Below are 122,735 nucleotides of genomic sequence, written 5' to 3'. Positions count from 1 at the left end.
ACTGACAACTTAAAGAAAGTTTTGCTAGCTGCAAATGGCATACAATGCCTATTTCTGTCTGGTCATAGTCTGCAGTGCTTAAGACAAAGGAAAACCAAAGCTGTTTATAGGAGAAGAAAGAATTACAAAACAAATGGGCACCCCAAAGGCTAAGTCATATACATATAAATTTAAAACAAATAATTCAAAGTAATTTTTATAATTTTTCTCCTCCTTAGTTAAAAGGTTTACATTTCCGAGAGACTTGTTCCTTGACCTGGAATCAAACATGAGCTGCAGAGATAAAAGTATGAAATCATATCCCCTAGGCTACAAGGTGGAGTGTCTTTTTTGGGAAAATCTCTCAGGGAAGTCAAAGCAGGCAGTTTGAATATATGAAGAATTTCAATGTTTAAATCTGATTTCTGCTTTCTTAATCTTGCCAAGGGAATTTTCTAAGGTTATGTTTCTTTTGCATCTTTTATAGATACCAATAATAAAGCAGTTTAAGACAAAGAGCTCTCTAAGAAGTTTTTTTTTAAATGTAGCCAATTTATGTTTTTCAAATGTGATTCAAATCCCCTTTTCCCCTTGCTAGTTCAAATTCAGAATGAGAAAGGACAGAGACTCTTACCACTCTCATTTGACTAGGCACTATAGGCAGGGACCTGGAAAATCCGGCTTTGCAAAAAAAAAAAAAAAAAAAAAATTACCTTTCTTGGCTGGCTTTTTGTCAGTTGCCCCAGGATCCCATTCATTGTCTCCAAAGCGGTGATGTTATCCTGCACACAACACCAAAACTATGGAGAAGTTAAAATTTTTCCACTGAGATTATCATAACTTGAATCTATAAAACAAACTGATAATAGATTAACGGGAAAAGAAGGCATACAAATGTATTAATGTGAATATGTGTGCAAGAGAGTCATACAAAATATCAGAACTGAAAGAAAGGGCAGGGGGTTGATGCTTTATGCCATCTTGAAGTTACAGAAAGCATAAGGTCTTGGAGCATGGCAAAATAGTTTGTGTGAGGGAGAGAAGAGAAAAGGCATGGCTCGCAAAGGCCCTCTTGTTATTGAGATAAAACATCGCAGACAGCAGCTCTCAGAAAGAATAGATAGTAGCCTGTGACAACAGTTTGTCAGATCTTCAAAGTTGTCAGACTCAATCTATCTCTCCTGTGAGTTAATCTGTCCCAAATCTGGGCAAGAAAGGCCTCAGAGAAAGCCTATCTGCTCATTTTGCTAATGTAAATTTTTCTCTACCAATGAAAATGTCCTTCATAAAAAAATCTTTGCAGGGATATTCTAGTCTGCATGCCCTCTGAGTAGCCATCTCAAAATATTTCAGTCAAAGTATATTTTGGAGTGAAATATCTTTGTTTTCCTTTAGTATCAAACATCTGTTTTCTTTACATGCATGCATATTTGAGCTCACCATTTACTTTATGATAAAGATGAGATGCAGGACATTGTACCTCCAAACATGGCACCTTGGAAATTGAGAAAGCAGCAGTAGCAGTGTTGTAGAAAAAAGAAAAACAAAAACAGGTTTTTGTTACATGACCAGGAAAATTTAGGCACAGGGACACATTTGTGAGTAGGGCAGGGTTTACTGGGTGAAAAGAACAAAAAAAGAGGAGCTCTCAGCAAAGTGACAAAGAGTTCTGCTATCAGGTCTCCCACCTCACAGATTGAATCCCACGCCACCACACAGTAACTGAAGAGACCAGGCTCCTCCTTGTTGCAAATGGTGCAAACTTCCCCTGGGTCCACCCTCTTCCCCCAGTGCACAGGTGGGCATTATTCAGAGAGAATCAGTTGGGAAAGGGCAGGCTTCATCCAGGACCAGCAGTCCGTTTTTTCAGCCTTCATGCTGTTTTAGGCTTGAAGTTGTGGTTTCGCTAGAGACCCTTGGCTGTCTCCTGTCTCTATCATTTCCCGCTGTAAAGAAGTATACTTAACTGCCATTAGGATAAGGATAAGGATGAAGACTGATCTTAGCTGCATCCTGGTGACAGGGGGTGCTGTTTTAGGAAAAAGGCAGTCAGAGCTCCCTCAGAGGCCTGTGTAAGGATTGCCAGCAAAAGGGGCCATCATCTGAGCTCCTGTTGCATGACCACTGGAAGTTTGATGGCCTGAAGAGACAAATCGGATTATTAGAAAACATATATTAAAATAAAACAAGGGATGGGTAAGGACAGCTCAAAAATCTCAAGGCCTTTTACCAGTTTTAACAGAGAGAGGGAGGCCAAAAGCCCAGCCGGCAAAAAACACTTTTACCCTATGGCCAGCATGTCAGGCTTCTGAGCTTCCTTGCTTTGAGTTCAATCCTAAACCAACTAATTTAAGGCTTAGGAAGTTAACTTTTCCCATTTTGGAGGATGCGTCTGAGGGAAGTGACCCATAGTACGAAGATGCAATTGCCTATCAGTGAAGAGAGGACACAGGAAGAGAAAGGAAAAATGAAGGCTTTTTTTTTTCAAAGGCATTCCAGGGATTCAGGATGCTTTTGAAAGGGGTACAGACTGAAGATGAATGACTACTCATCTAGAAAGAGTGGGGAAGACATCCCTGGGTCCTTTCTCTTCCTAGCAAATACCCAAGGTATATCAGGGAAGGAAAGTGAGGCATTCCTCTTTTTTTCCTCCGTCCTTGTATCCCTGATTACAGGTGACTGCAACAGGGTACTGCCCATGAGTGTCAAAGTGGCTTTCACCCATGTTAACAGGGGGGCCTCTGGGGTGGGAGTATCTGCTCTTACCCACGTATGCCGTATCTCCCTGCTGTTAGTAGCCTTTGAGTTCCCTAGACCTCATTTATGCCATGGATACTAGCATGAAATTTGTCCATGAAATGGGAAACTTGGCTTAATCAGCAAGAATCAGTCATGCTAACCTGCACTGTGCCTTTTAACCTCCGTTATTTTCTGTCTCTGGATCCCTCAGATCCAATTTTCTTGCCTAGGGCTTTTACCTGAAGCTTGGAATTGAGTTTGGGACAAAAATATGTCTTGTGTGGGCATTGCATGGACTTTTTATCATAGGCTGAATGCTAAGGTGAAGCTGTGGAATTGAGTCCCCCTCCAACAAGGGAAAGAAAAGAATGTCTTGTGACATGCCCAGATAACTGGTAGCTACAGTTATGCTTGCTAAGATTTGGGTGCATGGAGCTTGGCTTTGGGTAACTTCCTTGGTCTTACTTTTGCAAAAAGGAAACCTCTGGGTGATGGGCACCCTATTTATTCCCATCACCTGGCAGGATTTGCAGGATAAATTCTCAAAACTAGAATATTAATCCAGATTTTTACATCACCTGTCCTTTTTGTTCTTTCTGAGCTGCAGGTGGAGACTGTTGGTTGGTTCACAGGAATAAGTAGGGTTAGTCTAAAATGTAGGCAAAAACTTGGAAACAACTAATGAGTCTAGAATTAAATGAAAATGTATGATAAGTTTTGAAACATAATTTTTGTCTCTCTAGTCCTCATTTTTGTTAAAAACCAAATCATGATAAGACTGAGTTGTTTGCAAAGTAGACTTTAGTCTTATACTTGGCCTGATTATTTGCATAAAGTGCAGCCAGAATAATTATTTCTACATAGGCCTGTTAGATTAGCTTTGTTGGAACTCTGTTCCACAAGGAATCTCAGATAAGACCTTTTAAAGCCAAACCTGGCCATGGGTTTGTATCCTCAAATATCTGTGAGTTGGGTAATCCTTTCCTCTTAAAGTCCCAAGATAAACTTGGAGCTCCTGGGCCTGTCAGAAAGTGACATACTTTACTTACCATAGATCAGGAACTCTGTACACATACTGCATAGACAAGGGTGTGAGGCCAGTTTCCCCAGGGGTTTTTTAAAACAGCTCTGCAAGTCAAGCTTGACTACTTAAAGGGAATCATAGCCTTCTAGTCAAAGCCTTGGTAAAACAACCAATTTATCCAGTTGCATCCTGTTGCAAAAGAAAATGGATTCTTATTGCACTGATGCAAACAGCTATATTGCCATAAGTTAAGAACATTCACAACTAGTTTCCAAATTCAGGAGAAGCCAGGCAGAGAGAGAAAAACAAATTTGCTCCAAATTTTGTTCACAGGAGTATAACTTACTCAATTATTAGAGGCCATAAGTAGTTCAAAATAAGTTTCCTTGATTCTGAAAAGCGAAACAAGGATCAGCAATATTCCAAGCAATAGTCAAAAAGATTGCTTCAGTTTTCTATGAGTTCAGTCCGTTTAGTTAGTTGTTTCGCTTGATATTTGTGAACCTTTCAACTCTTCATGAGTTCTGTACCTTTTTTCCTTTATTCCAATATCACAATCTCCATAGTTATCAGAAACCTGTGTTTGAGAGCACCTGTCAGAGTTCTATAGCTGAGTATAAGCCATCTTTTGAAAATGTCGAAACAAGATAATAATTGTCTGTGAATAACAAAATGTCCAGGGTAGTTAGAGTTAGGAATGCAATTGACAAAGAAGTTTGGTTATCTCTGTGGTTTACAATAACTTAACAATCTTAATTATGATTCATAGCATATACTTTAGACATTAGAATTTTTTGAAGTATCTTACAATTTTGGAACATATACTAATATCATTCACCAGAATGTAACCTAAAGAAGATTGAACACCATTTTGGCAATCCCACATACCTAAACATGTCAAATAATCTTGTTTACCTCTCTTTTGGGTACTCCAGGAGCCTCTGTAGCACCCAAAAGCCAGGCATCAGGAAAGACAATTTTGAAACTGAAGTTTGATTTTGGAAAGCATGTCAAATGTTAGAGGTTTAAAACACTTGATGTTATGAAATAGAATTCCAGAGTACCATAAATTATTTATTTTGCCAAAACAATGACTCAGAAATTTTAAAAAACAAAACCATTTTATAACCCTTTACAAATTTTTCTAAAAAGAAGATTAGTGCCTTAAGAGTACCTTGTTGTGCTTTTATTTCAATGCTCAATTTACACAAAATACATATAATATCCTTTTGAATTTAGATAACGTGAACACACATGGAATTTTTGCAAGATTAATTAGTATAAACATTCCACTGTTTATTTAAACCTTCAGCTTTATCTTATCTAATTCAAAACAATTCTTTAATCCTGGGCAAAAATTTAGATTTCAATGACACCTGCATTCTACCAATAATCTTTAAGTCTGCTTTTATGTCTCAAAGATTAAAGTCCAATGAACTGAATGGTACCACAGCTTTTATCTTCCCTTTAAAACTATCTGATCCAAGTGCTTATTTTCCTTTAGGCCAATTAATTAGAGCCCTTTTTAATAGACATTACACACAACACATATAAACTACACAGACAAGCAGACAAAAACTCAGCAGTCATAAGATTTTTCATTTGTCAATCCCTAATTAGATTATTGGCCTCTCATGCATGTATTAAGAGTTGCAAAACAAGAAAGCTACTCAGAGAAAGGAAGATTTAAAACAAAGGCTAGAATTTGTTCATGGAGGGGAAGAGAATCAGCAAATGGCAAAAGTACTCATTCCCTAAGCCAGGGTTGAACCTGGGCACCATTGTAAAATGGTGGTGCTAGAACCAAACATTGCCACATGGTTACAGGTCATGCTCACAAGGTTGTAAAACAAGATGGAGGCCTCTAGCAAAATTTGCTACTGACCATACAGAAAATCATGCAAAGTACACCTGACTGGCTACAGCTTAAGACCAGCCTCACAAATGCTTTTTCATAATTAAAAGTTTACAGAGAATATAAACAGTGATCCTGGCCTAGTCAAATGTCTTCTGAAAGGAAAAAGGGTAAAGAAAAGGAAAAAAAAAGTTAAAAAGCAGGATTGGAAAGATGTTTTGTGGAAGAAACTCTTATTCGTATGCAAATGGATTCCTTTCCCCTGTCTCAGACTGAGCAGGAGCCTGGACAGCTAGCTGCACAGGGCCCGGGCCTCAGAGGCCATCTTGGGGCCTAGGCAGTGGCATTGGCTCATTCCCATCCTGTGCAGCTGTTGGACACAGCACACACATGCAGCAGACACTGCACCCCCACCAGGATGGAAAGGGAGTAGGGAGTCACCACTTGCACAACAGTCCTGTGAGCTTGCCTTCAGCAGTTGGTTGGGGTGGGTGTGGACCACCTTCTATATTGTAAAATAAAAAAAGATGGATGCTATTACTGTCCAAAGGAAAGAATAAAAATGCCAGAGGACCAAAAAGCCCAGAAACGAAAGTGAGAGGTTTGGGGTCCACATTTTGCTTACCCTTTCTCAGGTCTCATGTTCTGGGCGCCAAAAATGTTATAGAAAAGAAACGGGTTTTTGTCACATGACCAGGAAAATTTAGACACAGGGACATATTGTAGGGTGAGTAGGGAAGGTTTATTGGGTAAAAAGAAAAGAGGAAATCTCAGAAAAGCGCAAGAAAGTCCTACTAGCAGATTTCCCATCTCACAGATTGAATCCCAGGCCACCACACAGGAACTGAAGAGGCCCGGCTCCTCCCCACTGCAAATGGGGCAAACTTCCCCTGGCTCGACCCACTTCCCCCAGTGCACAGATGGGCATTATTCAGAGAGAATCAGTTGGGAAAGGGTGGGTTTCATCTGGAACTAGCAGTCTGGTTTTTCAGCCTTCGGGCTGTTTTAGGCTGAAGGCAGGGTTTCATCGGGGACCCTTGGCTGTCTCCTGTCTCTATCAGCAAAAATGTCAATCTGATCTTTTTCTGCGTTCTATGTGAGAGCTGGCTAGGAAAAAATTCTCCCATCAATTTCCCCTGAAAGTACATCATAAAACCTAGTTGCTTTTCCCTATAACTGGAGGAAAAGAATGAAGAAGACACAGAGATGCCAAGAAAAATCTCAGCAAACTTGCCCTCCTAAATTTTCCCCAGATTATTAACATTATATCATACCCAATTTTGTCTGATAATATGTCTACGTGACTGTCCTCTCTTTTTCCAAACCTAAGCTTTGGATCTTCATTTCTGAAGGCTCCCAAGTCATGTAAAACTTTTATTAAATAAATTTATTTTTTTATCTTGCTAATATATCTTTTGTTATGGGGATGTCAGCCATGAACCTTGCAATGAGTGAGAAAAACATATTACTTTTTCTCCGCTACACTATTTTTGATTTTCTTTATCCCTTATACTTTATGTGAACTTCGACAAGTCATTTACACTTTCAGGACCTTAGGGTTATGTATAAATTGAAGTGGTGGGAGCATACTTCCATTTAGGAGATGTTTTAGCTGTGTCCTTAGTTTCCTGAGTTAGTGTTCGAAAGACATTTGTACTGTGGACAGCATGCACTATTAATACTACATGAGTGACATTGTAAGTTAGGGGGACTTTGTTAGCCTGAGAATTTGCACACTGCTTCCTTGGAAAATTGCTTAAAATTCCAAATGAAATTCTGGAACCTTGCCTTCCCACCTCAACCACATGGATTATATGATCCTGAAAGTCGTCATGGCAAGATAATTTGTAGCTAAAATGCATAAACCAATTATTAGAAAAATGGGTTTTAACAGACCTTTATAAGTACAATTTTCTTTACACAAAAATTAAATAAGCAATAAAACAATGAAAATAAACTGTCATTGGCATTTCAAGTCCTAAAATAACAATAATTGGTGTTGCACCAGTAGTTCCAATTTACCATCTCTTGCTGACTGGAAATGATCCACAATCAGAGCTTTGTATATGGCTGAGCAGGTTGTATATCACACAATACCAGTGGATGCCATTCACAACATAATCCATGAGGCACAAGATTAATGGTCTACAAGGCAGCTTTGTTCAAAATATTTCTTCCTCATCTTTTAATAAAAATAATTGGTCTTCAATTTGTGGTAGGTAACATGCATAAAGTTTTATCTGGAATTTGCTCTAAATATTCAATGCCTTTGAATTTTATGACTCCCAAGGCTGTCCCAGGAGTAAAGTAATTTGAATGCTTAAAATTAAAAAATAGAAGTTTTGTTCTTCTTAAACACTGTTTTATTGAAATATAATTGATACACCCAAACTGTACATATTTAATGTATACATTTTGATGAGTTATGCATACACCTGTATAACCATCACCACTATCAAGGTAATAAACACATTTATCTTCTCCAAAAGATCCTTGTGCCACTTTATTTGTTTGTGGTAACAAACTTAACATGATTTCTACTCTTTTAAAATTTAAGTGCAAAATACCCTATTGTTTACTGTAAGCACTATGTTGTACAACAGGTCTCTAGAATTTATTCATCTTGCAGAACCAAAACTTAATACCTATTGATCAATGACTCCTCATTTTCCCCTCTAAGCACGTGGCAACTACCATTCTACTCTCTGCTTCTGTAAGTTTGACTATTTCAGATTCCTCATGTGAGTGGAATCATGCAGTATTTATTCTTCTGTGAAGGGCTTATTTCACTTAGCACAATATCCTCCAGATTCATTCATTTAGTCATATATGGCAGGAGTGCCTTATTTTTTAAGGTGAAATAATATTCCATTGTATTTATATTTGTCATTCTGTAGGTACTAAGTCTTTATGCATGTATTTCCTCAAGCCACTTTAATTCTTCCATGAGAGCTTTATGCCAAAGCACATGGTTAAGCTGACTTAAGTGTCTTGATTCTGCTTACACAAGTCTTAGCTCATTTTTTCCCTCACAGACAGGCCCAGTAAACAGAGCCCAAGTTTCCAACTTACTTTGCTTCAGATTACTTTCTCTCTCCAAAGCTGCTGAATTGGAAAAAAGCAAACATAATCTGACATCTGTTTCACCTCTCTGTTTTTAACTCCAGATAGGTTGTCAAATTATTCATCATAGAAATGATGTAGAGTTAGCAACTATTTGATTTTCTCTCTTTAATCACAGTGTTAGAAATACTATGCATTATGTAGGAAACAGTTAACTGTACCATAATCGTGAGGCTGACTTGCAGAATGTTAAAGCTGTACTTTGAGGACAGATAGACTTGAAACCTAAGTTTAAATCCCACATATACTGTTCTACTTGCCAGCTATGTATCCTTGACAGCTATGTATTCTTAACTTGTGAAGGACTCAACAATCTGACCTGTAAAATGGGGATGATTATAATAGTTTTCACTGTAGTTAATCATTTTGAGAATTAAATTTAAAAATGCATGAAAAAACCTTAGTACTATATTTTGTTCACATTAAAATTAAAATATTACTTATTATAAATTTGAGATCCTTATAAAACCTAAGATTCTTGCTGAAGCATCCATCATTCTCCCTCATGATCTTTTTAAAACTTAGCTTTTTAATCTTATCTATAAAGGTTTTCCACTATCAATCAATCAACCGGATTGATTTACTAATCAACCTGGGCTTCTTTTTGTTTCCCAGGTACACATTATACTTAAATCTTTGTTTTTGCCCTTCACCTAACTCCATTGCTTAAAACAACTTTAAATATTTTACAAATATAGACTTAATAGGTTATTTTATTGTTTGAAAGAAATTATCTACACTTTTTAAATAAAACTTTTCTGAAATTGACTGAGGTATTAGAGTCTACATACCCAAACATCCAACCCTTCTAAATGTATTAGGTAATTTTTAATAAATTTATACAATTGCATCCTAGCACCTCAACTCAGTCTTAGAACTACCTTCACCCCCTAAAATTCCCTTTGTCTATTTGCAGTTAATCCCTGCTCCCACTCTCAGCTCCATGCAAATACAATTTGGTGCATTATATTTGCTTATTCACATTTACATGCAGCTTGTTTACACTTACTATATCTTCCTGTGGCATTGAGCCTTTTATCATTACGAAATGTTCCTAGTAATATTTCTTGTCTAATCTGTGTTGACTGATTTTAATATAGCCACTGCAGCTTTCTTATGGCTATTGGCTGTGTGGGATAGCTTTTCTCTATTTTTTAGCTTTGTTTATTTTGTCTCTAAGTATGTTTCTTATAGACAACAAACAGCTGCATGTTGTTTTTTATTTTTATTTTTTAACTTTTATTTTAGCTTTAGGGGTACATGTGCAGGTTTGTTACATAGGCAAATTGCATGTTGCAGGGTTTGGTGCATAGATTACTTTGTCACACAGGTACAAATTATTACCTTTGTCACACAGGTAATAAGCATGGTACCTGATAAGTAGTTTTTTGATCCCAACCTTCACCCTCAAGTAGTCCCTGATGTCTATTCTTCCCTTCTTTGTGTCCATGTGTATTCAATGTTTAGTACCTACTTGTAAGAGAATATGGAGTATTTGGTTTTTTATTCCTTCATTAGTTTGCTTAGGATAGTGTCCTCCAGCTCCATCCATGTTGCTGTAAAGGACATGATGCAATTCTATTTTATGGCTGCCTAGCGTTCTGTGGTGTATATGTACCACATTTTCTTTATCCAGTCTTACTGTTGCTGAGTATTTAGGTTGATTTTATGTCTTTGCTATGGTGAGTAGTGCTGCAATGAACATATGCATGCATGTGTCTTTTTGATAGAACGATTTATTTTTCTCTGGGTATATACCCAGGGATGGGATTACCGGGTCAAATGGTAGTTCTGTTTTAAATTATTTGAGAAATCTCCAAACTGCTTTCCACAGTGGCAGAACTAATGTACATCCCCATGAACAATTTATAAGTGTTCTCTTTTCTCCACAGCCTCATCAGCATCTGTTGCTTTTTTTTCTTTTTAATAATAGCCATTCTGACTGGTGTGAGATAGATGGTATCTCATTGTGTTTTCCATTTGCATTTCTCTGGTTATTAGTGATATTGAGCATTTTTTCATATGTTTGTTGGCTGCTTGTACATCTTCTTTTGAGAAGTGTCTGTTCGTATTCTTTGCCTATTTTTAAATGGGGTTGTTTTTTGCTTGTAGAATTGTTTAAATTCCTTATAGATTCTGGATAATAGATCTTTGTTAAATGCATAGTTTGTGACTATTTTCTCCTATTATGTAGTTTGTCTGTTTACTTTGTTGATAGTTTCTATTGCTGTGCAGAAGCTCTTTAGTTTAATTAGGCCCAATTTGTCAATTTTTGTATTTGTTGAAATTGCTTTTGGAGTCTTTGTCATAAAATCTTTGCCAAGGCCTATGTCCAGAATGCTATCTCCTAGGAGAAATAAGGAGTCTCTTCCTCATTGCTTGTTTTGTCTAAGATCAGATGGTTATAGGTGTGCATCTTTATCTCTGGGATCTATAACCTGTTTAATTGTTCTATGTGTCTGTTTTTGTACCAATACCATGCTGTTTTGGTTACTGTGGCTTTTTAGTATAGTTTGAAGTCCAGTAACATGATGCCTCCAGCATTCCTTTTGCTTGGGATTCATTTGGCTATTTGGGCAATTTTTTTGGTTCTATATAAATTTTAAAATAGTTTTTTTCTAATTTTGTGATAAATGTCATGGGTAGTTTGACAGGAATAGCATTGAATTTATAAATTGCTTTGAGTAGTATGGTCATTGTAACAACATTGATGCTTTCTATCCATGAGCATGGAATGTCTTTCCATTTATTTCTGTCATTTTATTTCTTTCAGCAGTGTTTTATAATTTTCATTGTAGAGAAATTTCACCTCCTTGATTAGCTCAATACCCAAAATTTTATTTTATTTTTCTGGCTATTGTGAATGGGTTTGTATTCCTGAGTTCGCACTCAGCCTGAATATGTTGTTGGTGAATAGAAACATTATTTATTTTTGTGTATTGATTTTGTATCCTGAAACTTTGCTGAAGTTGTATATTAGATCTAGGAGTTTTGGGGAAGACACTATGGGGTTTTCTAAGTATAAAATTATATTGTCGGCTGGGCGTGGGAGTCACGCCTGTAATCCCAGCACTTTGGGAGGCCAAGGCAGGTGAATCACCTGTGGCCAGGAGTTTGAGAGCAGCCTGGCCAACATGGTGAAACCCTGTCTCTACTAAAAATATACAAAATTAGCCAGGTGGGGTGGCAGATGCCTGTAATTCCAGCTACTTGGGAGGCTGAGGCAGGAGAATCACTTGAACCCAGGAGGCAGAGGTCGAGCGAGCTGAGATTGTGCTACTGCACTCCAGTCTGGGCAACAGAGTAAGACTCCATCTTAAAAATAAATAAATAAATAAATAAATAAAATCATAATGTCTGCAAACAGAGATAGTTTGACTTCCTTTCTTTTTATCTGGATACCTTTTATTTCCTTCTCTTACCTGATTGCTCAGGCTGGGACTTTCAGTACTATGTTTAATAGAGTGGTGACAGTGAGTATCCTTGTTTTGTTCTGGTTCTCAAGGTGAATGACTTCATCCTTTGCCCATTCATTACGTTGTTGAGTGTATGTTAGTCACAAATGGCTCTTATTATTTTGAGGTATGTTCCTTCAATGCATACTTTGTTGAGGAATTTTACCATGAAGGGATGTTGAAATTTAGCAGAAGACTTTTCTATATCTATTGAGATGATCATGTGGCTTTTGTTTTTAGTTCTGTTTATGTGATGAATCACATTAACTGATTTGCATATGTTGAACCAACCTTGCATCACAGGGATAAAGCCTACTTGATCATGGTGGATTAGGTTTCTGATGTGCTGCTGGATGTGGTTTGCTAGTATTATGTTGAGAATATTTGCATCTACATTCATCAAGGATACTAGCCAGTAGTTTTCTTTTTGTTGTTGTATCTATGCCAGGTTTTGGTATCATAATGATGCGAGCCTCATAGAATGAGTTAGGAAAGTATCTTGCCTATTCATTTTTGGGAAATGGTTTCAGTAGGAATGGTACCAGCTCTTAATTATACATGTGATAAAACTTGGCTTTGAGTCTGTCTAATCTAGGGCTTTTTCTGATTGGTAGGCTTTTTGTTACTGAATCAATTTTGGAACTTGTTATTGATCTGTTCAGGGTTTCAATTTATTCCTGGTTAAATCATAGGAGGTGGTATATTTCCAGAGATTTATCCATTTTTTGTAGGTTTTTTAGTTTGTGTACATAGAGGTGTTCCTAGCAGTCTGTGAGAATCATTTTTATTTCTGTGAGGTCAGTGGTAATGCCCCCTTTGTCAATTCTGATTGTATTTATTTGGATCTTCTCTCTTTTTTTATTAGTCTAGGTAGTAGTCTATCAATCTTACTTATTCTTTCAAAGAATAAACCTCTGTTTTCATTTATCTTTTGTATGGTTTTTCACCTCTCAATTTCATTCAGTTCAGCTCTGATTTGGGTTATATCTTGTCTTCTGCTAGCTTTGTGGTTGATTTGCATTTGTTTTTCTAGTTCTGCGTGATATCAGGTTGTTAACTGAAGATTTTTCTATTTGATGTGGTTGTTTAGTGTTTTAAACATGCCTTTTAACATTGTTTTATCTGTACCCCATAGATTTCAATATATTGTGTCTTTGTACTCATTAGTTTAAAAAAATTTATTAATTTCTGTCTTAATTTTATTGTTTACCCCAAAGTCATTCAGAAGCAGATTGTTTAAGTTTTATGTAATTATATGGTTTTGGGCAATCTACTTAGTATTGATTTCTATTTTTACTGCCCTGTGGTCCAAGAGTGTGGTTGGTATGATTTAAGTTTTTTTTGCCAAAATTGTTTTATGGCCAATTGTGTGGTTGATTTTAGAGTATGTGCCATGTGCAGATGACAAGAATTTATATTCTGTTGGTTTTGGGTGCAGCATTCTATAAATGTCTGTTAGGTCCATTTGATCAAGTCTCCAGTTCAGGTCTCAAATATCTTTGTTAGTTATCCACCTTGAGGATCTAATACTGTCAGTGAAGTAGTGAATTATCCCACTATTATTGTGTGGTTATCTAAGTCTCTTTGTAGGTCTCTAAGAACTTGTTTTATGAATATGGATGCTCCTGTGTTGTGTGCATATTGAGGATAGTTAAGTCTTCATGTGGAATGAATTGAACCCTTTGCCATAATGTAATGCCCTTCTTCTTTTTTTTTTTTTAAATTGTTGGTTTAAAGTCTGTTTTATCTGAAATTAGGATCATAACCCAGCTTTTTTTCTGTTTTCTGTTGGCTTGGGAGATTTTTTCCATTCCTTTACTTTGAGCCTGTGGGTGTCATTGGATGTGAGATGGGTTTCTTGAAGACAGCACATAGTTGGGTCGTGCTTCTTTATCCCACTTGCCACTCTGTGCCTTTAAATTGAGGGATTTAGACTGTTTACATTCAAGGTTAGTATTGACATGGGAAGATTTGATCCTGTCATCATGCTGTTAGCTGGATATTATGCAGACTTGATTGTGTAGTAACTTTATAGTGTCAATGATTTACATACTCAAGTGTGTTTTTATGGTGATCAGTGACAATCTTTGGTCTCCATATTTAGCACTCCCTTAAGGACCTCTGGTAACGCAGGTATGGTGTTAACAAATTCCCTTGATACTTGCTTATCTTAGGATAATCTCATTTCTCCTTCACTTATAAAGCTTACTTTGGGTAGATATAGAATTCTTGGTTGGAATTTATTTTAAGAATACTGCATATAGGCACCCAATCTCTTCTGGCTTGCAGAGTTTCTGCAAGAAACGTCTGCTGTTAGCCTGATGGGGTCCCATTTGTAGATAACCTGCCCCTACTCTTTAGTTGCCTTTCATATTTTTTCTTTCATGTTGACTTTGCAGAATCTGATGACTATGTATCTTGGGGATGGTCGTCTTATACAATATCTCACAAGGGTTCACTGCATTTCCTGAATTTCAATGTTGGCCTCTCTAGTGAGGTTGGGGAAATTTTCATGGATAGTGTCCTGAAATATGTTTTCCAAGTTGCTTGTTTTCTCTCCCTCTCTTTCAGGGATGTTAATGAGTTATAGATTTGGTGTCCTTGCATAATCTGACATTTCCCAGAGGTTTCATTCATTCTTTTTTGTTCTTTTCTCTTCATTTTTATTTGACTAAGTTAATTAAGAAAAACAGTCTTCAAGCTCAGAGATTTATTTCTCAGCTTGGTCTATTCTGCTGTTAAAACTTGCAAATGGGCTGGGCGAGGTGGCTCATGTCTGTAATCCCAGCACTTTGGGAGGCTGAGGTGGGCGGGTCACCTGAGATCGGGAGTTTGAGACCAGCCTGACCAACGTGGAGAAACCCCATCTCTACTAAAAATAAAAAATTAGCTGGGCATGGTGGCACATGCCTGTAATCCCAGCTAGTCGGGAGGCTGAGGCAGGAGACTCACTTGAACTCAGGAGAATCGCTTGAACCCAGGAGGTGGAGGTTGCGGTGAGCTGAGATCATGCCATTGCACTCCAGCCTGGGAAACAAGAGCAAAACTCCATCTCCAAAAAAACAAAACAAAACTTGGAAACGTATCGTGAAATTCTTGTAGTGAGTTTTTCAGCTCTATTAGATCAGTTTGATTCTTTCTTTAAATAGCTGTTTCATCTTTCAGCTGTCCTTTGGATGGGATTTTTTGCTTTGATTTTCTTTTATGCCCTGATGGTTTTACTGTGGTATAGTTGAGTTCACTTAACTGGATTCACTTATGAAAATTTTTAAGGAGCCAAGAGTCAGCTCCAAAATCCTGGGCTGTGTGCTCTAACCCTGAGGGCTGGTACCAGGCCTCCATCTTTCTTCTCTGGCCTCTCAAGGTTAGGAACCTGCTGCATTGGAGGGGCTGAGATGTTCTCAGTCTGCTTGCAATAACACTCCTATGGGGAGTGCAGGCCAAAGTGCTTTCTCGCCTCAGTAGCAAAAGGATCCATACTCACTCACATATGCCAGCAGCAGCAGCAGCAGCAGCAGCATCACAGCAGAGTGCATACACATCAGCTGGGAAGGGGTGTTGACTGGGCTGGGGCAGCAGTATCTATGTGTGTGCTTGTGCTGGTGGCAGTGCCAAAATGGAGTGCCCACACGTTGGTGGGGGCAGGGTACTGATGGGGGCAGGGTGACAGAGTCCATGCACACATTTGTAACAGCAGTGGCAGTGTGGAGGGGTGAACACATGCCCTCATACATGGTACAGAATGGTCTGTGTCTTCATGTATGCTCACACTAGTGGCAGTTTCACAGCTAGCTGCATGGGAGAGGAGGCAGGTCCACCCCCAGGTGCATGTCAGAGCAGTTGGGGTAAGTCATGGGCAAGCTTGCACTGGCAAAGTGGTGGGGGAACTGTCCTGGGGGAGGCTGTGGGTGGGTCGGTGCACATCAGCTGAGGCCATCTGCTAGAATTGTCAGATGGCTAGGCACAGTCTGCCAGTAAAGAATCCATGATGATGGCCCCAAGAGGCACCTTGTTGGGCATCTGAGGATGTGCTGCAAGTGGACACAGCCACCTGGGCCCCCAGGAGAGGCTGTCAAACAAGGGAGTGCTCAGACCAAACTGGGCCAGCCCAATACTGCCCTAATCTGTCCAGGTCTAACAGTCAATGAAGATGAAAGTCACCTAGAGGAGCACAGTGAGCCTTGGGTATGAGTGTCTTTTGCCATGCTCCACTGCAGCCATTCCCACACCAAATCCCCTGGACTACACACAGGTTGGAGTTCCTGCCCCTGCCACCTCTCCATGCAGCTCTCCCTGCCAGCTCAGATATTTGTGGGGGGTGAAGGGGTTTTCCTGCATCTAGGACTCCAGCAGTCTCTTGCACGAGCAGGCCACTCCTCACCTGTTCAACTCATCCCTTCCAAAGGAGCTACTGGGAGCAAGGTATGAGTCCTGGTGCTTGGCAGCCTTGTGCAGGGTCTCCAGATTCCTCTTCCTTCAGCCCGGGGTCTGCATCTTCCTTCTGTTTACTCTTAATGCTTACCCTCCAAAGATCTGCTTGGAGTATGCCAGTCTTCCCAATGTCCTAATCTGTTTGTGGGAGACTTTCTTAATGGCTGTGTATAGGCAGCTATCTTGGCTCCTTAATTCCTGCATCTTGCTTTTTATTTAGTACAGCAATACCTGCCTTTTTGTTGACTAGTATAACATATGACATGGTTAGTGTTACATCTATTTTGCTACTTGGTTTCTGTATGTTTCATTCATATCTTGGCTCCTTAATTCCTGCATCGTGCTTTTTATTTAGTATAGAAATACCTGCCTTTTTGTTGTCTAGTGTAACATATTACATGATTAGTGTTACATCAGTTTTGCTACTTGGTTTCTGTATGTTTCATTTGTGTTAATTATTCAGTTTTTCTCTTACTGCCTTTTTTGTGTTAAACAAGTATTTTTTAGTATATTGCTTTAATTTTTTGATTTTCGTCTATATTTTAAAATTATTTTATCATTGGCTGTTCTAGGTGTTTCAATATATATTTTAACTTATCAGAATTAACTTCTTAGTAATGTCAATTTAATTTGTTAAACTATAGTAACTGTGCTTCAATGTAGCTTCATTTACTCCTCCTTATTTGTGCTATTATTATCAATATATTACATATATTGTTGTTTAAAACTCAGCAATGTAGTGCTATAACTATTACATTAAATAAAATAATCTTGTTTTTAAAAGAAAATAAGTGTGTGTGGCACATTCCTTTATATTTACAAACATATTTATAATTTCCAGGGCTATTTATCCTTCCCTCTGCATTTGAGTGTTGCTGTCTGTACTATCTTTCAGAATTTCATTAATTTGCATTTATTTTTGAAAACAGCTTTTTACTGGATATATAATTTTTGGTTTCCAGTTCTCTTCTACCAATTCCTTTCAATATTTCATTCCACTATCCCTTACATGTATTGTTTTTGATGTAAAATCAGCTATTAATTGTGCTATTGATAACTTCTACTTTATGAGCTCTTTCTCCTCTTTCCATTTTCAGTATTTCATCTTCCTGTTTGGCTTTTAAGTATTTGATTATGTATCTAGGTGTATATCTTTGTGTTAATTCTAACTGATGCTACTTGAACTTCTTAAATATGTAGGTTAATATTTTTCAATGAATTTGGAAAGATTTTGTCTTCCATTTGTAGCTTCTTTTTCTCCTCCTTGATATATAAGACTCACATTAAACATATGTTGGTACATTTGGTAATACTTTGCAGTTTCTGAGGCTCTGTTTATTTTTCTTCAGTTATTTTTGTTCTCTCTAGTCTATAGATTGGATAATTCCGGTGATCTATTTTAAGGTTCATTTATCCTTTCTTCCACTATCTCAAACATGTTCTTGATCCCATATAGTGAATTATTTTTATTATTATATCTTTCACTTCTAGAAATTTCATATTTATAACTTCTTTTTTTGTACTTAGATACCATATCTGTTGAATCATTGTCATCACATTTTTCTTAAATTCTTCAAATATAGTTTTTAAAATTATTTAAATGTTTTTATAATAAATGTATTGAATTTTTTGCCTGCTAAATTCAGTATCTGGGCCCACTAAGAGTTAATGTCTATTGACTGTTTTATTTCTATAATTCATGCTTTTCTGCTCCTGTACATGGTTTTTAATATTTTGGTTGAATACTGGACATTTTAGACAATGTTTTATAGTAATTATGACTTCTGATTTTGTTTCTGAGTACTTTTGGTTTCATGAACTTTTCTGGATTTTTTAAAGTGCGGCATCTGTTTGCCCTGTAGTGTGTGGTTGTGAATGTGTCTTCTCAGTTTTTATTATTATTATTATTATTATTATTATTATTATTTGAGATGGAGTCTCCCTCTGTCGCCCAGGCTGGAGTGCAGTGGCACAATCTTGGCTCACTGCAAGCTCCACCTCCCAGGTTCATGCCATTCTCCTGCCTCAGCCTCCCAAGTAGCTGAGACTACAGGCACCCACCACCACGCCCGGCTAATTTTTTGTATTTTTAGTAGAGATGGCGTTTCACTGTGTTAGCCAGGATGGTTTCGATCTCCTGACCTCGTGATCTGCCTGCCTCGGCCTCCCAAGATGCAGGGATTACAGGCTTGAGCCACCGCGCTTGGCCTTTATTATTATTTTTAACTTACCTTCCAAGGGGTCTCCCTTGGGTCTGCAAAATCCAATGTTTTTGTTCAAGACTCTGCTCAAACACCCCAACTCCATAAGACTTCTATCCCCTGCTGATAGATCAGTGAGTTTGAAGAGCACATTTAATGTTCAGCAAATTCTGAAGTTTGATTTGTCTTTTACTTCTGCAAGACTACTGTGAATCTTCCTACATATGTGTACACCTTTCTGCTCAGCCAAGGCTTACTTCGTCTTTCTATGGCTTTCTCATTTACATGATCACTTGTTACATTTCTGGCTTGTACGCTACTGACCACTAACTAGACTGCAACTTCTGGCTAGCAAAGCATTGGACTTCCTCTTTTGTTATATGAAGCTTACCCAATCACCCTGTCATCCTAAAAGGAAGAAATTGAGGCAAAATTAATATAAGTGGAGATTTTAGGAGCTAAGCTTGAGGACTGCTACCCAGGAGCATAGATTCAAATTACTCTTAATATACATTCTTATTAAAAGCAGTTACAAGTGAATTTCCAAAGAGAAAGAAGAGGCAGTTCCTGAGGTCTTTACCAAGAATTTACATTACATTTATATAAGCTATTCATTGGCTATACATTGTTAAGTTATAAGGTGTAGGTTGTAGTATCAGGTGTGGCATTATTGGTTAATTTATAGCTACTTCTGGCAACTGCAAGCAGTTTGCAAGAGATGAATACATGGCTCAAAGAGGGGAAACCAGGACAGAATTGTTCTCTCATTTTAACATCTCTCTGAACCTGGTAATTTAGAAGGACTCGCATTACTTAGATAAAAGTTCTTTTCTCATTTCCCCCCTTTGGATCAAAAATCTTTCTTCTTGAAAGCATTGATGAACAAAATCTGAGTGTCAAGGTATCCCTCATCACTGGGAAGGCTCGATCCTCGATCGTCCTGTCAAAGTGGTTGATCTATAGCTGCTGTCATCTCTACATGTTGTAGTAGCATGAATTTACTTTTCTCAGAAGTAAAACAGATGCATAGTAGAAGTATTCTATACATAAGAATTTTGGTAAAAAGCAAATTTGTATTTCAGAAGTAAAAAAAAAATTCCCTTGGGGCAGTCAACTAAAAACATCATGAATAAAATTAAAAAGCTGGTCCTTTTTTAGAGATTTGTTGTAGCCAGGATACAATTCAGGTTTTAACCCAAATTGCTGAAAAATAATAAAAACTAAAAAACAATGTACAATGCTAGAATCCAATAATTGATCTACTATAGCTTTCTTCTGAAAAATAATTTTTTCTCTCTCCAGCCCCCATTTTTACCAAAGATTAATTTCAGTAGGATCAATTTACTTGCATAATACATCTTATTATTATATTTAGCCTGATTATTTACATAATTAAGTGGAGCAAGATAGTGATTGATCATATCAGCTGTTTTTATTTGGCTTTGCTGTAACTCTTATAAGAAATTGCATATTTGACTTTTAAAAGTCTCAAGGATAGAAATCCAAACTGAAGATTCACCGTTAGATTGTACCTGTAATACCTGGATAAATTGGGTGAATTCCTTTCTTCTCAAGGTCCCTGTATTAGTCTGTTTTCACACTACTAATAAAGACATATCTTAGACTGGGTAATTTATAAAGAAAAGAAGTTTGATTGAGTCACAGTTCCACATGGCTGGGGAGGCCTCAGGAAACTTAAATCATGGCAGAAGGCACCTCTTCACAGGGCATCAGGAGAGAGAATGAGTGCCCAGCGAAGGGGGAAGTCCCTTATAAAACCATCAGGTAAAATGAGAACTAACCCACTATCATGAGAACAGGATGAGGGAAACTGCCCCCATGATTCAATTATCTCCACCTGATCCTTCCTGCAACATGTGGGGATTATGGCAACCACAATTCAAGATGAGATTTGGGTGGGGACCCAGCCAAACCGTATCAGTTCCTCAAATATTCTGGGGCTCCCACACCTGTTGGAAAGTGATATTTTTTTATTTTCTGCATGGGCTGAACCTTTGAAAGGCAATTATGTAGACAACGTACAAAGCCATTCTCTCCAATATGCTTTTTATCAGCTCCATGAAGTCAACCACAATTCCTCAAAACTATCTGGTCATATCTGAAAATACGCCATTCCAGTAATGCCTTGGTAAAATAGGCAAAGTCTTTAATTGTGTCTTGTTACAGAAAGTAGCTTCTTTTTGAACTTATGCAAATAACTTCAAGACTGTGATAACATAAGAATACTTGAGAATAGTTTGCACATTTTGGAGAGATCAGGTAGAAAGAATGATAGATGTTTCTCGACTCTGGAAAACAAAATATAAAAATAATCAGCAATGTTGCAAATAAAAAGTCATGAAAATCAATTTAGTACTCTATCAGTTCTGTCCCATATAATTAACTCTTGTTCTGCTTGATGGTGGGATCATCCTCATTATGAAAAAATGTATTTATTAGATCTCTGAAGGTTTTTACTGAGTCTGATAATATAATCTCCAAAGTTATCTGAAACCTGTGTTTAAGAGTATTTGTCAGGATTCTTTTCCTTACATTTCCTTGAAGAAAAGGCCAATTTTGGACTGTAGCTGATTGTAAACTGATTTTGAGAAGAATCCAAAGTAAAACAATTATTTTTTGCGGATGAAAAAATACTTGGAATAGCCATGTTTAAAGATGGAATTGACAAGAAAAATTTGATTATTCCTGTCACATACATCAGTTTCATTATAACTAAGAAAATAAACAAAAACATATCAGAATTTTAGGAATCTCATATAATTTTGGAACACATATTAATAAAATATCCATACAAGTATAAATCAAATATAGTTAAACACCATTTCTTATTTAACAATGCTTTCCATATGATTTTAACATCCCGAATAAGCCAAAACAGCCATCTTGGACTTGCAGGGTTTTTTGGTTTGTTTTTGAAAAGAAAATTTTAGAATTAGAATTTGATTTTGGGAAATGTGTTAAATATTAAAGGTTTAAAACAGTTGATCAAAATAGGATCACAGGCCACTGTAAAAACAAAAACAAAAAAAAAGTCATTTATTTATCCAAAGTGATAATTCAAAGATTTCAAAAAGCAAAAAATGTTTACTTTTTGACAGAGAACATACTGTTTTCCAAAGTCAGAAGACCTAATAAAGATAGCATGAGACCAACAGAATCTTTTCTTCTTTGTTTTTACTCAAAAGGTGAATAATTTTTTACTATCCCTATTAATACTTCAAAAAGTTTTGTTCTAAAGAGAAAACAAAATTTTACATTTTCATCCATATATTATTAATGCTAAAGCTAATTTTAATAAAACTTTGTAAACATATATGTCCAATCTCAGTTTTGAGTGCACAAAATAATACTTTTATAAACCTTTTATAACCTTTGACAATTTTCTATTAAAGAGCAAATCAAGAAAACCCTGTTATTTTGACATAGGAGCACTGACTGTGGCCCTGCCTCAGTGTAATTTTGATATTAATGTTCAACTTTTAAAAAAACTAAATAATCTCCTTCTAATTTTAGCCAAGTTGATCACTCACAAAATTTTTAGTAGATTAATTTCTCACAATTTTTATACAAGTTGCTTAATACTTGAGTTTTGTCCTGTACTTTCTTTTTCATATTGGCATTCTACTTAAGACAAAATTTATGTTTCTTCTTCCTTATCATTTTGACCACCACACAACATTCTCTTTCATTTAAAAAGAAAAAAAAAATTCCTCTCTCAACTTTCACATTTTCTTTTTTCTTTCTTTCCTTTATTTATTTATTTTTTTTCAGAGGTAAAGTCTGGAGTGCAATAGTGTTATAACTCACCGTGACCTTGAACTCCTGGGTTCAAGTGATCCTCCTGCCTCAGTCTACCAAGTATTCAGGATTGTTGATATGCACTGTCATGTCCAACTCATTTTTACAATTTTTCTGAAGATGTGGTCTCACTATATTGCCCAGGCTTGTCTCAAGTTCCTTGACTCAAGCGATCCTCCTGCCTTGGCCTTCCAAAGCATAGGGATTATAAGCATGAACCACCATGCCTAGCTCTCCATCTTACTTTCTCTATATATCCTTTATATAAAATTGTATCTCATATCTAGTAGTTTTAATCATATATATATATATATTAATTACGATGTTAACTCTTAGTTATCCTAATTTCCAGTGGAAACCCTAGAAAGTTAGAAATTTTAATTATGCATGAGATGCAGAGCCTAGGACAAAGGACAAAGCTTTGGAGACAATGCATGGAGCATCTGACCCATCCCAGCATGCCCAAGTGGCAAAGTTTGTCCAGGGAGAATGGAGCTCAGGCACTGCCCGAGGCCTCACCATGGCCACTTGTCTAGGCCTCAGAATTTAACGGCTCAAATAAAAAGACATAAACTCACAGACAAATTAAGCAAGTATCTACAAATGTCAAAAAAGCAACAGCTTTACAACCTTAAAACTTTTAGCAGAGACTGTATAAACTTTTCAAACCAATAGACCCAGGCAAAAATGTCTAAATGAAATTCTGAAGCCATTTCTATTTCACTTTACCAACAATTTTAAAACTTTATTTACCAAAAGTTGTTAAAGTCATAAATTTGACTTAAAAGTTTTGAAAAGCATTTGAGGTGGTTTTTAAATTTATGAGTGCTTATGTATTATAAATCAATGGTGCAGTATAGCAATATATAAACAGATATTTACACATGCACTCATAATACAAAAACACATGAAGACTTTATAGCTTTGATTTTAAAATTTTAGCCATGAGACCAGCAACTCACTAATTTAAAAGGATAGTTGTATTCACACTGTGCCTTTCTAAGTAGAAATGTTTAAAGTTTACCTGTCACACATGGGCAAAGTTCTTACAGATGTTTAGAGAAAATAGGGTAGCAAATTTACACCTCAAAGCACTGACAGAATTTAAGCTTTTTCAAGAAGGAGTTTATATGTGATAGATAGAAGAAGATTAAAAATGAATACCAGGCCGGGTGCAGTGGCTCATGTCTGTAATCCCAGCACTTTAGGAGGCCAATACAGGAAGATCAGCTGAGGTCAGGAGTTCGAGACCAGCCTGTCCAACATGGTGAAACCCCATCTCTACGAAAAATACAAAAAATTAGCCTAACATGGTGGCACACACCTGTAATCCCAGCTGCACAGGAGGCTGAGGCAAGAGGATTGCTTGAATCCAGGAGGTGGAGGTTTCAATGAGCTGAGATTGCACCATTGGACTCTAGCCTGGGTGACAGGAGCAAAACCATCTCAGAAAAAAAAAAAAAATAGAACACCAAGGTAGTACAAAATCATAGGAATTTACAAAAAGATTTCATAAGAAGACCAATTTTATTGAGGTTAGTAGCTTTTAATTTAGTCTGTTTTGCAACTGGACCACTGAGCTCAGGGTGGAGCCCATTAGGGAAGAAGGCCAGCAAAGCATTTGCACTTTTTAGAGCCTGATAATTTATATATGTGCAGTCTTTACGGCCTAGTAATATAAATATGTGAAAAGCAGCCACCATTAGAAGGCAAAGCATCTAGATCTTTAAAAATCAAGGATTCCACTTTTACATTGAAAAGAGAATCCCCACAAAGAGTGAAATGCAATGGGACTGGGCCATGCAATGCTGTCACAGTATGCTTCACTACAAAGACATTTATCTAAGTGTTTAAACTATGCCTTTATCTAAACATGCGGAAAAAAAAAAACCCACAGAGTAACCCCCTGCAGTAATAATCATTTATAATAAACAACTACCATTAGCCATCTCCAAGACTGCAACTCTCACCTATAACTCACCAGCCATCACATACACAAAGGTCAAGTATTCTCTCACAGTACAACGTAAACTCTGCTACCTCAAAAGCCAAAGAGATCAGGCAATGCAATACAAAAAGCAGCAGGATTTTAGAGCTGAAAGGAACCTGTCCATGATTCTTCAGACTCCAAGGAGGAAAAAAGACCTTAAAAAAGTGGTGGGTAGTTCCTTTTTCTGTGTCCTGCAAGGAGTCTGAGTCATTAGAATTCTCACGTAGCTCTTTTCATGTGGTACCAAAGATAGCAAAGACAAAAGAAGAGCTTGAATATCAGCTTTTAATTAAGGTGACTTTTGACCACAGCACTCTTTAAACAAAAAAAAGTTTTTGTTTCAAAACTCTTATCAGATTTTAGCCAGGACAAACAGCTGATATTCCTGGCTTTTGAACATTCTTTTTTTTAATCAATGATCCCCTTTCGAGCAACTCATCAAAACCAATACGACTTAACCAAAGTTATAACTTAACCCAGGATGCATGAGGCATCTTCAAAGAAGTGAAAAGCCGTTCTCACAACATCCAAAACCACTCCCAAAACAGCTCAAGGAAAGGTAGCTTCACTAGCTGCAAAATGGAATCCAACCCACATTAATGTCCAGCCATGTTTTCTATAATCTCAGCTTCTCATCTGAGCACCTATGCATGAAGGCTCAAAAGCCCCATATGCCTCATAAATGGAAAAAAGACAGGCAGTCAAACGTTCATGGAAGGGAAGAGGATCCATAACAAATAGGTACTTCTAAAAGTGAATAATTATACAAACAATTTCAAACAAATGGGATTTATTCCCTTACCAGTAATTGAACCCAGGCTGCAGTAGTAAAAGTGCTGAATCCCAGCCACTAGATCACAGCGGGAAGTGTTGTTGCTGTTGTCGTTTTATTTTGTTTTTTAAAAATAAGTTCTATAGGGGATCCAAAGTAGGCAGTTTCAGCATCTTAAGGATTTTAACTTGTTTCAGACCTGATCTCAGTTGGAATGCTGCTTAGCTAATTTCCTGGACATTAGCATTTCAATGACATTATATGATTTAAATAGTATTGTCTGATATTGGGTCAATAAATTAGTGTCATTCATTTGTTCTGGTTTAGAAAAAAAGTTATTGAATTGGCATTTATATAATCACAGTGTGAAAGGAAAATAAAACTTGGGTCCCCCAAATCACTAAGCTAAAGAGAAAAGTCAAGCTGGGAACTGCTTAGGGCAAACCTGCCTCCCATTCTATTCAAAGTCACCCCTCTGCTAACTGAAATAAATGCATATCTGATTGCTTCCTTTGGAGAGGCTAATCAGAAACTCCAAATAATGCAACCATTTGCCTCTTTTCTACCTATTACCTGGAAGCCCCCTCCCCACTTCAAGTTGTCTTGGCCTTTGCTTTGAGTTGTCCCACCTTTCCAGACCAAACCAATGTTCATGTTATGTATGTTGTTTGATGTCTCTTGTCCCCCTAAAATGTATAAAACCAAACTGTGCTCTGACCACCTTGGTCACATGTCACCAGGACCTCCTGAGGCTGTGTCATGGGCATGCGTCCTCAATCTTCGCAAAATAAACTTCGTAAATTAACTGAGACATTTCTCAGATATTTGGTGCTCACAACAGGAATATTATTCCTATTCTGACATTGTTCCACTTTTCTTCTATTCTAGATTTAAATTTATTTCCCTTTTCTGAAAAGAAGAAACATGTGCATTGTGAATTTCCTAAAACCTCTCTGCCTAAGAGATGCATGGGAGCCAAGGGAACAAGTAGAGAGGGATGAGTTGAGCTCACACGGGTAGAAGGAGAAGGAGCAGTTGAAGGAGTAAGGGAGAAAGCCTCTGAAGTCTTTTTTAATATTTCAAATATCCTTTTGTTTACCTCTTGAATGGAGGCAATTTTTTTCATGATTTCTTTCAGAAGTTTTTAAAGCCAAGTGCTGGTCAGTGCTTCTGCTTCCCAATAAATAAAAAAAAAGTTATTTCTTTAAAAAGACATTTTTAGGTGCCATTGGAAGTCTCCAATTTGTCTGGTTCTAAAACCAGCTATTTACAATGGTGTACACAAACAAATTATTTTAGGTATTTTAAAAATCCCCATTTTTCATCATTGTTGCCTATGACTATCCTGGGTTAGGTAGATCTAATTTCCTAGATATCTACAAGAGGGTGCTTCATATGTATTATACATAAATCCACCTGATGTTTCTAAAAAGAGTGCTCAGATTTTGAAGACTGGTTTTTTCCATAATTTGGGAACTTCTCAGAAGTGACAAAAGTTGAGGATGTGTTGCTGAGAGAGGGGAAAGGAAGAAACTGGTCAGGCAGGCAGTTAGGGTGGGTCCTCAGTTAAATTATTTCAAACAAAAGAACAGCCTGCAGACAGAGATAAGGGAAATTGCACAGGTGGGCTTAGTACCTAAGACATGCCCACAGCTGCAAAGATAAGAAAGGCTACAGAGATGACTTGCCCAGATATGCCTGCAATGGAAAACTCTGTCCCCTGACACATGTGCAGTAAAGGGAACAAAGCAATATGTAGTAAGTCAAGCTAAGGGCCCACATGTGCACTATGAGGATGGGGTGGAGCTACCAGAAATTCATGCTTTATGCAAATAAAATACCCAGCCCTCATCAGTTACTTATAAAAGCCTTTGCATTCACTGTAAAAACTGCAACCCTCTTCCAGGCCCTCTGTCTGCGGTGGAGAGATTTCTTTTTCCCTTATTATACTTCCACTCCAACCTCACCCTTTGTGTCCACGCTCCTTAATTCTCTTGGTTATGAGACAAAGAACTCTGGGTGATACCTCACAATGAGAGGCTGCTACATTGTAGTACATTGGTGAGACTGTAACATTTTGAGGTTGAAGTTTAATGTATCTTGGACTATCTCTAACCACTAGGTGATAGCAGAGTGCTCAAGATATGGGGGACCCAGACTCTCATATTATACCTTTCTGAAAGAGCAAAAGGCGGTACACTTCAGTTAGAAACTAACAAAGATTGGTCACAAATAAAGTCTAAGTCTGAATTTTCAAGTCATAGAAAACAGTTGCAATCTTAAAGTATGCTGTGCAACTGCTATTGTAGTCCCTAACTGCCAATCCTTTGATACCAACTTCTACTATGAGATAGAGGTGGAAAAACCTTGATCAGACTTGACTAGAACCTCCACTGTGAGAGAAAGGTAGGAAAAAAAGGCAGTCGTCTGTAGAGCTCTTTCCCTGAATATCATATCCAGAGAAAGAAATCAAAGCCTTCACTCTTAAAGGAAAGACGGGGTTTGAAAACAGCCCAAATAAAAAGTCTAGAGTCAGAATTCCGAATTCAGGAGAACTTACCCCTAACACCCAATGGGACTTTTGAAGACAGAGTTTATGAGGTTACTGAGTAATACTTTCAGAGGCAAACACCAGGGGGCTAAAGGGAGTCACTCTGAATCCTGTCAATGTATGCCAGATGTGTTGACCTGAAAAAAAGAAGCTGAGGCAGAATCAATGTAAGTAGAGAGTTTTTGTGCCGGTCTTGAGGATTGCAACCCAGGAAAACAGATTCAAGTTTCTCTGAATGTAGACTCTGATTAGCAGCAGTTACATGTGTTTTTTTAAAGAGAAACAAGAAGTACTTCCTGAGTTGTTTATTAAGAATTTACATTAAAATTACATGAGCGATTGATTGGTTATACATTGTTAAGCCCTAGGTTGTGGGTTGTAGTATCAGGTGTGGCATTATTGGTTAATTTATAGCTACTTCTGGCAATAGTAAGCAGTTTCAAGAGATGAATACATAGCTCAAAAGACAGAAAGCAGGACATGATTGCTTTCTCATTTTAATGTCTCTCTCTGAGCCTGATAATTTAAAAGGACTTGGCATTCCTCAGATAAAACTTCTTTTCTTTTCTCAACTTCCTCCTGACCCCTGAGTCTGTCTATCTGGTAGCTTTCTATGTTCATGGTCAGACACACTATGGTAAAATTACCAGTTTTGCAGGACTGAACTGGGCTGGGAAGTGGCAGCAACAGAGGCAAGGATTCAGATTTCTGCTCTTATTAGCCAAAGCCCTTGAAGACTTTGCAGACAGAATTTGCTGATCTCTTCATGAAGGCTCTCTTAAACCTTTACAAAAGCTGGAATACTTTAATAATAACAAAGTATTAAAAATAAAAATCAGAAAGGCTGAGAAAGTCATCTATTTTTCTACACTAGAGTAGATCCTGAATCCTGCCTTATAACTAGATCCTAAACCTTAAGAGCTTTTTCTTCAAAGTTTTTCAGTATTTAAAAAAAAAAAATTGGCTGGGTGCGGTGGCTCACGCCTGTAATCCCAGCACTTTGGGAGGCCGAGGTGAGCAGATCACAAGGTCAGGAGATCGAGACCATCCTGGCCAACATGGTGAAAACCCATCTCTACTAAAATACAAAAAAATCAGCCACGTGTGGTGGCATGCACCTGTACTGTAGTCTCAGCTAACTTGGGAGGCTGAGGCAGGGGAATTGCTTGAACCCGGGAAACGGAGGTTGCATTGAGCCAAGATTGCACCACTGCACTCCAGCCTGGGGACAGAGCAAGACTCTCTAAAAATAAAAATAAATTTAAAAAAAAATTGCCAGAAATGGTGTGTTGTTTCCTGATTTGCTCTGTGACTTTGGAAAAGCCAACTATTGTTGCTGTATCTTTTTTTTTTTCTTCTACAAAGGGAAAACAATAACATCCACTCTTAGAGAACACTGTATGAGTTCATTATTTCTTGTTAGAGAGTTCTAAAGAAACAGCGTTGGGATTTAGACTTAAATAAAACATTAGCCCTAAATTATTCTTAAAAAGATGACAAAAGAGTACAACTAATCTGGGGCATTGCAGACACTTGTGAAGGAATGGAAAACATCAGAAATTGTATGTAATGGTTGTCAGAGATTCCTGAGAACCGTCAGGTTTTTTGGAGGACTTTTAAACTTGGAGATTTAAGTGACCTAAATTGAATCTTAATTGTTCTTCCTCTGGAGAAAAATAGTGACACCCAGGTGGGTGGTTGCTCTTTATGATGAGAAAATAAGGTAAGCCAGTCACTCCTTTTAGAAAAACATCCTGTTTTGGTTTTTAGTAGCCCCAGGCATTAGGCAAAGCTCAAATGGGTAAATTTGTCTCTAAAGAGCATTTAATTTGAAATTTCATTGTCTTTTGCATTTGAAAACACACACATATTTACTGGGCGTGGGGGTGTCTGTGGGAGGTGGTGGGGAGGAGGAGAGAAGAAAAAAGAAAACACATATACCCGCATTTTTTTTTACTTTCTGTAAGCACACAGTGATGAGGGAAAGGAGTGAGCTAACAGATGGTATAAATCTAGTCACTTCAGACTGATAGGTCTTATCTATTGGCAGTTTTCATCTGTGAGAAGGAGAAATCACTAGTTTTCACTCAGGCAAGGGTGAGCAGGTAGAAATATCCCAAACGTCTTTAAGTGACTTTCTGATGAAAGAGGAATGTCTGTTGGGTAGTTGCACCATTAGAAAAATTTGTTCTTCAATAAAATATTACTAACTTTAGGAAAGCAACATCTGGATTAATGAAGTCTGAGGAGTCTTCATAAAGCCCTCCAGATTTTTTTTTTTTATTTTATTTTCACGTTCACAGTGTAGGGCCTATTAGCTAACTATTACCAATCACAGATTAGACCTGCTTCAGGGAATAGATAATATTGTATATTTGCTTATAATTAGTGTGTTTATGGTTTCTAAACTAACTGATTCTTTAGAACTATTTGGGGAGTCTTTGTAATGCTGTATATGGTGTTAACTTAATTTGCATTACAAAAAATCAGAGGTCATATGTAACCTGGGTTGAATGGCTTTTCAGAATACTTTAGAGTTGCCAGGAATCTTTCAGGACATGTGACCCCATCTCCTTTCCTAAGCGATTTCTGTCACATGGTGGTCCACTTTCTGGGGATGCAGCCCAGCAAGTCCCAGCCTCATTTTTCCTAGCTCTCACTCAAGATGGAGTCACTCTGGTTCAAATGCCTCTGACACAGGCATCACATCAAGGTTCGTGTGAAGAGGAGGTTCACCACACATAGAGGCGATCAGTTCCACTCTTAACACCACTGTACAGTTGGCAGTGTGTCATTGGCATCATATAAATAATTAGGATAAAGAAATTGTGTCAAATATGGAGGAACTGCCCTGTCCTATCCCCAGTCACACCTGTCAAATAACCTATCAGGGTGGTTTGCGTGTTTTGCCTACATAAAGCTCAGGTTGATTTTGAGAGACAGGACTAGCTGGATTTCCTAGGCGACTAAGAATCCCTAAGCCTAGCTGGGAAGGTGACCGCATCCACCTTTAAACAGGGGGCTTACAACTTAGCTCACACCCAACCAATCAGGTAGTAAAGAGAGCTCATTAAAATGCTAATTAGGCAAAAAATGGGAGGTAAAGTCATAGCCAATCATCTATCGTCTGAGAGCACAGGGGGAGGAACACTGATTAAGATATAAACCCAGGCATTCCAGCTGGCAAGTGCTACACACTTTGGGTCTCCTCCCTTTGTATGGCAGTTCTGTTTTCACTCTATTAAATCTTGCAACTGCACACTCTTCTGGTCCCTGTTTGTTATGTCTGAAGCTGAGGTTTCGCTAGCCGTCCACCACTGCTATTTGCTGCCGTGGCAGACCTGCTGCTGACTTCCACCCCTCTGGATCCGGAAGGGAGTCCGCTGTACTCCTGATCCAGCAAGGTGCCCATTGCCTCTCCTGATCAGACTAAAGGCTTGCCATTGTTCCTGCACATCTAAGTGCCCGGGTTCATCCTAATTGAGCTGAACACTAGTCACTGGGTTCCACCGTTCTCTTCCATGACCCGTGGCTTCTAATAGAGCTATAACACTCACCACATGGCCCAAGATTCCATTCCTTGGAATCCATGAGGCCAAGAACCCCAGGTCAGAGAACAAGAGGCTTGCTGCCATCTTGGAAGCGGCCTGCCACCATCTTGGGAGCTCTGGGAGCAAAGACCTCCGGTAACAATTTTCCTGTTATCTCTAGTTTCAGGGAGGCTGAATTATGTAATGGTTATGAGCAAAGAATCCGGAATCACTGCTTTTGTTAGCTTTGTGACAATCTTCTGACTTTTCATCTCAAAATTTCAATTTGAGGTTAAAGATTAAATAATAATATCAACAACATTTACTGCTTATTATGTTTCAGATATTGTTTTAAGCTGTTTGTTTCAACTCTTAAACTTTAAAATATTGTAACCACTTTATTTAAACTTACAGTTTCCTTATCAGTTGGGTATTGTAATTATTCCTTTGTGGAGATAAAAACAAGTCAAATGAAGAGAAGTCCTTTCACTTGCCAAGATCATAGAGCCAGGAAAAGTCTGATTCGGGACATGGAATTAGCTCACCTAGTTGCCTACGTCTTTCCGCCAGGATTTACATTTTCAAAAGCTTCAGGAATCAGCTGCACTTTTTTAGGGGAGTGGCTTATTTTGTTCTTATGGTCATATAAAAAAATGAAATAAAATAAACCTTTTATTATTTCATGATTTTATTTTTTAATAAATGATGCTTGTTTAGATGTTCATCTAATTACAATATTGATTTATAAAATTATAAGGTCAGAAATTTTTTCTTCATAATTTTCTCCCTTCCTTTTAGCCCTACTTTTCTGCTTGCTTTCTTTCCTCCTCCTCCTGTTCACCTTCCATAATATTTTTTTCATATTCTACTTATGTGCCTTAATCTTTTTCATAAAACTATATCTCAAAATGAAATCACATTTTCATCCCTTTAGCACAATTTCCATTAATTTAAAATTTTTGGAAGTTAAGCATCTCACTAATTAGCTATTTCTTATTATTTTTAAAGTAATAAATCATTTCATATCTTAAGTATTTATGAGTAGGTAGAAATTCCTACCACTGAATAAAGTGTTATACTAGAAAACAAAAGAACAAACAAAAACATACAAAGCATAATAGCAAAATAGTTTTCCTAATGACAGTTTGTATGTAGAATGCCAAGTGTTAACAGCAGTTTTTAATATTCGTATCTAAAACTTAAAAGTTACAATAATAATTATAAATTATAATTTATATTATTTAACATGTTTATCATATTTCATTGTTCTACCTTTATTATAGAAGATTTATAGTATAATAGACTTTTGAGATAATTTTCACATTTAAGTAAGTTTTAGAGTTTTTAAATCATTTTCAAAAACATTGTTTTCAATATACTGTAATGTCTTCCTCATTAAAAAAAGAGAAAGAGATATTGCCTGAAACTGGATGTTTTTCTGATGATTCACATTTGTTATAATTAAGAATAAACATACAGTGTTGCTTTAAGGATTCAGTGGTGTTACCTAAAGGAAGCAATGTTTCTGTAGATATGTATTTATTTTCTTTATCTTTTCAGCAAATATTTGCTAACTACTTGGTATATGGCAGACACTATCCTAAACACAACAGATGCAAGGAACAACAAACTAGTAGAAAAGCTTTTGTGTGGATTTTCTTAAGTCTTTCATCAGAATATTTTAATTTTTCTGTTCTTTTCACAGTTATATGGAGTACATGAGTGAAAGAATGTGCTGCACACCTTCTGTATGGCTTTGTGAAAGTCACATAACTTCTTTGGAACTTAGCTTCTTTATCTGTAAAGGGTAGGTAGGTGTTGGACCTAATCAACATCTCCCAACGACAATCCAGACCCAGGAGGGAACAATATCCAGGGCTTTGACTTTATTTCTTCCCATTCATTAGCAAGGAGCTGGGGCTCAGCTCATTTGTTTCTATCTCTCCTTCTCTCCTATACTTCTGATGTCCGCAATAAAAATTTTAGATATCATTCAGATATTTGCTGGAAAAAATCTAGGTGGTTTCTATGGTCCCTTTCATTATGTAGTATTCCAAAATCTATGGTTTTATATATGTATTTATACATTGATACTTGTGTCATCTGGTAGATTTTATTTTATTATTAACAAAAAATAATTTGTTAAAAAATAACACATTAGGAAAAATAGAAGCAACTTCCGGTAGATAAAGTGTAAGGCTGGGTGCGGTGGCTCATGACTGTATTGCAAGGCCAAGGTAAGAGGATTGCTTGAGGTCAGGTGTTTGAGACCAGCATGGGCGACACAGTAAGACCCTGTCTCTACAAAAACGAGAGAGAGAGAGAGAGAGAGAGTAAGGGAGGTGAAATCTGTGGAGGGTAAAGAAATTTGATGTAATTAACCTAATTTTAAAAGCTCTCAAGAATAAGGCTTTATAACTTCATTTTTAAAAATGCTTTAATTTCTTATAAATACCTCTTAGGTTTTCAAAGGGTGGAGAGAATATTGAGAAATAAACTATGTTAGAAAGAATGAATAAAACCTAGTATTTGACAGCACAGCAGGGGAACTATAGTCAATAATAATTTAATTGTACATTTTAAAATAACTAAAAGTATAATTGTACTGTTTGTAACACAAACAATACATGCTTAAGGATTGGATACCCAATTTTCCATGATGTGATTATTATGCATTGCATCTCTGTACCAAAATATCTCATGTACCCCATAAATATGTATACCTACTATGTACCCACAAAAATAAAAAGTAAAATTTTAAAAAAAACTTTGTAATCATCCTACACAGTGACAAGTACATGACATAAAACTAGAAAACATTATGCCTTTATATATTTTTGAGATATGGTAATATTGGGTGAAAAAAATAACTTTTAACCTTTTTCAGCCTAAAGAACTGAAGTACACACACATACCACACACACACACAAACACACACACGGAAGTAGAATCTAAATTTAGCAGCAATATTGTTAATAGAAGCCAGTATATATGCATGAGAAAGTCTATATAAAAATCTGGCAATTTAAAAAGTTTTAATTGACAACAGAATAGAACGTATATTATTTCCTTTAGATATTTATTCAAAACATCACCATTAAATTTACCAAAGCTTTTATTGCTATTGTCATTCTGCATTTTATAATTGTCTTCATGAAAGTGCTTGTTTAAATTATTTATTAATGTTTTTAAATTTTCTTTCTGAAATGTTTATTCTTGTTTTTCTTATTAAATGCCTGGTGTATCTTTGTATTTAACATTTCCTCTAGGTGTGACTAAATTGCTTTCGAAATCTTCCTTATATCTTTACAGTATCCCCAAAGGGCATTACAATGGGGTATTCTAGTTTGGGAAAATAAACCCAATAAAATTTAAGTCATAATTATGAGTACTAGTGACACTGACTGAGAAACAAGATAATTTTTCTCTCTAGGACCCAATGCAAAATAAGGTTTTTATGAAGCACTGATTTTTTTTTAATTTAGTTACATTCCAGTCTGAAATACTTGAATTTTCTATAGGTAAAGAGCTAATACACCAAAAACAAAACTCCAGAAGATGTCCACATATTGATGATTACCAATAGATTTTTGAGATAAGCCATAAGTGAAAAATTGGTTTGTATTAATGATTTTGATATTTGTTATCTGGTTATAGTAGGAAAAAATTGTGGACTTAAAATTACAACTCTTATTTTCAGAAAAAAATTATTATTCTCTATCTTGTTTGAAATATGAGTATTAGAAAAAAATTATAATGGATCAAATAACATTTTCTTTGAGCTGTTAGAGTGCATCTAATTTTGAACGTCTAATGTTTCAGTGTATCCTTATGCCTCCATTTTTAGAGTTAAAGATGGATACCAGATGGACACCATCTGTATCTATCATTAATGGACTAATATTTCTCTACAATTAGCTTAAAAATGGGAAATTGGAAAGATAAACCAGAATTTTCAATATAATGTATAATAAATGAACTATTTCTCACTATTTGGAACCAAAATAAAATATATAGCTTGAAAGTTGAACTAGATGCTACACTGTGTACTACTATAAAAACATAACTAGCAAACATTTCAAGAAAATAAGAATTCATCAGAGAATATAATTTGATGTCATCTTTAGTTACTCAGAAGCTCAAAATCAATCATTTAAAAATATAATTGAAATGGCAAGTAAAGTAACATGATTTTATTCCAAGATGTATGAATAACATTTGTGCTAAGACTATCTCTGTAAAAGCATCCAATAATGGGAAGGGAGAGTCACAAATCTTTCTTAGATATTTTTTCCCTGTGATGATTTGTGTATGACCTCATTGCTCTAAGGAAGATAAAGATAACTGAAATGGCTTCCTCCAAACAAAAATCTACTTACATAATAGAAAACATGTGTTATATAAATACATATAAACTGTTTTCAAAAAAGTATGATTAAGGAAAAAATGTTTTCAAAACTTGTGGACACTCATCTGATGCCTACATTTCTTCCCTGATAGCCCAATCAAATAGTCATCTATGCAATATTTGAATACTTTCATTGATGTAAGTCCGGGAACTCACATTTGCATAGAAGACTTCTAACCTTTAAAGGTCTATACATAAATTATTGCTTATAGCTTTACCCATTAATTCTTGCTTGGTTTTAGTGGTTACAAGAGTAATACAACTAAGCATTTTAAAAGTACCTTTTGAAAGTTTTTCAAAATCCTTTCATCTATGTTCCTTTTATAGTATTTGATCTGAACATGAGCCTTATAGGATAATTTAGTTATTATTATATCTATTTTTAGACAAAGAAATTGAGATTCAGAGAGACAGTAGTTGGTTCAAAGTCATGTAGCTAGCAAGTAACAGATACTAATCATAAACTTAGATTTTCTGTACCAAATTATTCTACATTATTTTCTACAATACAGTATCATATGTATTATATGTAATTTGGTATTCTATACTCTTTATTCTATATTCCATAACAATTGAGTATCATAATACATGTGATACTCTATTATAGAAAAATTCTAATCTTTTTTATGAATATTAGTTTCTCAGTCAGTAACACCTGCTAATGACAATATCAGGCAGTATCATGTTTAATAACTCGAGTTCTGGAGTTATACAGACCTAGGTTTGAAGCATCAACTCATAATTTAGTGACCTTGGACAAATTACTATACAAGACAAACCTCATTTCTTCATTTACAAAATAAAAATTTTTTAAAAAGCAACCAATCACTGAGTATAGAATTATATAATTTTAACATAATGGAATGCCTGGTACATAGGTAATATTCAATTAGGGTTAATTATTTTTATTTCCTTATATTATCATTACCATTATTATTATTTTTTTAGCATCTCATCCAGTTTTCACTTCTGTAAACAACATAGCGATTCTTCCTATGATATTATTTAAGTTCTCCTCATAATCCTGATTGTACTTTTCTGGATTGACTTTATCTGTATTATTCTTTAAGTGAGGTGTACAAATACATTACTCAAGTTCTTATCATATTTTTCTTAATGTAAGCAATGAATAAATTTGATTAAGAAATTATATTAATTTTTTTCTAATTGTTTGCTTTCAAGACTAAAAGCTCCTTGAGCACTGGGTCATGTTGTATTCTACCTTTTACCTCAAAGCCTAGTAGAAATGCAGGCTGATAATTAGCTGTCAACTAAACTTTATTCACCTGTGTACTACTAGCTCTGGCACACTCTATATTTTGTACATGTTTGTTTGTGGACCTATCAGTAGTGTTTTACATTCATTACTCTTCGATAATATACACTGCTTCAAAATCCTTCAAGTTAATATTTATCTTTTAATCATCCATTATGGTCACTAAGTTTTTTCTGTTTTCCAGCATCTGCAGTTTGCAATGACATCTTTCAAGTAACTGTTTCAAATAGAAAGAGTTATCAGTGAAGTCTTGCGGCATATTACTAGAAATTTTCCTCTAGTCTGATATAGACCATTTAATTAATGATATGATTTAAGAAGATATTCACCTACTGTTCTCAAATCTATACTGTTTCACTTTGAAATATTTTCAACTGCCATTAGAAAACTTTATTGAAAAGGAAGAGGTAGAACATGAGGCTGGAACGTTAGATAGAATATATAATATCTTTTTTTTTTTGTTAACAAAGTCAAATATTTTTAACTTTATTGCATAGGTATTGGAAAGATTCTTTTAAAATTTACACCTGAAAGTGACTTGTTCATATTATTATTTTAGAAATACAACTCTGTTGGGAACATGGAACACAGAGCATTATGAGACTGCAGGCTCAAAGAATATCTGGGAGATTAAAGTAGTCATTCAGAAAAGAAGATATGAGAATTAGAACAAAGGAAGCGAGATTTCTGCATTGTTTCTAATTATTCACAAGATCTCCTATAAGATATATGTCTACAATTTAAAGATTTAATGAAGCACATAAAAAGATGAATATGCAAAATTCAGCACATTTAAAAATAAGATACTAGGTGATCTAGTGTAAATATGTTTACAATAAAAGTTTCAATGAATGAAGTTTAGAATGAAGACTATAAGTTTTTGAAAATTTATGAGATGGTGAAAGTAAATCACATAAGGCTCGTACCAAATATAAACTAAATTGTGATTACCTGCTATGTTTTTCTTAGGAAATGCACTGGTTTCTTACTTGCTTTAAGTTGCTTAATTTTTCTTAAAAATTAAGTATTTGAGTAAATTCCTTATCTGATATTTAATTGCCTTTCTTGTAATCATCAAATTGTTCATACATCAAATTGTTACTCAAATTACATACATCAAATTGTTACTCGAATTTTATAAATCTAAGATTGATTTAATTCATGTTAAAAACTATAATGAATCTCTTAGTAACATCTCACATATACATGTAGTACCCACTGATGACAGCTTGTTAGGAAAAAACATGCATGTTTAACTGAAAAAAATATATTTCATACATCAAGGCAATATTGATACTGATAATAATTATAACATGATTGTAAGCATTGCCTAATTTGTCTGGGTAATACCGATAGTACATTTTTATAATGTTAATATATCTATTAAACAAACAAAAGCAAAATCTTAATAAATTATTGGCTTGACTTAAATTATTTTAAAAGATTACAATGTTGAATCTTAAACATGAGAGAAGTGGAGAGAAATTAAAGGAGACATAAAGAGGGCTTAAAGGTTTAGAGAATGGAAACTGTCAGAAAAGGTAAATCAGTTAATGCCACATGCAAGCCACTCCAAAATTCTATGACATAAAATAGCAAGCCTTTTTTCCTCCCATATCTGTAAGTCAGCTGAGGTTAAGCTAATTAGTCTTGGTTTAGTGAGAGTTGGTCTAAAGTCACTGGGTGTGTTCAGGTTTCCTCCATGTGCTGCTCATTCTTTGCGTATTGGTGGCCTACCTTAAGTATGTTCTTGTCATGGTGACAGCAGAAGTTTAACATATATTTAAAAATGGTTATTTTCAGCCACATTCCACTGGTCAACACAAGTCATATGACTGAGCTCAAAGCCAAGCCATGCAGTATGAAAAGACAGCACTTCTAGGGGGAGGAATTGCAAAATTACATGTCAAAGTGTACAGATAAGGGAAGGAGGAAATATTGGGGTCAGTTATTCAATCTACCATAAAAAAAGTTAATTGAAAGTCTGATGATAAAATTTGGAGAAGAAAGAGTCATGGATGAATTCAAATTCAGCTGTTCCTCAATCCAAAACCAATTTCTGAAAAAAATTACTAAGAATTATGTCACATCTAAGAATTCTTTGGATACTCACCTAAGCTATGTGATCCTGTTTCATGTCTGCCCCCAGAAACCTCTTCTAAGGCCTCTGCAAGCCTCCAGTGCTGCCAACAGAGGTGCAAGGTCATTAACAAATAAATGAAAAGAGCCTTCAAACTTGAGCTAATATCCGAGTTTACTTTATTCATAGTGACTCTTCATAGTGGGAAAATAACCAAGTTATATTTGATTTTGTAGCTCTCCACCACAGACTTACATCCTCAAGCTTTCCTGCTGTTAGATGAAAGATATCTAAAATTTCCAAAATACGATCCAAGCAGGCCACTCACCTGGAAATGAGTCTATTAGCTTTCTTTTTATATCTTATCAGCAGAGGAGTAGGAAAAGGGAGAATAAGATTAGAAAGCAAGAGGAACTTTGTGAAGCTAAGTACATCAGCTTTCAAGGATCTCACTTCTAAATTTAAGTGCTTGCTCTCATGCCTGCCCTACAATGCCTAGAAAAAAGTTCTGTATTTCAAATGACTTCCTGTGATTAAGGTAAAATGTATCCTTTTTTTTTTTTTGAGATGGAATCTCGCTCTGTCGTTCAGGCTGGAGTGCAGTGGCATGATCTCAGCTCACTGCAAGCTCCACCTCCTCCTGAGTTCATGCTATTCTCCTGCCTCAGCCTCCCGAGTAGCTGGGACTACAGGCGCCTACCACCAAGCCTGGCTAATTTTTGTATTTTTAGTAGAGACAGGGTTTCACCATCTTGGCCAGGATGTTCTCAATCTCGTGACCTCGCTATCTGCCTGCCTCGGCCTCCCAAAGTGCTGGGATTACAGGCATGAGCCACCACGCCCAGCTGGTAAAATGTATTCTTATGTTGTTTATTTCCATTCAGGCGATTAAGATCATGGAATGGTAGGGTTGGGACTAGGGATTCTCATATTCTTGAATCTCTACTAGTGATATTTAATTCAATGCCTCTCCTTCCCATTCTCAGGGTCCCATGACTTGTATTGGTCACTCTCCTTTAGTCTAAATCTGGAGCCCAGAAAAAAAAATTTTTCTACAGTCTCCAAAATTTCTTATTTTGGCCACTTAAAATCATAATTAGGGGTATGTGTAATAAACCAGGACTAATATGGGTTGCAAATAAAGTGCTTTTATTAATATTATCAGATGCTTACACATCTTGAGAAATGGCCAAAGACAACCAACCACAGAAGCAAAAGAAATAAGCTAAAGTCCTGGCACTGTCCTCTGGGACAGAATATTTTCCCTTCTGTGATGCTGTGTTACTTATTTTTCACTGGGAAGTTGAAAAATGAAACTTCTTCCCCTATGTAACTTCACCAAGCTTCTTTGTAATTATCCATAATTCAGAATCTGAGTAAACTTTAAAAGGAGGAAGAGTAATAGTTGTCATAACAGGAGTGGTTCTTGTTTAAGACTATATCATGCTTGTATTACAGATTTGAGAGATATTTCATTTTGCGGACACCAAAACTTGTATCCTGGGGCAAAAAATAATGAGTGACAAATATTATTGATATCAGCTAATTATATCTTGTGCTAAACTATAATCTAAAGTTTAGAAAAAGGATTAAATAGATTGATCACATATTAAATTTGTTAATACAGATGAATATATTTGTTAATATATATGAATTAACATTGAATATATTTGCTAATATTTATATAAATATATGAATGTTGCATAGAAAAATATGTTAGAATATTGTAATTTTATCTTTGGTGACAAATATTCCATATTTATTAAATCAGTGCTATTTCCTCAGTTCCATTAGGCCAGAAACTATGTGTTTGCATATTAGTGGTGAGTGGCTAGCTTCCCAGTCATGTTTAGCTGAAGCTCTTTTAAGGCTCTCTACCTAAAGACCCAGAATCATGTAGTTCCTGAGACAAACTGATAGCAGCAGAAGACAGACAAATTCCTAGACAGACAAGGATGGGTCCCTTGTGAAACCTGGCCTTTAAGCCAAAGACAGCCCGAAGACTGAAAACCGAACTGCTGGTTCTGGATAGAGTCCAGTGTGAGAACTTCTATTCTTGTTTGCCCACTGTTTCCTGATTGGTTCTTTCTGAATAATGCTCTTTAACCAATGGAATGTTGCCTTTTCCAAAGGCTACCTATAGCCTGCACCTCCTCATTCCTGGACTCAGCTACATAGATGGCTACCTGCTTTCAGGCCCCCCTCACACAGAGGGCTACCCACTTCAGGTACCCTGTCATTGTCAGGAGCTTCTCTGTCACTCAATAAAATTCTTCCCTGCCTCGCTCACTCTCTGGTGTCCATGCAACCTCATTCTTCTTGGTCATGGGACAAGAACCCAGAACCCACCAAATGGGAGGTGCAAAAAGAGCTATAACACTGTAACCCTCCCTCTCACTCACCAAGCGACAGGGGAGAAAAAGTTGCTGGGTGCCCCATGCCCCCATTTGCTGAGCTGCAGGCAGCAGGACAGAAAGAGCTGTGACACACCCCTGTTCGCTGAAGCTGTAGGCAGTGGGAATGAACGAGAGCTGTAATATTTCCTGGGTTCTCAGATCTTGGGACTCCCCAAGCAGAAGCTGTAACACCTCTTGGGGCTCTGCGGTTGCTGGCGTCTCCAAGTTTTCAGGCGCCACCACATCCCCCTTTGTCTGAATGCCAGCACTCAGCTACAGAAGCCACTTACAGCATGCCTGGTCCCACCGTGAGCTGAGCATGGGTCCCATGGTGATTGTGGGATTTGGACTGGGGAGTGAACAGAGCTCAGCCTGCTGGGCCAAGTGGGCAGAGCAAGCCCAGCAGACAAAAGTGAAGCCGAGGCAGAGGTGCCACCAGCCACAGAGGTTTCCAACTGGTGAAATGGCATTGAAAGAATTCTGTGTCAAAACCTAACCTGAGAAGAGAGGAGCAATAATAAAATAATAACAACATATTTTTAGTGGATGTTTACAGCAATGCTGAGTGTTTTCATTTCATTCAGTCATATCCTTGTTGTCCATTTCACAAGAAACCGGGTTGCAGACAACTGATCTAACTTGTCCAATATCACATAGCTAGCAATTGGTGAGGCAGGAAGCTTGCAAAATCATACTCCTCACCATTATGCCATCTTGCTTCCTAACAGGTGAGTTGAAGAGTACTTTTGCTAAAGCCTGGTATGTTTGGGATATTATATGTCACTTGTCTTTAGACATACTGATGCCTAGTGCACATTGCTGGATTCACCCTTTTGCTTTATGAAAGGTATTGCAGTTCCATTCTAGTTCTAAACCTAACCTAATTGAAATCTTGAAAATCTTCCTATTTCTGCCAAGGTTATTTGCCTTGGGAGTCCCACTCACTAGACATTGCACACCTGGGCACTGGTTTGAAAGAAGCTCAAGTTAGCCTTTCTGTTGGCATATTTTAATTTGAGTAGCTGACTACTCCCAGAGGAGTGTGTCCCAGAGTGTGACCTGTCTTCAATGGTTTTCTCCCTTTTCTAAGATAACCACTTAAGTTTTATTACAGTAAGTCCTCACTTAATGTCATCAGTAGGTTTTTGGGGACATCAACTTTAAGCAAGTTGTTGGAAATCAAGGGTGTCCAATCTTCTGTCTTCCCTGAGTCACATTGGAAGAATAATTGTCTTGGGCCAAACATAAAAACTAACACTAATGATAGCTGATGAGCTAAAAAATAAAATCACACAAAAATTTCATAATGTTTCAAGAAAGTTAGCAAATTTGTGTTGGGCTGCATTCAAAGCAGTCCTGGGCCACATGTGACCCATGAGCTGTGGGTTGGACAAGCTTGAATGAAACCCGCTTTACCACAGGCTAATTGATACAAACAAGAGTGAAGTTCCAATGTTATATTTGTGGTCACAAAAACATATTAAACTTCTAAATAAAGACCCAAAACACTTTTAATATTAAACATTGAAATAATTGTGATACATCCATACATTTAAGAAATGTTAATGAAAACGATAAATATTTACCCAATTTTTGGTGAATCAGTGAGCAACAGTAGTTGTAGTGATGGTGTGTTAAATCAAGGAAGAAATGTTAGCAAAGCAAAAACTGTCAGGAGCATCTCCTTCAGAAACGACAAATACAGTGGGCTTCCTGAGCACTTTCTTACTGCATTTTTTGTCATGCATTTATAAGATTACCATAGATTTTATGAAATTTTATTTTATAATAATTTGTATTCATTCATTTTCCAGCCTGCTTATTCCAGTTTAGGGTCACCAGTGGTCAGATCCTCTCCCAGCAGCTCAGGGTGCAAGGTGGGAACTGCCCTGGACAGGAAGCTATCTCACTGCAGGGGGCACCCACACACACCCCAACACTCACTCACATTGGAACCATTTAGACACACCAGTGAACCTCATGTGAACTTCCTTGGGATGTGGAAGGAAACCAAACTACCCAGAGAAAACCCACGTACACATGCAGAGAACATGTAGACTCCACACAGACAGTGGCCATGACCAAGAATTAGTGATTTTCTTCTCATCAAAGTGATTATAAAATGACTTTGAATGAAATGGTGTTATTTGAGGACTTGCCCTATCTCACAGCTAAGTCTATTTGAATTGTGAGAGAAATAGGTCTGGTATGAGCCATCTACTCTCTTATTATTCACTTATCACCAATAAGAAGCATCTTAACTGAGATGGTTGGAATAGCTGTCCTCAGTTCCATCCAGGATTGAGCCTGTGATATCTTTGTTAGCATTATATTATATTCCAAAGTTTCTAAATTCATTACTCAAAACACTAACAAATCTCAATCAGTTGTTGGTTGCCACATTATTCAAAATACTGATAATTGTGAATGACTTACTTTTTATTCTATAAATTAGGTCATAGCCAATATTTCAGTACACAAACATTATTTTTATTCATTTGAATCCCAATATGTTTTCTTAAATTATAGGAAAAACCGGTAACATATCAGTCAGCAAACCAGAAATTATATCTTACTGCTACATCTCATAACTACATCTTACTAAAACACAAACATTCATAATATGTAGTATACTATCTCTAAAATTACATAGGTCTTGTGTACATTTCTTCTAATTGATCATGTCTGCTTATTTTCCTCTGGATTAAGGATCAAGGAGACAGTATATTAGATGATTTGATAAATTTCCAATGCTTTGCAAAGTAGTTGAACAACTTTTTCTTTGTGATGCTAGGTGGCACTACTAGTCAAGACTTGGTATTTCATAGCTGGCTTTCTTATTCTGAAGGTTGTAAAAAGACATATGAAGTAATATTTAACATTGAAAACATGATAATCAATTTGATTATCTATGAATTGTCCTAAACGTTCAGAGTAAAGTTTCCTTTAAAGTTAAAATCTTTCAAGTGAAGGAAATTATAAAGTCACATGTAAACACCAAAATAAGAGGAATAGAGCAATAGGATATTTTTGGCTTTATAATTCAATTTAAAAATTAAGGTGCATTTATTTTTTTGGCAGCTGGCCATAAAGCTTCAATGTCCAGTAAGCAGTTGCTCTGAAAAAGAAAACAAAAAGGAAATATCAATCTGTAGATTTCAATGCTCCCAGATACAAGTGTTTTTACAACACCTAAAATACTTCTTCAGAGTATTGTCACATACCCTTTCTCTTAAATCCTATAATCATTATTAAAAAAAAAGCTGTAACTTTCTCTTATTTTATCAAGATTTCACTGCATGAAAGCATTATCCCATTTTCAGGCAATTTATATTGTTACATGTCTATGGAAATGAGTATTTTTTTTTGGTAAATGGCAATAGGTAATAGTTTACACTCAAGGAGAATTAAAAATCTGTGATACAGAAATGTAGGATCCTGAAATTCTTTCAATGCCACATAAAGATTTGCATCTTGAATATATTCGTCCAGTGTTATTGTCTGTTCCTTCTCCATGTTTGGTTAGTATCAAATATGTCTTTTGTTTATTGTATAGTAAGCTTACAAAGAAAAAGCAAATTATTAGCCATTTATGCAGACATCGAAGTCCCATGTTTTAACGTTTGGATCATCCAAACAGAACCTACAGCATTCTGACCATTAGCTGGGTCACTAGCTAGGCACTGAGGGCCTCACCTGGGTAACTCGAGAATCTCCTCAATCTGGCTCTTTGATTTGGCTTTCACAGGCCAGTACTTTTTATTTCTTCTCATCTGTCTGCTATCATGTTAACAAGCTAAGTCATCTCTCAGCAGCTCATTGACTACATATAAAACGAGATTAGAATTTCACCAGCTAAAGAATGGCTTACTTTCGGGGCTTTAGGCTTGAGATGAATATTTGTGTGTGCCTTGGTGATCAAATAAGGAAAAAAGAAGACCCAAATACAAATCAAACACACAAGTAAAACCCATAATTGTTGCCCACAAGAACTACTTGCTCAAGTTGGCTAAGCCTAATTGAAAATCCAGATAAATTCCAAACCAAAAAACCTAGCATTTTTCATGTTACTGACATATTATGGCTAGACTCATCTAAGTGTTGTTGCAGCACTAATAACCGTTATCTAATTTATATTTTGTTAATATGAACCTTGGTTCAAGAAAAGTCAATTAATGATGTTTGTAGCTGCTGGAAGACTGCCTTTTAAAAAATTAAAAAGAGAATTTAGAACAAATAGGTGAAATACGTGATCACTGAGTTACTGAGGTGGATATTGTATTAAATATGGCATGGTTCCTGGAGATTTGGGGAAGTTCTGGAGGCTTTTTTTTCCAATATAAATAAAACTTTCAAAAAAACTGAAAGACAATGTTGTTTATTGTGCAAGAACAGTCAAGACTACTTAAATGGGATATTGTGACAAAGTGCTGCCAATTAATGCTGTATCTAATCTCAAATACATGCAAGACTTTTATCCTTCTTAGTAGGCTGACCAAAAAGACTAAAAGAAGTTGTCTTAATTATGTTTATATTTTCAAGCCACATTTTCCATATACAATTAAGCTATTTAAAATTCTGCAATTGAAGTACTTGTCTTTAATGATAAGGTCTGGGTTTATTTGATTAAAATGTGATTTGGCATAGTTGCATGACTGACATTTTAATTAAGAAAATTACATTTGTTTTTTTGATATTTGTCTGTATTCTAACTAGTTGTTTTATCAGTTACGCATGACACATAAACACATTCTGAAAATTAGTTCACTGGATATTTCTTATCCTGCAAAATTTAAATAGCAGAAAGACATCGACTATGTGTAAATAATATATGTGTGTATTGGCTTGCATGTGATAGGAAGTTAGATAAATAAAGTGACTTTAATGTACTCTATTTATTATTAATTAGTGCAACACAAGAACTTAAATAGCCCAGGCCATTTTAGGAGGAATAAAGATGTTTTTAAAAGACTAGCAGACCTGTAACAAATCCTATTTCTCCGTTATACTAACTGCTTTTATTGCATTTAAATCCTTGCTAGTGCTGAAAGGTAAAAGCAAGCTAGGAAGCTGCATGACTGAGAAAGCCAAACAACTCTTAATTTTTTTTTTTCATTTTCCAGTCCTATGCCTTGAGAATTTGCCATCTGGATTGCATACTCTAGTCAGTGTTTTAGTTCTTGATGTTTTAAAACAATAGCACTGTAGCATTTTAACATGTAGTTTCATGATAAAATAAATGTGTCATGCATTAAATTATGCAGGCATATATTTACAACTCCTCATGTGCCCAAAGAACATAGTGAGGACAGGAGGACAGTCACTTGCTGGTTTGGTATGATACACCACAGTGTAGGGTTGATAATGTATAATGCATATATTATCAACCCAGCATATATTAGTATTTAGGGGAAAATATTTCAGAAAAGATACACCATATTTTGCTTTGATTTGGGCTTTCTCAAGGTTAATTATCATCCAGGTGACTAAGATGCTTTATTTCTCTTCAATACGTTAATCTCAGGGGTAGTTGCCTGAGGTTGAACTGTTTTTGATTAACTCTATGTGATAATGAGAACCATGAAAATAGCCTTGTATAGGGAGTTCCCTCTTTCTGATGTTACATATAAAACTGTGGAAGTCTTACAATATTTAACACTGAACTTTTTACTTTTTTCCCTTTCTGCACCCAGACCTCAAACTAATCATGAAAGTGTGAGGAATGATTTTATCTAAAATCATTGCTCTTTTGTAAGGTGTGCCTAATTGAAGAGTTCAACTAGTTTTACTGGGATTAAAAAAAAAAAAAACACATTCTAATGAGAGTTCAAGGAGATTTTTTTGTGCTCTCCAAGGACAGACATGGAGTCAGGTCAGCAATTGTGGACCTACACTTCCTTTCTTATCATAATCTGCATGTTTTTAGCTAATCACTAATGACTACTGGTGTTTCCTCCAAGTTCTGTATTTATAATAGAGAGACAACTGACTGGATAAAATTGTCAAAGTTGTTTGAGGATGGCTCTAAAAATATACATTTTTTCCTTCACAAACTACATAATAAGATTGTAGATAAAGGGAATTCTTGTCTTCTATTTGATTTTACTTCTGTTTTGATGAGCTCATCTTGATGCCGACTTTTATCAAATGAAGTGGTTAATGAGCTCATTGTCCACATTAATCTGTGAACATAATCACAAAGAGGCCTGAACATATCTAGAGCCGCCTACAACCTTTCCACCTCTTAATTTATTCTTTGCAAAGTTATATCTGAATCCAAATGGGAAAGATAATTTATAAACAAATTTGTAAGATTATTGCACTTTCAAGAAGCTAGCACTTTATATTACATATTCTCTTCAATTCAGTTTTCTTCACCATTGATTGGAGCAATTTTATTAATAAAAAATGTTTATATCCAATGGACTTGGACATAATAACCTATGTGTTGTTTGATGTTTTTCAGGTTGTAAGAATAAATTCACTTTCCACAAATGGTTTGTTGGAAAGGTAGCAAGAGAGGACAAGGAAAATATCTCAAATGTCTTAATGAGGCATCACAGATACCTGTAACATCTTTCATTGCCATTTAGTTAAAAAAATTAGGATTTATAGTTCAAGAGCACGTCTGTTGACTCAACAGCAATTCTATTAGCTATTGCAAAAGCATTGAGCCACTTCTCTACCTTTATTCAACCAGTTTACTCAATTGCCAGCTAACTCTATCTTTTTTTCTCTTTCTCTCTCTTAAGTGGGGAAAAAGAGATTCTAACTGGTTTGGCTGGTCACCAGAGTAGACAGACACATTGGTCCGAGTCTCCCTCATACTCTCCCTGCCATATGGTTGCTTTGACTTATTTCCCATGTCTATTCCAATTAGCTGTAGTCTGGGCAGACCACACATGGTAAATTTAAGAAAAAAAAAAAGCAATTCAGGCATAACAAACACATCAGACAGGCTATGAGCATGCAAAAATGCCCATGAGTCTGAGATTTCTCACAAGACTGCTGTATAACTGGCAGATGATTTGTGTGGCCTTACCATGCATTTGGATCCAGAGAAATAAATGTTTGTTTCATGTTATTATAAATTTTACCATTTTTGTTGCCCAAAGTATAAGAAATAACTATTTGAAAAAATACTATTCAGTTAATGTGAATACATATTATAACAAATGCAAAACTCATTTCAGATTTAAAGGTACTTGAAATGCATAATCACTTCCCCTCATCAGTTGAGTGCCATAAAGTACTAGTATTCATAAAATTCAATTGCTGAGACCTTCTAATGAAAATTGACAGAAGCCTGCATAATTGGATCCTTTAATTTCCTTGAAGAAATACATTTAAAAGAAATTGAATCATAATTGAATAAGCTAATTCTAGCAATTAAGAGGTTATTTAATGGACTATTTCCTATATAACACAACAAATGAAACATTTTTCAAAAGGAAGAAAAGTCATGAAAATGCTTGCAGACACAAAAGAATAATAAAGTTTTTAACTACAAAGCTAATAAGCTAGATAAACTGATGTCATGCTAAGGAAACCCATCCTAGTTCACTAAAGTCTAACATCTGAAACCATTAAGTGATCCATCCCTTTCCACTACCACGGTACAAAAGTGCTAAGTTATAGGCATCAGATTAACTCCTCACACATTTAGGCTAAACTTTGCTTGAAACGTCACCATACATGTCTAAAGACAGAATATTTTCTTTCAAGAGTGTTTGTGAAAACTCTGATTATATTTATATGCACATACCATACATGTATACATAATTTTATTTACTTTTTTAAATAAGTGAGTATCTTAAAAGGAAAATCAGATCCAATAGCTTTTTGACAAATAAAAGTTGTACTTACATCTATCATTCATGAGATCATGGGGTTCCAACACCACTGCTGATATTACTGTCAGTAATATTAAAACCGCTTAACTCTTGGAGATCAAATTAACTAGTTTATATTTTGCTTCTGTGTAAAAAAAATTGTAAGAATTAATATTTTGAAATATTTAATACCAATTTAGCACTGATTTCTTTTTTAAAAAACCATTGAAATACACAAACCGATGATTTAGTGAATATTTAATGTTTCCATAATATCAATCCTGGACTAATAAACAGCTGCTTCTATTTTTATGTACACGGCATATTTAGGTCTAGTCTCTGATTATTGTGAAAACATTGTGATTTAGAATAACCTGGCTACAAAGTCTTAATTTTTGTTGCATCTTTGAAATTAAATGTTATTTTAAAGCTTTATTGGATTTGTTATTTTAATGAATTAATTACTTTAAATTTTACTTTTTGGGCAATAAGCACATAAAATGGAGAAGCTGCAGAGATAAGACATGGTATACAATTTTAGTACAGAAAATATACTCTTTTAGAAATATTTACCATTTAGAAAAATTTTTGAAAATAATGACAAGAACAAGAAATGTGTTTTTGTAGTTATTGAAATTGTATCATTTCTACAAATATAATCGTCTGAACAGTTTTGACTTACTATACAGCACTGTCCTATATAACTTTTTGCAATGATAAAAATGCTGTATGTCTGCATGTCCCAAAACACTAGCCACTAGTCAAATTTGACTTAAAATATGGCTAGTTCAACTGAGGAACTGAGATTTTAATTTTATTTTAAAAATTAACTTAAATTTGAATAGCATATGGCTAGTGACTACTCTATTGGACAACATAATATAGAATATTGGCTCAATAAAACTGATATTTCCTTAGCATTGACCTTGATTATTACTAGGAAGAGTGAGATGCTACTGTATTTTCTAAATATATTTTTGGAAAGCAAAAAATTAAATATGAGGAAACACTTGTGCTTAGGTAATGTAAGAGACACTTCAACCACACTATTGTGGACATTTTTTGTCAGTAGACAAAATTTGTAACTACTGATGTACAAAACGATGTCTGTAATTCTTGTGGAGTTTCCTCTAAGGCTATTACCAGGTGCACTCTAATTTGCTCTTTAAACGCCCAGTCAAGCCTTTAGAAACAGTAAATATGCAAAATATGTTACTGTGAACTGACTATGCAACATGAAATCCAATACCCTGAAAAGATTTTTCAGTAACTCATGCAGTTCTAAACAACAAACTACATTTTAAAGCAAAACCCAGAAATCAACCTGTATCTGTATACAGTCCTGCAAAATTAACGTAGGCAAGTGTTTCTAAATACCACAGTTCTTTATTCCAGTGTGTTAATTCATTAACTTCAGAATAATAATTCAGTGTCAATACTTCACAGCCAAATTCAAATTGCTGTATTAATTCTAACTCCTTCTATACCTGATTACCTCCCTTTTTCCTCTCTTTTCTTTCCAGAACGCTGATTTTCTGTGCAGGCCCCATTAGCCTTTCTCTTTGAATACATTATTGCTCCCTGGTTTCCAGTAAAGGCTCCTGGTTTCTGTGTTTCTAATCAAGGTCTCCATTAAACAGTCACAGAGGTTATTGTTTGGTTATGTTTGTAGTTAGTAGCTCTTAGCTTTATCTACTTAGTGGTGGTTTACAAATTCCTGCTAATGCTAAATTAGAACAGTAATTTCTGGTGGATTCTACTCTTATTTTCCCTTTCCCCTTCCCCTATTGCAGATCAGAGATAGGGGCGGAGGGAAGGAAAGCCACTGAGAGGAGATGAAAACCTTTAACAAACTCATCCTGTGGGACAGTGGATAAGGAAGATCACAGTTGTTTGGCCTGGGGATCTGGATCTTATTAATGTCACCAGTCTTCCCCGATTCTCAGTGGCAGAAATCTGAATTCTTTCTGCTGTCAATAGGCCTTAACATTAACTGAAGTTCACTAAACTTTCTGTAACTAAATGAATTGAAGGTTGCTGAAATTGTCCTCTTTCTTTTAAAAGTACAGTGAATGGAGTAGTGTTAGTATCACCACCATGTTGCTGTTGATGTCCAAAAACTGACAGATGCCAAAGCATGTCATTTGGGTACCCCTTCTATCAGTCATAACCTGCTTTTCTAAATTTGAGGTTTAAACATGTAGTTTTGTAAAGCAATAGAAGAGATGTGCTATAATGTATTTTCTGCATTGTTGTTTGCTCTTGCAGTCTGACTTAGAGCAAACTTCTGCTTTTGCGATTTAGTTGATTCCACAGATATTTCAAAAATAAATAATGAATCAGAGTGAAAGGTAAAGGGTGTTAAATATTATATATGAGGAATGAGCTTTTAATTATTCTCTCATAAAACATTTAGTGTATTAATAAAAATAAATTTTCTTTTTTTCCTTTTTTTCTGGGATATTTTCCTTTTTCAAAAATTATAGCAATGGACAGAGAATAATATATGAATACAAATGAAATAATTCAATTTAATTATTTTCATGTATAAAGGTGAACCTCAAACTTAGTCAAATGCAACTGGTTAATGGGGTATCAATATAGCAGCTAATACTTACAAAGTACTGACTTCATGCCCCCACTTTACATATATTAGCTTATTTAATACTCTTTCCAACTTCATGAGGTAGGTACTAGTATTAGTTCCATTTTTTAAATAAATAAATCAAAATGTCAAGATGCTAAGTGATTTGTTCATGATCACACAGCTGGTAAAATCTGCAAGCTGATTTAACCCAGGCAATCTAGCTCCAGTATCTGTTGTAGTATTTTTAATTATGACACAACATTCTGTCTCTTTCAATTAAAAAAAGATTTATCTCTTGTTACTTTCAACTCTGCTCTATTACATCCCAATCCCCTTTACTATATATTGATATGTTGAATAATTTTATAACTCTCTGGTGACTTTTGATTGTTAAAATTAGACTACACCTTCCCAAGTACGACAGAGGTTATGACTAAGAGGGCTCAGAAGAGAGGAGCTATGGCCTGGCTCAGAGATATTTTTTCTCTTTCTTTTTTTTTAAGGCTTGTATTCTCTATTGAGGGAGGTGAAGATGAGGAAGAGGGAGATAGAAATCTCTACTTTAATTTGGTATGCACTTGTGGTGTCCCTATAGGTGGTGTTGATATGGACAGGAGACAGGGAAATACTGGGTAGAAGAGGGCTGATCTCCTACAAAGGCCTCACCCTCAAGCCTGGAAACCTGCCACCTTAAGTAAGAACAGGCATTCCTGTTTTCATGACCAAAAGTTGTCTTTTGGCCTGCCACGCCCCTCTATCCTGTACCCATAAAAACCCCAAACCCCTGGCTCCATGAGGAGATGAACAGAAGAACAGAAAAATGGCAGAATGGCACAGCCTAGAGGAGTTCAGCTGGGGAGGTTGGAGAGGAGATTGGCCTCTGGATGGCCAAACTCCAGGAAAAGATTATCTTCTCACTCCCATCCCCCTTCCAGCTCCCCAACCATCCCACTGAGAGCCACTTCCACCACTCAATAAAACACTTGCAGTTATCCTTCAAGTCCGTGTGTGACCTGATTCTTCCAGGACACCAGAAAAGGACCTGGGTACCAAGAGGTCACTGAGCTAGTTAACGCTTAAGCCGTCTGCAGATGGCAAGGCTAAAACAGCGCACTGTAACACATGCCCACTTGGGCTTCAGGAGTCGCAGGCTCCCACCCCTGGATGCTGCTGTGTGGCCAAAGCCCAGGGGTACTCACCCCAGTTCCTGCACCTTCTGTCTGCATACTCCTTGTCTCATAAGGGGGGTTTGAGTATGCACTCTAGCCGAACAGATGAGCCACACCCCTGTCACATATCCTGCAAGGGGGTCAAGGAACTCTCCCATTTCAGCATGTGTGATTTTCCAATGGTGGTGTTCAGAAGTGTGTCTCCCAATGGCCTATAATAGTAAAATGTGAAAAGGGAGAAATAAATTAAAGATGGAATTTATAACCAAAAGAGAACCAGAACTTAAAGAGTTGGAAAATTATCAGCCTGGTCATGTAAGGAATGAAAAGGCAAAGCACGTTGGAGAGAAAAAATCCAGGATGTGGCCAAGCAACCACTTAAGCAGATTGGTATGGATTAAAAATAAAAAAAGGAAGCCAGATGCTATTCATGAAAACAATGGAAGCATGACCCCAAAGATACTTCAGAGATGTTCAGGGCTGACACTCCCATCAAAGGCCCAAAGTGCCAGGGCTTTGAGGGCAGAATGGATTTTGAGTGTGGGGCGGGGGCATCCCAGGGCACCTATAGGACCTCAGGGCTTATTACCCAGGGCTGTCTAAAGTCCCTATTCCCCAAATTCTGGTGCAGCTCTCCTCAGCTGCCCCAGCTGTGGTTCAAGCAGGTGCATGTGTGGCTTAGGCTGCTGCTCCAGAAGGCACAAGTCATAAACCTTGGCAGTGTCCTGTTGGTGCTAATTCTGCAGGTTCGCAGAGTGCAAGAACTGTGGGGGCATCTTTACTTCCACCTAGATTTCACAGGATATTTCAGATAGCCTCGGGGGCTTGGCAGAGACTTGCTGCAGGGGTGGGGCTGCCACAGAGTGTCTCCACTAGGGCAATGCCCAGAAGAACTGAGGGGTGAAGGCCACCAAAGATAGTTCCCACTAGGGCAATATTTACTAGAGTCATGAGGCAGGGCTGCTCCTGAGATTTCAGATCTGTAGAGCCATTTACATGCAATGCTAGTCTGAAAGAGCCACAGACACCTGACTCTAACCCATGAGAACAGCAGCAAGGGCTATGCCCAGCAAAGCCATGGGGGTGGGGTCCCTCAGATCCTTGGAGACTCAATCTCCTCCCAGTATGCCTGGAAGTTGGGACATGGAGTCAAAGAAGATTATTCTCAACCCGTGATATTTAATGATTTTTGCCCTGTTGCGGTTTAGACTTACTTGTAACCTGTTACCTTTTTTTCATCTTGCTTATTTTTTTTTCCTTTTTGTAATGAGAATGCCTATCCAATGCCCATTCCACCATTGTATTTTGAAAGTACATAACTTGTTTGATTTCACAGGTTCATAGCTGGAAAGCAGTTTGCCTCAGGATGATATCTAGGTGAGACTCTGGACTTTAGACTTTAAATTTCATGCTGGAATGGGTTAAGATCTTTGAGGCTTTGGGATATAATGAATATATTTTTTACATGAGAAGGACACGAATTTTGAAGGGCCAGAAATGGATTAATATAGTTTCAATATGTACCCTCCAAAATTCAGGTGTTGCTTACATGATAGCATTAACAGCTGTTCAGAAATGCAGATGATTTTGTATGTTAATTTTATATTCTGCAACTTTGCTGAATTCATTAGTTCTAACCTTTTTTTGTATGTGTAGCATCTTTAGGATTTTCTACATATAAAATTACATCACCCCTTGATAGAGATAAATTTACCTCTTCCTTTTCAACTTGGATGCCTTTTATTTATTTTTCTTGCCTAATATCTCAAGTTAGAACTTCCAGTACCGTGTTAAATAGAAGTGTTGAAAGCAGGAATTCTTGCCTTGTTCCTGATATTAGAGGAAAAGTTTTCAGTCTTTTATCATTACATGATGTTAGTTGTGGATTCTAGCTATTTTTAAGTATGATTACACCATGTCTCAATCTCCTTCTAGTTTGAAATCATGGTACAGTAAGTCTATTTCACTTAAGACATTTTTCTATTGAAAAAGCAATTTACTGGAATGCATCCTCTCCCTTTTTGCAGACGTTTAACTAGTATGGGACTAGAAAAGCATTAGAGTGTGTTTGCTTCAATTATACCCCTGTCTTATTGTTGATGTTCCACACCTCACCTTCCCAAGGCTAATTAACTACTAGATGCCCTTTGTTCACCACCACTTCCTTCCTTTGGGTCCAAATGGGAGTATCATTTTCCTCCTTTGGATTATTTTATGTTTTATTTGGCCATACTTCAGACACACATACTTGGCTTACGTGGCATTAATTTGTCCCCACTGATATACAGTAAAATAAGTTAGCACCTACATTTTGCATCCTTAGTTAATTAAGTTTTGTGAGTGTGGGGAATTCAGTACTTTGCAAACAGTAGGCTTCAGTAAATGTTGACTGAAGACTGGCTGAAGCCTGTGAAGTAATTTTATTATCACAGCAATTACATCTCAACAGTCATCAACAAATGCTGCTACTTAGGACAGTAGCATTTCACAGCTGCTAATAAGATCTGTGAGACAGCACAGCTGTTGACTATCACTGGGGATAACAAAAACATTCCAGTAAGAGCAGGAGGCAGGAAAGAGAGCAAGTGCAGTGAAAAGAAAATATAGATCTGCTTCTAATTTTAGAAGTATTTTAAAGAAGATATAATAGGAGAGCACTCAACGTTTTTAAAAGCAGCAACTACAACAAAATTAAGCTAAAAATAAAAATTGAATTTACTTATTTTAATGTCTGAAATGCCTTCCTTTATTTTAAAAATCTAAATTATGAAAACTTCATAAAATAATTTGTTAGAACTAAAATAAAACAAATTTAAGTAAACTAAAGTTATATATTATCTAAAGCTATAGGACCAGAATATCACAACCTCCAAATATTTTCTAAAAAAAGTCAAATTTTTTTCAAGTCACCATAGAGAAGTAACTCACAACAGTATGTAAGAACAGCAGCCTGGTTTTCCTTTTGGTAGTACAGTCACTGATATAATGAATATTTAATTTCTTAAAAAAGAAAAGAAATAGCACCAGCTTTGAGCCAAATCATTCTATTTAGAAGTCAAGGATCAGTAACTGTAAAAAATGGCGGTTACTCTCTAATCTTGTTATTAATTTCAATGAAGCCTTCAAACACATGTTTCTAAGGAAAATAAAAGAGGAATCAGTTTGAGAATAACAGGTTGGGAGTGATGCAGATGACCTGAACATTTTCATTTACATTGCATTATTCCAAAGCAATGATTTTTAAATGTATTTATGGAAATATCTGAGAATGAGTTTAATAATGTATTAAGCTATTGGACATTCTAAGAGCTTTTTATCTTGCTAAAGAGAAGAATTAGTAAGTGTAATTCATTTTTATAGTAACAGATGTCATGGATTGTAGCATTTTTAGCACTTGTTAAATGGAGCCATGTTATTACCTTTACCTAGTTTGAGAAAGGATTTGCCCCATAAGTGGCCTCTTGATAGGGGGAGAGTCTATGAAGAAGACAGAGTGCTTTCATTCAATCACATTTCACAGAAAATTCCAAAATGGCCACAATAATTTTCTCTTTTCTTTTCAGAAGGTAATTGAACAAATAAAGTTAAACTTCATGAGTTGTCACAAAGATGGAAGTTGTGCACTGATATCTCAATGACTGTGTTTCCTGGAAAGATGACTTTTGTGGAATAGGATTAAATCTTTCACAGTCTAAAATAGGTTACATGCAAGATAGTCTTCACAGCATCCTATGCATAAACAAGTAAATGATGCTTTATTAAAATTTTAGCACTTTTATCAATAAGCATTTCAGTTGTTCAGAGGCAATTCTTCTAGTTTCTGTTCACTTTCTGAGAATCAAAGTGACATATAAATGACCACATGGAGTTATATTTTTCTGTATTGGTTTCTTGGAAAGTTTTTTTTTTTTGCTGTTTACTTTATTAAAGGGAGAAAAATGAGGTAGCATAGAATTGTGTGAGGAGGCCGGGTACGGTGGCTCACGCCTGTAATCCCAACACTTTGAGAGGCCAAGGCGGGTGGATCACGAGGTCAAGAGACTGAGACCACCCTGGCCAACACGGTGAAGCCCCGTCTCTACTAAAAATACAAAAAATTAGCTGGGCATGGTGGCGTGTGCCTGTAGTCCCAGCTACTCGGGAGGCTGAGGCAGGAGAATCACTTGAACCCCAGAGGTGGAGGTTGCAGTGAGCTGAGATCGTGCCACTGCACTCCAGCCTGGCGACAGAGCAAGATTCTGTCTAAAAAAAAAAAAAAAAAAAGAATTGTGTGAGGAACCATGGGCTTTTGTATGGGCTCTACCACTCTCCTGCAGGGTTTCCTCGGACAAATTACTGTCCTATCTCAGATTTTCCATATAAAAAATGAAGATAATATTACTTACTCAGCTTTTTGAAAGCCAACAAAATTCAATTGCTATGCAACATTGAAAATTAGTATATAAATATATAATTTTTCAAGTAGAATGACATTTGAACAACACTAACTCTGAGTTAGACACTCTACTACACAGAATGTCAACAACATAGATTGGAACTGTTATCCCCATCTTACAGGGGCAAAGTTAGGACACAAAAGGATTAAGAAACTTGCTAAGTGCCTCCTATTACAACATGATGACAGTTCTTAATACGGTACCGTGGGGTCTGAGGCATTCTCTTTGGATGAGATGGCAAATATCACCCATCATAGTTGAAGACTTGGCTAAAACAGGCCATAACATTTCAAATATCTGGTTAGTGAGGGTTTTACTGTGTCACTAAAGTGGCAAAACTGATAATACAACTTCTTTTCTCCATGAAGATAAACTACAACAGGCTGTGACAACCTAATGGTCCAGCTCTACTCTTGCCTATTCACTATTTGCTGCATTTCTTTCTTTCTAGCTCCCAAGAATATGTGAACAACTGCATGGCACCTTAACAGTAGACCTGAACTTTTCATTCTGCTTCAAGTGCCTTTCTTTTTGGTTCATTGTGGTTTTCCTCTTGCTATTGGACCTTTTGCAGGACAACTCTGGACTGCTATAGCATGTTTTGAAAGGTCCATGGAAATTTCTGGTCTTTTTAGTCCTGGAAGAAGGAATTTTTTGCATTTTTTGGGGTAGGGAAGAGTTTATTTTAGATTGTCAACTCTATATTTAAGCAAATCTAGATATTTTTGGACAAAAATGTAAATATATTGACAAAGATTATCAAGGAAAATAGGGTTACCCAGCATGATTTAGGCTGTAGAATCTATACAGTGGCCCTAAGGCATGCCCTGCAGAGGCCAGGGAAATGCAACTGCTGCCTTGGTCCTTGCTTAGCAGCCTGTTAAGCCACTCATTACTCCAGTTAGATTTTAAAAGTATACCTAAGTACATTCCCACTAAATGTCCACTCTTTCTTCCTCACTAGGACTTCAGTCCTAAATTCCTAGCTGCTTTCAGTGAGCTGGACTAAATGGTCATACAAAGGTAACAGACTTTGAAGTTTCTCTGTCAAAGCATAGATTAGAACTAACTACTCTTTTTACTGGTTCACATATTTAACTCTTTAGAACATGAAGTGCTTAGAAAATCCTAAGTAGCTTCATGTATCTATTCTAAAAAGGGATTAGAATGCAGGAAAAAAAAAAGGAAAGCAAGATGCCTTTTACTATTTTTTTTTTCTGCAAAGCTTTCTCTCATTGATTACTTACTTCTCAGCCTGTTGCAGGTGTTCTCTGGATGGGTCTGCCTTCATGGTTCCTCTACTCTCCCAGGAGACTGGAGAAAATGAAGCCTTTTCCAGAGTTTTTGAGGTTGCTAATGCCAAATTCTGCAAGGTCATAGCCAATGCATGTGCTGGGTATAAGTACATCTGAAAGCACTGAGTGAGTTGATGAAGACCTTCGTGATTGAGGTCAAGTTTAAAGGAAGCAGCAGCAACTGTTCAGCTCCAGCAGATTTGTGTTAAGGAAATGCAGGCTCAGTTATAGCAAATCTTTAAGATTTTCCCAGAGAAAACCAGGATGCTAGATTTATTTTTCAAATATAAAATCTTCTACGTTTAAAAAGTTGCCCTATATGTTATGTAAAACTCTGACATGGGCAAAAGAAAACATTTGTGGCCTTGATTTGCCCAATGGGACACAAATACGTGCCGTCTGCAATAAGACATGACATTTATTATCTGTTTGATGATAGATTAGACAATGTGCTCAGTGCCTTATAGCATTTATCCCAAAAAAGTTCTTTTCAGTGTGTTTGTGTGTGTACTTGTGTGTAGGATGTAACTATGTATATCCTTAAAAACTTTTCCTTTGGCTTAAGCAATGATTCTTTCTCATTTGCATCAATTTGAGCAATTTATATTAGCTTGGCTTAATTGTGGACTGCTCCACACAGACTTCTACAACAGTGATGTCTCCTAGCTCTGAAATTAATTTCCATATATTTTCTATACCATTAATTTGCTATTTAACAAACACTATTTTATGATATCTGTTATAACTGTTACTCTTTTATTGCTCAGCTTTTCTTGAATATTATGTCTTGTTTCCCAAGGTAGATTACAAGCTTTTTTAGTGAAAGGATTACATAGACATTTTTCTTAGTCTCTTCTAGTGAAGTGTGTATGTGCAAGGTGGGTTTTTGACTATTTGGGTAAATATGTTTAAAGTCAGTAACTCTACGCCAAGAGATCAATATATACTTAATTTCTTAATTAAAATGTTATAATAATAGCTATCTATTGCATTCTTGGTAGGCACTGTGATAAAGTCTTAAAAAACCTTATTAGTTTGGTATTATTGGCTCTGTTTTATGGAGGCAAAAAAAAAAAAAAACCTGAGGCTTGAAAAGTTTTTTGGCCAAGTCACACATAAGTTGCAAAGTGAGTGTGGACTTTAACATTAAAAACACCAATAATAGGCATTAATAATTGTGTGGAAAGTATAACTGAAAAGATAAAATAATTCCTAACCAGGAGGGTAAGTCATCCAGAACACAACAAATAGTATCATGAAGAGGATTTAAATACAGGTGTTGTAAGTCTCCATCCTCAGATAAATGTGAATACTAATAGACTCATTATTCTGAGTGCCGACAACAGTGCTTTAGCTATTCTCAACTTTTTAAATATAACATTTCCTCTTCTACAATTACCTATCTTGAAAGGATTAATTAATTCTTTCAAAAACCTAGCGACCAGAGTCATAAAAAAAGAATGTTGGAATTAGAAGAGATTTAAAAAATTACTTGGCCTAACCTATGCATTATCAAATGGAGATATACACACAGAACGAGATTTGCTCAAGTACATACTACCCAAAAATATTAGAATCAGTACAAGCTTTTCCATATAATAAAATAAAATAGTAACACCATTTTATTCTTAGGAAATTACTACAGTTTATTTTAGATAGCCTGATATGGTTTAGCTCCCAAATCTCATCTGAAATTGTAATCCCCACATGCTGGGGGAAGAATCTAGTGGGAGGTGATTGGATCATTGGGGGCAGATTTCCCCCTTGCTGTTCTTGTGATAGTGAGGGTGTTCTCACAAGATATGATCGTTTAAAAATGCGTGACACTTCCCTGCCTCCTTCTGCTCTGCTACAGTAAGACGTGCTTGCTTCCCCTTCGCCTTCCACCATGACTCTAAGTTTCCTGAGGCTTCCTAGTCACGCTTCCTGTACAGCCTATGGAAATATGAGTCAATTAAACTTCTTTTCTTCATAAATTACCCAGCCTCAGGAAGTTCCTTATAGCAGTGTGAGAACAGAACGAGCTAAGCATGCTGGGACCTCATCTCTTGATTGAGAGAGAACAAATGCAAATAGTTGTCAGCAGAGAATTCTTGATCCTGATTGACAATGGTAGTTCTCTACATTGATCTGAGCTAGCTGGATGGAGGAAGATATGGTAGATGATGCTCATAATAATAAAATGATGCAGGAAATATATAGTTCCTAGATTCTAGTAAATATAACTGAACTCTTCAAGAAAAGGAATTGTATTTTGCCGGGTTTGATTTTCCAGCAAACAGCTAAATGCATGACACTTGTTGCTGAAAGGAATAGTGGAGGTTTTCCTTCTGCTTCTGATCCAATTGTCATTTGATGATTATTTTCTACCTGTCATGCCCTGTGCCTTGACTCTCATCTATATTAATCTAATTTAATTCCCACTAAAAGAGAACAAAACAAAATCACGAACACAAAATCCCCAAAAAACCTTTTGAGATAAGTATCATTCTCATTTCACAGATAAGGATGTAGATGTAGAGATGGTAATTTTCAGTACCCGCAATTAGTAAAACAGATGCTAAAATACATGATTCAAATTCCAGAACCCTTTATGTTACACTGCTTCCTCTCTCACACTGTCTGTTAAAAGTACTTGTATTTGAAGCTGTTTGAGCAAACATCATGTCATTGATCCTAATATTGTATGTTTGTTACAGTGAATACAATGTTATGACCATCTTAGCAGGAGGTAGCTATTGAAGATGATAACAATGTTAGGAGCTAATTTTTGAACAGACATACTAGACCTAAGCAAAAAAACAAATATTGCCCCTCTCTGGGAGGTGGTACTATTCAGTCATGGAAAAGCCACAGAGTCATTAAAATATCAACAAAATGAAACACTGCTTATCCCTTTACAAAACAGTCATAGACATTGATAAAGCCCAGTGCTATGCCAGGAGAACCGAGCTACATAATAAAAGATCAATGCTGAAGGAAATGTATGGTGCTGAAAGGATAAACAGTATTCCAGTATTGACTCTGACCGAGTTTCCTTTATCTCTATGAAACCAGATATATGACAGATGCTCAACATGCTGGGAGATGAAACCTGTATCTAATTATAAAAACAGCAAAAATTAATAACCAAATTTCCTATGTTCTCTTCCTGTTTCACAGGCTAGGCAGCAAGGACACCTGAAGAAGACAAGATTTTTTTTCAAACTTTTAATCTTGGACTGCAATTATCAGATTAAATGATTATTATGAATTTTCTCTATTTTAAAAAAAGACTCAAATATAGCTTTATTTAAGAGTATCAGAAATGTGTATAGAAAAAAATTCTAAGAGGTTTGTAGAAAGCAATTCAATATTCATTACCAACTAATATTCTGAAGAGTTTGTAGAAAGCCATCCAATATTCATTAAAGCCTGTGGCTGATTTCACTGTTCTTTGACATAGCCGTGTTTTCAGTGATTAACTTTAGTCTTTTCCTTAAATTAATTAGCTATCTTAGTAAATGTTAATGAAAAAATGAAAATAACTTGATTAGACAGCTATAGAGATCTATGTAACATACTATGCATCCTGACTTTTGAGAGTAGATACAAAAGCAGCACAAATTGGGTTAATTTAAACTCAAACAAAAGGTCAGTTTGCAGAAAGTAAAGACCTGTGTGACCTCTTGTTCAAATCCTGGAAGCTATAAATCCTACTAAATTACTTAGGGCTTTGTTAAGCAGGCCCAACAAAAGATAACCAACATTGTAATTATTGTTCAATGATGGACTGAATAATAAGCCTGGTTTCTATTTGTCAAAGCAACAGACCTTAAGTCATTTGTAAAGCTATTCTAATGAATAGTGGAAGGCTGTGGGTTACATAAGCAATTAAAGAAAAATCATAAAAACCAAACACCTAGAATTGCTAAAACCTTAAAAGTATCCATTAAGCGTTGTGAAAGTCAAGCTTGCAAGGGTAAATAAAATGCAAAATACAAGAACAAAATCTATTTAGGTTTCACAATCTCCAGTGTCTCATTTTTATCAAAAGTTCAGCCAAATAAAGAAGAAATTTAAAAACCTGTAGGACTCCAAACCACAAGTTAAGTGACCTTGGGTTTTTGTTGTGAAGTATCTCAAAAAAGGCAGCAGGATGTTCTGTAAACCAAAAGTTTTAAAATCTTGGTAACATTTTATGGCGTTTTAAAAGTACTTTTTTAAAAAAATAACAATTAACAAATGACTGGAAGAAAATCCTATCCTTAACTATTTTAAGACGTATTTTGTGTTTTATTTCTCATGCAACATATAATGCAAAGTGTTTTATAAATGCCCTTAAAATTGACTATTATTTTGAAGTGCTATATTTCTTGAAAGAGTGCTGATTACTTCTAATCATTAATAGAAATAATTTTGAAAATACATTTTTATTGAATTCTAACGTTTAATACTGCCCAATTATTGACAATATGTATTTCCTTTGTAAATGAAAATTAGAGAAGCCTTCAGCTAACAATTATTATTTTCTAAATCTATTTGTTATTGATTTAAAAATTACAAATGAGAAGATAAAATGACACCTTTTGAAAAGAATTGGAGTCCCTCTTGAAATGTAAACTGCTTATTTTTTGGTCTGCAGGTCTATGTTTGAATGTCAAAATTCTGTGTTTTTGGCTTTGTATGATAATTTATATGAATAGTTTTGAGTGGGCAGTCTCCAAGGTTATAGAGATCTTGTATAATTATTCTATTGGAAAAATTTTATAAACACAGAGCAAAATGTCAAACCCTCCAGTATATTCCTACAACATGAATTCAAGAGAAAAGAGTGTCATTGTGAAGTAAAAATACTGTCAGCTGACCTGTGGGGTTTGGTTTGGTTTTATGTGAATTTAAAGAAAAAAGAAGCTTTCTATCGTAAATGTGGAAGCCACTGAAACCTCCTGGTTTTGGCATTTTCACCAGGACTCAAATGTCTGGCAAACGCAACATTCTTTTTCTAAGAAAAGGGGTTTACAAAGTTCAGAAAACCTTGGACATCAAATAGCTCTTATGAAACAACATTTTGATGATTTAAGTATAAATGAATGAGAAACATATGATTAAATTTCTCTTAAAATACACATGGGTTTAAAAATTAAGAGCAAAAGTCCTTAGCAAAATGAGTTTTTAGTTTTACAGAATCTATTTGAAAAATAGTGCAAGTTGTTTGACGAATCCAAGGTACGGCTGGATTCTTCACTATTTTGTTGGTAGCACCAATCAGTTCTGACATCAGATACTGTGGGTTTCTGTCTCGTTCAAGAGGTGAGTCAGATGTATTCTTGACATTGTAGTATAATCATCAGCAATGTGGGTGCACCAATCACTAAGGTCTAATAGTTCAGATTCTATGTTAAATCATCGAATGCTCTGTTTATATCTGCATTTTACAATCGTTCATTCCAGGAAACCAGAAAGAGCTCCCAAATATTTGAAGACAGATCTAATCTCCCCCTACTTTTGCAAAATTCAGAAGTGCTAGTTAGATAAAATGCTAATGTTTTCCAAAGTGTGGAATGCAGACTATCTATGTCAACAATACTAAAAATGCAGACTCCTAGTCCTTTTCTCAGATTTGCCATACCTAAATCTCTAGAGGCAGGGCTGAGAATCTCCATATTATACAATCTCTGATTCGTATGCCCTCTACAACATTGAGAATCACATTTCTAATATATGAGGTGAGTACTATTAGATTTCACCAGGAAAGGGCCAAGATCATTTTCTGTGGATGACTTGAATGTCACTTTGGTTCAATTTCTAGATTGAAAGATCCCCATGGGCAGGAACTGTCTCCGCTCATGCTTACCAATGCATCTCCAGCCCTGGATCAGTCATACAGTAGGCTCTTGATAGTTGATCAAATTTAAAAAAAAAGAGGTACACATTTTTCTTTAAAACTTTTGCATGCAATAACATATTTTAAAATATTTCAGGTCTAAAACAGACCTGACAGATACTAAATATTCCTCTATTCAACACTTTATTTTCTATCTGATTTTACTATTGGCTCTGAACATGTAAATGAAGGAACATTTAAATAACTTTGTATACCAGAATTACAAAGAAATAACAACATATTATGGACTTTGTCTAAGTAATATCAATCCACCTAAATTGAAACCCCTTTTCTAAATCTCATGAATAATTCTGTCAGGAGAGTAAATGGTAAATCCAGGATACAGTATCTTTACACAGTTACTTGCTTAATGACTCCCTGTCTGTATCTGGTATCACAGGAACAAGCAGAAAGTTTATCCCTGGAAGGTGATACTATGAAAGAAAAATAAGTGATGAATCACAATCAGTTAAAAATTTATGCCAAAAGATACAAAGAAATGTAATGACAGGAGAAAAAAATACCTTAACATATGTAATTATTATTAAAAGTATTCTTCTAAGTATAAAAGTTGCACATGTACTCTTTTTCTGTTTATAAAAGAAACTTCATGTTTGCTTAGTTTGGTGACCATCCCCATCATAACACCTCGAGTTGTCAATTTGTTTCTATGTTTACACATAGAAACAGGTATACATACTATACAGATGTATTTTTAAATTATATTAAAACTTGAATATATAACTATAACTTTATTTTTTCAAGTTAATCCAATAGTGATATTTTCCTGTTAGCAAGTATTTCTTTTTTTAATGATTACAAAATAGCTCATCTAAATTACTTAACTGTCCCCATGTTTTTAGACATCTAGGTCACTTAGTAGTTTTACCATTATAAAAAAGGTTCTCTCTTAATTATTGGCATGTATTTTTAAGTACATCCCTAATTATTATCTTAGGAAGGACTCAGTATAGAACTGATAATGAGAGCGAATATATATTGAGCATTTTCTATTGGTCTGACCCTGAGCTAAACCCTTTGTAAGTATTAGCTCATTTATCTCTCACAAAATACCTATGAAGTAGGTATAAGTTACTAGCTTACGTTCTCAGGGTCAAAAAGCTAGTAAGGGGTAAAGTCAGAGTTTGAACCCAGGATTGTCCCTTTCCAAGGCTTGTGCTCTTCATCTCAATGAAATTAGTGTGCCAAAGAATGTTTGAACTATTTTAAGGTTTAATACTGAGTGGCTGTGCCAAAAAGTTATGCCAATTTGAACATCTTGTAAGAATCAATAGTGTTAATTGGTTTGACAGAAAAATAAAAATGTAAATGTTTATAACATACATGAAAATATTTTAACTTCTATATCTTTCTCATTAAGGCAGCTGAATATTGCTGTTTATATATTTATTTCCATTTCCATTTCTGTAAAATCTTTTTTGGCTTTTGCTTTTTAGAAAAACTCACAGTCCTTTTCTTTATTGATTTAAAAAAACTTCATTTTTTCCATTTTGGCATTTGTCTTTAATTTTGCATATATTTTTGATTTACAGAAGAATTCATTTTTATGAAAAAAAGAAATATTGATGTCCTGTGCGCTATTTGGGGGGTGGGGTTATGTTTAATAAGCAAATCCCTTTTCATGTGCACCTAAAGTTATAATTTTATTTTGTTTTCATTCTTCATATTTAACTCTCTACTTCATCTGGATTTTGTTTTGCTGTCTGAGAACCATTTGCTAAATATTAATTTATTCCTCATTATTTTGGATTAATTAATATGCATTTTATAGACTTTCTGTGTATAAAAGAGTATATAATCAGCAAACAGCATTTTATTTCTCCTTTCCAAGTTTTGTTTCAATTTTTCTTTCTTTTCTGCTTGCACTAAGACTTCAGATGCAACAGGCAACTGAAGTAACAGTAGCGAGTGTCTTCATCTTCTTCCTTAGTTTGATGCTTCTTACTGGAGAATACTTCTAACAGCAGCACGTTTCTAACATTTTTGAATTTATTTGTTTATTCTTATAATAAATATTTATTGAGCAACAATTACTTGTTCGCTCTTATTTTAAATACTTGAGATATACTTAATGAACAAAATTCCCAGCCTTGAGGAACTTATAGTATGATTATTGTAGATTATTTTTAGCATTTCCAAGGTAAACACAACTGGGTCACAACATATTTCTTATTTACACAAAATTAATTATTGATAATATTTTGATAATTATGAGTGAGACAGGTCTGTAATTTTCTTTCATATTTTAATTTCAATATCTAATTTTGTTATTATATTGGTTTTATAGAATGGAATAAGGAGGATTCCTTTTTATTTTTTCTGTAAGAAGTTATATTAGAAAAATGTGTTCCTTGAAAGTTTGGTAGAACTCACTTATAAAGCAATTTGGGCAGGATATTTTCTTTGTGGGAAGACTTAAAATTATGGATTCACTTTTATGGTTATCAGACTACTCAGCATTTCCATTTTTAAAAAATCAGTTTTATTCCCTTCATTTATTTCAAATCTATTGCTGTAGATTTACTGATAGTATTCATCTTTATTTTTGTAAAAAAGTTTAGTGTTTGTTTACTCTTTCATTCTTAACATTGATACCTCTGTTTTTTGTTTCTTTTTTTTTGATTAATCACAAAAGAGGTTTATCTACATTGCAAATTTAAAAAACAAACCATTTGATTAAATTTATTATTACAAGTACTTCTTTTCTTTTCTTTTCTTTTTTCTTTTCTCTTCTCTTTTCTTTTCTTTTGAGATGAGGTCTCACTCTGACATCCAGACTGGAGTGAAGTAATGCTATCACAGTTCACTGCGACCTCCACCTCCTGGGTTCAAGCGATCCTCCTACCTCAGCCTCCTGAGAAACTGGGACTACAAGCACATGCTACCACACCCAGCTAATTTTCTTATGTTTTGTAGAGATGGAGTTTCACCATGTTGCCCAGGCTGGTCTCAAACTTCTGCGCTCAAGTGATCCACCCACCTCGGCCTCCCAAAGTGCTGGGATTATAGATGTGAGCCACCACACCTGGCTATATTTTCTTTTATATTGATTTTACTGCTGATATCTATTTTCTCTCCCAATCTTTTGGAGTTTCATTTTCTTCTAATATTCTGAGGTTTCTTATGTTGTTCTTACTCTATTCTAGCTCCTTAGCCCATTAATTTTTGGAGTTTTAATTTATTATTTTATAATAAGTATATAAGGCCACACATTATTCTTGAAGTACTGCTTTTAGACATCCCATTATTTTGATATGCAAGTTTTCATTACTTTTTAATTCTACGTAGTATTCTAAAATTTCTATGTAATTTTTTCTTTGAACCATAGCTATTTATGTTTTTAAATATAAAATGTTTTATAGTATCAACCTTATTATGTTGCAGGTAGAAAAAATCTCTGTAGACTACCTCTTCACTGAAATTAGTTAAAATTTTTTTAGTGTCCAGGATGTGATACATTTTTATAAATACTCCATGTATGCTTGAAAATAATGTTTATTTTCTAATTGTTAGGTGTAGAATTTTCTATGTGACCAACCGATCAACCTTTTTGAGTTGTTCAAATATTCTCTATTTTTGTTGAATTATTTTTTAACATATCATTAATTTAGAAGTTTCCTAGTTCTGTAATTATTAATATGAATATCTTTTTTCTCATTATAATCTCATTAATTTTGTTTATATATTTAGCGTATATGTTATTATGCAGGTATGTATTTATAATTATTTTATCTTTCTAGTAATTCATTCTTTAATTGTTTGGAAAGATCCTCCTTAACTTGCCTTTGTAACTCTCTCAAATTCTGCCCTATATGTCTCTTCCTTGGCTGACTTTAATGTATCCTTTCCCCATAATAGCCCATGACTCTGAGTATACGTTCTCAGTGAGTTCTGAGTCCTTGGTGTATGGATGCATAACTCTAATCTCTGACTCTGTCTTCATATCCCTTTCTTCCCTGTGACTCTGTGTCTCAAATCTCCTGCTTTTTTCTTATAAGGCAAAATATTAGTGCCCACCCTAAATCCAGGATGATCTCATCTTGCGATACTTAGTTTAATTACATTTGCAAAGCAAGTAGTTGGAATTTGGATATATCTTTTGGGGGCTTGCTATTCGATCCATTACAGCATTTCAGTTTGGGACATTTCTATTGACCTATCTCTATGCACACTGATTCTTTCTTTGGATGTGTTCTCTATATAATGATCCCATTGAAGGTATTCTTCCTTTCTGTATTTTGATAAACCTCATTGTGTTTTAATTTTTTATTAGAGTTTATCTCTCTGATTATATTACTCTCTGTTCCTGCATATTGCCTTCTTTTTTCATTAAAGCCTTCAAATATTACCATATTAACTAACATATTAATCATAGTGATTTTATGTTCTTTTCTGATAATTTATAATCTGTATGATATAGGAGTTTGGTTCTAATGCTTGCCTTCTATTCTCTATTCAGAATGTGTTTTTTCTTGCCTTTTAGTATGCCTTGTAAACAGGCCCTTAATGAGGTTTTATTTTAATCTGGCTAAGAGTTAAGCTGTGTTTAATATTTGCTGTAGCTGTGGGTGCCAGATGCTCCAAATTCTTCTAGCATACTTGTTTTTGTGTCTCCTGTTGTCTTTGGACTTCCCTAAGTACTCCTCCTGATAGAGTCTGCATTTTGAAGTTCCTTCAGCTGTAACCCTCTGTTTTTACTAGAGTTCTGTTGGTTAGTGATATGGTGTGGTGAAGGAGCAGCATTTTATAATCATCTGATTAAAGCTGCGTTTTAGTGGGCCTGGTCTTTGATTTTCAATGTTTCTTAAATTTCTCCTTTCTCCTTTTTTTAGGGGAGGCAGAAAAACTAGAGAAGGCTAGAGTTGGAAAAATTTCCTCCCCATGAGTGGATAAGGCTCTGGTAAATTATTTGCCTAGCAAATGTCACTTTATTAAGGAGAAGGCTCTGGACATATTTCACAGTGGTTACTCTTCTCCTCCCCACTGTCAGAGCCACAGGAGATCTTTCTCAGCTTTTTCACTATGAAAAACTGGTGAATAAAACTCTACAAAGTGGAAACAAAACCCACAATAGAGTGAGCACTCCCCTAAGACTGTGTTCTGCAGGAATTTCTTCTCCTCAAGTTAGTCCACATTTCATCTCCAGCAATTCATCAAAATTACCACTTAAGTGTCCGTATGAGTTTTATGGCCCTACTGGCTTATTTGCTAAATGAACAGATCTTAGATGTGATTCTGAATTTGCCTGTCTCTCCAGATTTGGGGAAGATTGTTTGCCTTTAAAATTCAGTTCTCTTATGGGTCCAAGAAAAGCTGATTATTTAATTTGTTCAGCTTTTTCTAGTTGTAAGGACAGGCATGATGGCATTAAAGCTCTTTACATGTTAGAGCTGAAACGGAAGTCCAGTTTTTTTTTCTTTTAAATATGTGCGTATTTATTTTTTGGTCCTTAATATGGTGTATTTATGTGAGTGTCCTGTACTCACTTGAAAATAATATGTGTTTTGCTACTCTTGGGTGGAAGCCTCTATAAATGTCAATGAGGTCACCTTGGTTGGTAATATTCTGTGGGTCTTTTATATCCTTAATAGATTTTTCTCTACATGTTTTTCATTAGTGAGAGAAACCCAACTATAACTGTGGATTTAGGTTACCATATTGTTATTTATTTTCTATTTCTTCTAATTTCTTTCTTTTGTGCCTTTTTCTACTATCTTTTGGATTAATTGATAATCTTGATGATATATTTTTATCATTCTTGGCTTTTTAGTGGTACCTCTTTTTAAATTTTAGAGTGGTTGCTCTATTGTTTACAATATACACCTTTTAGTCAACACAGTCTACCTTCAACAATATTATTTTACCTTTAATGTAAGAACTGTATATGCATATATTTCCATTTCCCTCATTCTGTGTACTTTTGTTGTCATTTATTTTACTCGTACATATATTATAATTCAATAATAATTTGTTCCTATTTTTGCTTTAGGTAGTTTATCTTCTAAAGTAATTAAAAATAAAGAACTTACTTTATATTTACTCTAATTTTAACCATTTTCAGGGCTCTTTGTTTCTTTGTGTAAATCCAAATTTGAAATCTCTCCTTTTTATGTACTTAAGAGAGATTTGTTGTTGTTGCTGAGACAGGCCCTCACTCTGTTGCCGGGCTGGAGCGCAGTGGCGCGATCTTGACTCACTGCAGCCTCCGCCTCCAGGTTCAAGCGATTCTCCTGCCTCAGCCTCATGAGTAGCTGGGACTACAGTCGTGAGCCACCACGCCCAGCTAATTTTTGTATTTTTAGTAGAGATGGGGATTCACCATGTTGGCCAGGATGGCCTCGATCTCTTGACCTCATGATCTGCCCACCTCGGCCTCCCAAAGTGCTGGGATTACAGGCATGAGCTACCGCACCTGGCCAAGAGAGCTTTTATTTTACCATCATTATTGAAAGATCTTTTTCTGGGTACTGATTTCTAGTTAGCTAAGTTTTTATTTTTTCCTTTTAGTGCTTTATTGTTTTCTGGCTTATACAGTTTCTCATGAGAAATGTACTTCAATTAAAAAAAATTAAGCTATTTGCCCTCAATGTGTTTAGTTGTTTTTGTTTTAAAATTTAAACTCTGGTTGGAGGTTTTAGAGCCATTTTGATCTGTGGCTTGTTTTCTATCATTAATACTGAAAATTATTGGCCTGGGCAACATAGTGAGACCCTGTCTCTACAGAATTTTTTAAAAAATTAGCTGGGCATGGTAGCATGCACCTGTAGTCTCAGCTACTCAGGAGGCTGAGGTGGGGCTTGAGCAGGAGGTCGAGGCTGCAGTGATCCATGATTGCACCTCTGCCCTCTCGCCTGGGTGACAAAGTGAGACCCTGTCTTAAAAAAGAGAATTCCTGGCCATTATCTCCTCAAATATTTTTTGCCTTGTTATCTCGTCTCCTTCATAGATTCCAATTACACATATATTAGACCATTTTATATTGTCTCACAGTTCAAATGCTCTTTTTCTTCACCCCTTTCTCCTTGTGTTTCAGTTTACATACTTTATACTGACTTATCAAGCTCGCTAATTCTTTGCTGGGCCATGACCAGTCTTCTGAGTAGACTGTCAAAGAGATTATCTCTGAGGCCACGTTTTTGCTTTTAGCATTTCCATCCACCTGTTTTATAGTTACACTGTTCTGCTAAAATTCGTGCATGTTTTACACATTTACTCTAAATCTTTTATTATATTTAAAGTTATGATAAATTCCATGCCTTATATTTCCAACATTCATTATCTCAGGTTGGGTTCTGTTGATTATTTTATCTCTTGACAAATTTTTTCTTTTTTTAAAAAATTTATTATTATTATACTTTAAGTTTTAGGGTACATGTGCACAATGTGCAGGTTAGTTACATATGTATACATGTGCCATGCTGGTGCGCTGCACCCACTAACTCGTCATCTATCATTAGGTATATCTCCCAATGCTATCCCTCCCCCCTCCCCCGACCCCACAACAGTCCCCAGAGTGTGATGTTCCCCTTCCTGTGTCCATGTGTTCTCATTGTTCAATTCCCACCTACGAGTGAGAATATGTGGTGTTTGGTTTTTTGTTCTTGCGATAGTTTACTGAGAATGATGATTTCCAATTTCATCCATGTCCCTACAAAGGACGTGAACTTATCATTTTTTATGGCTGCATAGTATTCCATGGTGTATATGTGCCACATTTTCTTAATCCAGTCTATCATTGTTGGACATTTGGCTTGATTCCAAGTCTTTGCTATTGTGAATAATGCCACAATAAACATACATGTGCATGTGTCTTTATAGCAGCATGATTTATAGTCCTTTGGGTATATACTCAGTAATTGGATTGCTGGGTCAAATGGTATTTCTAGTTGTAGATCCCTGAGGAATCGCCACACCGACTTCCACAATGGTTGAACTAGTTTACAGTCCCACCAACAGTGTAAAAGTGTTGGTCCTCTCCAGCACCTGTTGTTTCCTGACTTTTTAATGATTGCCATTCTAACTGGTGTGAGATGGTATCACATTGTGGTTTTGATTTGCATTTCTCTGATGGCCAGTGATGGTGAGCATTTTTTCATGTGTTTTTTGGCTGCATAAATGTCATCTTTTGAGAAGTATCTGTTCATGTCCTTCACCCACTTTTTGATGGGGTTGTTTGTTTTTTTCTTGTAATGTGTTTGAGTTCATTGTAGATTCTGGATATTAGCCCTTTGTCAGATGAGTAGGTTGCAAAAATTTTCTCCCATTTTGTAGCTTGCCTGTTCAATCTGATGGTAGTTTCTTTTGCTGTGCAGAAGCTCTTTAGTTTAATTAGATCCCATTTGTCAATTTTGGCTTTGGTTGCCATTGCTTTTGGTGTTTTAGACATGAAGTCCTTGCCCATGCCTATGTCCTGAATGGTAATGCCTAGGTTTTCTTCTAGGGTTTTTATGGTTTTAGGTCTAACATTTAAGTCTTTAATCCATCTTGAATTGATTTTTGTATAAGGTGTAAGGAAGGGATCCAGTTTCAGCTTTCTACATATGGCTAGCCAGTTTTCCCAGCACCATTTATTAAACAGGGAATCCTTTCCCCATTGCTTGTTTTTGTCAGGTTTGTCAAAGATCAGATAGTTGTAGACATGTGGCGTTATTTCTGAGGGCTCTGTTCTGTTCCATTGATCTATATCTCTGTTTTGGTACCAAGCTGATAAGCAACTTCAGCAAAGTCTCAGGATACAAAATCAATGTACAAAAATCACAAGCATTCTTATACACCAACAACAGACAAACAGAGAGCCAAATCATGAGTGAATTCCCATTCACAATTGCTTCAAAGAGAATAAAATACCTAGGAATCCAACTTACCAGGGATGTGAAGGACCTCTTCAAGAACTACAAACCACTGCTCAAGGAAATAAAAGAGGATACAAACAAATGGAAGAACATTCCATGCTCATGGGTAGGAAGAATCAATATCGTGAAAATGGCCATACTGCCCAAGGTAATTTACAGATTCAATGCCATCCCCATCAAGCTACCAATGACTTTCTTCACAGATTTGGAAAAAACTACTTTAAAGTTCATATGGAACCGAAAAAGAGCCTGCATCGCCAAGTCAATCCTAAGCCAAAAGAACAAAGCTGGAGGCATCACACTACCTGACTTTAAACTATACTACATGACAACTTTTTTCTTGCTTTTTAAATATCTCATACTTCTGGTTGAATGTCAACATTATCTGTAGAAGAATAGTACAAATGGAGGTAAGCCATATCTATACCAAATAATTGGCATGCTATTTCTTCCATCAAAGTATGAGTCAATCTAGTCAGTTTTTGGTCATGTTTGTGTTTGTTGTTGTTGCTGTAGTTATTTTCTATGTACTACAGGCTTCAAATTCCCCCAGGAGTGGTTTGTATTCACATGGGGCCTGAAATACTAAAAGGTTTTCTAGTATTCCTATTTTACCCTCAGCTTTCAAAAATCCCTGCTTGCCTGTACGATAGAAGGTATCTCTCATAGTTTTGTCCCTTTCACAAAGAGTTCTTTCATTAGTTGCTAAATGCTTGTCTTGTGGTGGGGAAAGAGGGATTGTTAGTTCTCTTGTTCCAGCCTCAGTATTAGGCAGGCCCTGTGCACCTGGGGATGAGGTTTTTGTAGCACCCCTGCCTCCCAATCCATAGTATCCAAATTCTGCCTTGAATCTGTGAGAGACTTGGGTGGTAAATAATTTCCTGCCCCTCTGCCAGCAGTCATAGATCAGTTTTGTATCAGCACAGAATCTTGTATAGGAGAAACTTTCTTTTCCCCCTCTCAGAGGCAGTCAGCTTTTACTTCTGCCCCTTCCTGGGAATTAGTAGTAGTCTTTGCCTGACTTCTAGGAGTGGTTTGTTTTCGGTTTGTTTTTGTCCTTCCTCCATAAGCAGAAGGGTTTTGCTTCTATCCTATTATCAAAAACAATGAATTTTTGCCTGGTCCCTGGAGGTGAAAGGGTTTCCTGCCCATCACTCCTAGTGTCCTAAGGTTTTTGTTTTGTAGAAGAGAGAGGTCCTTGTAAGTTTTATGGTTTTATGCCAAAATATCACTGACAGTATTTTCCCTCTGTTCTCCTGCCTTGCCCTGAATTTTTCTCATGAGTACCCAGTAGAAACCCACAGGAATGAGTCTGTAAATTGGTGTAAACTCTCCTTGTATCTGGGGCTTCCAGTTACTCTATAGTGTCTTGCTAAATCATGATTGGCCTTTAAGAAATTTTTTTAAAACTTAGTTATTTTTTCTTAGCCATCATTATCATGGTTCCTGCAGCCTCTCATGGTCTGTCAAAGGGGAAACAAAGGGGAATTTATTTACTTGATATCTCCTTGGAGGGACTTGTCATTATTTTGAATTTAATTAATCTGGTCACTTCCTGATAATTTAAAGAACAATTATGACGTTGTATCTGGCTTTTTCTCAATATTAAGGTGAGTACAAAGTTGTTTTGTGGCTTTTTATAAGCAGAAATACAACTCTAACACCACACATATTGAAAGCCTAAAATCGCACCCTATCTTGATGCTCCATTCTCATCTCAAATAATAAAAGGATTGTTGAGGCCGGGTGCGGTGGCTCACGCCTGTAATCCCAGCGCTTTGGGAGGCTGAGGCGGGTGGATCACGAGGTCAGGAGATGGAAACCATTCTGGCTAACAGGGTGAAACCCCGTCTCTACTAAAAATACAAAAAATTAGCCGGGCGTGGTGGCGGGCGCCTGTATTCCCAGCTACTGGGGAGGCTGAGGCAGGAGAATTGCTTGAAACCAGAAGACGGACGTTGCAGTGAGCCGTAGATCGCGCCACTACACTCCAGCCTGGGCGACAGAGGGAGACTCCATCTCAAAAAAAAAAAAAAGGATTGTTGAATAGTTTAACTCTCATCTTCCACTTTCCAATTCATATACTATTATTGTTTAATACTTAAGTTTTGTATTTATTCACCCCACAAATTGAAAACCATTTTTAGAAGTATCATATTTGTAAAGACACTTTCTCTCATCTTTTACTTCTATGTTTACGTTTGTGTTCACCACTCAAACTGAATCTCTTAATGTTCCTTGGTGTTATTTTTTTTTCCTTCAGAATTTAATTTAGATGAAGCATTTTTGATGTTGTTTATCCCTTCATGTATTTAGTTGACTCTTGTTTTTGAGAGATAAATTAGTTAAAAACAAAATTCTAGGTTGGTAGTTATTTTCTCTTTTTGAAACTTTGAAAAACTTTAAACTATGTTTTAGTTGCCACTGTTGTAATTGAGAACACTGCCAATCTCGGTAATTAATCCATCTTTCTATCTGGATCATTTAAAGCTTTTCTCTTTATCTTTGGTGGTTTTAATCCCTGGTTTTCCTGTAATGTGTCCAGATATGAATTTCTTTTTATTTGTATGTCTTGCTATATATTGTGCTTCCTGTATCTGGGCTTCAGTACTCCAAATAGACCTATATTAGACCTTCTTATTTGACCCTGCCTATATCTTAAGCTCTTTTTTTTTAGGAAATAACATTTTGCATTTTCCTAACTTTGCTACATTTTGCATGAGTTCCCAATGTAGTTTTTCTGTTTATGGATTCTTTCTTCAACTATGGCTAAATTGTTAATGAACCAAATTATTGAGTGTTTGCTTTTACCTATTGCATTTTTTCATTTATTGAAATTCTTTTTTAATATGACAATTTCTGAAGTTTTATATCAGTTTTTAATTGAATACTTACTTTTCTAAAATATGTATACTAACTATATCCATATTCTGTCACTCTAATTTTCAACATTTACATAATATGGGTGTTGTATCAGTCTTTTTAGGCTGCCACAATGAAATATCATAGACTTAGTGGCTTAAAAAGCAGACCTTCATTTTCTTAAAATTCTAAAGGATGGAAGTCCAAGATTAGGGTGTCACATGGTGAGGTTCTGATGAGCACTCCCCTCCTGGTTTGCAGATGGTGACTTTCTCACTGTGTCTTCACATGGTATAGACAGAGAGATATGGTGCCCCTTTCTCTTCTTATAATGGCAATAACCCATAATAAGGGCCTCATTCTCATGCTGTCATCAAAAACCAATTACCTCCTAAAAGCCCTGTCTCCAAATACCATCACACTGGAGTTTAGAGATTCGACATATGAATTTGACGGGGATAAAATTTATTCCATAGCAATGGTCTAAATAACTTGCATTTTATTTCTGTCCGTTCTTACAGTGACTTGCCTTGAGGAAACTGAAGTCCAGAGATGTATGCTCGTAGTCAGAAATCTTCCTTATCCATGACTGCTTCAACTCTCTTCAAAACAAGATCAGCTTTCTACTTCCCCGTCATTCTTAGTTTCACTCTCCCCACAACAGTGTTGATGTAATAGAAATTTGGTTGGTTCTGGCTACCTTCTCGTCCAAGTAAGCGTCCTGCTGCTCCAATTCCCTGTACACCAACCCCTTGCTCAGGTCTAGGATCCCAGTCTCTAAAGGCCTGAATTGAGCTCCTCCAGCATATGAGGGAGATATTCTCATACAAATCAACAACAAAATCCATTATAAAGTTACTTAAACTGTACATGCTCAATTAGAAATTATGTGTACAGTTTATTTTTAAAAGTGATCTGGATGATCTAGATCCTTTATCATTACATTATTTTCTAGGTCATTCTTTTTTAATATAATGATAAAATAGAAGAATTAATCATAATAGATTGTTCTTTTAGAATCTTTTTTATTCCAGGCTGCTGCTGAAGTAAAAGGAGGAAAAACTGTCAAGTAATTCTTATTGTATAATAGAAGAAATTAAGTTTCAGAATAAAAGATACTTTTACTGTGCCTTTCAGGACTGTAATGCAGCCAGAGAATTACAGTTCTGATATTTCTTTTAACTAGATAGTATCTTCCATTTTTAAAATATAAGCATTCATGTTTAGTCTGAAGTTTGCTTAAAAATGTGTTCACGACTTGGCACATATGGCTAAAAGAGAAAGAATCCAATGTTATATAGAAAATACAGACATGGTGCAATGGTTAATTTACAGCTACTTTTAGCACCTTTTCTCTTTACTGAGCTGAAATTAAACAGGATCTTTTGGTGTTTTTGTGTCATAGATAGATGTATGTTTTCATCTGGACATTTTTTACCCTATTAAAATAGAATGTTAACAACAGAGAAAACACTGGTGACATCCATAAATGAGTATAAAAGAATAAAAAATGTAAAACTCTATAAGATCCTAGCACATTTTCTATTAAATCTTCCCCAAATGCATTATTCTAAAAAAAATTAAAGAATACAGAAGAATTGAAAGAATAGTATCATAAACACCAATGCACATTTCACCTGAATTCAACAATTGTTATCAACGTCACATTTGCTTTCTCTCTCTAAACACACACACACACACACACACACACACAATTTATTAATGTGGTACTATTTGAAAGTAACTATCAGAGATCATGCCATTTCATTCCTAAACAGTTTAATACGTACCTTCTGAAGATAAGGACATTCTCCTATGAAAATAAATAATTCCTCAATAAAATAAGGTATCCAGTATATATTCAAAGTTCAATTGTCCCCAAATGTCCTTTATTGATTTATATTTTCTATCCAGGATCTAATCAAAGATCCTGCATTCCATTTGGCAGTTATGTCTCTTTAGCGCTTTTACACTTAGAACAATCCTTCTACCTTCTTTTCCTATGTCATTGATTTTTGGAAGTTCCCAGGACAATTTTCTTTCATCATTATCCACTTTCTGAGTTTGTCTGATTGTTTCTCATGTTACTGTTTAATTTGGTTCTTTACTGCCTATAAACTGGAGGTTCAGAGACTTCAGATTCAGCTTAAATTTTTCTGGCAGTGATACGTCATGGGCAATACAGTTCACTTCATATTTCATTGCCAAGTGACACATGCTAGGTTGTCTCTCATGAACAATGCTAAATTTGGTCACGTAGTAAAGGTGGGGATTTCCAGATATCTCCACGGTAAAGGTACATTTTCTTTTCTTATAAATTGTGTTTGGGGTGGTTACACTTTCACACCAAGTTTACTTTTCCCCAACTGTCTTCCCCAGAATTATTATAAATTACATTCATGATATCTGCTTATATCATGAACCAGCTCCTCGTCTTGCATAGGACCAAGGCCAAATCTCATGTTCTCTTGTGGCTGAAAAACTTCAGCTTCTGGTCATTAGTATATATGCTTGACCACCCCAGTGTGATTCTCAGCCTTGTATAACATCTTGCACATTTAAGATACTTTGTGGTATCTTGTACACCAAAAACTCTAGATTTGAATATCCTTATCACTTTTCCCAATTTTTCATTATTTCTTTTGAGCTTGGCTATGTTGTTTTATTTTATTTGTTATTATTTCAATAGTTTTTGGGTAACAGATGGTGTTTGGTTACATGGATAACTTCTTTAGTGGTAGTTATCCTGAGATTTTGGTGGACCATCACCTGAGCAGTGTACACTGTTTTCGATGTTAGTCTTTTGTCTTTCACTCCACTCCCAACCTTCCCCACTGAGTCCCCAGAGTCCATTATATCATTTTTATACCTTTGCATGCCCATAGCTTGGCTCCCACTTATAAGTGAGAATATACAATGCTTGGTTTTCCATTTCTGAGTTACTTCACTCAGAGTAATGGTCTCCAATTCCATCCAGATTGCTGCAAATGCCATTATTTTGTTCCTTTTTTATGACTGAGTAGTATTCCATGATATATATATATGTAACATCTTCTTTATTCACTTGTTGGTTGATGGGCATTTAGGCTGGTTCCATTTTGTTACAATTGCAAATTTTGCTGCTATAAATATCCATGTACAGGTGTCTTTTTCATATAATTGTTTATTTTCCTCTGGGTAGATATCCAGTAGTGGTGAGAGGTGAATCCAGCTGAGTTTCTGGGTCGGGTGGGGACTTGGAGAACTTTTATGTCTAGCTAAAGGATTGTAAATGCACCAATCAGCATTCTGTGTCTAGCTAAAGGATTGTAAAAGCACCAATCAGAGCTCTGTAAAATGGACCAATCAGCAGGATGTGGGCGGGGCCAAATAAGGGAATAAATGCCAGCCACCCTATCCAGCAGCGGCAACCAGCTCAGGTTCCCTTCCATGCTGTTGAAGCTTTGTTCTTTGGTTGTTTACAATAAATTTGGCTGCTGCTCACTTTGGGTCCATACTACCTTTATGAGCTGTAACACTCACTGTGAGGGTCTGTGGCTTCATTCCTGAAGTCAGCGAGACCACGAACCCACTGGAAGGAAGAAACTCCAGACACATCTGAATATCTGAAGGAACAAACTCCAGACCCACCATCTTTAAGAGCTGTAACACTTGCTGCGAACATCTGCAGCTTCACTCTTGAAGTCTGAGAAGGAAGAAACTCCGGAGACATCTGAATATCTGAAGGAACAAGCTCCGGACACACCATCTTTAAGAACTGTAACACTCACCACAAGGATCCACAGCTTCATTCTTGAAGTCAGTGAGACCAAGAACCCACTGGAAGGAACCAATTCCAGACACAGTGGGATTGCTGGATCAAATGGTAGTTCTACTTTTAGTTCTTTAAGGAGTCTACATACTGTTTCCCATAGTGGTTGTACTAGTTTACATTCCCACCAGCAGTGTAAAAGTGTTCCTTTTTCACCACACCCATGCCAACATCTTTTGTTTTTTGATTTTTTAATTATGGCCGTTCTTGCAGGAGTGAGGTGGTATTGCACTGTGATTTTGATTTGCATTTCCCTGGTAATTAGTGATGCTGAGCATTTTTTCATGTTTGCTGGTCATTTGTATATCTTCTTTTGAGAATTGTCTAATCATGTCCTTAGCCTACTTTTTGATGGGATTATTTTATTTTTTTTCTTGCTTATTTGTTTAAGTGCCTTGTAGATTCTGGATATTAGTCCTTCGTCAGATGCTTAGTTTGTGAATATTTTCTCTCACTCTGTGGGTTGCCTGTTTACTCTGTTGATTATTTCTTTTGCTGTGCAGAAGCTTTTTTAGTTTAATTAGGCCCCGTCTGTTTATTTTTGTTTTGTTGCATTTGCTATGCAACAAAAGTTAGTCATGAATTCTTTGCCTAAGCCAATGTCTAGAAGAGTTTTAATGATGTAATCTTCTAGAATTTTTATGGTTTCAGATCTTAGATTTAAGTCTTTGATCCATCTTGAGTTGATTTTTGTATAAGGTGAGAAATGAGGATCCAGTTTCATTCTTCCACAAATGCTGCCAATTATCCTAGCAGCATTTGTTGAATAGGGTGTCCTTTCCCTACTCTGTTCTCTGTTTTTGTTTGCTTTGCTGAATATCAGTTGGCTGTAAGTATTTGTCTTTATTTTTGGGTTCTCTATTCTGTTCCATTGGTCTACGTGCCGATTTTTATACCAGTACCTGCTATTTTGGTGACTATGGCCTTGTGGTATAGTTTGAAGTCAGGTAATATGATGCCTCCAGATTTATTATTTTGCTTAGCCTTGCTTTGGTTCTGTGGGCTCTTTTTTGGTTCCATATGAATTTTAGGAATTTTTTTTTTAGTTCTGTGAAGAATGATGATGGCATTTTGATGTACTGTATATGTTTATTTTAAACCAGTATTTGTGTATGTTTTGGTGCTAAGAGGTCTATTTAAGCTCATTTCGGACCTGAGATTGTCCCAGCAGGTACATGAGTCCAGGAGAGAAATCCAAGCAGGGAGAAGAAGAAAGGAGGAGAAGGGAAGGAAGGGAGGAGAAGCAGAGGAGCAGGAAAGGAGGAAAGGAAGGAGGAGGAGGAGAAGGAGGAAGAAGAAGAAGAAAAAAAGAAAATGCCTATTAGAAAGGATTCTTAGATAAAAGCAAGTTTTCTTTGCAGTATTTGTATGCCTTCTGTTGCTTTTGGCCATAAGGACAGTGCTCTGCTGGTGAATTCATTTTCTAGATGCAGAAAGAGCAGGTATGCTATGCTTATGTCAGAGCAGGTGATTGGGTGAGAAGGATAAGCAGAAAGATTTTGAAACTGACTCTCAGGTTTCTCTGTCTTTGCTAGCTGGAGCTAACTCATCTTGGAAAAATTAGTTCTTTTAATAAAAGTAATGACTATAAAAATAGAATTTATTTTAATTTAATAAATGTAATAGATATTATTTATGTAAATGGGTTTTGATGTCTCTACTGTTTTCAACTTCTTCAATGTTGAAACATTTTCATTTCCTGAAGATGAACTTGATTTCTGCAAACAGTTGGAATTTGTGAACTAAGCCTGGTGACTAAGAACTGTGAAATAAACAAAGTAATACCAACTTGGTAACATCAAAAATATTTTCACTGAAAGTACACGAAATACCGAAATGAATTATGAGCCAATCATTATGCCATAGTTTGCACCTATTTATGAATATCATATGTTTATGATCCATAAATAACATTTATTGATTTACTGTTTAATAATCATACAAACACAAGAATTATATTTTCATTGTAACTGTGTGAAACTTCGAAAAAGCTTTTTTTAGTTATTATGTTGCAATTGAGAGCTAAATAGAGAGCTGCTTCACTTCATTCTTTCCCTTCTCTCTTTCCTTCCTGTATCACCTTTCTCTCTCTTATCATGTCATTCCTGCCCAAAAATACTTTGTGTGTTGGTATGGCCTTTGGCTTAAGCGCAATATCCATTACTCAGAACACTATAATCTAGCCCCATCTCACTTAACATATTTCTTCTTTTTTAATTTTTTTGAGACAGGGTCTCACTCTGTCACCCAGGTTGGAGTGCAGCTGCATGATCATAGCTCACTGCAGCCTCGACCTCCTGGGCTCAGATGATCCTCCTGTCTCAGCCACCTGAGTAACTGGGACAAGTGGTGTGTGCCATCACACTTGGATAATTTTTAAAATGCTTTTGTAGAGATGAGGGTCTCACTATATTGCCTAGGCTGATATTGAACTCTTGGCCTCAAGCAATTTTTCCACCTCTGCCTCCCAAAGTGCTGAGATTACAGGCATGAGCCTCTGTGCCTGGCCTTAATTTAACATATTTCTTATATTGTCTCTTCCATGTATCTAGACAGTCTTCTTACTTTTCCTTTTTGTACATACTAGTTATTAATTTATTAATAATGCATTTATTAAATACTATGTTTATTAAACACCTATGTGGGACTGTGCTAAAATCTAGCAATGGAAAGATAAATAAGACATCTTTCTTAGCCTCAAGGAGCTCACACTATAGTGGAGTTGCCAGATAATAAACAATAATTTAACACAAGAAGTGCAAATGTATCCTGGTTCTCAGACAAGACTGTGACAGATTATTATTCCATTCATTTTTGTTTCCCAGTACTATCTGTTTTTTTCCAGCCTAAAATAAAATAAAAGATAAAGAATGAGCAGAGCCCCAGTGGCACTTTATGGAACATAAAATCCAACCTCCTAATTTTTCAGTGAGCAAAACTAAGTCTCACAGAGGACACACAATAAATTAACAGGATTAGAATTCAACCTCTAAACTCACAGCTCAGTGCCTATTAAGCTAGATTAATTGGCAGCACATGAGAAGGTAACACAGGGAATATTAGACAGACACCTGGAATGTTGTAGCTGATATTCCTCCAAAAGCAGATACTGTGACAAGAACTTGAATGCAGGTAGCTTTTCTTTTTAGACAGGCCTCACTGTGTTGCCCAGGCTGGAGTACGGTGGCATGATCACAGCTCACTGCAGCTTCAATCTTCTGGACTCAAGCGATCCTCCTGCCTCAGACTCTTCAGTAGCTAGGACAACAGGTGTGTGCCACCATTCCCAGCTAATTTTTTATTGTATGTTTTGTAGAGACAGGGTCTTGCTATATTGCCCAGGCTGGTCTCAAACTCATGAGCTTAAACAATCCTCCCACCTTGTTGAGATTACAGGCTTGAGCCACCAAGTCCAGCTGCAGGTAACTTTTTGAGGAGCTTCTCACGGTAAGTTTGAGTAGAAAGGGAAGACAGAAAAGTGAGCAGAATCCATAGGATGTGAATGTGAGTGAGTTCCCAATGTTAGCACCTGCGGCTCAAGCCTACTGGGAGCCCTCTGAACCACTGTGCAGAATATGCCTCAGAATTATACCACAGAAGGACAAGGCACCTGAGGTATTTACCATTGACTCATTTTCCTCGTCATTTTGAATGTTACTGTTGGTGCTATTAAATTCCCAGATTTAATCTCCACTCAAGCTGTGGACAGTCTGAAAAAGTTCTCCTGGAGCCAGAGAAAGGCCTCAGGCAGTAAAGCAGAAAGATTCGCTGTCAATGGTTACAGGAAATGTCCATCTTAGCTACAGGTGAACTCAGAGGTAACCTGGGGGTATGGCACAGGGCATTCATGACATCTGCTATCTGGATGGATGGTGATTTTTTGAGAATTGAAAAAGTGATATATGTCATTTTGTTTTTATCATCCTGCCCAGTGCCAGATCTAACCATGACTACCCTTGTCATTTCATAGGTCATCATTGGATGTTACTGCTGTTCTTGAAAATTACTTCATTGTGATGATTTTGCTCTATCAAAAAGAAACATTCAGTGCATTTGCTAAATGGCATTGCAAAGAGTTATTATCATTATCCTTACCCAGAATTTTCTCATCTATGAGTTATTTTTATATTGCTCTACATTTTTCTGTTATTTATTATAAAGAATTATGTATCTGGGACTTCTTAACTACCCAGGCAATAGTAATATTTTTCAAATTGAGAAGGGAGTAGTCGTTTTCATTTTGGTCTAGCAGTGAGAAGACAGACGAAATATGTTGCTTATATGGTTAAGTTTATGAGAGTTTAGTCACTTGCTGTTCAAGGAAGTATCCAAGCATTCAGAAATGAATCTAAATTTCCTTACTCTGGAAGTTGGCCCTAAGCCCATTCTTTATTTTGGGATATGATTTGAGTTAGAAGTCTTGGGAGAATTGTTTTGTTTCTGTCTTTGTTTGCCTAGATTTTGTTTGTTTGTTTGTTTTGCTTGTTTTTTGCTTGTTTTGATACTTCTAACTTGTGGTTTGGGTCGATTTCATAAAATTAGAGGGTATGTGCACTTTTAAAAAACTTTTTCGTAAAAAGTCAACCAGAGTATTTAAAACATCGGAAACAAGATTTGTGTTTAAAACTTTTGAAACTTGGTCTGATTCTTGTATTGTGCTAATGTGGAATGGGCTTGGATCTATCTGCCCTCCATTTTTTTTTTTTTTTTTTTTGATATGTGTTAAAAGGATTTTTTGGTGATGAGTTTATTTTCCAAACCTACCTCATTCAGAGAAATGTGAAAATCACTCAAGTAAAACAAAATTTTAGCCAGATCTTTATTCTTACTCTACTCTGTATAACTGTATATAAAGGGAAGTGAACCTTTCTAGGCCTCAGTTTCTTTATCTGCTAAACACATAGAAGTAAAAAGTTAGCACTGGATCATCTCGTAGATAATTTTATTCCTCAAAATTGTGGATTTTATAGGTGTTGATAACTTTTGCCATTTCATGTTCTTCATCAGTTTTTCAAACTGATTATCAAGGTACACATCCAACTCAATATTATGATGAGAAAGAGAATGCTAGGCAATCTTTAATACTCTTGTCATTTCCATTGTAGTCATCTAAATTTTAAGACTAATGAATGTTACGATAGTGCAAAGGGATTGGAGATCGTTTCCTATCCTCTAACCAGCCCTCTGCAATCATTTTCTTAAGGTGGCCAAAAGGCAAGAAAAGAAGAGTGAAGAAAAAAATAGGGCAGGAACTGCAGGAAACCATGTTGCCAGCACTCTCCTAGTCCAAAAAAATTACATCTAGGAAGCAGGGGCCATTAACCTACTGGAATCATTGACTATGTCATAGAAGTCCAGTCACCCCACAGGAACCAGAATCTTCCCCATGGATATTTAAACCCAATTAGAAATGGCCACCAGGTGGTGCCAAACTGCAGCTAAGGTCCAGGTGAATTTGAACCGTGCAATCTCTTGGATCTTTTGGCTCTCCTGGTGATTTTTAGAGAGTGTTTTTCATCATTAATCCATTTATGAATAAATGCTGTCAGTTTTGATAACTCTTTCTTATTGTCTATAGGTAAAACAGAAAACCTTTAGCATTGCATAAAAGTCTTCCTTATTTTTTACTGTGACCTCTTTCTTTCTTTTGATCTCTAATATTTAGTCACATGGGAACACCAACTGTTAACTGAATTTCCATTTTTCCATGCCTTTGCAAATGATCTTCTGTCTGGAGGGCCTTTCCTGCCACAGGCCTTGCACTTTAGATTTAATTAAAAGCTTTTGCTGAAAAAGAGGTCAAACCTGTAATGATCTACGTCAAAGGTGTTGTTGTCTGTGAAATTTCTTGGATTACTTCCCTCTAAAAAAAAAGCGGGATTATTAATCCTGACATCTCTGGTCTGCCAAAGCACTTTGTTCATATTTGTTAAAGTTATGATTTCTCACATTAAATATCTTTATTGTCTTACTCAGTTTGCCACTTAGAATGTAACGCAGTCAGTATAGAAACAAACCAAACTTTTCATCTTTATGTCATCATTGACTAAAGACACATATATCATATACCTTCAGGAACTGTATTTTCAGTAAATAAAAAAGTATTTTAATAAAAATATATATATTTTATGTACATACATTTTCTAAGTTGGATTAAGTTTAATCAAATTAGGATGGCTGAGCATCTAAATGAAGTGGTGATTTTTTTAGATGAGGAAAAATAATCATTTTCTAATGTGGATGAGCACTGTATTTTTCCTTTCTTTTGCCTGCTTGCAGTTGTCTTACAGCAAAATATTCATGAGTGTTATGTCCTATTAGTAGTGTATCAGTGGTCCAGAAATATATGTGTATTGCCCTTCCCAGAATTAGTAGTTTTATATGACACAGCAAATGTACTTGGTAATGGACAACATCCCTTTAATTGTGGTCTTGGTCTTCTAGAAAGACTAGCATGCCATAGGTTCCCTATTTTTGGCTTTTTCCTAATTCAATTCTTAGCGATACTGATTACTATTGAATAGTCATTTGCATAAGGCTTTTTACTGATACCTAAAATGCTACAGCCAAGATCAAGATCAGAAGATAGTTAATTTCGGCTGGACGCGGTGGCTCACGCCTATAATCCCAGCCCTTTGGGAGGCCGAGGCGGGCAGGTCACGAGGTCAGGAGATCGAGACCATCCTGGCTAACACGGTGAAACCCTGTCTCTACTAAAAAATACAAAAAATTAGCTGGGCATGGTGGCGGGCGCCTGTAGTCCCAGCTACTCGGGGGGCTGAGGCAGGAGAATGGCGTGAACCTGAGAGGCGGAGCTTGCAGTGACTCAGGATCGCGCCACTGCACGACAGAGTGAGACTCTGTCTCAAAAAAAAAGAAGATAGTTAATTTCAAGAATTATAAAAGACCTTAGTCCATATCTCTCATTTTTACAGATAAAGGAACTATGACATAACAAAGTTAGATGAATTGCACACAGCTTATTAATGGCAGAATTGCAGCCAGACCCCTACTTACTCTCACTCCATTTTGCTGCTTTCTTCTGACCCACAGATTAATAGATCACTATGATTTACTTAGTTTTTGAAGAATATTAACAAGCAAATCTGAACAGTGATAGAATAAAAGCCTAAAATGGTACATTTAATTATAAACCATATGCTGAAGTCCTTCTCTCAATATCCTTCTACTAGAAACTGATCTTGATACTCAACTCTATTCCAGTGCTTTGGTTTTAAATCACACTGCTGCTTCTGAGAAGCACTCATAGATACTCCAGAATCCTTTCTGCTTTTGATCTAGTATGGCATCTTATTTTGGCAGTTAAAGAACTTAAAGTGTCCCATGAGGGACTGTTTGCTTTCTTATCTAATCTTTAGTACATCTAGCAGCAAAACAGGCCATTTCATGGTATTATTCTGCAGGGAGAAGGTTGTTCAAGGATACACAACTCCCGTTGCTTTTATTGTGTGGTCAAATAAATAACTTGAGGCATCTCCAGCTCCTGACTACGTCATATATTTGTAAGTTTCTTTTTGCAGCTCCAGTTTGCATCCCTCCTATAGGGATAGGTTCCAACTCAAGATCCGGCAAATATTTTCTGAATAGGAGTGGCCTTTCTCTGCTTAGGCAACACATAATGAAGCCTCGCAAAAGCGATTTGATGTTGTTTTCTGAATTCTGTGCTACCTCCTGAGTTGTGAAAGACTTACTTGGCCCGAACTTTTCTCTTGCTTCCTCTTTTCTCATCTCTAACATGACTTGTAAAAGTAACTTTTAAAGGATCCTGTTGCCATGCTGTATCCTTGCTGGATCTCACACGAGGTGTTTAGATGAAGCTTTATGCCCTACGGGCCTGTCTGCCCTGTACAAACATTACAGTGCTCATGAGGCTCTGTAATATTAGAAGGGCTGATACCAATTTTGGAACCTGGTTAAACCCTGGGGGAGATCCAAGACCATGAGTTCTTTTTGGCAGGCCAGGCCACCTGCTCACAAACAAGAAACATGCAGGGGGTTTGCAACCAACTATTCAGAAAGAAAATAAAGTTATGGATGCCAGAAGCTTCATAAATTACTACACAATCTCAGGAAAGGGGGAGTTAAGAGGCTAGGAAGCGGACAACTGCAAGAACACCTGAATCTAATAACATTCTGAAACAGTTTCAACTGGCAGAGAACGTGGGCATGGAAAAAGAAGAACAATTCTGTTTGCCTTTGGTCTGCGGATAAATGCTACTTTATGATGCAGCTAATCAGTGTGATCCTGACCTCTCCTGAGTGTAGGTTATGCTCCTTGACTTCTCCTGCTGACAGGGCACCAGCTGACCCAGGAACTGCTGCGGTCCTGTCTTTGAGCCTTCTTGTCATCATTTAAAGGTGATTCTTGGATGCAGCTCCTTGGCAATTGCTAGGTTGTTATCAATCAGTGGTAAAATGAGAAACTCAATAAGATCTCCATAACATTAAATTTATTCAATTTAAAGGACCATCCATTCTTCTAAGAAACTGTTTTTTTCTACTTTTATTTGGTATTATAATGCCCATTTATTTATGAAATGATGAAGAAAGTAGAGAGTAGATGGTAAAATTTTCATTTAAATGTCCTTTATTGGCAAAATTATGAGTTGACAAGCCTAAGTTCTTCTTTAATATTAGTTTTCCAGAAAAAAAATGAGCCAAGAAATAGCTGAAATTCATTTTAGCAGATTCAGTTATTCTAGTTCTTCATTGACTAAGGACTTCGGAGATTATGGTTTCTTCTGCAGCAGATGTGGTTTAATCTAATAATCTCCAAGGAAGAGAAGTGAATATTGGATCCAATGCTGGATTATATCCTACCTGGATGATTGTTGAGATCATGGACATTCCTGTATGTCTGTTTCTCTCTTCTTGGATGTCCAAATATCTAAAATTAACCATATTTTAAAACTATGCTCAACAGATTTCCCATGTCTATGCTTCAGGTTCACTTTCCTGTCACATTCATTAGTGCTGGTGCCAGCTTCAGACAGATGCTGAATTCAGCTGAGGGATGCTTCCAGGGTGCTGTGCCTCTTTCTCTTTGCCTTCTCTCTCCCTACTTTGCTTTCCTCCTCTAACTCCCTCCCCTCTACACCCTACGGCCATTTTTTCTCCTTATATCCTGAGCCTTAATCCTGAGTCTGTGTGCTTAAAGTCCTCTATTGTGAAAAATCTCAGAGATCTGTCTTAACGTACCTCACCATGAACCAACCTACTCCTCATTAAACTTTTCATCCTGTGTTTTATCCCTGAAAGCCCAAAATCAGGCTTCCCTATGACAACTAATAACCTAAAGCTTATTAGTGACTGATTATAATTTAATATGTAATAATCATTGGGGATATTTGCATGCAAAGAGATAACGGCACCTTAACCTGAAGGAATGATTATAAGAGCACAATTTTGCCGGAGTGGATTTAAATTTCCTGTACTTTATTTAAATGTAAGTGGATAAGCTATTCTCATAGTGTCTAGGGTTAGTAATATTGGATGTTTTTTTAAAAAAAGTCTTCTTTCACTCTTTTTCAACTACACCAATAATTTCTGCTAATTATTTTCTGTTGACATCTTTCTCCATAATGTTCATGTCCGTCTTCAGCTGAAGCACTACAATGACTTTTTAACCAGTTCCTTGTTTATAGTTTAGCATGCTACCCGCTCCTTACCCCTAATTCTTCTGGTCCCCAGCTAGCTAACTATTTCTTAATACAACTATTAGAGTGCTTTTTTTAAGAAAAATATAATTGTGTAGCTATATAACATGAAAGCCCTCATTAATTCCCTGTGGCCTATCATGGTTATCCTCTTGTCTCCACTAGCCTTATGGCCAGAGAGAATTTCAAAAGATGCAGGTCATTTAGTAATAACCTACATTACTGAGTGCTGTCCCCTATTTCTGGAACACTCTTATTCTCAACCTGTACCCATCCAAGATGCAGTTAAGCATTACTCCTTGCTGTGTTATATACACCTTGCAGAACAGAGCAGTCTGCATTGTAATCATAAATTTATCTATCTCCTTCTCTAGGCAGTGATCTCTCTGAGGCTGGGATCTCTCATTATGTCCCTTTATATTTGCAGTGTCTCAATCCCTGGCATCAAGAAGTTTCTGGAGAAGTATGTGTTTAAAATACCCAAGACTTCTCCCCTAGCAACAGAACTTTCCCAATGTGACTTTCAGTTAAGTAATTTATTGACTGTGTATTACATTCTATCTATATTAAAATCTAGGCTTTTAGATACTGGGTGCTGGGTAGAGTCTTAGAAGAATTACCTCCACTTTTCTCATTTAAATATGGAACCCAGAGCTCTGATGTGCCACTTTTCTTATACACCTGTTCCATCTTCCGGGCTCTGTATTTCTCTTCCCTCACTTTTAAGTCCCCCAAATTAGGAGGTAGTGGAAATGGCAATTAATAACTGATTTTGGATAAGGAGTATTTCTTGCCCTTCTTCCCTCATATAGAATACAGAAGGCATGAGAATAAGATTCTATAGGGTCATAAAAATAATAAAAACTGTATTAGAATTTGGAAAAACACTGGAGTTTGCAACCCAGTGTCTGGTTCCAACCATGTCACTATTTATGTAACAAGTCACTAAATTTCTCTGGGTCTTGGTTCTTTATCTGTTAAATATTAGAATTAGACTATATGATTGCTGGAAACCTTCTGACTCTAAAATTCTATGATTACAACTTCACTTATTCATGTAAATAACATGTTTATGAATCAGTGAGGCGTAAGTGAAAATGCTACAGAGATGAATCCAACGATAAGGAGTATTAGAAGACATTTAAAGAAGAGGAAGGAGTCTTAAGATCATGTACTGAACTACTAACATTAAACATGGGAGAAAATGAAGCTCAGAGAGTCTAATTATCCATCAAAAACATAGGTGTCCCTATTCCGTGTCCAATGACTTTAATGTTTTACTATGCTGTGGTTGATAAACACCCAATACATGATCAAGATAAAAGGTACTCAAGATTTATAAAAATGTTAAAAATCACTTAAAGTGAAAAGGTGAGCAAAATACTAACCCTTTATCAGATGACAAGAAAAGCACTTAAGAAATGACAGTGACAGGAAGGACCTTTTAATCTCTTTTTTCCCTCACAGATGTCAGCCATGATGTCATCATGGATGCAGGCAATGATGTGATGGGAAGCAGAGAGCCTCTCTAAAGTGGAGATAGATGAAACTGACTGATTCAGCTGGATAAGTTTAATGCATCGGCCTTGATAACTTTCATACTAAAGAACTTAAATTGACCACAGTCTTTGCTGAGTCACAAACAATTATCTTCAAGAACTCACAGAGGACTTAAATGACATAAACTAGAATATATTATGTCTGTTCTTTCAGAAGAAGATTATGGGCCATCCAGGACATTACTGACTTACCAAAGTGGAGAAATAGGTGAACTCAAATGTTGGCTTTTCAATGCCTAGAAAATAATGGGGTTGGAATTGGCTGGACTTGTATGAATGAAATCATAAAATTTGGGGCTGGAAGTGATCTTAGGGATCATGCAATATGTTGCCTTAATTTATACAGAAGTAAACTGAGCCTTTGAAAAGTCAAATCTTAAATTCTTAGGAGTTTTTTTCCTAACTGAAGTACAGTGTAGCTAGTCTGAACAGCTGAGGTGATGAATAAAGGCAATTTTTAATGGCTTTCTTTTTGCCTCCTCTAAATGATTTTCTTCTTATGGGCAGATGTTCCCTATTCCTGGAACATTTGTATCCATGAGGAAAGGAGGCTATCCCTACTATCCATGTCATAGCTAGGAATTGTAGCATCACACTAATATGAGAAAGAACCTCTTAGTTACAAATTTCAAAGTAATCAGGTTCTTGATACCCTTAGACAACTTCTTAAACCTTTAACGCTGAGAGAGCTGAGTAACTGAACAACAGAGCTTGCCCAACATCTGAGAATTTACCTGAAGTGAACATTGAATATAAAAATATGGCTTTATAAGGAATTTCTGCCAGATTTGAAACAGTCCTTGTTGAATAACAGGGATTTCAAATAATTAAGAGAATGGCACTGAATTCCCACCTTTGACTTCTACTTGTTTTAGTTGAACTTCTATCAAGCTTTGGAACCCACTTCTCCCAAATTTTTCTGAGGTTCTTGTTGAAAATTATTGACAGGGCCATGCCTCAGGGAGAAAAATACCCACAAAAAAAACAACAAATCACAGATAAGGTCTGTAGTTTCAATAATCTGTTGCTACCCTGAAGATAGCACTAGAGTGATTAACCAAGTCTTTCCTCTATGGGCAGCACTTCTTCACCTTTTTGTCTCTCCAAATTTTCTTCCTTCATCAAAACTCTATTGTTCTGAAATTTATCTCTTTAGGACCCTACTATGGTTTGAATATTTGTCACCTTCACAACTCATGTTGAAATTTAATCCCCAATGTGGCAGTGTTAAAATGTGGGGCCTTTAAGAGGTGATTGGTCATGTGGGTTCTGCCTTCATGAGTGGATTAAAGGTTTAATTAGTTAATTAATAAGTTATCATGGGAGTGGGACTGCTGGGTTTACAAGAAGACGAAGACATACCTCAGCTTACACACTCAGCTCCTTCACCCTGTGATGCTCTGCACCATCTTAGGACTTTGCAGAGAGTCCTCACCAGCAAGAAGGCCCTCACCAGGTGCAGCTCCTTGACCTAAGATTTTTCAGCTTCCATAACTATAAGAAGTGACTTCCTTTTCTTTATAAATTACCTAGTTTTCAGGTATTTTATTATAAGCAACAGAAAACAGACTAAGACAGACCTTTCTTAGCAATGTTATATAATAAATGAATTCTGGCTAAGTAAGTTAATTCATATTTATACTATATTATATTTAATGTATTTATAAGTACTCTTTAAATACAATTCTTTGGAAGATAATGCCTTAAATTAAGGCTGTTCCTCTCTCTATTTCTGGTAAAACTAGCACTGTATTGCTGGCCAGTGGAGGAGATATAAATTACTATAGGAGAAAGGCAAGAGATCAGGCAACCTAAGAGGATATGAAAGGTAAACATGGGATGGAGTAAGTCATGAAAGTGGCTATTTTTTTTATTGAATAAATACCTATTAATTCTCTGCTGGAATCTAAGACAGTCATGTTTGTAGAAAACAGATATTTTGAGATTAACTCCTCATATAATTCCTTGTATTTCTGCTTAGAAGACAGCCATTCTTTTTTTCTGAGAGCTCTAAAGCTTAATAGCCTGTTGAAAAATTATATTGTGTCAAAAATATGTATACTCATATTTTTTACCCATTGCCACTACTTTTATCTTCCATAGTCATTATAGCACAAATTTGCTGTTTCTTGCATATATCATTTATTCCAGTAGATTTTAGTACATCTTTTGTATTCTCTCACGCCCACTTTCTAGGGGTTTCATATATATTTGATACGTTTTTGTTTTGGAAATGTTTCTGGGACATAGGCATGGGCAAAGATTTCATGATGAATACACCAAAAGATTTCACAATTCAAACACCAAAAGCAATTGCATCAAAAGAAAAAATTGACAAATGGGACCTAATTAAACTAAAGAGCTTCTGCAAAGCAAATGAAGCTATCATCAGAGTAAACAGACAACCTACGGAATGGGAGAAAAGTTTTGCAATCTATCCATTTGACAAAGATCTAATATCCAGAGTCACCAAGCAACTTAAACAAATTTACAAGAAAAAAACAAACAACCCCATTAAAAAGTTTGCAAAGGACATGAACAGACACTTTTCAAAAGAAGGAATTCATGCGGCCAACAAAAATATAGATAAAGCTCAATATCACTGATCATTAGAGAAATACACATCAAAACCACAATGAGACACCATCTCACACCAGTCAGAATGGCAATTATTAAAAAGTTCAGAAACAACAGATGCTGGTGAGGTTGTGGAGAAAAGTGAACACTTTTACACTCTTGGTGGGAATGTAAATTAGTCCAGCCATTGTGGAAGACAGTGTGGCAATTCCTCAAAGATCTAGAATCAGAAATACCATTTGACCCAAAAATCCCATTACTGGGTATGTACCTTGTGGAATATAGATCATTCTGTTATAAAGATACATGCACTAGTATGTTCATTGCAGTACTATTTACAATAGCAAAGACATGGAATCAACCAAAACACCCATCAATGATAAACTGGATAAAGAAAATGTGGTACATATATACCATGGAATACTATGTGGCCATAAAAGGAATGAAATCGTGTTCTTTGCAGGTACATGGATGGAGCTGGAAGCTGTTATCCTCAGCAAACTAATGCAGGAAAAGAAAGCCAAACACCACATGTTCTCAGTTATAAGTGGGAGCCGAACGATGAGAACACATGGACACAGGGATAGGAACAACACACACTGGGACTTGTTGTGGGGTCTGGGGGAGGAAGAGCATCAGCAAGAATAACTAATGGATGCTGGGCTTAATACCTAGGTGTTGATTTGTGCAGCAAACCACCATGGCACACATTTACCTATGTAATAAACCTGCACATCCTGCACATGTACCCCAGAACTTAAAATAAATGTTGATTTAAAAAAAGAAAATTTCTTTTTAGGTACATAAATTTTTATGTACATACATACAATTTCTATTTTATGTATGTTTCTGTATTATGAAAAGCCTTCTTGCTAATACTAAGCAGCTATACTCTGATAAGAATAAAAAATTATGCAGTATTGCAAAGGGTTTAAATTTTCTGTGGATGTCATATGAATGTAAGAGGATAACTTTGGAAGTTTTCTGGTAGACATGTTGATTCTTCTAACTCAATTTGTGGAAGTCTTCACTTATATACACCTGCTTAGATAGATTGCCGGAAGACCACAGACAAGTGATTAAACTTGAGCTGTTTTAGGCACAGCATTGCTATTTCATCTTACTGTAAAAAATAAGGAACATTTCTGAGTCATTGCAGTCTTGGAATGTAATACCAAAAAATGAGAACCAGATCACAAACAGTGAGGCCAAGTACATCATTACTGAGTGAGTAATGTGAACAACTTACATAAACTGTGGCTAAAACTGAGTTTTTAGCAGACGACCATAACCTTTTGATTGCATCACGAACAGTTAAAAGCTCTTTAATCTGCATGTTGTCCTTCAGGAAAGAAAAACTCATCAATCCAATTCATAATCTTTAAGACCTGCATTTTTTCATTAAGAGTTAACCCTATTTTTCCCCTGATTATTTTTTCCCTGTAGCCAGCAGTGGGTGCAACTTAAGAGAATAAGCTGGGGTCCAAGTATGTTTCTTCTATTGACTGTATAGGGAAAGCATGTTATAGGTAATGGAGCCTTCCTTGCTTTATAGCACAGTGGAGTGTCCCACTCCAAAACTTTAGCTAATGAAACAGTTCGTGTCTTTCTTTTAAAAACCTGTGTTATATACTGAGTTTCTCATCATTTAGGAAATAGGTTTTCATTTGTATCAAGATCATTTTTTCTTAATTGGAATGAACCCCACCTACCCACAATCCTAGTTCCAAAATGCAACTTTTCACCAGGACTCCCTTTTAAATGGAAGCAAAGGACATCAGTAGTTTCTTCTGGGAAAGAGATGAACATTTTTTTTTGATTTTGGTTTAACTATCTAAATAAAATGTTAATATTCAAAGCAACACATTTTTAGACATGTATTCAAAACACCTGGCTATGTGTCAGGTATCAACAATAACTATTCCATAGCTGGGTTGGTTTTAGAATTTGGAAACTTTCTTTTCCTCTATTCATATTTGAATGATAGTTTAATTTGGTCTTCTGTACTTGGGAAGAAAACAAGAAATGCAAAAAGGAAAAAACAAATTAAGAGTCTCCAGAGTGTATTTGGTATTCTCTAAACATAAATCTTGTTCCAAACACTTTCTCTCTCTCCTCTCCCTCCCTCCCTCCCTCTCTCTCTTTCTGTGTGTGTGTGTGTGTCTTTCTTTCATGTTCCTTTAACTTTCTATACTATAGTTGCAGAATCCAAGCTTCTACCCCAGACCAATTAAATCAGAATCTTGATTTTTAATAAGCTCCCCTGATGGCCCACAACACATAAAATTTAATGAATGGTATCCACTGAATATCTAAAATTATAATCAAGGTCAAATATTTTTACCTGGAAACTCTTATTGTCCTACCTCACTTACCCTTCTCTCTCTTTTTTTTTTTTTTTTTTTTTGAGATAGAATTTTGTTCTTGTTGCCCAGGCTGGAGTGTAGTGGTGTGATCTCGGCTCACTGCACCTCTGCCTCCCGGGTTCAAGCGATTCTCCTGCCTCTGCCTTCTGAGTAGCTGGGATTACAGGTGCCCAACACCACGCCCAGCAAATTTTTTTGTATTTTTAATAGAGATGGGGTTTTGCCATGTTGGCCAGGATGGTCTTGATCTCCTAACCTCGGGTGATCCGCCTCAGCCTCCCAAAGTGCTGAGACTATAGGCTGAGCCACTGTGCCTGGCCACCTTTCTCTTTTTTTTGCCCACACCTTCCCAGTATTAATTTTTTCCATTCTCAACTCTTGAAAAAAACTCTACGTAATTTTGATATCCATGAACAGAATCTTTTTAATATCCTGGCTTTTCAGCTCTTTGAATTTCTTTCTTTCATTTATTTTATCCTCTTCTCTTCTCATCATATGGTCTCATGGTTATATCTGAAACCCTGACATTATTAAAAACTGCTAATATAATAATATCAGTTTTGCTCATCCTCCTCATCAGTATCATCTACTACTTTGCAATTTCACTCCTTATGGTATTCAATCTTTAATGAATTTTTGATACCACTAAGGACCTACAATCCATTTGATTCTCCTACTATTTTTATTTTGCATTACTGTTATCACATTTGACTTCTTTACTTATCTGTCCTGAATTCCATGGCCCATAAATAATCACTCAAAGGAATTTTTCCATGGCCCATAAATAATCACTCAAAAGAATCTATCTTCAGTATCCTTACATTTTGTCTTGGTTTGGTATACTCATCTCACAAAACTCATCAGTATCTAAATTAAACTCTTTACCTACTTCTTTCAAGCCTCAGCTCAGCTCAATTTGGCTGAGTGTCCCCCACCTCAAAATCATGCTAATGGTCTTACTTTAAATTAGATATCATTGACCCCAAATAGGACCTTGGGATTGCCTGACAAATATACCACATTTTTCTGTCCCTTTACACACTCTTCTCTACTGAAATCTTCAAACGACATCTCCAACATGTCATCTCTTCCAATGACCATGTATTCCTCTATCCTCAATTTTAGTTGATGACCTTGCTTCTTATTTCACAAATAAAATACAGAAGCATTGAGAAGAGATCTCTCCCTCATACACTTATATCCATATACCTACATGTGGGTGAATTCTTTCCTATTAACAAATGTGAACTGTCCTTACTGCTAGTAAATTCAACCTTGGGCAATAGATGCCAATTATAGCCTAACTGAAGACTTAGCTCTGGAAATTCTTGGGTGTCTCTTACATGATTATTTTTTCTCTTTGTATTGAATTCATCAACATATATCGACTATTACAAATTAGCCTCTCGATGCTCATGTCTTGAAAGCTATCATCCTATTTTTATACTATCTTTTACTGTAACTCCTTAAAAGAATTATCTATATTTGGCTTCAATTTTTCTTTTCCTCTTTATTAAATTCACTCCCCTAAGATTTTGCCTCTAGCTCTCCACTAACACTTTTTGTTTTCAAAGTTAACAATAATCTTCATGTTTCTAAGTGTAATAGTCAATATTAGGTTCTCATTTTGCTTGATCTATCAGCAGTATTTGATACAATTGACCTGCTCTTTCTTTATTGAAACAATTTCTGCACTAGGATTTCAAGATACCACACTCTACTGGCTTCCTTATGTCATTGACCATTCTACTCAATCTGCCTTACTGGCTTTTCATTGTTTCCCTGACCTCTTACTATTGTGTGTTCCAGAGCTCAGTACTTGGCCTCATCTTTATTTGTGCTCTTTCCCTTAGTGACAACATTCATTCCTAATTTTCTGTCTACAGCCCTGAACAGTTTCCTGACTTCTAAACTCTTTTATGCAACTGCCTACTCCATATCTCCAGTTGGATGCTGAACATGCATTTTGAACTTAACATGCCCCAAAATGAACTTCCAATCTTTCTCCTAAAACCTACTTCCACCTACAGTCTTCCACATTTCATTAGATGGCAATTTCATTTGTCCAGTTGCTCAAGCCAAAGACGAAGTCATCTTTGGTTTCTCCACCAAAATAATCCTGTCAGCCCTATCATCAAAATGTATCCTAAGTCTGACCACTTTTTCACAATTACTTCCTTCATCCAAGCCTCCACCATTCCTCATTTGTATTATTGCACAAGTCTTCTGGCTAGTTTGTCTACTTATGTCCTTGTCAACTGACCTTCTAGTCCCTTTCTAATACAGTTGCCACAGTTATTTTTTAAAATCATGTGAGAACTTACCTCTTAAAACCCTTCGACATGTCCATCACACTCAAAGTAAAAGCTGAACTCATTATAATGGTCCTACGTAATCTATACCTTGCTATTTTTTAAGCTTATTTCTACTGTTCCTTCTTTTATGTATTTTAACCTGGCCACAGATGTTTTTGCCTCAGGGCCTTTATATCTGTGATATCTTCTACCTGAAACATTTTTCTCTCACATTCTCCCAACATTTTGGAAGCCTCTATTCCAAGAATGAATTCTACTCACTGCGGTTCCAGCCTCCTAATTTATACTCTCCATGATTTATCTTCAGATATCTATGTCTATATCTAATCTTACTTATTTGTATAAGATCTGTCTCCCCTTGACTGAATTCAACTTCCACAAGAGCAAGCGTTTGAGAAAATTTTGTTCCATCCTGTATCCTTATGCTTTTCAGTGCCACACACATATTTGTGCTCAATATAAATTTTCTAACTGACTGCATAAATACACGAATTTTCTATTACCCCAGTTCTGAGGTCCTAGAATTGCTTGTGGCCCAGACTTTGTGCATTATTGCAAGATTTCTACTTAATCATAGACATATGTATTTTTAAAACTTTGTAATTTATCTATTTCAATATCCTCTCCAATGATGGATTGTTTAAAGGTCTACTTTTCTTGATTGGACACCGAGCACAATTATTTAATGGCTGATCAGATCACTGCTGTCTGTTATGTTTTGTATGGACTCAGCATTGATGAACTACAGGGAGCACTGGCTTTTTTTCATATTCTAATACCAATTACAGATTACTGTGGTGGAAAAAAATCTGTCATAATATCTTTATGGATTTTTACAAGAACCTAGTAAAGTATGATGGACCCTGTGGGTGCTTAAAAGATAGTTTAGTAGTGACTGACTACAGTAATTGAATCAATTTGAAATTAATTATTTGTATCATGATTTTTTTTTTCAGTTTCACAGCAAAGCAATCCTGTTGCAATTTGTTTTTGGTGTTATATACAAGCATAGTGCCCCCATGGAGATCCCAAATATATGTGAATTGATAATAAAGTGGATATTGCTCTTTCTGGCACCTGTTATAGATTTTCAAAGAAATATCACTAGTATATTATCATAGAATTTATTAAACCTGGAAGAATTTCCAAAATATATGTTTATAGTTTTATATTTTAAACTATTCCAAGAAAGAACTCTACTCATTCGTATTCAAACCTCCTGACTGTCTCCCCTCCAATTCATTCTTGTAGTACTGTTGAGTTACATTCCCTCATTGTGGCTCCAATCAAGCCATTTTTCTGCTGGAACCATATTGATGGCTCCCTACTGAATGCCAAATAAAGTCCACATTCATCAATATATGTGTGAAGTTATGAGCTCAATAGCTATTCCATAGTTTATATTCAATATTGCTCAAACTATGTTTTGTCAAATACTTGAGTCACACTGGAGGTTAATCATGTTTTAGTGGAAAAACTATTAGAATCCGAGTGTGTATGGGAGATGTTGAGTTAACATAAAACCAATTTCTTGACTTCAGGACTGTTCACAGCCTTTAAAATTCTTCATGGGGTCTCTGAAAGGGAGATAATCTTGACTATGGGACTATATTTTCTCAAGAGAACCTGCTATTTCTACAGGAGTTTAGTCTTCTCCTGCAACAAGGTGGGAGATGATAACTATAACTTAATCTTTAGCTTATTTTCATGCAATACAAGATTCTGTTCACCACCTAACTGGCTGGTTGCAGTCCTTGGTACTCAGGACAGCCCTTTAGTATTTCTAAAAGTGTATAGAATAGTACTTTACACCTCTGACAGAAATGCCTTAATGACAATTCTCTGTTTGAAAATTCACATAGCTCTGTTTCTCCAGAATTGGTCCCTGGTGACTTTGGTGATATCATGCTTTCCTGGGTGGTGTTGATGCTAGTAGATGTTCTTTGGTGTCTGGGCATTGCAGAGTTAGACATTTATAGTAATTTTCAATGTCTGGGCTTGTTTGTACCCATATTTCTTGGGGAGTCTTTACACATATTTGAAGACTTAGGTGTTGTGATCTAAGCTGTATCTGCTTTAAGGGGAACCCCAAGCCCAATAATGCTGTGGTTCTTGCAGACCCATAGAAGTACCACCTTGATGGCCTTAGACAAGATCTGGGAGAATTCTCTGGATTACCAGGTAGAGACTCTTGCTCTCTTCCCTTACTTTCTCCCAATCAAGTGGATTCTCTCTTTTGGAGCCACCTAAAACTGGAGGTGGCAAAGCCAGCCAGGCCTGTGTCCTTCCCTTCAGAGCAGCAAGTTCCCCCAGGCCCTGGATGGGTCCATAGGTGCTATCTGGGGGTCAGGGTCTAGAGTCAAAAACTTCAGAAGTCCACTTGATGTTTGTGATGGTTAATACTGAGTGTCAACTTGATTGGATTGAAGGATTCAAAGTATTATTCTTGGGTGTGTCTGCGAGAGTGTTGCCAAAAGAGATTAACATTTGAGTCAGTGGGCTGGGGAAGGCAGATCCACCCTTAATCTGGTGGGCACCATCTAATCAGCTGCCAGTGAATATAAAGCAGGAAGAAAAACATTAAGAGGCAAGACAGGCCTAGCCTGCCAGCCTACATCTTTCTCCCGTGCTGGATGCTTTTTACCCTTGAACATGGGACTCCAAGTTCTTCAGTTTTGGGACTTGGACTGGCTCTCCTTGCTCCTCAGCTTTCAGACAGCCTATTGTGGGACCTTGTGATCATGTAAGTCAATAGTTAATAAACTCCCCTACGTGTATATATATATATATATATATATACACACACATATATACATACACATATATACATATATATACACACATACACACACACACATATTATGTATACATTCTAAAGAACTATACATATTAAATAAAATATGTTTATTATGTAATAAACATATATACATATTAAATTTAAAAATATATGTTTATTATGTAATAAATGTGTGTGTTTATATATTATAAACACACACATATATGTCTTATTAGTTCTGTCCCTCTAATATATGTTTATCATGTAATAAATGTGTGTGTGTGTTTATATATGTATATATATGTCCTATTAGTTCTGTCCCTCTAAGAGAACCCTGATGAATACAGTGGTCTATTGCACTTCAGCTGAGCTGACATTCAAACCACAAGACATTGTCCTTCCTACTCTTCTCTCCCTTTTCCAAAGGCGGAGGAACCTCACTCAGTAGCCACCACAACCACTGGCCATGAAGAGTAATGCCGGACTACCACCAATGTTCCCTTAAGGCCCAAGCGTTCTTCAGTCATCTTGTGGTGAATGCTGCCTGACCTGGGACTCACCCTTCAGAGAAGTGGGCTCACCTGTAGCCCAAGACAGGTCCAGAAATGCTGTCTAAAAGTCAAGTCCTGGAAGTGGGGACCCTAAGAGCCCACTTGGTGCTCTACTTGCCCGTGGCTGGGCTGGTACCTAAGGTGCAAGACAAAGTTCCCTTTACTTTTTGCTCTGCTTTTCTCAAGCAGAAGGAGTTTCACACTGTAGCCACATAGCTGGTAATGTACTGGGTCTCACCTGAAGCCAGCAAGTCTCAGAGGCTCACCTAAGACCCTCCACATATTACCTGGGTATTTTTGCTGGTTATTCAGGGCCCAAAGATTCTTCAGTTATCACGTAATGAATGCTGCTGGGACTGGGTTCATCTCTTCATGGCAGTAGGTTCTCTTCTTGCCCAGGGTGTGTCTAGAAATGCTGTCTGAGAGCTAAGTCCTGGAATGGAGGCCTCACAACTCTGACCAGTGCCCTAGCCTATGCAAGACAGAGTCCTCCCTACTCTTCCCTCTCCTCTCCTCAAATGAAAGAAAGGGATCTCTTTTGAAGCAGCAAGTTCTTCAGCCTGGAGTTAGGGGAGGGGTGATGCCAGCACCTGAGACCAGGTATCTCACTAGGTTGTGTGTCCTCCCTCACCCACCCTGGCCAGTTCATTGTCTCTGGGCCCAGTTCAGCGCTAGGACTCACCTAAGAGTTACTGTTTCTATGGCTTAGATTGCCTTTCAAGTTTACTTAAAGACCAGAGCACTTTAGCCCTCAGAGTTAAGGCTCGTGAGAACTCAAGTTCCAGCCACTGGGATCAGCCATTCCCCTCCAGCTAGGGCTGGTTTAAATGCTCCTTCCATGGATGGGCTTCTACTGAGCGTGGCTCAGTTTTCCCTTCTGCTCCAAAAGGACAACACTGAGTTCAAGGCCTCACAATTGCTCTGCTCTCCCTCCTATTGAACCTAGAGATGCTCTCTGCATCACATCACTGTCAGGGGGTTGGCAAGTGGTGGCGTCAGCGATTCAATACTTTTTTTTTTCTATCTTTTTAGTGCCTCCTCTTTCAGCTATACAAAGATAAAACCAGGTGCTATGAGGGTTAACCTGATTTTTGGTTCTTATGAAGGTGTTATTTTTTGTGTAGATAGTTGTTAAGCTGGTGTCCTTGTGGGTGTTGTAGGGGGTGACAGGTGGAGCACTGTACTCCACCATCTTGCTTTGCCTCTCCTCCTTAATGACAATTCTCTGGTTAACTCATAATCACCTGCAAGAATATGACCAGAGGTGAGCTCATCATGGAAGCCTTTCCTGAAATCCCAATATGTGCAGTAATATCCCTTTTCAGAGATCCTACCACATTATATTGACATTGTCTCTTTAGTTGTTTATTTCCTCCACTGCCTCCAGTGCACTGAGAATAGAGAGTGTGTTTATTTATCTTCATATACTTGATGACTTATGTCGTACCTAGAAAATAGCAGGAACTTGATAATTATGTCGAAATAAACTAAAGGTACCAGATGATATATATTTGAAAAGTGGACTATGGACACTATTTTCACATTATGATTTACATACACGAGCATATTCTTTAGTTTATATAGTAATGCATGTCTGTGAAAACAGAGGGAATTAGGATAAAATAAATCGTTGCTAAAAATATATTATTTTCATCCTGTATGTGATAGGCACTCTCTAATTCAGTAATCTGTTAGATTTCCTTCCTTTTTAAAGCATGTATTTCGGATATTAACAAAGAGACACTAATGTTATTTAAAACTGTTTTGAAATGCTTAAGAAACCATATGCACAGACTAGTGTTGCTAATGAGTTTAGTGATTTCATTAGCTCTTTTGCAGTAGTGCCCTGTGATGATTTAGCAAATGGCAGTAAAGAAAGAGGCAATGACGGTAGCTAAAAAGTTTACTTCTTTTGTTGCTTCTTGGACTTTGGCTGATGCTATGAATACAGAGCGTGGATGGAGGAGACCACAAGCTGTGTCTCTTTTCTCCCTATCAGCTGATGGTTGGAAGGAGTCCCAATATACCCAAACCAAGAGAATCCACTGCATGCAGAGAATATCTCTCTTGTCTTAAAAAGGCATGAAGATCTTCTTTTAGGAAATACAAAAGTAATTGTTTAACTCTATGTCAGTTGATTTCAACAGGTATATTCCGGGAAATTATTAATTTTCCTAATGCTTTCTGAATAATCCTTTGTTTAGTGATATAGAATATTAAAAAGTGGCTTAAATAATTTCTTCCCTCAAAGAACATACCATATAATTGGGGAAAGAGAGTAAACTCTCAAATAACTACAAGCAATTCAACATTAGGATACCTGCATTTTGAATAATACAAAATGCTTAAGAGTGTATAGGATTGTTTCCATATGAGCTTCCCAAGGAGGTATTTGTAGAAGAAGGAACATTTGAACCAGACCGTGGTTCAAGTTAGTAATAGAAAATTGAAGACTAAGGAGGGAATTCAAGGCAGAAATAGCAAATGGACACAGACATAGAGATGGCTAATGATGGCATATGTCCAGGAAGTGTCCTGTAATCCAGTTCAGCTGAAGTGTGTGCTTTAGGTAGGGAAACAGTGGTGAATCAGACTAGACTACTTGTCTTGGATTAACATTGATCAGAGTCTTAAATATTAAACTCTTCATACTTAAAAAAAACAAAAATCAGAAGTCATTGAAGGTGTAAGGGCAGAAAATTTTATATTAACAGTGGGTACCAGAGTTTCTGTTAGGGCAAAAATTGTCTGTCATTGGAAAAAATATCTGGACTTTTAAATCAGGATGGCAGAATTAACATATGGTTAAAAATTGTACCTTCCATGGCAAAGATAGAAGATGCTGGAAAATGGGACAGAGTGGAACATGCTAAGAAGTAAAATAGTGCAAAATTCTCCATATGTTTTTTAAAAAAATTAGAAACACTGATTTTTTTAAAAATAAATGTATTAGTTTATATTTTGTATTAAGAATATAAAGAGTGACAATTTGCATTTTTAGAGATAGATTGGTAGAGTAAAATGTGGTTAATTCAATAGGTGCTAGGGAAATAGTAAAATGCTGAGAAAGGCAAATGAAAAATATATGAAAAACAGCAAAAAAAAGGAAATATATGTTGAAATATATCAGTAATCACAATGTATTGTAATATAATTTATTAAAGGTATGAAATAAGAGATTGAACTTTTTTAAAAATTAAAATATATGCATGCTCTTTATGAGTCAATTAAATACTCAACATATTAATAGAAATGTTGCAAATACATATTTTAAAATTAAAGTAATGGTTCTTGACTGCTTTCGTTTCAGCAGCTTTTGAATTCTTAAAAAATACTAAGAACCCGAAAGAGTTTCTGTTCATATGGTTTATAGTCACTGGTATTTACCTTACTAAATTCAAAACAGAGATATTAAAAGAAACAGTTTTAGTGCCTTTAAAAATAACAATAAACCCCTTATATATCAATATAAATAACTTTTTTGAAGAATAACTTTTTTTAAAACAAAAATAAATTAGTTTGAAGAATCGCATTGATTTACAATATTAATCATTTTTAATATCTTAGTTAATAGAGAGTGGTTAGATCCTCAGAGCTGTGCCTACATTCAATCTGTTGCCATACCACGTCATGTAATATTTGGGAAACTCCACCATCACTCATAAGATATGCAGAATAATAAAAAAAAAGACATCTTAGCATTATCAAGAAAATAGTTTTGCTGTCACAGAATCTCTGAAAGGGTCTCAGTGGCCTCCAGGAATCCCTGGACAACACTTTGTGGACTGCTACTATTAAGAAAGCTGGAGGGCAATATTATTGTCAGGCAAAATTAACTTAATGTGAAAAACATTTAGAAAAAACAAAGGGGAGAAGTTTGTGCAAAAAAGAAGCAATATCAGGAAGATATAATTATTACAGACTTTCATGGACTTAACATCAGAATTTTGAAATATATCAAGAAAAATTTGATAGAACCACAGCAAATTACTTAGAGCTTCATAATCATTCCAGGAGATTATACTCTCACATAATCATCAGAAGAGAAATAATTATTGACATAAATGATTTAGTAATACAGTTGGTAAGTTTGAGCTAATAGGTATACAAAGAACTTTACAGAGCCAAAATAGAGAACACATTCTTTTAAAACAATGAAATTATTGAAAAACTTTATGTATTTGAAAGCCTAGAAGAAATTGATAGTTTTCTAGAAACATATACATTACTAAAATTCAACAAGATGTTTTAAAAATATATAAATCTTGATGGTATATTAGGCCATGAAAAGAATCTCAACAAATTCAAATTATTAGCTTTTTATAGATCATATTTTCTGAGCATGATGCTTGAAATTAAATACCAACAACTATGAGATAGTGACAAAAATCTCCATACATTTGAAACTTTAAAAATGGACTTCTCAATAATTCATGATTTAAATAGAAAATCATAGGAAAAATTAGGTGGTCCTTATATCACTTTGGAGTAAAACTATTATCTTAAATTTATTTCTTCAGAGACAGACACTGATGGTAACTAAGCTAATTAATTAACTCAAAAGTTGGGTGGGATTGAAAAGAAATATAACTAAATACAAAGAAGAAAATAAAAAATAAAAAATTTAAATTTAATGAATTTAAAAACAGACTAACAATTGGAAAAACAAATGTGGAGAAAACCAAAGTACTTATCTTTTTCTTAAATAATGATAAATGAAACTCTGGCAAAGTTTCAGAAAGGAAAAAATTGATTTATAATATTAGAAATAAAATGGACTCCATAGGCAAGTAGGCATAGTTTTTAAAAAATGTTATAAACAATCTGAAAAAAGTTATAAACAATGTGAAAAACTAGGTGAAATGAAAAATTTTTTAGAAACATGGAAATCACCAAAATTAATAACTATGTTTTTTTTTTAAAAACCTGACCAGATAAAACAGTGTACAAGAATACAATCAGTAGCAAAAATTTCCTCCACTATGTGCTGCCAAATCCAAATGTTGTTATGGGTTTTAGTAAAATTTGAAGAATAGAATTTTTCTATCACATGCAACCTGTTATTTATATTGGAAAAGAGAGCTACAAAAAATTTAGCAGGACAGGATAACATTGATATCTAAACTAGACAAACAAAACTATTAGCTAATTTCATTTAACAAAAATTCTAAATAAAATGTTAAATTAAATCCAACCATATGTTAACACATACTCACAGATTCATACAAACACATGTACAAATACATTACCTGACAGACTATGTCTTGGGAGTTTATGGATAATTCACTATATAAAAAAGACTTGATGACCAAGAACCCAAAACCAAATGCAACAAAAACAAAGATAAATATGTGGGACCTAATTAAACTAAAGAGCTTCTGCACAGCAAAAGGAATAGTCAGCAAGTAAACAGACATCCTACAAAGTGGGAGAAAATCTTCACAATCTATATATCTGACAAAGGACTAATATCCGGAATCTACAAGAAACTCAAACAAATTAGCAAGCAAAAAACAAACAATCCATCAAAAAGTCAGCTAAGGGCATGAATAAGCAATTCCCAAAAGACATACAAATGCCAACAAACACATGATAAGGTGCTCAACATCACTAATTATCCGGGAAATACAAATCAAAACCATAATGTGATACCACCTTACTTCTGCAAGAATGTCCATAATCAAAAAATAATAGATGTTGGCATGGACGCGGTGAAAAAGGAACACTTCTACACTGCTGGTGGGAAGGTAAACCAGTAAGACCGTTATGAAAGCCAGAGTGGAGAGTCCTTAAAGAACTAAAAGTAGAACTACCATTTGATCCAGCAGTACCATTACTGGGTATCTACCCAGAGGAAAATAAATCATTACACAAAAAAGATACTTGCACACACATGTTTATAGCAGCATAATTCGCAATTGCAAAAATATGAAACCAGCCCAAATTCCCATCAATCAATGAGTGGATAAAGAAATTGTGGTACATATATATATGATGGAATATTATTCAGCCATAAAAAGCTGCATTCGCTGCAACCTTGATGGAGCTGGAGACTATTATTCTTAGTGAAGTAACTCAGGAATGGAAAACCAAACATTGTATGTTCTTACCTATAGGCAGGAGCATATGAGGATGCAAAGGCATAAAAATGATACAATGGACTTTGGGGACTCAGGGAGAGGGTGGAAGGGGGGTGATGGATAAAAGACTATAGATTGGGTTCAGTGTACACTGCTTGGTGATGAGTGCACCAAAATCTCAACAGTCATCACTAAAGAATTTACTCATGTAACCAGATACCACCTGTTTCTCCAAAAAACTATGGAAAAAAAATCTATCAATATAATTCAACACATTCAAGGATTAAAGGAGGAAAACCTGATCAGATCGGTAGATACAAAACCAACACTAAAAGTTCAATAATTACTCATTATAAAAGAACTCTGAAGTTAGAATTATGAGGGATCTGGCTTGGCCTTATAGAAGGTAGCAACTAATAACCTTCTGTAAAAGCCATACTTTGCAGTGAAAACTTAGAAGCATTTCTGTGTGACTCAGGAATAAGATAAGATTACACCTTTCCTGCAGACAGATCAATATGTAAAGGGGAAACAAGAGATATATAGTATGAAAGAAATAGACTAAATTTACATCATTTTATAGATAATATAATCTGCATAGAATATCCAAGATTATTAATAAGCAAAACTTCAGAAATTACAAAAGAATTTAGAAAAGTGTAAATTCTTCAAAATTAACATAAAATTAAAAGTAATAGCACTTCTTTATAGACATTACTCTTGCTCACTGCTTTTTCTTTTCTTCCTAGATAACATAGAGAACTATATTTCCCCAGTTTTTTCAGAGCCAAACAGAGACACATGGCTAGATCTTTCAGGGGTTATTTCTCCAGAATGCTTCTCAGATGGACTTGTTTTATTTTTGAATGACAATTGCATGTTGAACTCAATATGCCTACCCTTCCTTAAAGATGAAGGTCATTTCACATACCTGGCTCATTCCTGTAAGAGCAATTCTTTTCTGGGAGGCTCCTTAGCCCATGCAAAATAAATTTTGCAAGGCTTTTGTGTTTCCCACTAATTAATGTCCAGTCATATCTAAACCTTATGAGTGGATATAGTTTAAGTATCATCTGGCAAACCTGATATTGATCCATTTCAATATCAGAGTTAAACAGAGTTAAAGATTCTAAATAAAAGCAAAAAATTGATAGCTAAATTGTTTCCATTGAGAGTTTCTTCAATAAAAGCACTTTTAAATTAGAACTAAAAATATCTATTGTGAGGTCAGGCATTTAGCATATACCCTTAAATGATAAACACTTATTCACCTTTAGTGGATATAAATGGCTGTGACATGATGCAGCCCACATCCAAAATTTTATTTTAAAATCTCAGCATTATGAAAGATCAAAATACATTTGGTGTTGGTGTGTTTTGTTTCTCTCATAATTCCACTTCTAATTTTAGCCTGCCTTCTTTCCATATCCTGTAGCTTTTCAAGATGTTTGGTTGTACAACTTAGTTGAGATTCCTCAAGAGAGGAATCTCATTGCTCAAGAGAGGAAAATCATTGCACGAAAGACAACTACTGGTTTTTAAAGATATTTACTATGGCTACATTTGAGCCACTTGTGATGTCAGTATTGGTCAGTGTGTGGGCAGAAGGCTAAAGATGTCCCCCCAAGATTCCTGTCCTCTGGTTATTTAATCAAATGCTAATCTAGACACTGCTGGGAAGGTTTTTTGCAGATAACTTAAGGGTACTAATTAGTTGACTTTTAGGGGAATGCTCTTGGATTATCTGGTTAGGTTCAATGTCTCATTGAGTCTTTAAAAGCAGGAGAGGAAGTCAGAGAGATTTCAAATATGAGAAAGATTAAATGTACTGTTGCAGGCTCTGACATGGAGGAACCCCCGTGAAATAATTGGAGAGAAGCCTCTAGGAGCTGAGGGTTGCCCCCAGCTGACAGCCAGCAAAGAAATAAGACCTCAGCCTTACAATTCCAAGAAACTGGATTCTGCCAACAACCTGATTGAGCTTGGAAGAGGGTCCTTCTTGGGGACTCTCAATAAGAGACCAGTGAGCTGATAATTTGATTATATCCTTGTGGTTTCTAGAGCAGTAAAACTAGTGGAGTCAATCTATATATCTGACCTACAGAACCATGGGATAATGGATGTTTGTTGTTGTTGTTGTTGTTGTTGTTTTATTTTTTTTAATAGTTTTGGGTTCACAGCAAAATTATGAGGAAGGTACAGAGATTTTCAATACATCTCCTGCCCCTTCACATGCACAGCCTTTCCCATTATCAATACCCACGACCTAAGTGCTACATTTGTTACAATTAATGACCCTACATTGACATATTATAATCACCCAAAGTCCATAGTTTACATTAGAGTTCACTCTTGGTGTTGTACATTCTATGGGTTTGAACAAATATAATGACACATATCCACCATTATCGTATGATAAAGAGTGTTTTCACATCCCTAAAAGTCCTCTGTATTAATCTCTCACTTCTCCCAGCCTCTGACTACTGATCTTTTTACTCTCTCCATAGCTTTGCTTTTTCCAGAATGCCATATTGTTGGAATCATATGGTATGTAGCTGTCTCAGATTGGCTACTTGCACTTAATAATACACATTTAAGTTCCCTTTATATCTTTACATGGCTTGACAACTCATTTCTTTTTAGTACTGAATATTCCATTATCTGGATGTACCACAGTTTACCCATTCAAGTACTGAAGGACATCGTGGTTGTTTCCAAGTTTTGGTGATTATTAATAAAGCTGGTATAAACATTCATGTGCAGGTTTTTGTACAAACATGCTTTTTTCAAATCCTTCGGATAAATACCAAGGAGTGGGATTGCTGGATCATAAGGTAAGTGTATATTTATTTTGTAAGAAAATGCCAAACTGTGTTCCAAAGTGACTACATTTTGCATTCCTACCAGCAGTGAATTAGAGTTCCCTGTTGCTCCACATCTTTACCAGCACTTGTGTTGTCAGTGGCCTAGGTTTCAGCTATTCTGAAGGTGTGTATCTGTATCTCATTGTTGTTTTAACTTGTACTCCCCTGATGACAATGATTGTGGAGTATCTTTTTATATGCTTATTTGCTGTCTCTATATCTTCTTTGGTGAGGTGGCTGTTAAGTACATTTGTACATTTTTCAATTTTTGGTACATTTTTGGTACATTTAGTACATTTTTCAATTGGGTTGTTGGTTTTTTTACTGCATTATTGGGTAGAATATTTTAAGCATTCTTTGTATATTTTGGATAACAGTCCTTTATCAAATATGTCTTTTGCAAATAGTTTCCCCAACTCTTTGGGTTGTCTTCTCATTCTCTTGACATTGTTTTTTTTTTTTTTTACAGAGCAGATGTTTTTAATTTTAATAAAGTCCAACTTATTAATTATTCCATGGATCATGCCTTTGGTGTTATATCTAAAAGTCATTGCTGAATCCAAGGTAGATTTTCTCCTATATTATTTTTGAATATTTTACCATTTTGTTTTTTACATTAGGCTATGATCTATTTTGTGGTAGTTCTTGTGAAGGGTGTGAGGTCTGTGTCTAGATTCATTTTCTTGCATATGAATGTCCACTTGTTTCAGCATTATTTGTTGAAAAAAAAAACTATCTTTTGTCCATTGTATAGTCTGTGCTCCTTTGTCAAAAGTTGATTGATTAGATTTACGTGGGTCTATTTCTGGGCTCTTCTTTCTGTTCTATGAATCTGTCTGTTCTTTCACTGATACCACACTACCTTGATTACTATAGCTTTACAGTAAGCCTTGAGGTCAGGTAGTGTGAGTTCTCCAACTTTATTCTTTTAAAATATTTTGTTGTCTATTCTGGGTCTTTTGCCTCTCTGTATAAACTTTAGAATCAGTTTGCCAATATCGACAAAATAACTTTCTGGGATTTTGATTGGGATTGCATGGAATCTATAAATTAAGTTGGGAAGAATGGGCATTGTGACATTATTGAGTATTCCTACCCATGAATATAGCATATTTCTCTATTTAGTTCTTCTTTGCTATCTTCCATTAGAGTTTTGCAGTTTTCCTCATACACATGTTGTACATATTTTGTTAGATTTATTCCTAAGTATTTCATTTTTGGTGGTGTTAAGGTAAATGATATTATGTTTTTAATTTCAAATTCCACTTGTTCATTACTGGTACTATTATATCCCTTTATCATTATGCAAAGCTTTTCTTTATCCATAATAACTTTCCTTGATTTGATGCCTGTTCTGTCTGAAATTAATTCCTTGTTTATTTTCTATTCTTTATGTCTTTTGATTAGTTATTTCTTTTCTATTTGATTCCTTATTTCTTTTGATTATTTCTTTTCTGTTTGATTCCTTATTCTTTATTCCTTTTTTCTATTTTTTGATTCCTTATTTCTTTTGATTGGTGTTAGCATGGTGTATTTTTCTCTATCCTTTTACTTTTGGTTTACATGTGTTTTTATATTTAAAGTTGGTTGCTTTAGAAAACATGTATCTGGGTATTTGGGACTTATTTTTTGATCCACTCTGACAATTTCTATCTTTTAATTGATGTAGTTATATCACTGACATTTAAAGTGATTATTGATATAATTGGATTAATATCTACCATATGTTACTATTTTACATTTGTTGTCCTTGTCTTTATTTTGAATTTTTTTTTCACTCTTTTTTTACTTTTATTGTTCTAATTGAGCATTTTATGATTTCACTTTCTCACCTTTGTTAACATGTTATACATTTAAAAAAATTTTTAGTGGTTGTGCTAGAGTTTGCAGTATATATTTACAACTAATCAAAATCCACTTTCAAATAACACTATACCACTTCAGCAGTTGTGAGTACCCCAAATAATCCTACTTCATTTTGTTCCTTGTATCATTACTGTTATATATTTTACTCATATGTACATATTTATAAATACAGACATATATAAGCAAATATAAATGAATACATTGTTGCTGTTATTATGAACAAATTGTTACATGCTAAATCAATTAAGTAAAAAAATAAAAATTTTCATTTTACCCTCACTTATTTCTTCTTCAATGGTCTTTTTTTAAATGTAGATCTGAGTTTGTGACCTATATAATTTTCCTATATAATTTTCCTTCTCTCTAAAGAACTTATTTTAACATTTCTTGCAAAGCAGATTTACTGGCAACAGATTCCCTCAATTTTTATTTTCATTTTTTGGTTTTCACTGTTGAAGGATAATTTCATAAACTGCAGAATTCTAGGTTGGTATCTTAACTCTCTCAACACTTTAAATATTTCATTCCATTCTCTTCTTGCTTGCATGGTGTCTAAGGAGATGTCAGATATAATTCTCATTTTTGTCCCTTCATAGGTAAGGTATTTTTGTCTTCATACTTCTTCTGAAATGTTTTCCTTATCTTTGATTTTCTGTAGTTTAAAAATGTCATGTCTAGGTGTAATAATGGTATAGGTGTTTTTTATTTTATTTTTTATTTTTGCATTTATCCAGTTTAACGTTCTCTGTGTTTCCTGGGTTTGTGGTTTGGTATCTGATATTAATTTGGAGAAATTCCAAATTATTATTGTTTTAAATATTTCTTCTTCTTTTCGTTTCTTGCTTCTCCTTCCAACATTCCCATTATATGTATTTACACATTTTGTAGTTGTGCCACAATCCTTAAATATTCTGGTTTTTTTTTTTTTCAGTTTTTGTTATACTCACTTTTCAGTTTTGGAAGTTTCTACTGAGATATGCTCAAGATCATAGATTTTTTCCTCAGCTGTGTCCAGCCTACTAATAAGCTCCTTGAATGCATTCTTCATTTCTGTCACAATGGTTCTGATCTCTAGTGTTTCTTTTTGGTTCTTTCATAGGATTTCCATATATCTGCTTACACTGTTCATCTGTTCTTGAATGCTGTCCAGTATCTATTAGAGCCCTGAGCATATTAATCATAGTTGTTTTATATTCCTTGTCTGACAAGTCCAACATTTCTGCCATATCTGTTTCTGATGCTTACTCTGTCTCTCCAAATTGTATTTTTGCCTCTTGGTATGTCTTGTGATTTTTTCTTAACAGCCGGACATAATGTACCTGGTAAGAGGAACTGCTATAAATAGGCCTTTAGCAATGTGGTAGTGAGGTGTGTGGGGAGGAGAAATTTACTGTATAGTCCTATCATTACATTTCAGTCTTTTAATGGGCTAATGCTACTGAACTGTGAATGTCACAAGTCTTTCTAGGTTTTTTTCTTCCCCCTTAGGTGGAACAGGTTGGCTGACATGAGCTGGAATTGGATATTTCCCTTCCCTCAATCAGTTCTGCTCTGATAAAATCCCAGCAGATCAGGATCTGGTGAAATCATATCTCTTGAGGTAAAGCTTGTTAAGAAGAACAGAGTACTCTGGTGAATTGCAAAATGGTTCCTTTTCCCTTTCCCTTACTAGAAGCATGAAGGAACTTTTCTCTCATATTTACTGTGGGAACCTGGTGGAGTTCCTGGAGGTAAATCTCACAGTATTGTGGCAGTCTCCCTGTGATTGGGTCTCCCGGAGTTTTTAACTCTCAGACTTGTCCACACTGAGCCGCTAGCAATTCATCAATAACAGCTCAGGTTTTCCTACCCTGGCACTGGTTCCCCTAGCAGTGTCTCCTCATGAGTCACTGCTCAGTGAAGCCAAGACTCCCTGTATTTATCTATCTGTCTCTCCAATCTTGGGGCTAATGGTTTGCCCTATGTCCTTATCTTTATTACAGATTCAAGAAGAGTTGTTGCTTTCTCAGTCTGTTCAGCTTTTTACTTGTTTGAAAGAATGTTGACTTTAACCCTTTTGCCATTTAGAAAAAAGAAGTGCAGCTCACTGCCAGTGCTCATTTAATTTTACATAAACATGCTCTTTGAGGCTGAAGCAAATATGACTGATTTTCAACATGAAAATGAAATATAAAAACTGGTATTGACATTATTTCTAAACAGAACTAACATCAGAATAGTCTGAATCATCAGAATCATCTGTTTCGGAAATATCGTATTCATCCAATGAATCTTCAGCCAACAACTGTTCGAGAATGATGTTAACATCATGTGTAGGAAAGCTACCATTTCTGGGATTTCACATTTTTAGCTATCAAGAATTACTATATTTTGTAAATGGAAATACCACCACTAAAACTAGAATGCTATAAATAGAATGATGTCTTTTGTTTCCAAAGTTGATATACTAGAGTGATACAAAAATAATAATAAATGCAAGATATTTTGTGGCAAAGTTATTTTGGGGTAAATGCCGCAACCAAAAGCACTGCCAGCAAGTATTCTCAGGGCAAATGGGAGAAGGGTTTTAAGCTTATTTAAATATGAAACTGGAACACAGAAGTCCCCACAGGTATTGCTTTAAGCTGCTATGTTTGTGGTAATTTGTTGTAGTAGCAATAGGAAACTAATATAACCAGCATGAAATCACTTCAAGGCAGAGTGTAAGAAAAGTTCCTAAGTCAGTGTGATGTCACTTCAGGAGAGACTATGGTAAGACTTTCTTTTCCTGAATAAAATTACTACTGGGAAGATAGTTAACATCATTAGACTAAATACATGAGTATTGCAGAATTTTTGCTTAAATATTTGAGACCGAGATACAAAAAAAAATTTGGAGAAGTGTTTTCTTTTTTTTTGGTAGGCATGTTTATATGAAAGCTCTATTAGCTTTCTCTAAGGATCATCTTGGAGTATTTTTACCTCTGAAAACCATTAATGTATTTGATATGATTCTTTTTTAAAAATTTAAATTTGTGCACAACTTTTTGAAACATATCTATTGAATATAAGTGGTGAGTTTATAGGCCATATCACTGTACTACTTTATTATTTTTCAAATTAATTGACTTTTGAAAATTGGTTTTTATTAGCACCAATTCCAGAAAATAAATTATCAAAGAGGAAAAGGAAAAATCCTCTAACTGTACCCATTGTTGAATGTTGCAACCCTATACCTGCAATTATTGGTTGAAATAAAATTCAAATATCCATGCTTTTATTTGAATCTAAATAAAAATATTTACTTTACCTACATTTTAAAAATGTATTAACTATTTGTGAATTGTTTGATTAGATTAAATACCCTAACTGAATCCTGTTTGATAAAAATGCAAAAAAGGGGGCTTATTTGCCCATATAGTTTACTATTTCAGGTGGGAAGTTATATCAAGTTGGCCAAAGCAAATGCTTGTGTCACTAATAATTATGTGTGTGGACTCTCGCAGTTGTGGTGGACTACCCTAGGGAGTAATTGACATAGTTGTTTGTTGGCCTGTTGGCTAACCTGTACTTTCTGACTTTTCTCTATGTCCTGTACCTCCAAAGGAAATATGACCTGACATGCTTGGAAACTCCATCTACTGAGTATGACCTTGTATAATGTGAGTTTGCTGGGCCTGCTTTGAAGAGGTGACCTGACTCTGAGCAGATCACCCAAGTTAAAAAAAGAAAACTAATTAGGCACTAAGAAAAGTCCCATTCTTTTGAGACTGAAAGCATTCCATTTGGTTTTGTGCACATTCAAATGGTCTGAAAGAGTTAATAGTTTCCGAAAATAATGTCTTGTTGAAAAATAATGATGACTGCATTTATTTGGGTTATCAGTGGAAGAAATAAATATAAATTCTATTTTCCTAGTACATACATTCTGAGGTAATCTATTTTATCTAGGACAGCTATCTTGAAATTATTTTCTTGATAAGTTCAGAATTTTCTACAGTTTAAACTAAAATGTGAATTAATCATTGATTACATTATAATGTATAGCTTTGTTTTGTTTTGCATCCTAACACATTACTTAGGAAAGTCATTACTTAGCTAAAATTATCTGCTTAAAGGCATGGAGTTGAGGGGGATTTTCAGAAGCTACATTATAAAGCGATCGACATCAACTAGTCTTTTAATGTTAATAATAGATTCTGTTTTCCTCTGTTTTTCCTCAAAGAAACTTAACAGATATTATGGGAAATATCTTATTAAAATGTCCCTATAACAGTCATAAAGGAAGAGGATTATTTATTTTAAAGCTAGAGAAACTCAGATATTAGGAAGTATATCTTATATAAAATATATATTAAATAACGTTTTTTGCTCACCTGTAGGAGAGAAACTCTTTGTCCAATAGTAGATTTTAGCCTGATTCTCCATGAGATGACCTAATGAAATCTGATCAAAGATTCTCATTTGACCAGTCACCCTGCCCTTCCTCTACAACTCTCTGTTTATTTCCAATTTAAACTGGTGTCAAGCTCTCCTCAGCTGATGACCCAGATATTTCTGCACTTAATCATCTTGCCTGAAATGAGTAAGGATGAAGTTTCTATTTTGTCCTTCTTAGCCTATTTCCTTGATCCGCCATGGACCCTGGTTGTAATGATCACGCAGGTCCTCTATCTATGCATGCCAGAGATTCTGGACAGACAAGTATGGGGACATCCCTTTCTTTATTTGATTCTTTTGTCAATTTTTTATAAAAGTTTTATTGCTTTCAGTCCTTTGGAGAAATGGAAGCTGAATGCTAACCCCAAGGACTTCTGTGGCCTATCATGAACTGGGCGTGAAATAAGAGTTTCTTGGAGAAGTAGATTCCTTGCAGTTTCTGAGACAAAAACTGGACTTCTTGTGATGAAAAGAAAGCACAGTCAGAATACAAACTGATAATGGATTGGGTACAAGTGGCCAGCATCTTAGACTATGGAAATTTGCTGTTGGACATTAAAGCATGACACAAGTTACCGAAGAAGAGAGAAGCTGCTACAGTCCGTAACAAAAAAGGCTGTACTGTTAGCTAGCCAAACACATACACAGAAACCTGGAAAAGAGTTAGTTTTCTTTCTTTTCATGTTCAAATGACATAGTCTACCTGATGCAGAAACTCTCACATGGCAAAGGTTAATTAGAGGTTTCCATGGACTATATCCCTTGCTCCTGGGCTACAACAGGACATGAGGCTTAGCCTAACTCTCTCCACATGCAACAAATTGCCACCCTTGTTTGGCAAAAAGCTTTGCTTCTTTTGGACCTTCTCGCCTTCATCCTCTCTATAGTTCCAGCGGTTCAACTTCCTTTCATTCAGCTTCTAGTGTATGCATTCTCTACTCCATATGAAGGCAACCGCTGAAGTGAGGCAGTGGGAGATGAGAGGAGGAGAATCTAAAAGGCTCAGATTCTGAAGGGCAAAGAAGAGAAGACTTAGGGATGGTCTAACCTCAGGACAGAATAGCTAAAAGCCACCTGAGCGTTAACCCTGAGGAAATTAACATCAAGCTCAAGCTTATTATTAAAAAAAATCTATGTCTGTGGAGCAGCTTTTCTGGATTTAAGTTAAATAATAAAAAAAAGATAGGACTGGATTTGAGAATCCAGTAGGCAGTACGAGAGAAAAGAAAAAGGGTGACATCACATTTGCAGTGGTGTGCACAAAATTGCATTGCCTGTATTACACAGTAATGTAAATATTTTGAAATAGGCTGTGTATTTGTAAGCATACTCTCTACCTTCTAAATTATTAAGAGCCAAGTGATATACTAGTATGATTTTAAAATAAAGCAAAAGGAAGGGCTGAGGCCTCTGTATTAGTCTGTTAGGGCTGCCATGGCAAAATATCATAGCAGTTGTGGCTTAAACAGAGATTTATTTTCTCACAGTTCTGCAGCATGAAAGTCCAATATGAAGGTGACAGCAGATTTGGTTTCTCCTGAAGACTCTCTCCTTGGCTTGCCAATTGCCATCTTCTTGCTGTGTCCTCACGTAGTCTTTTCTCTGTGCATATCTTTAATGCCCCTTTCTGTTATAAGGACACCAGTCATATTAAATTACACCCGCACCTTCATTACCTCTTTTAACCTTAATTACTTCCTTAAAGGGCCATCTCCAAATACAGTCATATGGGGGATGAGGGCTTCAATTTGTGAATTTTGGGGGACGCAATTCAGTCTCTAACAACCTCCCTCACTGTCTGACTCTATGCCATCATGCTACTGTTTCTGTGAAGCTCAGACTCTGGTTCATACCTATACCTTGTTTTTTGAGTCTTGCCATCTGATATCTAAGGAATCCTCTGATTCCTACTGATGACAGCAGTAACCACAATTGGACACAAATTCTGTATGATCTTTTGATTAACCTGGAAGGAATTTTGATCTTTGATCAGAGCTGACTTAGATCACACTGTGACAAAGGAATATCTCCACTCATGAAATTTGTGGGCCTCTAAAACGATCAAAATGACTTGAACACCCATTCATAATGACACATTTCAACAGCCAAAAGGGATCTTTTTCTTGGGATTCCTTCCATTGTTCTGTGGAAAAGCATTATAGAGGGAGTGCTTGCATGTGACTTTCCGGGCTAAAGTGACTACTAACAAGAATATATTCTTGCAGAAAATGCTGTCATAGTATCACCATATATTACCACTATGAACATCACTTCCAGAGATTATAAAAGTCTCTCTGGATATAATAAAATAGATTAGGCTGGAGATCAGTACAAAGCCATATTTTATTATTGCAAATGTGCTGAAAGCTGAGATTTGTGCCTGGCTACTGTAGAGAAGAGTAGGTCAGTTTGTTCAAGTCATAACTCATTGTTCTTTTTCAGTAGTGCCTCAAATAGATAAAGCCTCGATGTGTGTATGACAAAAAGCACTCAATGACATTTTTCATTTGTAAATGGTGAAATAGATAGGGTTATGTAAACAGAAATTAAGGTCAGATTTTGGCTTTTGATAGAAATTGGGGTCTGGGTAAAGCTTTTGTTGATTTCAGTAAAAATTGCTTTTATATTCATATAACAGAGAGTAGATTTTGGCACCTGACTCCGCATGTCAGCAGCTGTCTGCTACCAATCTTGATGAAAATTTGACGTAGCAATATTCACAAATAAGGCCAACTTCCAACATGCAAAATGCTTCTTGTTTCACAAATTCTAAAAATAAATTAAGTAAGAAAACTTAAAAGAGATTAAAGTTCTGGATACTAAACCAGTTTATATTAGAAGCAGAGAATATTATAAAATTCTGTGCCAGCCCTTAATAACAGGAAATCACACACACAAAAACACACACACAAACACAGACACACACACCCCCCACACACAGGCACAAGCAAAAAGATGTCTCATCTTTTAAGTTCTGAACATCACATGCATTCTCATGTTTGATTAAGAAGCATACAAATTATACATCCAAATAGTCGATAAACATAAGAAAAGAAATCTTAAATAATACTATAATTAGAATATACCATTTTATATATCCGTTTCCATATCCATATGCATTTACACATCAACATCTACAGCTGCAACTTCAGCTCTATCTACAGCTACTTCTATGCCTATCTATCTATATTTATCTGTATACTTAAAAATCAAGTTTATTGATGCAGCTCTTGATGACTCTATTGATGAGACGTAAAGATGGGTTTGTGAAATATTATCCCAACTTTACCCTTAACCTCCCTTGTGAGACTATGTACAAACCCTGTTTTCACAACCCGGGAATATAACCCCTAGCCACTTATAAGTTTTGGCTGTGTCCCCACCCAAATCTCATCTTGAATTGTGGCTCCCATAATCCCCACCTGTCGTGGGAGGGACCCAGTGAGGGATAATTGAATTATGAGGGCAGTTTCCCCCATACTGTTCTCATGGTAGTAAATCAGTCCCACAAGATCTAATGGTTTTAATAATGGAAGTTTCCCTGCACAAGCTCTCTTGCCTGCCACCATGTAAGACATGACTTTACTCCTCATTTGCCTTCCACTATGATTGTAAGGACTCCCCAGCCATGTGAAACTGTGAGTCCATTAAACCCCTCTCCTTTATAAATTACTTAGTATTGGGTATGTATATATTAGCAGCATGAGAACAGACTAATACACCCACCGAAAAACTGAACTCATTGTCCCTTCTTTGTCTAACCAAGAAAAACACCTAGAGGAGCATAAAATTGTAATAGGTACCAGTTTTATTTACACAGTACATCTGGGAAAGCAAGTCAGATCGAGTCACTCCCCTGATAAAATCCTCTAAGGGTTTCTTATCTCACTAAGAGTAAAAGCCATGCCCCTATAATGACTTGAGGCCTTACATAATTTGCCCCCCATCTATTGCATCTCACCTAAACTACTCTTCTTCCTTGACCATTTGCCTGCTCCAGCCATACTTGCTTCCTTGTTGTTCCTGGGATAGATCATGTATACTCCTGCCTTAGGTCTTTTGTCTCTGCTATTCCTTTATCCTTAAAAGTGTTTGTTCTCCGTGGCTGCTCCCTCATCTCTCTTGGGTCTTTACTTCAATGACATTGCCTCAGAGAAGCATTTCTGGGTTCGCTTATCAAAATGTACGTAGCTCTTCTTATTCCTCTTTCGTGCTGTTTTTCACCTTAGAGCTTATAACTAACATCCAATGCATTTTACATATGTGCCATGTTTTCTATTTATCCCACCAAAGAACAATACTGCAACGGTTTGGCTGCTGCTGTATCCTCTGTGCCTAGACCAGTGCCAACCATAGAGCAAGTGATCAATAGAGAATCAAATCCTTCTCCCTGCTGCTCTTATTCTGTGTTTCTCATCAGGTATTTCCTGCCGTGCTAGTAGAGTAACATAACATTTATAATGTCTTTATTTCAAATTTTGCTAACTTGTTCATCATTGATTTTTTGCATTAATTTTGGTTTTTAAAAATATCATATCAAAATATTATCTATGTTGACTACTGAGATTTTTGGTGTTTCCTTAAATTTTGAGCCTCGGGCAAGTGTCTCACTCACTTCATTCCTCTTACTATAGTCCTGGCTTTTGATGAAAAAATTATTCCTGGGTCCAATATTGGGTTAGACTAAGTGAACCAGTCTTCTTTATGAAAGTTGCCTCAGCTTTTTCAAAATACAATTTTGCATTCTGACTTCCAAAAAGGAGGAGAGAGTATGCATCATTTTCAAAACTTGTTTGAACTTGAAATCTACCACCATGGAGCATTTTATGAAGCTGGAGCACATTGATCTTTCAAACCAACTGTCTTTTTTTTTCTACTGAAATTCTAGGTCTTTTATAATATCTGTAAGGAAATTTTTAAAATAACAAGTAGTTCTGAAAAAAGGAATGAAGCATAAAGTTAAAGAACAACAGATTCAGGAAATATAAAAATGGCACAAATTTATTAATAATAGTTGTGAAACATGATTTCTATTATTTCCTTGATATACACATGTAGTAATAACTAAGGAGAGCCTTCCCAAGCTTGCAACCAGCACCTATGTCATCTTGATTCTTCACATACCATAAGCACAGCTCCAAATCCTCCCACACTCTTCCAGTCCAGAAATTATTTTGATATCTACAGGGAAAGGAGTTTCTTGTACTCAAATGTAAACAGACTTATAACATACATTTGAAAAACAATTCAAGTTTACAAGAGTGTAATAATAACCAGAGGTAAAATAGACATTTGAAAAGAGCTTAGGTATACATTGGAAATCAA

General features: G+C 36.0%; 1 long non-coding RNA gene across 1 annotated transcript; it reads right to left on the bottom strand.

Annotated features, from left to right (window-relative positions):
* Positions 1-44,097: 44,097 nt before the first annotated feature.
* LOC100613634 (uncharacterized) lies at positions 44,098-117,486 on the bottom strand. Its single transcript, XR_680196.5, has 4 exons — positions 117,347-117,486; positions 53,248-53,429; positions 49,496-49,606; positions 44,098-44,747 (listed from the first exon to the last, which is right to left on the bottom strand). It is a non-coding gene; the product is annotated as an uncharacterized LOC100613634 (long non-coding RNA).
* Between the last annotated feature and the right edge of the window lie 5,249 nt (positions 117,487-122,735).

This window comes from Pan troglodytes, chromosome 4 (assembly GCF_028858775.2).
Source record: "Pan troglodytes isolate AG18354 chromosome 4, NHGRI_mPanTro3-v2.0_pri, whole genome shotgun sequence".
Classification (NCBI taxonomy): domain Eukaryota; kingdom Metazoa; phylum Chordata; class Mammalia; order Primates; family Hominidae; genus Pan; species Pan troglodytes.
This window is presented reverse-complemented; position numbering and strand designations above follow the sequence as displayed.